Source organism: Schistocerca serialis, chromosome 5, assembly GCF_023864345.2.
Source record: "Schistocerca serialis cubense isolate TAMUIC-IGC-003099 chromosome 5, iqSchSeri2.2, whole genome shotgun sequence".
Classification (NCBI taxonomy): domain Eukaryota; kingdom Metazoa; phylum Arthropoda; class Insecta; order Orthoptera; family Acrididae; genus Schistocerca; species Schistocerca serialis.
Window position 1 is genome coordinate 259,666,358 of NC_064642.1, and position 144,179 is coordinate 259,810,536.

General features: G+C 38.2%; 1 protein-coding gene and 2 non-coding genes across 5 annotated transcripts; 1 reads left to right on the forward strand and 2 right to left on the reverse strand.

Annotated features, from left to right (window-relative positions):
- Window positions 1-306: 306 nt before the first annotated feature.
- Window positions 307-101,298, reverse strand: LOC126480905 (WW domain-containing adapter protein with coiled-coil homolog). Of its 3 annotated transcripts, XR_007587479.1 has the most exons (11): window positions 101,099-101,298; window positions 100,911-100,944; window positions 100,272-100,482; window positions 98,199-98,284; window positions 75,355-75,444; window positions 59,085-59,283; window positions 43,576-44,538; window positions 6,098-6,276; window positions 2,280-2,407; window positions 2,026-2,204; window positions 307-1,908 (listed from the first exon to the last, which is right to left on the reverse strand). XR_007587479.1 is itself a non-coding variant. In XM_050104304.1 (10 exons), the coding sequence occupies exons 1-10, from the start codon at window positions 101,137-101,139 to the stop codon at window positions 2,126-2,128; spliced, it is 2,010 nt and encodes a 669-aa protein (XP_049960261.1). In that variant the 5' UTR covers window positions 101,140-101,298; the 3' UTR covers window positions 307-2,125. The 3 variants fall into 3 exon arrangements, 2 of the variants coding, with proteins under 2 accessions (XP_049960261.1, XP_049960262.1); XM_050104304.1 differs by having other exon boundaries at window positions 307-2,204; XM_050104305.1 differs by lacking the exon at window positions 75,355-75,444 and having other exon boundaries at window positions 307-2,204.
- Window positions 42,178-42,252, reverse strand: Trnat-ugu (transfer RNA threonine (anticodon UGU)). Its single transcript has one exon. It is a non-coding gene; the product is annotated as a tRNA-Thr (tRNA).
- Window positions 42,774-42,848, forward strand: Trnat-ugu (transfer RNA threonine (anticodon UGU)). The gene has a single exon. It is a non-coding gene; the product is annotated as a tRNA-Thr (tRNA).
- Window positions 101,299-144,179: the final 42,881 nt, after the last annotated feature.

Sequence of the window (144,179 nt, forward strand, 5' to 3'; positions counted from 1 at the left end):
GCTGGTGCATCAAATTGAATAAACATTAAAGTTAATTCTGGAGGGCAGATGATGGACAATATGAATAGTGAAGAGTGACCTTGAGAAATCATTTTCCACAGGTATTATTTTGATATGTTATCAATACAGGACAAATTATTTTTATGACGACTTTTCCAAATCCAGAAGCTTATGCAGGAACTAACAGAGGTGGTACTTTGCAGATGGTTGGGATCAATAGGAACAACACAAAGGACAGAGCACAGGAATAGTCCTTTCTATTTCCATGACAGGTTTTCTGCTTTATAGGCATTAATAAAGGTATAATTGGAGAACAACAAACAGATTGTTTAATTAAAATTATTCCTTCTAAACACCACAGGCTGTGGCCCAGGTACCTAACATTTACTCTTAGATTAAATGCAATAAAACAGTCTATTTACTGCAGAGGAGAAAAAAAAGTCTTTGACAAATGATAACAGTCAATAAAAAACTGCTATCTGCATACAGAGTATAAATAATTATTCTTGGAAAAGAATTCTGACATATCATGTAGCTATTTCTCAACAGTGACTGTAGCAAAAAGATTTGTGTAAATTACACAAATGGTTTAATTTTTTCTACTTGTCCCATCAAATAATGCTAGAACTAAATCTACCTCCACAAAGCAAAAACTCCAAACATTCAAATGCTAATAATCTTGCTCATCAACAAACTACAAATAATTATGTCAGAATCCAAAAAAAACTTTCAAAACAAACAGTCAACTTTAAAGACCTTTCAGATATGTACACTATTACCAATGATCACATTTAACCAAACTTTATGAAACTCCCAAGTAGAACAATAAATTCTCACCTCTGGAAAGAAAACATTATCGAAGTGGATACCACACTGATACAGCAACAATAATGACAACAATAGTAACAATAGGAATTGTGTTATTAAATACCCAGGATTGCTTAATGACTTCAATATTATTTCAATTCTTGGTGCCAACGGCAACAGCAGTCTTCACAAAATGTTTCCAATGGAAACAAATGACACTAAAATCTCTGTACACCATGCTTAAAGACTGTTCATATAAGATTGTATATTTATTTTACAGTCTCCTTGATCAAGATTTATACAGAAATGTGTGTACACCTTTTCGCATACCATTGCTTTACTGTCTCTGCACAGAACAAGAGGTAAAATATTCTAACATTCAAATCATTTTTAAAAGCCAGGAGCATTTAATTTTATGTACAGACAAGTAGATAAAAATTTCGATACTGGGGAAAACTCTGGTAACAAGAAATTTTAGACTACTACACTTACAGAGGCAATTGAAAGTATCTCCGAATTTCTTTTTCAGATTTTTTTCCTTTATTGTATCAACAATATGACGTCACTAACTGAAAAATTATGGACTCCTCAAGAACTGCAGACAAGAAGAATCAACATTTTTTTTAGTAACCATGGAGGATGATTCCACATTAACAACATATACAAGTTGCTTTGCTTCATAAGCAGGAATTTGTAACACAGTCATCGTACCTCACACATTTCATAACTATATACACATATGAAGTGCAAGAGAAACTTGAGAAGTCCATACAACTATTTCATTTTATTGTTATGTACAAAAAGCTAACTTAAATCATTAGGTCGCCTGACCATTTCAAGTTGTCTGCAGGGCTTTGTCCTCCAACCAAACCTAGCTTGCAAGCAGCCACACATACAGAATGTCAGTGTAAAAAAATTAATACAGGTTGCAACGGTATTAAATAATTTACGACTCATCTAGCATCTGAATTTCAGTGCATATGTAGTACTACTTGAAGCAGCTCAACAGCACAGGAAAGCTAATTTCAGTAATCTTCCCAGCATACATGCAATCCAAGAAATATATAACCTTTACATAAAAGAAGTCCACTTAGTCTCCATCTACAATAAAAAAAAGGGAAAATTACATGACAGCCATTTTATAAATGAGATACAAGATAAATGCTGGTTCACTCAAAATCTGCCAATCCAACATAGCAACTCAGAGCAAGAATGCACCTGTAGCCAGCAGGAACAATAATGGAGAAAGTTTCCCTGCGAGAGCAACCACTTCCTTATTGTGCGGTGATATCACACACACACACTTCCACATACTGCACTACGAATCATCAGACATAAAGGAATTCTGAGATTTCAATTGTTCCAAAGTCTCGATTTGTTGACGCAAGAACAATATCCTGAAACAAGAAATTTCAAATTACATACAGAAATGAAAAAATGAAATCCAATTAAGAATCTTATAAATGTGATACCTTTGCTCTTGCAGCGTCGCTTGGATTTCAGTAAGTCGAACAATAGACCTTGCAGTTTTCAGTTCTGCCGATACTCGTGTACACTGCAAGCTTCCCATTGTATAACCTTCTTCACTTAATTTTTGAGCCTGGTTAAAAACAATAAAAATTACATAAATTTTCTACTTTTATGAAATTTAATACTGAATGTTAAATCTCAACGAAGATGTGGGTCAGATGCTGCTAGAACAGAGCCACAGGTCCAGACTTTCTGCACAATGGATTTTCATAGTCAAAAAACAGCTATCAGCTTTTGGTGTGTTCCATTGTTAGGGCAATTTATTCACTTTCGTGGATCTGATACAGCTAACCACCTCAACCTTTGGAATCGTCCAAAGGAAAATGGAGTGGTAGTTTACTCACACAATTGTTTACAGAACATAGCACATACACCCACAAGCACAGCAGTGTTCCTGCTACTGAGTGATTTTAGTTTCTTTTCCTTTCTGTTAGCACCATTCTCTGTATATATCACTGAAAGGAGCAGCTGTGCAGTAATGACTTCCAGTGAATCACCTTCAGAGGAACACTATAGTTTTGGCTTTTGTTATAATTTGTTTTGGTACCAGTTGTATCAACAATTCACTGGATGAGCAATTTCAATCTACTGAGTTTAAGTGACCATACATATGACTGAATATCTTATCTCCTCAATTGTTAATCTATAGTTTTCAAATTCTCACAGAACTTTATTTACCCTCTTTTATCTCCAACCAGTTTTTAATTCTCAGAATAGTTTTGGCTTTACTTAAAACTGTGATGAAGCTCACTCCACACTCAGAATACTTTCTGACTTTTCTGTTGATTCACCGTGAGTCAATCAAATCATTCAGTATCTCCATTAATAATAATAATTTCAAGGACTAAGAGAAGGAGATACCAACTAAATACATGAATGCAAATGTGAGAAACTGAAGCAGCCACCCCCGTCCCCAACACACACACACACACACACACACACACACACACACACACACACACACACACACACACTTAAATCATCAATAAGAAGGCGAATATTTAACTTAATGCAATCAATGCTCCCACAGTCAAATTTTATTTTCCTCTCTAATTAAAATGTGAGGACCTATATGGAGACTACATTAACTGTTCATTAAGGCTACAGATGTTTTATTATCTAGAAACGCAGGTAGATGTTTAAGAAGTGTCAGACATGATCAGAGAGAGGCCATACAGTTCTTGTAATATTTGATTGTCTTCTCAAATGGCTAAGAGTATTACATGGAGCATACTAGAATTTGTTAGATGTTGTGATGCCTACAGCGAGTGTGGTGGTCGTCTGATGTAAATCTAAGTATGCCCTGTGCATAACGATTTGTGTATTACACTAAAGTATTTCACTGATCTGGAATCAAACATACCAATTACATCCTTGTGAACACAATATATCTTCCTTAAAGCCTCCCTACTCTTTTAAGCTTCTCTGCTCTAGCTATCTCTATATTAATTTGTTTTTTTATCTTTGAAAATAGTGTAGACAACTGAAATGCTTCTAAAAGACACTGACTGAATATGTATGCTTCTGCTTCACAGAACAAACCACAGATTGCAACAAAGAGGGGGAATTTATACCACATAATATATGTCAAAGTGGTATAAAAATGAAAATTTTCCCAAACTTAAGTAGTTTCTGAACACCAACCAAAGAAAAATGGAAGTGTGTCAGTTACAGGGAACACCATTTACAGAGTGCAAGTCATTTAGCTGTATGTTAATATTTCCCTGCCAACGAGGCTCGTCGAGGACACCTATACTGTGCAAAGCAGTAGAACGAATGACACACATCATGACTGCATGCACAGTGCAGGAAGCATTGTGTAAGTTTTGCCAGTATTGGATACTTTAAAATAAATCATAGGTAACATAAGAGTGCAGTTTTTCACATCATATCGCGAGCCAATAGTTTGTTTTTCATGTTATGTCCCAAGCCAATAATAAAATAATTTAAAAAATTGTAAAATCCTTTGATTTTCTTTCAGGCGTGCTATGGAGAAGTAAAGATGAGAAACATGGGGAGAAAAAGGTTTTGGTCATTGTGACAGATAGTGCCGCATATATGCTGAAGGGCGCAGAGTGTTTCCGGGTGTTTTACGCTAAAATTGTTCACCTCTCGTGTCTGTCTCATGGCAACCATCGAGTCGCTGAAGAGGTCAGAGCCACATTGTCAGAGATCAACAGCCTTATATCTTCGGCAAAGGTTTTCATCAAGGCACCAAGCCCAGCGAGAGCTTTCCAGACTGCTCACCCAGACTGTCCTCTGCCACCTGAACCAGTCTTGACAAGGTGGGGAACATGGTTTTCAGCTGCAAACTATTATGCAGACAACCACAGAAAAGTTGCAGAGGTATTGATGCCTATGTAGTTCTGGATAAATTGAATAAGCAAAGAAAACGAACACAACATAGAATTCCAATATTAAGCTTATGTCTCTGTACAGCAGTTTTCAGCTTGTAACAGACATTCACTAGATTATTATTTCCTTGTTCCACGTCCTAAAGGGCTTTGAAGACAGCGAAAATTTGGCCATACCAAAAGCCAAGGATGCCCTGAAGAATTCCAGCATGTTACACAGACTATCTTTCATCCGAGTGCACTTGGGTGGCCTTCCAGACTAATTGAGAAACCAGAGACTCATAGCATGGAAGTTACGAAGGCAACGGCTCTCGTCGAAGGACTCAGGACCCAAAGCAAAGAGCTGGCCAGTTCCGATCAGTGAGAGACTTACAAGAAAATTGGATGCAGTTCTTCATAGAAACCCTGGTTGGCCTGCAATTCGGAAGATCGCTCAGTTACTGGAAGGAGATAAACACTCCAAGAATATAGATGATTTCCTGTCGTCTGATTTCTCTGCTCTTAACTTTTTAAGTGTAGTGTTACGTGATGTTGAACGATCATTTTCAAGATTGAAAATGTTATCAGACCATAACAAAAATTTTCTTGTACAGAATAGGGAAAATATATTGGTAGTTCAAACAAACTAATTCTTAGAATTTACCAAACTTATTGTGTAAGTACATATGTTATACTTCACCTTACTCATTGAATTATAGCCATTATTGAAAATATTTGATGGTTATTCTTTAATTTTCCCAAATAAGATGCATAGCTTAAAGAATTTATCTACAAGAAATGCATAACTAAAGAATTTTAGCTGCATATTTAAAGGCACATATTGGCAGGAAGAGCATATTTAACTGCACATTTCGAGGAGTTTTGGCGCATAATTTGTGGGTTGTAAGTGCAAATCGATCCGAAGACTAGTATTTTTTTTTTTACTTTCTGTGCTTGGGTGTGCACCATTTCTTAACCTCTTCTTTATTCTGGCGAATGAAAAAAATCAGAGTGAAAAAATTGAAATTTTTCTCCCCTATATATTCATTCTATGAAATCTCCAAGATATTACTGCACTGCTTTCTCTACTATATACATGCACACAAAAATTTTCAATCAATTTTAGCAGAAGGGATGCTGCTTCTAATTTCTTTCCACAATAATTTCAGTAACAATTTTCTAGATGGAGGCCATTTAAACTTTACTGCTGAATGCAGCTAATTTGTCCATGTCTTTGGGGTTTCTCTCTTACAATTAATTCAAAGAATGAGTTCTGCTGCAGCAAGCCATGGCAGCTGAACATTTTTAATGTTAAAATGGTAAACAACCTGATAATTAACCACACTCCTGAGCTGTTTAGTCTGATTATGTCTGTAACCTATCCTAATAATGGTGTTGAACAACTCCATCACACACTAACACCTTACCTGCTTTTCCAAGGCATCAGCAGGCCAGCCACGTACATGATTGACCAAGTCATCACGATAATGGTTCAACAGACTTGGTGTCAAATGGGTCCCTTGTGGACGCAGTGCATGTAAAGAACTGCAACTGCCTACTGTGCCCAAATTCTGCAAGGAGCTCAGGTTACTGGGCGGACTTGCCACTGAAACAAAAATGTTGTGAACATACAATGTGTGCTGCAATTTGAGACACTAAACTGTACCATCAGCATCTCACAATTTTTCCTACATATTGGTACAACAACAAACAACAAAGCCATTCAAACAGTTAAAATTAAATTGACTGAAAAAAAAAAAATATAAGCACAACACTTTCATCTTACTGAAGAAAAAGTAATTGATACAATTGGAATACTGTATGCTGCAGCTGTGCCTAGTGGTGTAAAATGCCTTGCCAAAAAGTTGGAGCAAATGCCCAAAATTTGCAAATGTCCAGGCATTTATGCATTTTGAAGACTGGTAAATGGTGCTTTAAAAAAAGGGGGGGGGTGCAGGGAGGGGGGTGGATATCCTTTACTGGAAAAGGTGTTTTGCAACACTTGCTTCTGCAGTGGTTGGGTAACAAGAGTTGAAAAAGCTGCTTAAGAGTTGGGGAGAGTTATTAGGGGGAAATAAATTGGACTGTAATCATAACTTTTTACATCTTTAATGATGTCAATTCTTGGGGTAGTACATAATAAAAATAGAAACAACATTAAAGTTTAAAATTAATTTTTGAAATAAAATTAATTTATATTAAGTAGCTAGGCTGTAGGTAGTATTTCTACTTATACTGTACTGCTGCAAAGAATTATAGTAAAAAATTTATCTGTAACGATTTTAATTAGGCATGTATCATGTTCTGATTCTGACTCCACGATTCCAAGAATCCCAGATTCTCTACGAATAGACTAGTATCTCGATCAAGTGACTCCAGCATCTTGGGCATCGATTCTTTGTTATTAAACCTTTTTATGTTAGTGTTCTCATTTTATCTCCACAGCAGTGCAGTCATATAAAAATAGATAAAGAAAGCAGCAAAACAGTAAACTACAGTCTGTCTCAAACATTGCTATATCTGACAACAAAGCATTCCCCCCCCCCACTGGAAACAGTTCAATATTTAACAATACATTTATCACCAAGAAACACATGTCAGTTGTTTAATACATTCAGTAATAATTTTGCTATCAATCATCATCCTTCAATAATATTCAGAGATCTGACACGAATTATAAAAAACATAGATGATGTGACTTACCAAACGAAAGTGCTGGCAGGTCGATAGACACACAAACAAACACAAACATACACACAAAATTTTAGCTTTCGCAACCAACAGTTGCCACGTCAGGAAAGAGGGAAGGAGAGGGAAAGACGAAAGGATTTGGGTTTTAAGGGAGAGGGTAAGGAGTCATTCCAATCCCGGGAGCGGAAAGACTTACCTTAGGGGGGGGGAAAAAGACGGGTATACACACACGCGCGTGCGTGCGCGCGCACACACACACACACACACACACACACACACACACACACACACACACACACACACACACACGCACGCACACAAGCAGACATATCATATGTCTGCTTGCGTGTGTGTGTGTGTGTGTGTGTGTGTGTGTGTGTGTGTGTGTGCGCGTGTGTGTGCGTGAGTGTATACCCGTCCTTTTTCCCCCCCTAAGGTAAGTCTTTCCGCTCCCGGGATTGGAATGACTCCTTACCCTCTCCCTTAAAACCCAAATCCTTTCGTCTTTCCCTCTCCTTCCCTCTTTCCTGACGAGGCAACCGTTGCTTGCGAAAGCTAGAATTTTGTGTGTATGTTTGTGTTTGCTTGTGTGTCTATCGATGTGCCAGCGCTTTCGTATGGTAAGTCACATCATCTTTGTTTTTAAATATATTTTTTTTTCCCACGTGGAATGTTTCCTTCTATATATATATATATATAGTGTGTGTGTGTGTGTGTGTGTGTGTGTGTGTGTGTGTGTGTGAGAGAGAGAGAGAGAGAGAGAGAGAGAGAGAGAGAGAGAGAGAGAGAGAGAGAACTGGTTCCTTGGTACAGCAAGTCTGAACACTAGCAAAAATAAAAACAAAAATTAAATTGCTTCTCTCTTCTTTCCCTTTGTTCATAGTTCAAAGGCATTAAATGACATACATATGTTTAGGTGTAAACATTTACTAAATTTTAATAATGGGAGTTTTGTCTAATCCCTTATTATAATTGGTAAATTATACATTCTAGTAGTCAAACCTTAAAGTTCTTTTATAAAAGTCCAGATTTTGGGCATTTAAAATTGCTTTGGACAAATTTTCAGGCAAATGCCCATTTATAAATGTCCTGCCCGCTGGGCATTTGCCCCACCCACATCACTAGACTTGTGTCCCAGTTCTTAGCTCACAGATCATCATTTATCACCCATTTCTAGCACATCCATTGTGGATAATCGCAGAGGTGCTAGCTTAACATATGTGCAAAATGTTTGGAAAATATTGGATGACAACTAAATGCCTATTGCACTTCATATTACAATTTGTCACTCACAAACAATATAATTTTTTCATTGATTTGTGAAGCTTCTAACACCATGAAACATTCCAATAATATGACATAAACAAAAAGGGATCTCAAGCCCCGTCTACACAGAACTTCAAAGGCAGAGTTACCAACAATGTTGCTCACACATCTACTTCAAATTCCAGAAAGTATTTTTCATGTATTGGCACAATCAGCCAAACTACAGTCGACAAAGAGGTTATCACTTAATGCACGTAGATAAGGAAATGAAACACCTATGAATAATGGGATGAAACAGCCTTTATTGTCTGATTACATAACTAACAATCACTGGAAACAGTAACTATCAAATACACAGTAATATGCATCAAGATTGACAAGGTGGAATGATAACATAAAACTAGTTGTAGGAAACTTGGATGTTGTACAGATTCTTCAGAAGAGCCCTAAGGAAAATTTATTCACCCATGAAATAGGCAAGTTAAAATTACTTGTTACATAAGTTCTTGGTTCCTGCTTTTGGTCAGGGATCCAGATCATGTAGGATTAATACAGTAGATGGACAAGACTTTTATTTAAAACAAAAAGTGTATTATGATGTGTGTGTTTTGCACGTGGGATGCCATCTATGGGTATGCCCTAATCACAGACAGCATGGTTCACAAAATTCTAAAAGCCCCTTTTTACAAGTTGTGGAATGGTCACTAAAACGCTTCCAGAGAGCCAACAAAACATTTGCTTTATTATAATTCCAGCCATGTATTACAATGTTTATTTTGTTTATTTGTAATCAGGTTATTAATTTTAGTTGGTAATGACCATCTTCAGACTTGAGTAAAACCTTGTTACATATAACACTACTACATGTGATGGTGCAATCAACATCATTAGCCATTTGGCTTTGCAAACAAATAAAATCAAAGTATGTAAAGTGTACCACTGTAGTGTACATACTGCACATGAAGAAAGACTCTCAGTATAGCAATCTCTCTTCACGTGCAGTACATACATTTCAATGGTGCTCTCTACATACCATGAATTTATTCATTTGATGAAGCTGTAATAGCTAATTATGTTGACTGCACCATCACATGTAATAGCATGATATACGTAATGCAACACGTTTTTACTCAGGGCTGAAGATTGGTAATGACAATCGAAATTAATAACCCAGTTACAAATGAACATTGTTATCCAAGCAAATCTAAGAATTCGAATTCCAAAAGTAGTCAAGAACCCCTTAAATCCCAACACCACCTCTCATAGTGATTACCCTGGGAAAATTCAACATATTCGGGTTCGTGCAGTAGAGTTTCAAGAATCTTTCTGCCCAAAAACCATATGTAAATTAAATAGGAAAATGAATTTAATATACTATTTACCCACTCTGTCACACATCATACAGTAATACGTAACTTAATGAGAAGAAATTGTATTGAACAGGAAAGCCTAAGATGTTCTCCTGTTTATACAGGGTGTTTACATAAGAGCAGGCAAAAATGTAACACGACATAGAGGATACTCCACTGAACAATTTGAGATAGGGAACCTGGGGCTACAGAAGCCAGCTTAAGGAGATAATAGGAATAAAATCTCGTTACTATGTACTTTTTTATTTGCATCAGTTACAATTAACTGCAAATACAATCACTGACACAATGAACGTATCATTCATACTGTATCTTACAAAAAGTGCTGAAACTGACAGCCATTAACCTCAATGCCAGAATGACATCGGCACAAAAGATTCTACTGCACCATGACAACTATCCCTGGGGCGCTTTGAATAACATCACAGGCAGCTACAATTCTGGCAATTAATTCCATCTCTGTATCCACTGGGGTCTCATACACAAGTGACTTTAGATATCTCCATAGGAAATAATGAAGGGGGTTCAGGTCAGGTGACCTTGCAGGCCATGGAACATGATCTCCCCTTTCAATCCAGCATCCAGGAAATACTGCAATGAGATAATTGTGGACATCCACATTGAAGTAGGCGGCGCACCATCATGCTGTATCCACATCCTCTCATGAACAGCCAAGGGTATATTCACCAGCAGATCACAAAGAACTCTCTCCACAAACCTCAAGTACAGATGGCCATTCAGACTGCCAGGTAGAAGATATGGTCCAATGAGATTGTTGCCTACAATACTAGCCAAATGTTACAGCAAAATATACTTGATGGAATGAATCTACCACAGCGTGAAGGTTTTCCTCATTCCACACACGGTTATTCCCACTGTTCGAAATACCACCATGGTCAAATGATGCCTCATTAGTAAACAGCAAGATCTGGAGGAAATCTCGTTGTTCAATCTATTGTTGGGGCAATCACTGACACACTGTGACACTCGGTGCAAAGTCAGACACAAACACTGCATGGACTCATTGTGGGTGATATGAGTGTAATTATTGTTTGTGGAGTACTTGTCACACGCTAGTATGTGCAGCGCCCATTCCATGTGCATTATGGTGAGTACTTCTAGTAGGGTCCGCTGCAACACGTTCCAGCACCACCTCTTCAAAATTTGGTGTGCAAGAGGTCTTCACGCTGTCAGGTTCCTCGTTTCTTCTTTCCAATGAACGAGTGTCCCGCATTCGTCGATCGATAGAAATAAACACTATTCATAATGGATAACGCCCATTAGAAAATCGTTCCCTGTACAACCTTTCAGCAGCGAGACAATTACAACATACTTCCCCTGTGAGTTCTGCAAAACTTTACTGGTACTGCTCAATTGTATTTTACTGTACCTCTCTGAATAGCACTGAATAATGAATGAGTCTGTTGTCATTCTTTCATAGCACTTTCTGTCATTGGACAATGTAAATACAATATAAAAGAGCCACCTTATGGACAAGTAAAGTACACAAAACCCTGCATCATGACTTCCCAGTAATCAGGCTCATCGTCTGTTTCCTCGCAGGAAATAAAGAATGTTCATATAAATAAACAGCACAGTATGTGCAAACTTGTACCCATGTTAGTTGTGAATAAGGTGGAAAACAGTAATGCTACACAAAGCAGTACAGAAGTTTACTTCTGTATCTCTAAGTTTGCTTCTCCAAGCCCACGTTGCCTCCTACTTCAAATTGTTCAATGGATCATTCATTCTCTATGTCCCGTTACATTTTTGCATGCTCTTACGGAAACACCCTGTATGTAATATATTAATACCTAATGCACTTGCAAATAGAGAGATGGTCATTAGCAAATGCAGCAATCACATACGTACGTGGACAATTTAGCCACTTCGGAAAAAAAATTTTGTCCATCCAAGCAGATTTTTGGTGAACTTGTGTAACAAGCAGTGCAGAAGCAGTAATATTTTTTGAAGCCCTGGGCTTAGCAGACTTCCCCATTACCAGCAGCTTCAGTTTATGGTCTCCACTTGCATTCAATGCAGCAAGAACTGTTAACCTCTCTTTACATTTTCTGTAGCCCGGGGCAGCCTTTTCTTCTTTTGAGACTAAAGTTTTGGATGAAAGCATTTTAAAATTCAGCCATGTTTCATCACAATTACACAGGTTATCAGAAATAAGCTTTTCTTCCAGTGTAAGTTTTCTTAATTTCTCCCAAAACCGTGTAACAGTCTAAGAATCTGCAGAAAGTTTTCCCACCGCAAATTTCACTCTGCCTTGTGCCATATTGCTTCTTCCATCTATCCAACTATCCTGAACTTGCAGTAAAGTCTTTCTCAGCTTCCTTTAACTCAATTCTAAAAAATACAGCTTTTTCTTGCTGAATAAGCCCTGAAATTTGATTTCCTTTTTATCTTTGCTGAGTAAATGAAACAAACAAAGCTTCACATGTTTTTTCACACTCTGATTTCTTCACAAACTTCTTTTGAAATAACAAAATAGAACATTTGCTTGATGAAAATTTTCAATTGTGTCTGTTTCTACGCCAATATCCAAATATCACTTCACCAACTGCAAACTCAACAGCAAGTTTTTTCACTGTTTCTCCTCTGTCCTGTCTTTTCAAAGTCTCCAGTTTCACATTCAAATGCACAAATTTTCTCTTGCGTCTACGACTCACTGTAATGTATGAATTAAAACATTAAGAAACACAGAGTTACATCTGTACAGTACACTGTACATACATAGATCACTTTAAAATGAATGTGACCCAAGTGGGTTCCCTACAGTACGGATGTTACTACACAACCAACCACAATACATACAACATTGCTCAGCCAGTGTTGCAAAATGTGTAAAGTACTGTTACTTAGGATAATGTATTTTAATGAGTCGGCACAAAAATACAGGTAACAACAAGGACGGTATGCACTGTGCAACTCATTGTCAGGCAGTCACAGTTAAAGAAGGGTCGACAAAGAAAGAGCAAGCGCACTCCTCGAAACCTAATGCTACCTGTCCACCTGTAATAGAAATACATTACTAGTCTGAGGCCAGGGTTACATCTGTGCATTATGAACGAAAACTGTACGTGGGTCAATTTTACCTGCCAAAGTGGGATGGCTTGTGTGCCTGAGCAACATAGGCAGCCACACCACAGATGCAACCATAATGAAGTGGCACTTAGAGAGGCAAAGCAAATCTGTAGATCCTGAAGACAGGCAGACGTCTTTCCATTAGTTGCAGGTGCAACTGTCTGGATGAGTAACTGATCTGGCCTTTTAAAATTAGCCAAGATGGCCCTGCTGTGTTGGCACTGCAAACAGTTTAATACAAGATGAAACTAAAGCCAATGTGTTTCAAAAAGACATACAGCTCTCCTCCATGGCTGAACGATGATGGCATCCTTAATTAAATTATTGTTGTTAGTGAAGGGAGACAAAAATTTAATAGCCATGGGTGACTGGAATTCGACAGTAGGAAAAGAGACGGAAACGTAGTAGATGAATACAGAGTGGGGGTAAGGAATGAAAGAGGAAGCCGCCTGGTAGAATTTTGCACAGAGCATAACTTAATCATAGCCAACACTTGGTCAAGAATCATGAAAGAAGGTTCTATACATGGAAGAACCCTGGAGATACTAAAAGGTTTCAGATAGATTATATAATGGTAAGACAGAGATTTAGGAACCAGGTTTGAAATTGTAAGACATTTCCAGGTGCAGATGTGCCCTCTGACCACAATCTATTGGGTATGAACTGTAGATTAAGACTGAAGAAACTGCAAAAAGGTGGGAATGTAAGGAGATGGGACCTGGACAAACTGAAAGAACCAGAGGTTGTAGAAAGTTTCAGAGAGAGCACTAGGGAACAATTGACAAGAATGGGGGAAAGAAATACAGTAAAAGAAGAATGGGTAGCTTTGAGAGATGAAATAGTTGAAGGCAGCAGAGGATCAAGTACGTAAAAATATGAGGGCTTATAAAAATCCTTGGGTAATACTGAATTTAATTGATGAAAGGAGAAAATATAAAAATGCAGTAAATGAAGCAGGCAAAAAGGAATACAAACATCTCAAAAATGAAATCAACAGGAAGTGCAAAATGGCTAAGCAGGGGTGGCTAGATGATGAATGCAAGGATGTAGAGGTGTATATCACTAGGGGTAAGATAGATACTGCATACAGGAAAATTAAAGAGATCTTTGGAGAAAAGAGAACCACTTGTATGAATATCAAAAGCTCAGATGGAAACCCAGTTCTAAGCAGAAAGATGGAAGGAGTATATAGAGGGTCTATACTAGGGCGATGTTCTTGAGGACAATATTGTGGAAATGGAAGAGGAAGTAGATGAAGATGAAATGGGAGATATGATACTGCATGAAGAGTTTGACAGAGCACTGAAAGACCAAAGTGCAAAATGCCCCGGGAGTAGACAACATTCCATTAGAACTACTGACAGCCTTGGGAGAGCCAGTCCTGACAAAACTCTACCATCTGGTGAGCAAGATGTATGAGACAGGCGAAATACCCTCAGACTTCAAGAAGAATATAGTAATTCCAATACCAAAGAAAGCAGGTGTTGACCAATGTGTAAATTACCGAACTATCAGTTTATTAAGCCACAGCTGCAAAATACTAACACGAATTCTTAAGGGACGAATAGAAAAACTGGTAGAAGCCAACCTCAGAGAAGATCAGTTTGGATTCCGTAGAAATGTTGGAACACGTGAGACAATACTGACCCTACGACTTATCTTAGAAGAAAGATTAAGGAAAGGCAAACCTACGTTTCCAGCATTTGTAGACTTAGAGAAAGCTTTTGACAATGTTGACTGGAATACTCTTTCAAATTCTGAAGGTGGCAGGGGTCAAATGTAGGGAGTGAAAGGCTATTTACAATTTGTACAGAAACCAGATGGCAGTTAGAAAGAGTCGAGGGACAAGAAAGGGAAGCAGTGGTTGGGAAGGGAGTGAGACAGGATTGTAGCCTATTCCCAATGTTATTCAATCTGTATATTGAACATGCAGTAAAGGAAACGAAAGACAAATTCGAAGTAGGAATTAAAATCCATGGAGAAGAAGTAAAAAATTTGAGGTTCGTCAATGACATTGTAATTCCGTCAGAGACAGCAAAGGACCTGGAAGAGCAGCTGAATGGAATGGACAGTGTCTTGAAAGGCGGATATAAGATGAACATCAACAAAAACAAAACAAGGATAATGGAATGTAGTCGAACTAAATTGGGTAATGCCGAGGGAATTAGATTAGGAAATGAGACGCTTAAAGTAGTAAATGAGTTTTGCTATTTTGGGAGCAAAATAACCGATGATGGTTGAAGTAGAGAGGATATAAAATGTATACTGGCAATGGCAATTAAAGCGTTTCTGAAGAAGAGAAATTTGTTAACATCGAGTATAGATTTGAGTGTCAGGAAGTTGTTTCTGAAAGTACACTCCTGGAAATGGAAAAAAGAACACATTGACACCGGTGTGTCAGACCCACCATACTTGCTCCGGACACTGCGAGAGGGCTGTACAAGCAATGATCACACGCACGGCACAGCGGACACACCAGGAACCGCGGTGTTGGCCGTCGAATGGCGCTAGCTGCGCAGCATTTGTGCACCGCCGCCACTAGTGTCAGCCAGTTTGCCGTGGCATACGGAGCTCCGTCGCAGTCTTTAACACTGGTAGCATGCCGCGACAGCGTGGACGTGAACCGTATGTGCAGTTGACGGACTTTGAGCGAGGGCGTATAGTGGGCATGCGGGAGGCCGGGTGGACGTACCGCCGAATTGCTCAACACGTGGGGCGTGAGGTCTCCACAGTACATCGATGTTGTCGCCAGTGGTCGGCGGAAGGTGCACGTGCCCATCGACCTGGGACCGGACCGCAGCGACGCACGGATGCACGCCAAGACCGTAGGATCCTACGCAGTGCCGTAGGGGACCGCACCGCCACTTCCCAGCAAATTAGGGACACTGTTGCTCCTGGGGTATTGGCGAGGACCATTCGCAACCGTCTCCATGAAGCTGGGCTACGGTCCCGCACACCGTTAGGCCGTCTTCCGCTCACGCCCCAACATCGTGCAGCCTGCATCCAGTGGTGTCGCGACAGGCGTGAATGGAGGGACGAATGGAGACGTGTCGTCTTCAGCGATGAGAGTCGCTTCTGCCTCGGTGCCAATGATGGTCGTATGCGTGTTTGGCGCCGTGCAGGTGAGCGCCACAATCAGGACCGCATACGACCGAGGCACACAGGGCCAACACCCGGCATCATGGTGTGGGGAGCGATCTCCTACACTGGCCGTACACCACTGGTGATCGTCGAGGGGACACTGAATAGTGCACGGTACACCCAAACCGTCATCGAACCCATCATTCCACCATTCCTAGACCGGCAAGGGAACTTGCTGTTCCAACAGGACAATGCACGTCCGCATGTATCCCGTGCCACCCAACGTACTCTAGAAGGTGTAAGTCAACTACCCTGGCCAGCAAGATCTCCGGATCTGTCCCCCATTGAGCATGTTTGGGACTGGATGAAGCGTCGTCTCACGCGGTCTGCACGTCCAGCACGATCGCTGGTCCAACTGAGGCGCCAGGTGGAAATGGCATGGCAAGCCGTTCCACAGGACTACATCCAGCATCTCTACGATCGTCTCCATGGGAGAATAGCAGCCTGCATTGCTGCGAAAGGTGGATATACACTGTACTAGTGCCGACATTGTGCATGCTCTGTTGCCTGTGTCTATGTGCCTGTGGTTCTGTCAGTGTGATCATGTGATGTATCTGACCCCAGGAATGTGTCAATAAAGTTTCCCCTTCCTGGGACAATGAATTCACGGTGTTCTTATTTCAATTTCCAGGAGTGTATTTGCACAGAGTGTAGCCATGTACGGAAGTGAAACATGGACAATAAATAGTTTGGACAAAAAGAGAATATAAGCTTTCGAAATGTGGTGCTACAGAAGGATGCTGAAGATTAGATGGGTAGATCACATAACTAATGAGGAGGTATTGAACAGAATTGGGGAGAAGAGAAATTTGTGGCACAACTTGACTAGAAGAAGGGATCGCTTGGTAGGACATGTTCTGAGGCATCAAGAGATCACCAATTTAGTATTGGAGGGCAGCACGGAGGGTAAAAATCGTAGAGGGAGACTAAGAGATGAATACACGAAACGGGTTCAGAAGGCTGTAGGTTGCAGTAGGTACTGGGAGATGAAGAAGCTTGCACATGATAGAGTAAGCAAGGAGAGATGCATCAAACCAGTCTCTGGACTGAAGACAACAACAACAACAAATTATATTGAAGTTAAAATATTGCTCATTCAGATCTCTGCACAAGAAGTAATCACAAGGATGACATTACGAAAAACAAATCTAGGGGCTCTATGAGAGGAGTGCAGAATGTCAAATCCTTTAATCTGGTAGGTTGGTCAGAGAATTCAAAAATGGAACTGTATCAGTTGAAGTAAGACACAGTGGGGATTAATGGAGTGTGGTGGTAGCATGAATAGGATTACTGGTGAGGCGAGCTCAACTTTATCAATACAAAATCAAATTGATGTAGTCCATGAGCAAGTCTAAAATGAATAAGAAAATAGGAATGTGGGTAACATACCATGTGCAGTGTTTGGATGCCTTAGTGTAGTCAAGATAGGCAAAAACCCAACTCCTTCCACAGTAGTGTATGTTTATTTGCCTACAAGCTCCACAGATGAAGAAATTGAAAGAATCTATGATGGCACCAAACAAACTATTCAGTTAGTTAAGGGAGAAGAAAATTTAACTGGCAGTAGACAAATTCAACAATAGGAAACAAAAGGGAAGAAAAAAACAGAAGAACATATACTAGATCAAAGAAGGGAAAGGGGAAGTTGCTTGGCAGAGTGATTGGTTGGTTTATTTGGGGGGAGGAGACCAAACAGTGAGGTCATCGGTCCCAACAGATTACGAAAGGATGGGGAAGGAAGTCTGCCATGCCCCTTCCAAAAGAACCATCCTGGTATTTTCCTGAAGCAATTTAGGGAAATCATGGAAAACCTACATCAGGATGGCTAGATGTGGGTTTGAACCGCCATCCTCCCGAATACAAGTCCAGTGTGCTAACCACTATGCCACCTCACTGTTTGCTTGCCAGAATTTTTCACAGAATGTAATTAAATCATTTCTAACACATCATTTGAGAATCATTTAACAAAGTTGTATACATAGAAGAAACATGGAGATACGAGAAGGTTTCAGTTTTATTATTTAAGGATAGAGCAAATGCCAGAACCAGATGATACACTGCAAAATATTTCTGAAGGCAGATGTGGACTGACCCTAGTTTATTCACTGTGGACAGCAGATTAAAACTGAACAAACTGCAGAAAAGTTGGAAAATAAGGAACTGGGACTGGATGAATTTAATGAACCAGAGATTGTTGAGAGCATCAAAAGAGGCACTGGGCAACAACTGGCTGAAAAAGGGGAAGTAATGCAATAAAACACAAATGGGTAATATTGAGAGATGAAACAGTGAAGGCAACACAATAAAACAGGCAAACAAAGGAAGAGCCCTGTAGAACCCCTTGGATATGCAAGACTGTACAAGCATGCATGGCTAGGGGAAAGATAGATGCCACCTATAGGAAAATTCAATAAATCTTTTGAGAAAAGATAAGCAGCTGTATAGATGCAAAAAGCTCATATGGCTAGCCAGTACTAAGCAAAAAAAGAAAATGCTCAAACGAATATCTAGATGGGTTGTACAAGGGAAATGAACTTCAAAATAATAATATTATAGTAAAAGAAGAGGAAGTATATCATGATAAGGAAGATATGGCACTACGACAAGCATTTCACAGAACATAAAGACCACAGTTGAAACTAGGCCCCTGGAGCAGATGTCATTTCCACAGAATTGTTCAGATCCTTAAGAGAGCCAACCATGACATAACTATTCCACCTGACACGTAATGTTTACACGACTGGCTAAATATCCCCAAGACTTAAAGACAAAGGTAATAATTCCAATTCCAAAGAAGGCTGGTGCAGATAATTGGGAATATTACCAAACTACTAGTTTACTAAGTCATCATTGCAAAATACTGACACAAATTACTTAAAGAAAAATGGAGAAACTGGTTCAAGCTGAGATCATGGAAAATCAAATTGGGCTCAATGCAGAAACACATGATCCAATACCAACACAAAAACAGAAGATAGATTGAGAAATAGGAAACCTACTGAGGTAATTAGATTAGGAATTAGAAAATGAAACACTAAAGTAGTAGATGAGATTTGCTACTTGCTCAGCAATACAACTGAAGTTATAAAATGCAGAATGGTTAAAGCATGAAAATCTTTCTGAAAATAAATTTGAATGTTAGGAAGTATTTTATCAAAATATTTGTCAAGAGTGTAGCCTTGTATGAAACTGAAATGTGTATGAACAGTTTAAACAATAAGTTTTTGAAAAGTGATGTTAAAGAAGAATGATGGTTAGATTGGACAATCAACAATGATGATTAAGATTATTGGTTTAAATGGGGCTTAAATTAACTGGTTATCAGGCCCTCAATTCACATGAAAATGACGTACAACAATAAGAAATTGGAAAAGGAGAACAGTCAGTGTCAGCATCTGTGACTATATCATTGTTGAAAATGTGTGCGACAGTAGCTTTAACCAGATAGCTGAAAGTGAGAGAAAACCCAGGCACCTAAAAACTGTTGCTGGTCACCGAAGTCAGGTCTTCATGGTCGGTACAACTAAAATGGGGTGAGAAAATGCAGACTGTGTGGACTACAGAATTAATTAGCTAAAACAGCTACATAAATGAAATACATACATAAAAGTTTAAAAATGCACGACAGTGTCGTGGGAGAAAGTAACCTGAAGACGCTCTGAATATAAGCTATAGTGTGAGGTACTACCTTCACAACCCCTCTGACACTGAATATTGAGGTGGTTTTTTTTTTAATATAAAATCAGCTTTCCCCTTGGAAAGTGTAGGACTTAGGTAGCTGCTAACGCATCGTTCACAAGTATCCGAGGTAGTGAGGTAGACAGGTCGATGGCTCCTCTTAGATATGCCAGCAGCTAGTTCTGCTGGAATATGCTAGACTATGGATGATGGTAAAATGACTGCCCTAACTGCAATGAAACGAGCCCCAAGGTGCGTTAAGTATGGTGTGGCCAATATGTGGTCACCACAGAAAGATGGCATCTTTCAGAGAGGCCTGAGCAGATGTATGCCACATATTGGTGGTCCCCTTGATTGCTCTCAGGTTGTTGAGTGTCATTTTAGCCTGCGGGTTCAACTATGTCTCCTGTAGGTGATTTTGTAGTTAACTTGTCAGTGAGTTCATTTCATTTCACAAATTAATCATGTGTCTTAGTGTCCAGATTAAAGTTACTGTCATTCCACAGTTGAGGTGTCCAAGTAACAGGTCTTGGTTGTTAGCAAACTAAAGGCTTTTCAGTGAGCACTGAGACAGCAACTCCCGAGGTTGTTCTACAAACCAGGAATTCCATTGTTTTGAAAAATTGAATGTACTGCAGAGCCCACAATACGATGACCAACTCTGCAATGAATACAATGCAGGCACTCTGTAGAGGAAACTTCTCATGCCTCATGCCTTTCTGTGTGCAAATAACCAACTGTAACTTACTTTCGATCCATCCATGCAGACCTGCAGAAACGAGGTGTAAAAAAGGGCCCTACAATGAAAGTTGATTCTGCACAACTACTATATTAGCAGCTGAAAGGAAGTGGCTTTCGAATGAGAACTGAAACTTTGATGACAAGATGACAAATCAATGGAGTCCTCCCCCAGAAAACACATCTGGTGTCTCATATGTGGTATGAGTGACAGTACATGTGTCACGTGATAGGAATCTTGTATCGACACACCTAATTTGTACACCTGGTGAGTGGGTGAGTGAGTGATGCCTCCAGGCCCGATTTGGGTGTTCTTACGAATGTGAATGTGATCACTCCCAAGGAAATAATGAAAACATAATAGTTTGTCATGTAAGCTGCAACAAATGAATGCAACCGTTTCACAATCACACAGTTTCTCTGTGCTCTGTTAAAACACATTTTCAACATTTTTGGAGTTGCATTCCATTTTGGAAGTTTTGACACTAATTCCTTTGTTGTAACGAAGTTCACATCCATCTATTTATTTGTTTTCATTTCTGTAAGACAACTATGTGGTACCTCGCCTGCTCTCACGATTCATCACATTTACTTGTGATAGTAATGTGTCCTTACCCCATAACTCATATTCTATAACCACTGTACAGTATGACAACTGCCAATACTACAGAAAGACAACGAACATTTCAATGACCAGTTGGACAGTTCATAATGTTGTGGGAAAAAAATTAAAATTAAAAATAAGTGGTATGAGGGAGTTATGAACCTGGCTCACCCGCCTTACAATCAAACATCGTACCAATTAACCACGACACTGTGGCTTTGCCAATTAATTTGAAGTTTTACTTATTAAGCTTGGACTGTTCAATGTTTCTGTTTTCCCTTTTTTTCATAGTTCAGCAAACCCCCTTCCTGTTTTCATGCTTGATCTGCGTTCAGTTTCTGATGGGCTATCCAATGGGCCATTTTACCACTAAATCTGACAGGTGTATGATGGGGCGGTTCCCTCATAAGTATAAGGCGAAGAGCAAAAGAATGGTTTCAGTCCTTTCCTGGAAAGAGGGTGCAAAAGCTGGAAATAATTCATTATCAGCAGACATGTATAAACTTTTAGAAAAACAATTATCAGATGAGAACTAAACACTGGTGTTCCTCAGAGTAGTGTACTGGGTCCAGTTCTGTTCTTAGTATATGTAACTGACAGTCCAGATAGTATAGGACAAGGAGTAAAAGTTCCCTTTGACAATGACTGCATCATCACAGTCATTGATTAAATATCAGAACTCTTATTCGAGAAAGCAAATTAAACACTCAAAGATGTTTAGAATTGTGCAGTATGTAATAAATTAATTTTGAACATAAAGAAAACTAACAGTATTTGTGCTTCAGCATAAAGAGTAGAAGCAACTCTAACTTCAAAAACAGATGATAAATCTATAGATTGTGTAGCAAACACAAAGTTTTAGGGATGAACAGTGATTGTCAACTAACATGGAATGAAAATACCAAGATACATGCAAGAAGGACATTATCAGCATGTTACACTTTTATGATTTTAGCATCAGTCTGTAAAAGCCAATGTCTTGTGCCGATATATTATGCCTACACAGAAAGTTCTTAGCTACAAGATTCTTTCCTGGAGTTCAAAGTTACAAAATGGATATGATTTTTGAACTGCAGAAAACTGTCATAAGAATAATAACTGGAAGTAGTAGTTGGGCTCATTATAAAGAGCTATTTAAAAAACTGGGCATTCTTACTGCACCTGGTGAGTACATCTACCAATCTGTGGTGCATATCAGGGAAATATAACAATGATTTTGTGATAAACCAATATCTGTGAGAGACCAGTGAAGTATCCAAAATTGTGTCATTTCATTAGCAGAAATTTAACTAATTACTGCACTAATAAATCTATACATAATTGTGGAAAAAGAGTCAGCTTGGCTTTACGTTTCCCGCAGAATATACAAAAAAACCTCTAAACTGTATTGGACAGCTGCTAAGCACCATGCAACTGACGCCACAGTCCACAGCATGACAATCTAATGACGCAAGGTGGAGTGGATGTAAACAATATGAGAGCTGAACCAATGTGGAGGTTACAAGCAGCAATGCAATGGCAGTTGCAATTTGTGTGGAAAATAATTAAGGTAAATTCATATTGTAATTATCTGTAAAAATGAATGACAGTGAAACTGAAGACAGTGTTTTATGTGAGGTGAGTGACAGGGATCAGACTTTGTTTAAATATTTGAGAGAGAGTTAAGCAAATTCAAACATGGTTAGTTTAAACACAAATACAGAAAAAATTTATAGTGATATTAGAAGTAGCATCAGAGAGTGTTTTGACAGTTCTGCATCCAGAACTGGACAACAGTATTGAAAGTATAAATAATTACGTAGTTTCAGTGCAGTTGTTTGATGGAGAAAAATAAAATGTGATTGAAAACAACTGTAATTAAGGAATGGAAGAAATTGATTTTGGCTGACTTAACCAAAGCAGAATCAAACTTCTTTTAACCATAGATAAGTAAAGAGAATGTTTATGTGAATGATGTGACATTTGATGTTGAAACAGAATGCGTGCTGACAGTAAGTGAGAAGGTTGACGAAGTAGTAGCTGATTTGGGGGTAGTACAGATAAAGATGGACATAAATGCTGTTATAGGTGGTGGTGGTGGTGGTGGTGGTGGTGGTGGTGGTGGCAATTATGATAACGAATTGGTTGTGGGTTGTGGATGTTGCTGTTCAGGATCTGCAGGTCAATCAGAACACTGGTGTAAATTTGATGTTTTTTGGTGCGGAAAAGGTGTGTGTATAGGTAGTATATTGAAGTGTTGATAAAGTTAATGATCTTGTTGGTAGAGAATGTACAGCTTTGATAATTAGTAATAAGGTAAGTGATATGCAATTAGTAAATTCAAGGTACATAAGCATGGGTTAACTGAGAGGACACAACTCATCAAATCACAGAAACCGGTTCTCAAGTTAGAGACATAAGAAAGTGAATAGCTTACAAAAAGTAGTATTTGGAAAGTTTTTAGTGAAGGTGTACAGAAGCAATTTGTAGGGATAAGAATCAGGAATTGATTTTCAAAGCAAATGCATCAAGAACAATTTTGAATGCAAATGTCAAAGAAAGAAATTTCAATATAAATATGATGGGCAGTGTATTTGTATCTGCTGGGGGTGGATGATCAAAGAATTTATGGTGTTCTTTAATGGTCTAGTAGAGCCTCTGAGAGACAGTTGTTGGCCAGAGATCAGTAGTGAAAAATTAGATGAGAGAGCAGGGGGTCTCACTGTGAACCTAGAAGGAAGTAGAGGGTTCAGAGTTCTGTATTCAATTAACTGTGTTGCAATAATATTTCCCCAAGTTTAGTGTTCTCATTCTTCCTTGTTCCTGAGCCACTCAACCTCTTCTACCATCCTATCAGTAGCTTGTAAATGGATCAGTAATGGCACTCGACTGTTGCATGAGCTTTGGTATGGTGACATTTCAGTTTCTTCTGTACTGCTAGTTTATATTGGCTTAGTTATCAGAAGTGATGGAACTATAAGAATATGGAAGTGAGGACAATATACACAGCGTATGGTACTTGGTAAAATTGATGAGGTGGTGTATTCATTTTAATTTTAGAAGTCATAGGGAGAATTTCGTTTCAGCATTAATAAATTTGCCAGTCAAAAAGTAGGCCGAATGGAAAGTGAAAAAAGTTCAAATATCTGAAAATCGTATTTAAGATCTGAAGGATCAGCTAATGTGCGGAGTTGGTAGGAATTTGTGCCGCAGCAAAAGAGTAAATCTTGAATACGTGGTTTAGTACTATTTTGTGCTAACAAAGTTTGTGCTCAGTGGAGTTAGTTATGTATATATTTGTCCATCTGTGTGAAAATGTGTCATGCTACAGCACTTCCGGCACCAGTAAGTAAAACTGAAGCTGAAGTATGGTTCTCTACAGTAATGCATGTGGAAAGGAAAAGCAAAATTTGTATCCATATTAACCAGTTCTGGCCTCAATTTAAAGTAATATGATAGAATACAGTGACGTAAATATTTTAGCAACTGACATGTTGTCTGTTATGTTATGAGAGTAATGTTTGCATGTATAATACTAGAATCTGTTACTGTGGAGTGCAGTTCTGTAGATTTTTTTTGTATTTAAGGAGCAAATCAGGTGTTTATTTCTTAAATAACTGAGTAATGAGGTAATAATGGAGTACAATGGTGCATCACAAAAGTAATTAAGTAATGATTGTAATGAGGAATGTGTTAGGGTATTGATGGGTGAGAAGCCTGTCTTTGCAATAGAGTAATTTTTGAGAATGCACTCCTATAGATAACAAAATTAGAACTAGTAGGCTATGATGGAACTAACAGACAAATGATTAATGTAATGCTCACTATATACAGATAGATGTAGTTTTGTTATAATGCAAATGTGTTTTGAGATAGGCAAAAATTCATAATATTTGTATGTGTAATTCATGACACCAAAAAACGAAGCTGGTTGAAAAAGAAGTATTTGGATAAAGTATTAATTATATACTGCTACCTATTTGGTTTCACATGCTGTTGGAAACGGCGATTTGTATTCTGGGTAGTGACTGGCTTAAGGTAATGATACAATAAGGGAAAATATTTTTGCTTATTAACTAGTAAGTGAAGGTAGTAATCTAATTTACATGAAGTAATGTAATTCGATTTGACTAGTAATTATGTACTGGCATTGTGATCATGGTTTTGTTCTCTTTGTAATACATAAAACAAGGGCTTGATCATTTGAAATACAAATTGAAAACATTAATTTTGAGTTTAAAGATTTGAGATACTACAAAGGAGTGTTCCCTTTGTTATCCTGTACCACCCCGGACTGGAAAAACTGAACCACTTTCTTTGCCAGGGCTTTTATTATCTTTCATCATGCCCTGAAATGAGGGACATCATACCGAAGATACTTCCCACCACTCCTGAAGCGGTGTTCCATCACCCGCCCAACCTCTACAACATCTTAGTCTATTCTTACGCCACTCCCAATCCCGACCCCTTGCCACATGGATCATACCCCGGTATGGAAGACACAAGTGCAAAACCTGCCCAATCCACCCACAACACTTCCTACTCTAGCCCTATCACAGGCTTATCTTATCCCTCTGGGGCCAGGGCACCTGTGAAAGCAGCCATCTCATTTACCAGCTCTGCTGCAACCACTGCACGGCTTTTTATATTGGTATGATTACCAACCAGCTGACCACCAGGATGAACAGCCACCGCCAAACTGTGTCCAAGAGCAAAGTGGACCACCCTTTGGCACAACACACTTTTTTCAGTGGCTGCTTCATCACCCAAGCCGTTTGGATTCTTCCCTCCACCACCAGCTTTTCTGAACTGCGCAGATGGAACCCCTCCAGATTGTTGCTTGCATTCCATGTGGTGGTTGCATTCCAGCCCAAGATGCTGGAGTTGGTGGTCATGTGTGCTTAAGGTGTGCTTGCTTGTGTGTGTAAATCGTTGTGTGCTCTCTCTTACTGATGAAGGCTGTGGCCAAAAGCTTTATGTCAGTGTCTTAATTGTGCCTGTCTGCAACTTAACACGCCTTCTTTATGTTAAGTAGCAATCTGTCTTTTCCAATATTGTAGATAATTATTTGAGTCAAAGTACAAGAGTACGCTGAACAGATTCCACTCACTTTATATTATCTTTATAAGTAAACTACTGTGACATATTGAGGAATACATTGTATATTATGTAAGATTATGTAACAAATACATCTTTGAAAACTGAAAGATTTCTGTATACCCTAAAGTAGGATATTTTGTTTTGCTTTTCATATACAATGACTGAGGGTAACCACCTCCCAGGATACTGGTGAAAATGGAGGGCATGGGACAACCATTTTGACCTGTAAAAGGCATGGACCCAACTTCAGTTAAGTTGAACAGTGGAACTTAATTGTGTAAGAAGAAATCACTGAAATGAGTGGAAGATGAGAAATTCACTCCTTTTGTAAAATGAAGAAAGTGTTACATTTCAAATTGTTTTCTCTCTTCTTGCTATACAACTTCTGATTTTCAGGGACAAGCATTCTGGTATTGAAATACATTTTTTATTATATGGTACATGATTCTGTATTTGAATGAATTTTTAATAGCTTGTAATTCTTTCTGTAAGTTTGTGCCCAGTTTACGTAGTAAAAAAATATTGGATCTGTATACATAACTACTTTGTAAAAATCTTTGTGGGTTTTTGTTTAGACATTGGATAATGCATTGGATTAGACAATAAATAACGTACTCTGTGAACTATGACATTAGTAATGAACTATGTTATATTCGAATTATGCATACTGTGGACATCACTTTCATATTGATGCGACTATATACTTGGAAGGGCAATATAATTAGAAAATTTATTAATGGTTTACTTGGGACATGAAAACTTGTGTGTCACTTTCAGTGTTAGGTTACCGCACTCTTACAAACACAATATAGGATATCTATCATGTGCAGTATGTGGCTAGCTGTTCATCTGTGCATAAATTATAGTCAATGCATCTCGATCTTGTCATACACTGTAGGTCATTCAACAATAAAGGCAACTGAAGTATTTGGACTGAAAATTTTGTGTGGACCACATCATTTAAAATAGCCTACTTTATACAACCACTTTACAGCCAAATCTGATGGAGTGCAGCAACAGGAGGCATATTATCACAGGTAAAAACAGCAATGCTTCGCACAGCTGATCACTTGCCTGATCCCCATAGACTACCTATCCTATACTCAAAGCATGTTATGTATACCATGTGTTGTATTTTTTGACCTATTGTTTTGCACTGTGTTACCTTGAAAAATCTTATATCATTGAGAGACTATCCATGGATGAATAAAGATAAATAAAATTAATTAAAGTTCAAAATGTAGCCACAAAAATGTTATTCTGAGTATTGAGGTACTTTCAGAACATAGCCATCCTACATCTGTCAACACTGAGCACGTAGAAATGATAGCTTTCGAAGAGAGAGCCGGGAAGGGGGTGCGGTGAAAGATATTTCCAATTCTATGACAGAATGAATGATTGGCTTTAATTTCAAAATTAGGAGAAACGTTTCATGATAAAATAAAGTGGCAAATTTGTCTCAATTATTCCCCCTCCCTGTTTTTGGTTTCCTGTTATGTTTACAAAGTTTTCCCTTGGGTTTAGCAATAAACATTCTCCAAAAACTATTTGAGGAAATTTTTTAACATAATTTGACATTAACAACGGTGATGCATCACTGCTCAGGAGTCAATTCTATGCAACATAAAACTGATCTTCCAGTATCTTTCAGTACTTTTGCATTAGTATCTTTCCAATCATGATCATTTTGCATTACATATTCTTAGTGTACTTTGTCTATTTTTACACTTTTCTGTGACCTATTAAAGAGGCTACATATTTAAATTTCTTTATATTAAAGAGGCTACATATTTAAATTTTTTTATGCTCTTCATTATGTATCTTTTGTTCCAGACTGTAAGTAATGCGACTTGCTAAGCAAAATGATGAAGATCTCTCTTCTGTCAATAAAAAATTATCTTCCCAGACAGGTTAACTAGTGTGCTGTGTACTGTAAGGTGGTTTCCAGTTATTTGTGGAACAGCCTGAATTAGGCTGAAATCACCACTACCTGCAGATCCTCTCAACAGTTATGTCACTGGAGATCTGAGAAATATTTTGCATAGCCAATTTCTGAGGGATGCTAAACAATCTCAGGTCAAGTATGAACCAGACTTATCAACTATTGCTCTGGCAGGGAACCTTTGTGCAGCAACAACTACCAGGTGTCCAAGTGTCGCACCCTCACTTTTGTTGACAACAACCAGATGGCACTCCTTTTGGTGAAATTTATGGCAATCTTGCCAGAGCACACACAGCTCCAAGTGACTTTCCACTGTCTTGTGTCTGAATTAAGTTGTTACTGTTATATTGTCATTAGTAAATGGAGTTGTTATGCAGTGTGTCTGCAACTACATCAAATGTGGAAGATGACTGCCATGTCCTCATCTAAAATTGTTTACATTTCCTGTCAAAGATGGAGATTATGGAACAGGATTTTCAATTCAAAGCTTTTAGTAAACAATACCATCTAAATTTTGTCCATCTTACATGCTGATATTATGGAGCACCTGCACTTCCTGCACAAAATCATATGCTTCATTTGTGTGTTCTAAAGCCTAGAGCAAACACAAGTGAACAATTCATTTGTTCTTTCTGCATTTACACTGAACTGAATGGAAGGTACCACAATAGAATGAGCATCTCATCGTACAAACACTTTTTAACATTTATAGAGTATGTATGTATTACTGGACTGTTTTTCACTTTGAAAATGCTAAGCACTAAAAATCAGACAACACAGTGTGTACAGCCATGATTTGTTTCAGTTGTGAAGCAAATACAGTCACACAGAAGACAACATAAAATTTCTGTGTCTGAACATTTGAATTATCATCAGAGACATCGTGTAAAATGAGCTGTTTGCTCACACTCACCTACTGTTTACATATAAGACAATGCTGTTTTCACTGATGTATGTTGGCTCAACATTAATCGGGCTTAAAATATCCTTGCAGTATAGTCTATATTCCTAGACCTTAGGGTATGAAATGTAATGTACAGCATTCCTTTGAGTGTGCACTGCATTTCGTTGCCTACTGACACTGACACAATTGTAGGTCTATATGACTCGGCAAAATGACACAGAAATGTGTTTAGACCCTACTGTATATACACTGAACAGTGTATTCATCATCCCGTTTTTCCTAAACCACACCTGATTTTGTATACAAGTGACAGGCTTCAGATGTTTCAGTCAGGACTTAAAGCCTGGAGACGACATTTGCCATGCATATGATACTTGCACATGAATGAATGTATGTTAATTTGAGTGAATTTTCTACTTCTGAGAAAGGACTTAGTCTGAAAGCTGAATATGTGTAGCTTCTTTTCCATTGTGACTGACTGCAGCCCAATGTCTCCCCTATGTGGTGAGTATCAAGATATCTTTTCCCTATTGTTGAGATTTGGTTGGTTGGTGGTTGGTTGGTTGGTTGGTTGTTGACTGATTTGATGGAGAGGACCAAATAGTGAGGTCATCGGTCCCTTGTTGAGATGTTGTTGTTGTTGTGGTCTTCAGTCCTGAGACTGGTTTGATGCAGCTCTCCATGCTACTCTATCCTGTGCAAGCTTTTTCATCTCCCAGTACCTACTGCAACCTACATCCTTCTGAATCTGCTTAGTGTATTCATCTCTTGGTCTCCCTCTACGATTTTTACCATCCATGCTGCCCTCCAATACTAAATTGGTGATCCCTTGATGCCTCAGAACATGTCCTACCAACCGATCCCTTCTTCTGGTCAAGTTGTGCCACAAACTTCTCTTCTCCCCAATCCTATTCAATACTTCCTCATTAGTTATGTGATCTACCCATCTAATCTTCAGCATTCTTCTGTAGCACCACATTTCGAAAGCTTCTATTCTCTTCTTGTCCAAACTATTTATCGTCCATGTTTCACTTCCATACATGGCTACACTCCATACGAATACTTTCAGAAATGACTTCCTGACACTTATAATCTATACTCGATGTTAACAAATTTCTCTTCTTCAGAAACGCTTTCCTTGCCATTGCCAGCCTACATTTTATATCCTCTCTACTTCGACCATCATCAGTTATTTTGCTCCCCAAATAGCAAAACTCCTTTACTACTTTAAGTGCCTCATTTCCTAATCTAATTCCCTCAGCATCACCCGACTTAATTAGACTACATTCCATTATCCTTGTTTTGCTTTTGTTGATGTTCATCTTATATCCTCCTTTCAAGACACTGTCCATTCCATTCAACTGCTCTTCCCAGTCCTTTGCTGTCTCTGACAGAATTACAATGTCATCGGCGAACCTCAAAGTTTTTATTTCTTCTCCATGAATTTTAATACCTACTCCGAATTTTTCTTTTGTTTCCTTTACTGCTTGCTCAATATACAGATTGAACAACATCGGGGAGAGGCTACAACCCTGTCTTACTCCCTTCCCAACCACTGCTTCCCTTTCATGTCCCTCAACTCTTTCTAACTGCCATCTGGTTTCTGTACAAACTGTAAATAGCCTTTCGCTCACTGTATTTTACCCCTGCCACCTTTAGAATTTGAAAGAGAATATTCCAGTCAACATTGTCAAACCTTTCTCTAAGTCTACAAATGCTAGAAACGTAGGTTTGCCTTTCCTTAATCTTTCTTCTAAGATAAGTCGTAAGGTCAGTATTGCCTCACGTGTTCCAATGTTTCTACGGAATCCAAACTGATCTTCCCCGAGGTTGGCTTCTACTAGTTTTTCCATTCGTCTGTAAAGAATTCGCGTTAGTATTTTGCAGCTGTGACTTATTAAGCTGATAGTTCGGTAATTTTCACATCTGTCAACACCTGCTTTCTTTGGGATTGGAATTATTATATTCTTCTTGAAGTCTGAGGGTATTTCGCCTGTTTCATACATCTTGCTCACCAGATGGTAGAGTTTTGTCAGGACTGCCTCTCCCACGGCCGTCAGTAGTTCCAGTGGAATATTGTCTACTCCGGGGGCCTTGTTTCGACTCAGGTCTTTCAGTGCTCTGTCAAACTCTTCACCCAGTATCATATCTCCCATTTCATCTTCATCTACATCCTCTTCCATTTCCATAATATTGTCCTCAAGTACATTGCCCTTGTATAGACCCTCTATATACTCCTTCCACCTTTCTGCTTTCCCTTCTTTGCTTAGAACTGGGTTTCCATCTGAGCCCTTGATATTCATACAAGTCGTTCTCTTATCTCCAAAGGTCTCTTTAATTTTCCTGTAGGCGGTATCTATCTTACCCCTAGTGAGATAGGCCTCTACATCCTTACATTTGTCCTCTAGCCATCCCTGCTTAGCCATTTTGCACTTCCTGTCGATCTCATTTTTGAGACGTTTGTATTCCTTTTTGCCTGTTTCACTTACTGCATTTTTGTATTTTCTCCTTTCATCAATTAAATTCAATATTTCTTCTGTTACCCAAGGATTTCTACTAGCCCTCGTCTTTTTACCTGCTTGATCCTCTGCTGCCTTCACTACTTCATCCCTCAAAGCTACCCATTCTTCTTCTACTGTATTTATTTCCCCCATTCCTGTCAATTGCTCCCTTATGCTCTCCCTGAATCTCTGTACAACCTCTGGTTCTTTTAGTTTATCCAGGTCCCATCTCCTTAAATTCCCACCTTTTTGCAGTTTCTTCAGTTTTAATCTACAGGTCATAACCAATAAATTGTGGTCAGAGTCCACATCTGCCCCTGGAAATGTCTTACAATTTAAAACCTGGTTCCTAAATCTCTGTCTTACCATTATATAATCTATCTGATACCTTTTAGTATCTCCAGGGTTCTTCCATGTATACAACCTTCTTTCATGATTCTTAAACCAAGTGTTAGTTATGATTATGTTGTGCTCTGTGCAAAATTCGACCAGGCGGCTTCCTCTTTCATTTCTGTCCCCCAATCCATATTCACCTACTATGTTTCCTTCTCTCCCTTTTCCTACACTCGAATTCCAGTCACCCATGACTATTAAATTTTCGTCTCCCTTCACAATCTGAATAATTTCTTTTATTTCATCATACATTTCTTCAATTTCTTCGTCATCTGCAGAGCTAGTTGGCATATAAACTTGTACTACTGTAGTAGGTGTGGGCTTCGTATCTATCGTGGCCACAATAATGCGTTCACTATGCTGTTTGTAGTAGCTTACCCGCATTCCTATTTTCCTATTCATTATTAAACCTACTCCTGCATTACCCCTATTTGATTTTGTGTTTATAACCCTGTAGTCACCTGACCAGAAGTCTTGTTCCTCCTGCCACCGAACTTCACTAATTCCCACTATATCTAACTTCAACCTATCCATTTCCCTTTTTAAATTTTCTAACCTACCTGCCCGATTAAGGGATCTGACATTCCACGCTCCGATCCGTAGAACGCCAGTTTTCTTTCTCCTGATAACGACATCCTCTTGAGTAGTCCCCGCCCGGAGATCCGGATGGGGGACTATTTTACCTCCGGAATATTTTACCCAAGAGGACGCCATCATCATGTAATCATACAGTAAAGCTGCATGCCCTCGGGAAAAATTACGGCTGTAGTTTCCCCTTGCTTTCAGCCGTTCGCAGTACCAGCACAGCAAGGCCGTTTTGGTTATTGTTACAAGGCCAGATCAGTCAATCATCCAGACTGTTGCCCTTGCAACTACTGAAAAGGCTGCTGCCCCTCTTCAGGAACCACACGTTTGTCTGGCCTCTCAACAGATACCCCTCCGTTGTGGTTGCACCTACGGTACGGCTATCTGTATCGCTGAGGCACGCAAGCCTCCCCACCAACGGCAAGGTCCATGGTTCATGGGGGGCTTGTTGAGATATCTGATGTTAATTGTACGAACATCTAATTCCATTACTGAATAAGTGAGACCCATTTCAACCAAATTATCTGAGTATCAAAATACTAAATGTCCTCAAAGCTTGAAAACAAACTATCAATAAATATTTAATGACAGATTCCCTTTTATGAAGCTTATGCAGATTAAGTTAGTAAATTTATTAATGAATTATTTAATACATTTGCCTGACAGTTATTTTTAGAGATAACGCCAGATTTCTAGATGGTATACAGACGAGCTGCACAACACATCACTGTGTGATATTCATTGCACAGACAACTTTTATTAACATTAAGAAACAATAACATACACCCCACGACATGAGGGATCTAATGATGACATACAAGATGGTTTAATAAGGCTGGCAAATTTCCATTAAAGATTGAAATATTTTTGTTGCGCCTTCATGGTTGGTAAGCTTTAGCATTCCAAGGAAATCACTAAGAATTTCAACAGCATACAGTTCATTGATAGCCATCTGAATTGGTCAGAGTGTCAACTGCAACTGAAAATGAAAATGGAGAACACTGAATTTAGTGCTGTTATTAAACATTTTCATTTGAAGGACCGGAATGCCGCATAAATCAAAACAGATCTGGATGAATTTCACATGGACTCTGCACCATCACTGAAGACCATTTACTTTTGGATTAATAAATTTAAATCTGGTCGAACAAGTACCGAAGGTGAAGCGCACTCCGGCTGTCCAACTGAGGTCACCACTAAAGCAAAAACACTGACGAAATTCATGATATGGTAATATATAACTACTAAATAAAATTTGAGAGACTGTAGGCACCTTAACAGAATGAGTGCATAACATCCTGCACGGAGAATTGGGAATGAACAAACTGTGTGCGAGGTGGGTGCTGTGACTGCTCATACTTTATCAAAAGTGCTTCTGACAACATTTCAACACAATGGCAGGCGATGTTTAATTGCAATCTGCAAGACTTTTTGCATCAATTTGTGACACTTTATGAAACCTGGAGCCATCAGTAATAAGTCAAAACGTCAGTCAAAACAATGGACAACAGTGGTGAAAGTGCACCAAAGAATGCAAAACCCATTTGTCAACTATTTTTTGGAATTCCTAAGTAACAATAGTCAGAGATGCCTCATGTATTATTTGGAAAAAGGCAGAGCCATAACTGGACCCTTTATGCTTCACTGTTGGATCATTCTGCAACTTGCATTGGCTGAAAAAAGACCAAGGTTGGCATGCACACATATGTTCTTTCACCAGGATAATGCACCATCCCACAAATCAGTGATAACAATGGTGAAAGTGCTTGAATTGGGTTCTGAGTTGGTTTCTCATCCACCCTATGCATCAGACTTAACCCCATTTACCAGACTTAGCACAAAGTTCTTGTTTGCTAACTTGAAGCTTTGGCTTGCTGGGAAGAAATTTTCAGCAAATGACACAACCTATTTTGCCAATGGGATGGAAAAGCTGGAAGATCACTGAACCAAGTATATCCCCTCAAAGGAGACCATGTTGAGCAGTAAGGTGATTTGTTTATGAAACAAGAATTTTTTTCTTGCTTTTTTACCCAAGTTAGCAAACCACCATTGCATGAACAGACTTAAATTTTTAATCACCAAAATTCCAAGTCAGAAAACAAAGAAGAATATACAGTGCAATTAGTCATGTACTGGCAGAAACCAAACCAACAAAATGTAAGTGTGAAGCATTTCCAGGCCTGAAAGAAGTCTTAGAAATGTCTGCAAGGCAAATTAAGAGGAAAAACTGGATGATTATGCCACAAAGAAACAAAAACAGGAAACTCAGAATATGAACAGAGCTTTAAAAAACCAAACTACTAATTTGTCAAAAATAAAAGGTAGGTAGACTGTTGCATTGTAGAATGCTCAAATAATATTACTCATATGTTCAACAATTTTTGTCTATTCCAAGCACATTAAAACACCCCCAAGTGGATCTCTGTTGAGAAAAAACTATTTATAATGTTTTATGAATCCCTAGCAGCATTTATTTTATTTTTTACGAAAACTAGGTACCGTATGACCAGTGTCGTCTTTGATTAGGCAATGAAATGTTGTTAAGAAATTTCTGCCAAGCTTGAACAAAACTCTCTTCAATCAACTGAGCAAGTAATTTGTGACACAAACATCTTTAGGAAGAGCATGTGTAATACTTATGCTGAGAAGTCAATCATCCAGCATCTGGAACATTCTGAAGACCATGAGATAGTAAAACATTTAGAGGACACAGGTGATAGAAGAAGGAAAAAACATCCTGTAATTGTGAACTTATGTTTATGATTAGAGGCACTGACAGTAATTAGAAACTGCCCACTTCACACTTTGTCAAATTCAGGAGTAAAATGAAATTTTTTGGAACACTCTTTTTATGTGAACTAATTATTTACAGGTGTGTATTTCAATTTAAATGGACAGAGAGTGTTAGCTGTTTACGATTTCACATATTTGTTCAAAAACATGTACCAAAATATGTTTGGTACTTACTTCTCTTCCAGCAAGGCCTTAATTAATTTGAAGACACAAGGAAGGCAGACAACATTGTCAGGAACAATAGAAAGATGCAGAATGTAGGTAATACTAACCAACAGTGATTTGTAACCACATTCATTTCAAAAAAATGAATATGAAAATTGTAGTTCACTTCCTTAGCTACACTGTTACTGCAGTTATTAGAATGTATATAAGAACGAAAAAACTGCAGCATGATACAGCAAAACCACAGTTTTAAATACTTCATCTACAACTCACATTCTGAATAGTAGAGGAAACTTTAGAAATGGTAAAATAAGTTTTATGATGCTACAATATATAATAAAAAGACAGGCAAAATAACAACTCCGTGTATTATTGGACTGAAACTGTTAATGCTATTGATCAGTATTAAGTTGAGGAAGAAACTGTTAGAACTAAATTTTTACTGAGCAGCAAGTTGAATCAAAAAACAGTGGGGGCTTGTTCCAAATATGTACTATTAACTCCCTTGAAATTGTGAACAAAAAAAGACAGTTATCAGATGTTCTTTCTAAACAATTGTTAGTTGAAAAAGAAAGATGAGGCATGACTGTTCGAGGAGCCTGAAAATGTGGAAATTACAAACGCTGTGATTTAGAGCATCTTTCTTCATCTCAGAAAGACACTTCTATTAAGTAGTGTACATTAGCATAGCTCATTATTGGATCCAGAATTTTCATTGCTTCATCTAACGAAGAGCTCCAAGACAAGAGAATTATTTCTCCATTACATGGTAAATGGTACTGCATATCATTTTGCAGGCACAAGTTGTATGTTGTACAGTTACCATATTTACAGGAGTATAAGGCAACACTGAATGTAAGACGAACCCCAATGTGGCTTCTTCAGGAAAAGTTATTTTTTAACATAATCTGACTATTCAAAATTACAAACTTTTCGTGATGTAAGGAATCTGCCTGAACAGTTAACATTACACCTATTCTAAACTTATGGCATTTCCTGATTGTCTGCATTTTGATAACACAAGGAGAAAATCCTTTTCTGTTTACTTTGCCTGTCGTCTGTGGTATCACTGTTTTTAATCATCACTGTCACTGCCATAATAGGACAGCTGTGAAACTTACATCTTTGTTGTCACAAATGTTTGGCTGTTTTGTTCTGAATATATTGAGATTTCTGAGGTGGCGGTGATGGTGAGACCTGAGAATACAGCTTCTTTGCCACAATAGATACTGGATTTCACTTCTATACTGACGTGAGAAGGTTAGAATGTCTCTTGCTTCCAAATATATCATTTGCCAGCCACTTTCTCATTGGCTGTGTAGAAACAGCAGCTGACACACCCTCTATCATTTCCGGAATATCTCACAGTGAAACTGAGACAGCAATATCTTTTAGGGTACAGGTCATATGTAAAAAGACAATTAATACATAAGTAGAAGCTCACAATCATGATTCAGTCCAACACTCAAACTTTTTGCCGTCACACAATCTAGTGACGCCATTGTTACGATAACACTTGCAGTCAGTTTAATGTGATTTATTTCATTTGTTAGACATTTAATTCCAGAGTAATTTTCTTTTCCGTTTCATCTGTATATCACAATCTCGTTCTAAAACGAATTTAATGCTGGTAACAATTTTCCCTAGTATTTTAATAAATCAACATCAAATTTTTCATTTGTAACCCACTTGGGGAATAATTACAGTTTCTCATAACCAAATAAAATCTTGACTTGGGTTCAGAATCAAGTAACAGTTTTTAAAGTACAGGTTTTTTGCATTTTAGTGTTACCTTTACTTAAAAAGCAACATAAATATGTGTACACGGTATCCATAAACATATGAGAACTTTTCATGGCAAGCCATACAAATACAACAAAGGTTTGTAACATGTGAGAATTTAGTATTAAAATCACAAATTTTGAAGCAGAGCATTAGAATGTTGTAATGGTTAGTTCATAGTTTCTCGCGTATCCCTTGCACTAGCAAGGCGAGTCAAATGTCACCTGTTTATTCAAGCAAGGTCGTTAAAATATCAAGCTCTTCAGAGTATCGGGAAATCTCAAGCCTGTTCGAATTCAAGTATTGTTTGCAAAGCCCTACCCTTCGGAATCCTTCGAACTACATTTGTATGAAACCTCAACATACAAAGCTTCACCTGTAAACGTAAGGCGACCTCTATATTAATCTGTTAAACAATGTAAAAAAGTTTACCTCAATAGCAATAGTTTATAATCCGAATATAAGATGACCCTGTATTTTTCGAAAGATGAATTTCGGAAAAAACTTCAGCTTTTAGTCAAGTGGCAGCATGAGAACACACATTAAAAAGAGGATTTTACATCTGCAATCTTTTGGAGCCAGTGGCTCCCCCTTCCAGCAGAAGGGCTGAAGGGGAGGGAAGAGAGGTGAAGGAAAACAATGGGAGATGTTTACGGAAAGGTTTAGAGTTCAGAAAAGTTACCCAGAGCCCCGCATCTGGAGAGACTTGCCGGACAGAATGAGAAGGAAAGACTGGACTAATTATCAGGTACCAACATCAGACAACGTAAAATCCAGTATGGAATGTAACAGTGTAGTTTCAGCTCTCTGAGACTGCAGATGAGTCTGCAAGTTGTGTGTGTGTGTGTGTGTGTGTGTGTGTGTGTGTACTGCTGGCAAAGGCCTTAATGGCCTAAAGCTATGATTGTGTGAATCTTTTTATTGTGCCTATCGCGGCTCAGCATCTCCGCTATCAGGTAAATATGGTATTTTATAAGAAAAATGTAAAGTTGAGGGTTCTTAACAGCTTTAAATACTCACTTTAACAGTTTCACTGGTGGATGACGAGTGTGGAGAACAACTCTTCTTGCTTAATGTGAACTGTATAATAATTGCAAGAAAATATTCAAATACAAGTCAAGTTCAGACACAAAGTACTCAAAAATACACTGTAGGGCCAAAAAAACTGCTACACCTGCCTAATATTGTGTAGAGCCCCTGCACGCATGCAGAAGTGCCACAATACAATGTGGCATGGACTCTACTAATTTCTGAAGTAGTGCCGGAGGGAACAGACGCCATGAATCCTGCAGGGCTGTTCTTAAATCCATAAGAGTACAAGAGGGTGGAGAACTCTTCTGAACAGCACGTTGCAAGACATCCCAGATATGCTCAATAATGTTCAAGTCTGGGGAGTTTGGTAGACAGCAGAAGTGTTTAAACTCAGAGAGGTGTTTCTGGAGCCACTCTGTAGCAATTCTGGACGTGCATGGCGTCGCACTGTCCTGCTGGAATTGCCCATATCTGTCGGAATGTACAATAGATATGAATGGATGCAGGTGATCAGACAGGATGCTTATGTATGTGTCACCTGTCAGAATCATAGCTAGATGTACCAGGGGTCCATGTCACTCCAACTTCACACACCCCATACAGAGCCTCCACCAGCTTTAACAGCCCCCTGCTGACATGCAGGGTTCATGGATTCATGAGGTTGTCTCATACCCGTACACGTCCGTCTGCTGGATAGAATTTGAAACAGGACTTGTCTGACCATGCAACATGTTTCCTATCATCAACAGTCTAAATTTGGCGTTGACGGGACCAGACGAAACATAATGCTTTGTGTTGTGCTGTCATCAAGGGGACACATGTGTGCCTTCGGCTTCAAAAGCCCATATTGATGATGATTCATTGAACGGTTCACACACTGACACTTGCTGATGGCCCAGCATTGAAACCTGCAGCAGTTTGCGTAAGAGCTGCACGTCTGTCACACCAAACAATTCTCTTCAGTCTTCTTTGGTCCTATTCTTGCAGAATCTCTTTCCAGCTGCAGCAATGTCAGAGATTTGATGTTTCACTGGATTCCTGATATACACTCATGAAAGGTCGTATGGGAAAATCCCTACTTGATCGCTACCTTGCAGATACTGTATCAACTCGCTTGTGCGCTGACTGTAAAACCACATTCAAACTCACTTAAAATCTTGATAACCTGCCATTGTAGCAGCAGTAACTGATCTAACAACTGCACCAGAATCTTGTTTTATGTAGGCGTTGCAGACCTCAGTGCCGTATTCTTCCTGTTTACATATCTCTGTATTTGAATATGCATGCCTACACCAGTTTCTTTGGCGCTTCAGTGTGTGTAGTTCATTTGTATTGAACTTATGTGCCAAATAAAATATCTTTCTTACATTCCATTAATATATTTCGTTGTCTTTCCTTCATCACTCTTCCCATTTTAACTGAAAGAAATTAGTATGTTAAATCTGAGAAAAATGATATTGTTGGTCACGGATGCAGAAGTCTTGACATCATATTGAAGAGGCTCTAAAGTTTTTTAGTTACCAGCATACACACTGAAGAACAAATTTTAGTTGGATTCAAAATGTGATTGTGGCTAAGGAGGCCTACACAAATGCTTTCAAAGGGAGCAAGTATTCTTCTCAGGCTTGTTCACTGTCTCAGATGAAATGAAACATATGCTGTTATTATTCCCCTCATCCCCAAATATACTATTTGCATTAGGAAAGGCTATGTCCATAGTGTCCCAACATGATGCCCATTGCTACCAGAGATTTATTTATTAAAGGAGCTAGACTAAAATTATTTACTTGATCAGTGGTTGCAATGAGCCTTCTGCATCTGTTACAGGTTAGACAAGTTTTGGATGTGACGAAGTGAAGAGTCTGTGTTTTGTTACATTAATTTTGAGATCAGGCAGGAGCATTCAAATGCAGAAAATGGGCAGTAAGAAGAAGAGTAATGGGGGCCCGTCTTTGAGCACACCACGAGTCTAACACGGAAGTTCACAGGGCAAGTGTATCTAGTGGAGTAAATACTGTTGCTAATGACTCATAAGCAGGAATCAGAGAGTCTATGAGCTTACTGACAGGTGATTAACAACCATAAAAGAGCTAAGTGGGAAAATAGAAGAGCTATTAATCATTGTCACCTTTAGTAAAATTTTCTAAAGGACTTCCAACTTGAAGACAATCCTCTTCTTGCAGTTAACTAGTGTTTTCTTTGAGTTGTGTAGATGCAATGTGTGTTTAATACACGTCAGTAAATTAATTGGTTAGATTCAAGGAAGATGAGAATAATATGGAAGTTTTTTACTGTTATGCCTGCAACCAAGCCTAAAATGAATATGAAGAAAGGTTAATAAACAATTTGCCCCATAATTATCTTGAACAAGCAACAGAACATCGAGTAAGCACATGGCATGGAGGTCGATAATGAAAATGCTAACTATGCATTCGCATAAATCCAGGGCTTATCACAAAGCTTTTATGTCTACTTCAAAACACACTGCAATCAAATACTAACACACAAGAAATGGTTAGAAGCACTATGTTTCTTTTAGGTATCATCATTTATTTATCCCAAATATAATTATAAGAAGTATCCCAAGAGTGGAAAAAAAATTAGAATCACAGGAGATAATGTATATCCATTGACTGAAAAACTGCAGAAAGAAATTGTTACCAATCATACGGTAGAGTCAGCTGTCAGACAAACCTGCTTGGCACACAGTACTACAGCCTACGACTGCTGACTGACAAGAAACCTCTCCCACATGCAACACTTTAGTAAAGAAAATGACAGCACAGTGAATTCCACAACATGCCTACGTTAACAAACACCATAGTACTGCTTGTGACATCTGCTGTGTGACAAAATTATTTACACAGCTCTGTTATGCCGTAAGAACTGGCAATTTTTAATTACAAGGTCAGGATTACAACCTTATGGAAATTCAAAAAGAAGTAACTTCAACAACAGTTCTTCTGTTTGTTGACTTCAAATTCCAAAAAAACATGCTATGCAGGGAATGAATTCTTCTCCAACATTTCAATTCAACAACCATCTAACAGAACAAAACTTACAGGAAAAAAGTCTGTGCTACATTGTCTACAGTAGTTAAGAGATCTTTGTACTAATACATCTCTGAACCAATTGTTGAGAGCATTCAGACACCAGACTATGCTTGGACATATGTACATAAAGATATGCAGCACCAATGGCAAACATTGCACTAGAAATGTTACTCAGACATAGAGACTGCTCCTAACTCACTGTTTTTATTTCTGTATTAAACTGATAGAAGTACTGGGACAAAGCAGAAAGATCTGGAACATTTACTTTTTGCGAGTACTCTCAAAGAATTTCGTAACTACTGCTAACTACATACCAAAAGTATAAAACCAAAACAATATATATTTACAGTATTACCAAAAATTCTGAACATCATAAGCTCTTGTTTCTACCACTGGCCTTGGAAAGTCCATTATTATTTTCAGGTCACTGCCTCATGCCTTGTTAGGGTTGTGTTGAACGGCCTTAAACATACGAAGACTGCTAGCCGAAATGTGTTTCGAACTGTATTAACTGAAATGTGCTACTCACATAATTTTATACAGTGTATCATTTATATATGACGGTAGTATCTGTTCCCGAAAGAACAGTTACCGTGGATGACCATGCAGCTTTGCTAGAAATGAAATGATAATTAAATGGACACCCTAGCTGCAAACAGGCGTTGATGTACTTCATTGGGGACATGTTGAAAATGTGTGCCCCGACCGGGACTCGAACCCGGGATCTCCTGCTTACATGGCTGACGCTCTATCCATCTGAGCCATCGCGGGCACAGAGGATAGTGCGTCTGCAAGGACTTATCCCGTGCACGTTCCCCGTGAGATCCACATTCCCAACATGTCCACACCACTACATTCGTAGTGCACCTAATAGATGTTTGCCCATCATACTCATTACTCGTGGCAGAAAAATCTACCAAGTCCCGTACGAGTTCGGGCATAGTACCAAATGAAGTACATCAACGCCTGTTTGCAGCTAGGGTGTCCATTTAATCATCATTTCATTTCTAGCAAAGCTGCATGGTCATCCACGGTAACTGTTCTTTCGGGAACAGATACTACCGTCATATATAGTTAAAATATGGCTTCCCGGCCACTGACCTTCCTGTGCGAACGCACACGCTATGCCCGAACTCGTACGGGACTTGGTAGATTAATCTGCCACGAGTAATGAGTATGATGGGCAAACATCTATTAGGCGCACTACGAATGTAGTGGTGTGGACATGTTGGGAATGTGGATCTCACGGGGAACGTGCACGGGATAAGTCCTTGCAGACGCACTATCCTCTGTGCCCGCGATGGCTCAGATGGATAGAGCGTCAGCCATGTAAGCAGGAGATCCCGGGTTCGAGTCCCGGTCGGGGCACACATTTTCAACATGTCCCCAATGAAGTACATCAACGCCTGTTTGCAGCTAGGGTGTCCATTTAATTATCATTTCATACAGTGTATCATGTTTCAAAATTAAAAGTGACTGCACTATCGTCAGTCTTTGATACATGATACTGTGCTAAAGTTATGAAGTACTAGTTTGTACTGGAAAGTAAGAAAACTACCGCTGCATACTCTGCTGATCAGCAAAAGGTGCATTCAAACATATCAGTACTTACATATTTAAGAAAAATTATAATTAAAAAACCCACCTCCACTTTTGTCTAAAGGTGGAAACAACAAAAACATGACAAATTCTCACATACACATTGCACTGTTAATCAAGCAATGGACTTGGCAGCCCGAGAGCCCACTGGTAATATGGAAGAACTTTAATAAGAATAAGTAAATTGGAGTCAGCCCGAATGAGCAACAAATCTAGGCATTGCTTTGTCTTCCCTTATGTGATGACTTCACTACTAAAATAGTCAAAATTACCAGATTTCTTCAAAATCCCTTAATCTTCAAGAATTTTCCTAAAATTGTGTAGGTAAAATTAATTTCCCCGAGAACTGCAGGTTTTGCACGAAACTTGTCACCCAGGCTGTTCTGTTCAGCATGGAGGAGGAAACAGGACAAGTAATTTAATGGCAGTAAGATCTGTAACTACATGCATGCAGTCTTAACTACAAACATAAGTGCAAAATGTGTTAAATACTCACATTTTCTAGCGTCCACACAGTCCTGACTCTCCGAGTGTGTAGGAGTGGGAGGTCCCTCTCCCATACTGGCAGGGCCACTAGTGTCCACTTTCAGTGGCTCTGTAGCACTACGCTGATTTGTGAGAAGCAGCACATTCTGCAAGCTCTGCAAGGTTTTCTGCTGCAAGACATCTGACTGTTCAAGAGCCTTGCCACCTGCAATCTGTGACAGTATTCGTGGTAGACTAACGAGGTTGCTAGGTGGGCCAGGAACATTGCAGGTTGGGGTTGGGGCCTGTGGTGGAGGTACTACTGCAGGTGGTTGTGACGACAACCTAGGTAGGACTGCAGCTAACAGTACAGGACCCTGTGAATGAGAAGGTGTTGAGCTTGCAGCAGCACTGGCAGATCCCGCATCTGGTGTATGACCATAGGATGCCTCAGATGTGGGTGTGCTGTCACCAGGAGATATGTCCATATCCTGTGCAGCCTGCTGCCCATCACCATCTTGCACTTGTGATGTTTGCTGCTGCGGCTGTTGTTGTGACTGTTGTGCCTGCTGTTGCTGTGATTGTTGCTGCTGCTGTTGCTGCTGTGGTGGTGTTACTTGCTGCTGCACTTGTTGTGCAACCTGTTGCTGTGATTGCTGTTGCTGCTGCTGCTGGTGATGGTGGTGGTGATGCTGGTGGTGGTGATGGTGGTGGTGGTGATGGTGAGGTGGTTGCTGCTGCTGTTGCACCTGTTGCTGAGACTGGCTCTGAGGCACAGGTTGCTTTCGCAGTGCACGATCATCACCATCAACCACGATAGTTGGTGGAACTTGCAACTGCTGCTGTTGTGACTGTTGCTGTTGTGGCTGCTGCTGCTGTTGCTGCTGCTGCTGGCTAGCCCAGTAGGAATCACGCTTCTCTGGCTGTCTTTTGGAACTGCTGTCCCGTGAGTTACTCAGTGAAGTGCTTCGTGAGTTGGAATGTTTATCATGAGCTGGTGGGAGAAAAAGTGATCCCATTATATATACATGCATACTGCACTACAAAGTCTAGTTTAAATCATATTTTACATAATTATCTAAAGGATTCTGCTTCATAATTTCAAGTTTTTATACCTAATAAACAAGTATAAATGAAATCATTTCTGTACATCTTTCAGTTAAAATCCTAGGCAACCTATGTTTAAAATATCACAGACAATTTAGAAATTATGTAACCTTCCTTTTATTTTAGTGGCATTTTTGCTAGTTAAACTTAAAAAATTTTTCATAAAATGAAGTGTTAAAATAGTGTGTCGAACCATATCTTGACACTTTACCCTTGCTTTTCCAATAAAGGAATCTCACCATGACTCATGAAAGGAAAGCAAGTTGTGAGCCCCACTTAGACAGCTCAGTCAGTAAGAGCACTGCCAAATAAAATATTTAAGATTAAACTACATGGTACGCAAAAGTATAAACAGAAGTGTCATAAATAACTGTAATTGGCAATATCAGACAATTACATCACAAAACGAGGAAAAAAGTTGTTGTGGGACAAAGTGACTGACAGAAACATAGTGTGTCAAAAGTGATTGAAAGAATTCATACTAAAGACCCAGATATGAAGTAAGTTCCTTAAAAAGTTGACAGAATCTAAAAATTCAATAAAATTTTTACACAAAACAAAGTGATTATTATACAAATGGAAGAAGAGGCAGAAATGAAACACAAAGTGATGGCCCAGATTACCTCCACACAGAAGAGAGGAATTTGGATAGGTAATAGAGAAGCGAATACATAGAGACTCTTCAAGGTCTGAGATCTTAATATTTGTAATGTACCTTTACTACGGTTAACATTATGTTCATGTTACAGTCTTCAATCACTGATACACCAGTACAAAGTGCCTGATGAACATTGATTACAAACAGTTCTCCGAGTATTGTGTTTAATTTCAGTATTTGGTGCCCAAATCATCATTCCTTTGACCCACAACTACCGCTGCTGTTCTCAACTAGCATTAGGTGTTCTGCACACAGAGTGTTTGGTAAAGTCATTATCCTCATTCTGTCACAGAAAATTCCACTTCTTAGATGGTCCATAATGCACACAATTTATCACAGCAGTAGATCTATTGCATTTTTTCAATATCCCATACCACTGAAAGATATTCCATGCATTCTTCAAATGAATTTTATTACAGCATCAACTATCCCCAAAATTCACTGGTTGGATTGACTTCTCATTTACTACATGTACTGTAACATAGCATAAACTCCGCCAGGCCATAAATATTGGCCGGTCGCTGTGGCCGAGCAGTTCTAGGCACTTCAGTCCGGAACCGTGCTGCTGCTATGGTCGCAGGTTCGAATCCTGCCTGGAGCATGGATGTGTGTGATGTCCTTAGGTTAGTTAGGTTTAAGCAGTTCTAAGTCTAGGGAACTGATGACCTCAGATGTCAAGTCCCACAGTGCTTAGAGCCATTTGAACCATAAATATTAGATTTATCCATCTGGGAATCTTCCTCCACTGCACGACTTCTTAGCATCACAACTTCCTGTATTTAATGGCAACACCAGCAAAGAATTTCTAAGAGTTTCAAACTTACACATGCCATGAATAGCAATCTTTGACAACACTCTCTAAGCAACCTCAACAAAACTTATGTCCAATATCTACCTCTGGCAACAGCATACTGGGTTCTGTTCAGATGACTATTCCTCATCCAGTCCACATTGGATATGCTATTTGCAAAGCACAGTCTTTCATTAGTAAGTCACTCACAGTGTGTCAAATGCTTTACTGTCAAGAAAGCATCATCAATCTGAGCAGCTCTGTCTACAGCTTCCTACATTTCAGTTGATGGGAGATGGTCCTGTTTTTGCTAAGTAACATGGTTGGATCTATTGTATGACAACAGGTCCAATGGCCTCGCTTTTATCATCATCAGTCGTACTTGACCTCTGCCATCTCTTCTAACATTTTTGCTTCAAAGCAAAGATCAAAAGCATGAACTACGAGGGTAATCCCAAAAGTAAGGTCTCTCTTTTTTTATAAGTACAGAACTCTGTTTGTGTGGCAGTCGGTCACACTTATGAAAAGTGCTTCACACGCTGTGAGTAAACATGCGTACGTCACACCGAGGGGCTGTCTTGGCTTGGCAGCCATTGAGAATGGAGCTCCCACTGGATGTTACTGCCAAGTGCGAACTGCATGCAGTTATTCAGTTTTTGAACGCAAAGGGCACTGCGCTAATTGAAATCTATCGCCAATTGATGGAAGTGTATGGTGAGTCATGCATGGATGTCAAAAATGTTCGTAAGTTGTGTAGAGAGTTTGCAGCTGGTTGGACCGAAATTCACAACGAACAGCATGGTGACGAGCTGGTATGACATGCGCATATAAAAACTGCCACAGAGTCTACAAAAATGCATTGACAGAAATAGTGATTATGTCAAAAAATAGCTAAATGTTCAAGCCGTAAACTGATGTAAACCATTGTAGAAATAAATAGGTCTATGCACTTATAAAAAAATAGGAGACCTTACTTTTGGGATTACCCTCATATAATCCAACATTCTTCTCTGAAAATTTTGGAAAACAGATTCAGCCTTCATTTTTTTCCATCGTTTATTTCATTAATTACCTAATTTACAACTGACAAGATGTTTTCTGTTGACTGATTTTGCAAAGGATGAAACATATATTTATTTTTCTATCCAATATATTTCATAGCAGTCTTTATGCTGTTTGATTTGTATTTTGTCAGAACTATCAGTTAATGAAACATTCTCCTTGTGAAGGCACTAGCATATATATGCAGAAAAAACTGATCTGGTGTTCAAGAATTAAACTCCTTAAGTTTTATGTGTAGTAAAGCACAATGGTTTGACAAATATTCTTACAGACTATGACATATTTTGAATGTGTGATGTAGCTCCCTTTATACAGGGGAGGAGGGGCAGCAGTGAGAGCTTTTCAATTTGTCATTAATATCTTCCCCTTCATCCTTCTTTATAATGTATGGAACACACTCATTTAGCAGACACACAGTGCAGTATGTACATAAAAGCTATGTGAAAGCTGCCCCCCCCCCCCCCCACCATTAACCATGGACCTTGCCGTCAGTGAGATGGCTGTACCACAAGTGCAACCGCAACAAGGGGTATCTGCTGAGAGGTCAGACACATCTGTGGTTCCTGAAGAAGAGCAGCAGCTTTTCTGTACTTGCGGGGGAAACAGTCTGGATGATTGACTGATATGGTCTTGTAAAATCGACCAAAATGACCTTGCTGTGGTGGTATTGCCACCAGCTGAAAGCAATGGAAACTACAGCCATAATTTCTCCCGAGGACATGCAGTTCTACAGTATGGCTACGATATGATGGCACTGCTTGGGTAAAATATTCCGGAGGTAAAATAGTCCCCTGTTTGGATCTCTACAAATCAGAGCATGGAATGTCAGGTTCCTGAATCAGGAAGGTAGGTTAGAAAATTTAGAAAGGGAAATGGATAGGTTGGAGTTAGATATAGTGGGTGATAGTGAAGTTCGTAGTGCAGAAGTAGGTTTAATGTTGTTGTTGTTGTGGTCTTCAGTCCAGAGACTAGTTTGATGCAGCTCTCCATGCTACTCTATCCTGTGCAAGCTGCTTCATCTCCCAGTACCTACTGCAACCTACATCCTTCTGAATCTGTTTAGTGTATTTATCTCTTGGTCTCCCTCTACGATTTTTACCCTCCAGGCTGCTCTCCAATACTAAATTGGTGATCCTTGATGCCTCAGAATATGTCCTACCAAGCGATCCCTTCTTCTAGTCAAGTTATGCCACAAATTTCTCTTCTCCCCAATTCTATTCAATACCTCCTCATTAGTTATGTGATCCACCCATCTAATCTTCAGCATCCTTCTGTAGCACCACATTTCAAAAGCTTCTATTCTCTTCTTGTCTAAACTATTTATCGTCCACGTTTCACTTCCATACATGGCTACACTCCATACAAATACTTTCAGAAACAACTTCCTGACAAATCTATACTCAATGTTAACAAATTTCTCTTCTTCAGAAACACTTTTCTTGCCACTGGCAATCTACATTTTATATCCTCTCTACTTTGGCCATCATCAGTTATTTTGCTCCCCAAATAGCAAAACTCATTTACCATTTTAATAATAAATAAGAATGCGGATAAGATACCAGCATAGTGAACACATTATCATGATAAAGACAGGCATGAAGTCCACACATACCACAGTAGCAGAAGTTTATATACCAACAAGAACCACAACTTAAAAAATGGAAGAAATTTATGATGATATAAAAGAAATTATTCAGATAGTTAAGAGAGATGAAAATGTAATAGTGACAGGGGACTGGAATTCGATAGTAGGAAAAGGAAGAGAAGGAAAAATAGTACGTTATTATGGACTGGGGAAGATGAATGACAGAAAGCCACCTGGTAGAATTTTGCATAGAGCCTAATTTAATCATCACTAGCACTTGGGTTTAAGAATCAAAAAAGAAGGGTGTATATGTGGAAGAGACCAGGAGACACTGGAAGGTTTCAGATTGATTATATAATTATAAGATTTCGGAACCAGGTTTGAAACTGTAAGACATTTCCAGGGGCAGATGTGAACTCTGACTACAATTTACTGGTTACGATCTGTAGATTACACTAAATAAACTGCAAAAGTGTCAGAAATTAAGGAGACAGGGCCCTGAGAAGTTTAAAGAACTAGAGTTTCAGAGGGAGGATAAGGCAGCTGTTGACTAGAATGCAGAAAAGAGATAGGGTACAAGATGAATGGGAAGCTCCGAGAGAGAAAACTGCGAAGGCAGCAGAGGATCAAATACGTAAAACAGACAAGGCCTAGTAAAAATCTTTGGGAAGCGAAGGAGATACTGAATTTAATTGATGAAAGGAGAAGATACAAAACTGCGGCAAATTAAGTAGGCAAAATGGAATATAAATGTCTAAAAACTGAGATTGACAGGAAGTGCAAAATGGCTGAACAGGAAGGATGGTGGGCAAATTTAAGGATTCATAAGCGTATTTCACTAAGGGAAAGATAGATACTGCCCACAGGAAAATTAAAGAGGCCTTTGGAGGAAAGAAGTAGCTGTATGCATGTCAAGAGCTCATATGGAGAACCAGTCCTAAGCAAAGAAGGGAAAGCTGGGAGGTGGAAGAAGAGGATCTATACAAGGGAGATAGAAGACAATATTACAGAAATGGAAGAGGACGTAGATGGAGATGAGATGGGAGATAAGATACTGTGAGAAGAATTTTACAGAGCACTGATATACCTAAGATGAGACAAAACCCCAGGAGTAGATGACATTCCATTAAAACTACTGATAGCCCTGGGAGAGCCAGCCACCTCTTCCATCTAGTGTGCAAGATGTACGAGACAGGCAAAATACCCTCAGACTTAAAAGAATGAAATAATTCCAATTACAAAGAAAGCAGGTGCTGACAGGTGTGAATCTTATCAAACTATCAGTGTAGTAATTCATGGCTGAAAAATTCTAACACGAATTCTTTATAGAAGAATGGAAAACCTTGTAGAAGCTCATCTTGGGGAAGATCGGTTTGGATTTCGGAGAAATGTATGAACACAAGAGGCAATACTGACCCTACAACTTATCTTTTAAGGTAAGTTAAGGAAATGCAAACTTACATTTATAGCATCTGTAGACTTACAGAAAGCTTTTGACAATGCTGACTAGTAAATTCTCTTTGAAATTCTAATGGTAGCAGGGATGAAATGCAGGGAGCAAAAGGCTATTTATAATTTGAACAGAAGCAGTTTTAAGAGTTGAGGAGCATGAAAGAGAAGCAATGGTTGAGATGGGAGTTAGACAGGGTTATAGCCTATCCCTAATGTTACTGAAAAATGTAAATTGATTGAACAGTAAAGGAAACATGAGAAAATTTTGGAGTGGGGATTAAAGTTCACAGAGAACAAATAGAAACTTTTGTAGTTATCCCGGCAACATTGTAGTTCTGTCAGACACAGCAAAGGACTTAAAAGAGCAGTTGAATGGAATGTACAGCATCTTAAAAGGATGATATGAGATAAACATCAAAAGCAAAACAAGGATAATGGAATGGAATGTAGTCTAATTAAATCAGGTGATGCTGAAAGTGTTAGATTAGTAACTGACCCACTTGCAGTACTAGATGGATTTAGCTACTTGGGCAGCGAAATCATTTTCAAAGGCCAATGTAGAGAAAACATAAAATTTAGACTGGCAATGGCAAGAAACATGTTTCTGAAGAAAAGAAGTCTGTTAACATCAAATATATACTTCAGTGAAAGGAAGGCTTTTTTAAAGATATCTGTGTGGAGTGTAGCCATATAAACAGTTTAGAAAAGAAAGAACAGAAGCTTTTGAAATGTGGTGCTACAGAAGAATTATGAAGATTAGATGGTTATATCATGTAACTAATGAGGAAGTACTGAACAGAATAGGGACACAAGAAATTTGTGATACAATCCAACTAGAAGAAAGGATCAGTTGACAGGACACATTCTAAAACATCACAGGATCACCAATTTTATACTGGAGGGAAGAGTGGGACGTAAAAAATCTTAGGAGGAGACCAAGAAATGAGTACAGTAGGCATATCCAGATGGATGTTAAGTTGCAGTAGTTATTCAAAGATGAAAAAGCCTGCACAGAATAGAGTGGAGAGCTGCATCAAATCAGTCTTTGGAATGAACACCAAAACAAAATGGGAAAGCCATGGAAGTCCGTGCCCCAAAATTCCATTTCAAGTATTTTCTGGCACTATTCTTTGATTCCAGAACTGAACTTGAGAATTATGACTGCATGTGAGTCTCTCATCTCAGATTCAGCACTATTTACTTTTGCCCTGGATATATTTTTAAAATCTTCAACAACATTAAATTTAACTCACTATGGACTAACTGTAGCAAAAGTTCCTGATTTTTCACTGTTTCCCTCTCAGATTGCCAATGTGCAACATTGCCTACTTGACAAGTTATCACCGAATTCTTTCAGTTGAATCACACATACTTCATGTAATTACCAGAATATTTTTGAAATAACAGAGGAGAGTGGGAAAACTGATTTATTATGGCAGGGTTGGGTCATTCCATGCCAAGTGATCTAGAGGTTCCCGCATGACCATCACGAATTTTGATTAAAATTTGTATGAACAATTGTCCATGTTCCCAATGGACTTAAGTAAAGTTTCATTGTCATTAATTTAATACTTCCAGAGATATAGTCATTTGTTTGACCCTATGACTGAGCTATCAACAGTGCATCTGTGAGTTGTCGGCAGCTTCGAGGCATAATATTTCCGGCAAATTTTCTTGAAACAAAACAAAATTTGACTGAGTCTCTCTTGAGCAAAATAATAATAAAAAATTTCCTGAGAGATTTGCAGAAATAACTTGAAGCAAAGCCCACTTAAAAAATAGACTCGCGACAAAAATGTAAAGTTTGGTTTTTTATATCTCCAAAAATAACTGCAGGATAACCCTGAAACAATACACACAACAACTTACCAATACAAGAACTTCAAATACAAAATTTCACACTCCTTCTGCTTTCCAATAACACAATCTGAGGGCAAAAAAATGGCACTTTCTCAAAAAAGCAAAAAATAGCTACATTTGGTCCACTTTTACAAAAAAAGTCTTATGCAAACTCTTGCACCATATGCATTAGAAAGACCAAGTTGTAAACAGCCTGAAAAGCTGTATTTGGTTTCACAATGCAAGCATAAAGGCCCCAGAAAAGACCAACAAGGTGGAGGTGCACTGAAAATGGACCCATATTCTGCTGGTACTCAAATCTGACAACATCTCTGTTCAACAATTGTTTAGTACTCTCTGAGAAAGGCAGTAAAACGACTATTGGAGTCTGTTTTTCTGCATTAGTACAGAATCAAACTGGTTATAAACTTCACAATCAAAATGTGCATTACTGAGGCAGTGGAGATCAAGGCAGTAAAATTGTTGCTTAACAACTGCAGTACACACTGTATAAATTAGCTGCAATTTTTACATCACTGTCACAATGTGTAAAGTTTGGTGACATACACAGCAGTCTTCCTAACATTTTTTGAAATGGATTTATGTTATAGAGAATGATTAGTATGTATTTTTATTGTGTATTGCTACTGATATGCTATTTTTTTATTCTGGTTTAAGGTATAGAGCAACAATGGTTAGCATAGTTTGCGGAACATTAGTGTACACACGAAAAATTGTATTGATGTGTTGGTATGGTGCATGGCGGCTTAACCAGATATGCCAAGTTCAACAGAAGTATCAATAATAGGAACACGGGTGAAAAAAAACTGACAGTAAAAAATCCAACTTGAAGTTTAATTATAACTCCTGAAAGTAAAAATTTAGGCCTTATTCCCTCATAAGAAAGACAGGAGGGGTGTTGGAAATTTAAAAATCAGATCTCAACATTATGTTTTTCAAAATGTAAAATACAAATGCTTTTTTAAAGCCAAATGTTAGAGGAGTGTGAAGTAAGATCAATTTTCAAAAAAAAATAAACATTGCATAACCAGAAAGCACAATCAAGTACTTTAAACTATTGTTACTTACACGCAACCAAATGAATATACTTCGTACAGGATAAAAATTATAATGCTCACAAACACAGAGTAGAGCACTGATGTCACTAGCCACTTGGGAACTGTGCCCACAGTTGCTAATGATGTGTTCAAAATACTTGCAATGTAATTGTGAAGAGACAAGGAAGACACCTAATAAAGAAAACACTCTGGTAGAGTATATGTGACTTTAAAAAGAAATAATTATATTAAATTCTACTTTCGTTTACCTATGCCTGAAAGAAACTAATAAAATTGCAAGAGGTCATTTAAATGCTACTCAATTGGTTTACACTTGACAGCAATGTCACAATGTGAACATCAGTATGCCAATTCACAACATGACTACAAGTTTATGCACCCTCAGAAGTGACATCAGCAAGGTGTCACTGTAGTAGAAAATTGTGCTTAACAGATGATAAAAGGGTATTGTGTACTGAAGCAACACTGGTTCACAAAATAATTCAACGAAAAACACTGAACTGTCAAACCACTAAAATAAATGAAATAGCCAATTCCATACTTTTGCAGAGGCTCCTGTGAGACCATAATTTTAGGCCAGAAATCTTGATAATTATGGACAAATCTCAATACTTGGCAAGTCTGCTTAACCAGCGCTGGTTCCTTTTAAAGTGAGAAAACCTGTATCCTCATAATTAATAGGGGCCACGCCCAATAGCTGTGCAACAGCAGACTCGGATGAGTTTCTTCACCTCAGGTTCCCAAACCAGATAAGAAGTTCTTTACAGAGGATCTCTAAGATAAATTTTTGTTTGTCAGAGGTCAAAACTAGTAGAGGTCTCTTTTAGGATCCTAAGGTTATGTTTACTTTGAGCTACTTGAATTTTCTACACATTTCATTATTTGATATAGAATGTCATTAGGTAGAGTACGCTCCCGGCCAGTTGATGCCAGTGATGGCACTGATTGGGAAGAAATTCTGATGAGGCAGAACACAAAAATTACACTTTTCAAATGTGATTAGGTAAATTATTAGGGTCCCAAAAAAGAGAAAACTGTTTTTTACATTGGGTTCCTTATTCCATTTTATTTTTTATAAAAAGAAATTTGTAGAGCTGAATGTTACAGTGATGTCTAACAAAATAAAAAAGCTAGTTACTTGCAGCTTCTCTGATTCAAGCTTGGGACTTTTGATATTATCTTCCACAGACAGTACTAAACAATTGTAGAACATTATAAAAGATGTCAGATTTAAATGAATTTTATTCACAGTGTGTGCTGTTGAACTCGGTGACTGTTTCTTTACAGAGGGCAGAAAAATTTCTGCTACCTGTCACAATAAAAAGAGTATTTAATCTGTCACACAACCCGTTTCTGGCATGTGCCCATCCTCAGATGTTTATATATTCATGTAAATGTTTATATTGCTGGATATCCACGTATAAATATAAAAAAAATATTTGCTGGTGACTGCACAGCTACAAAAGGGACAATTGTAAGTGACAATGCAGCATTTGTCAAAAATATATCTGTATCTACATACAAATGAAGTATCATTATTATAGTTACACTGTGGTGACAGTTTTGCCATTTAGTTGCACTTATTATCATTTTCATATCCATATTTCAGTTCTATAAAATTTACCTGCGGATTTCACTATTACAACGTGCATTCCTGAAATACACTGTGTTTACACACAAACGTGGGCTGTGGTCAAAGAACTTAAATGTACCAGGTGTAAAGATGTCACCCATACAGAAACGTTAAGTTCTGGTCAAAGAACTTAGCCACAGAAAGTGCAAGGATGTTGCATATATAGAAACTTGAAAAGCTATTATAGGCTGCAAAGTAGTTTTTTTTTTTTTTTTTTTTATATACACACACATTATGAAATTTTTTGATCCACACTTTTGTCAGAGAACTTAGATCGAGGAAGTACAATGATATTACGTACATGAAATTTTGAAAGCTACAACAAATTATGAAAATGACAGTTACAGCTTGTGTTTACAATATGACTTTCACAAATTACGATAATGTCGCTTTAACTGTTGTATAACTGTTACATCGAATTTCCATATAATATTACTTTGTTATTATATCAGCGAATAATTAGTATTTGTTTTTGAATATTTCATGAAATATGTAAGATGATTTGTTCACAAGCTCCATTTGTTCGTTGAGAATAAGGTCCGGTGAGTTAGAGCAGTGGATATAAATTTCTAGCTCTTCAAAATTAATTTTCTTTCCTTTGACAGTGCGCAGTATTTGTAGGTTGTCTGTAATGGCTGTGGCTAAGTGACCATGGTCTTTCCGATGCATTGCAAAGGTGGATTTATCAAAGTTATTTAGCCGGAAGGCATCCATATGCTCACAGTATCTTATAGTGAAACTTCTTCCAGTTTGCCCTATGTAGAACTGTGGGCAATTGTCACATAAAAGTTTGTAAATACCTGGTTTGTGGTGGCATTGGTTATTTGTCTTACTGTTGTGGATGATGTGCTGTTGTAGCTTGTTGTTAGTGCAGAAAGAAATTTGAATACCAGTTTTCCGAAAGAGGTTGGCAATTTGGTATGAAATTTTACCTATAAAGGTTATGTGGGCAAATGTGTTTTTTCCTTCTTGTGGATCTGAGGTGAGCATTGTTTCTTTTTGATTTTGTTGTTAAGTTTATCAATTACATCTGGGTTTTATCCATTTCTATGTGCAATTTCCCTAATAATGTTAATTTCTTTTTGTTCATCATGGGGGCTGAGTGGGATTTTATGTATACGATTAAGTGTGGATCTGAAGAATGCCATTTTGTGTTGTACTGGATGACATGAGGAGTTGTTAATGACAACATCACTAAAGGTGGGTTTTCTGTAAATCTCGAAGGCATGTTTGTTGTTTACATTAGATTTGGGAAGGTCAAGAAAATTGATGCCTTTATCTACTTTATGTTCTACAGTGAAGTTGATGTTGTTGTGCATGCTGCCAAGGCCTTTAGCTAGTTTCTCAATCCATTCAGTTGTACCATTGTACAAGATAATAGTATCATCCACATACCTTTTGTAGTGTATTATTTTATTTTCAAGTGACCCGTCTGATATGAAAATTTTGTTTTCTGACCATTGCAAGACCATCTTCTTGTTAATAACTTTTGTTATTAAACATAAAATAATTGTGTGATAGGACTAGTTCTAGCAGGTCAATGAGTTCACACATCTCAGCCTTGGGTAGCTTTTTGTGTTTTGATAGGTTGGTTTTAATTATCTGAATAGTGTCATGTATAGGAATGTTGGTGTAAAGTTTTATTATGCCCACTGAAGCAAATTTGGCATCCTCTGGTGTTGGTAAGTCTTTGATATGCTCAATAAGTTCACAGCTATTCTTAACTGAGAAATTGCTTTCACAGGTATAAAAGTTACTAAGAGTGTCTTTAAGGTTCTAGCTAATAAAATATGCTGGACTGTTTCCTGAGTTGATCATGGGGCATATAGGACAATGTGTAAACACTGTATTTCATGAGTGCACGTTGTAAAAGTGAAATATGCAGCTAAAATTTATAAAACCGAATTATGGACATGAAAATGATAAGTGTGCAACTAAGTGGAAAAACTGTCACCACAGCGTAACTATAATAATGATGCTTCATCTTTATGTAAGTACTGATAAATTTTCGACAAATTCTGCATTGTCACTTACAATTGTCCCACTTGTATCTGTTTAGTCATCAGCATTTTTTTTATTTATTTATACAGTGATCTCCAGCAATATAAACATTTACATGAATGTATAACCACCTGAGGATGGGCACAAGCCCGAAACTGTCGTGTGACAAATAAATAACCTTTTTCTGTGACTGGTAGTAGAATTTTTTCTACACCCTATACGTCAGATTTAATTTGAGAACTAGTGGAATATTGGTCCATTTTTAATGTACCTCTATCTTACCATCTTTTTATTGCCTTAAATGCTCACACTGTGAAACCAAATACAGCTTTTTAGGTGGTTTATAATGTAGTGTTTCTAATGAAAACTATTAGTTTGCAGAAGACCGTTTTGTAAAAGTGAGTATTTACAAAAATCGTCAACTTCGCCCACAATTTGACAACTGTTGGGGAGCAATATGAGGATGAAAATATATATTCCAAGACCTTGTATTGCTAAGTCTATATGTGCTAAGTTTCAGGTGCATCCCACAATTACTTCCAGAGATATAGAAAGCTAAACTTAACATTTTTTCGGTTGACTTTGCTTCAAATTATCCATATCTAATTATGTCAGGAAATCTTTTCTTATTCTTATTTCAGTTAAGAAAGTGCAAAAAGTTGTACAAAATGGTCTAGTTATGTTTCTTTTAAGAAAATATCGCCACAGATATTGTACGGTAGCATGGGTTATTGGTGAGAATGACCTATGTTCCATTGAAGATGCTCGTGTTGATGAAAGATGATGATTCTTTTATAAATATTTTACGTAGTGTGAAAAATATACTGTGCGCACCCCAATCTGTGATCTGTGCAGATGGTGCATAACAGCAGGAGCAAGGTGTGGCATGGTGAGCACAGTAGCACTTCATGCACAAGGACATTTCTGGATTGGTGACATCCCTTAGGGCTCTTATGAACATCTCAGACAAATATGGAAATACTACAATGTAAATATTAGAAACAGATGAAGAACTGTAAATCTAAGATCTTACACTGAGTTCGGTAGTCAGATATACTGAATGACGTATTTAAAGCTATAAGTTATTGATAATTGGATCTGTCTTCACAATTACTATGCATAGTTAAAGCAACACAGAGATTATCGTTGAAGATGTGTTCATCATTCAGCAGCTGAAAACAAAGAGACACTCTCCTACAGCATCACTCCACCTGGAGACAAAATCAGGAAGAATAAATTCACACACAGCCATTTACAGAGTAGCTGGACCATGAGAGCAAAATAAAAAGGTAACTGTACTTGCAGAACAGTAAAAGGTAGCTTCGACCACATTACATTGACAGATCTGCCATGCAGTGTTCCCTTTTCATGGTGTTACAGTCAATTTGCCAAACACACACACACACACACACACACACACACACACACACACACACACACACAAGGGAACCACCACAATATTATGTCTCAAAGCTGCCAAAACTCATGGAAGCACTGCTGGTAGCTCCACTATGTGGTCAAACAAAGGCTACAACTCCCTAAGTATTGAATGAATGATGTGAACCTTTATCAATGTTGGACCATATATGAATGTTCACAAAAAATTTCAGCAAAATCCCTTATGGTCATACAGGAACTTTATTCAAAATTAGACCACTTGGTGTGGAATGGCCCTCTTCTGAATGAATAAATGTCCAACTATTGTTCGATTGGAACTCAGGAGCACCAACTCGCCTATAGTGCACATCACATTGGCAGTTTTGAAGAATTCTGCACATCCTCATCCCATCCCAACATCCAATGAGGTTTAGTCTTCCTTGGGATGCCTTGCCGTAAACAGGACTGGATGACAATAAATGCTCTCCACCAAAATGTGGTGTGACCATCCTTCAGAAGCAATGCAATTTTATTTACTGCAGTCTGTAGCAACACTCCACATGCCATACATGTAAGCCAACCCCCCCATCTGATTAAAGTGTTAGTTTTAGTTTCTTATTCCTGCTTTAACCACATAATCATGTTCTATTTAACAAACTAATGACTCGAGGATCAAAATTTCGCCAAATTAAAAAAAAAAAAAGGTATGAAGAACATTTTGTTTCCCTGAATTAAAAGTGCACTCTAAACTATCTACAATGTCCAACAATGGATATATTTCCTGTAGGAAATTACTTTTTGACAACAATTATCTCAGCTCTAATATGCAGATTGTGCAAATTCATAGTTAAGTACACAATAAAAGAAATCACAAACAAATGCTTGATTTATTTTGAGCATGGCTATTACTAAAGACAGGAGGTCGTAAGACCTAACAGAAATCAAAAAAATATTCACATGATCGGCTGGTACTGCTGTAGCTGCGATCTGACTCCCTTGTCTTCTCACGACACCTCTCTCGTTCAATCCATTCACGAGGTTTTTCCCATTGCGAAACTTCTGTCTTGCAATTGTAATAATATTTCTTCCCAGAAGAGCTGATGTGCTCTGACCAATCACCAACACGTGCAATTCTCTCTCTCTCTTCACGTTTATCCTGAAATAACAATATCTTTTATATACTTCCTCTCTGTGAACAGATTATTTTAAATACATCACAAAGAAAGAAATACCACTGTTCCAACTGAAGCTCTACTTTTTAATTCATTGTCTGGAGACAGGTTATCAGCAGAAGAGGATATTTTTATTAAAGAGTCATTACATGTTTTCATAACCCTAAATCCAGGTGTATATTTTATTATTTAATTCTTCAGGTTGATCATTCAATATGGCCAGCCAGAGTTCAATGACATTTTCCAAGAAGGGCGCAAACTTCATGTGATGGGAAATTTTGACTTGGTAGGACTCTACTAATTAATTCATACCTATGAACAAAGAAAGAACGTATCGCAGTAGTTAAAAAAGTAACTGGGGGAGGCTGAGTAGTATGGAGAATAGCTGAACTGAGCAGAAATGAAAACCGTACATTTTCAAGGTGTAAAACTTTTGGAAACACATCAGAAAATCCAACTGAATGTAATAATGAAGATATCTATGATAAGTACCAACTGCATTACAGGGATAATGACACAGTATAGTGTTTTATGCAGTAGTGTGTGTGTCTTATTTAGTATTTCACAGTGTTGCATAAAAAACAAGCACACTAACTTATCTTGCATACTTTCACACCCCCCCCCCCCCCCAAGGAAACTATATTCTGGAGTAATGCAGCTATAAGAAAGCTTTTTCTTTCCTTCCAGTAAAATTGAAAATGATTGTAATTTTACGAATATACTGCATCTTTACTCCCTTATGATAATAATGGAATGTTATGAATTAATTGTGTTTTACACACAATATTCTTGTCTAAGGTTAACACTAGGGTTCTATATTGTGGTGTGAAGAACTTCAAAGCTGCTAGTGGGCAAATTATGAAAATGGATACTTAGCAAATCCAAAATAAAATTAAAAATGTATCAAGCACACTCTGAATAAAACTACCGACATTCAGGAGTTGAAAATGTCTGTTAGGAGCAAAAAAATACTTTCAATGTGAACAGACATATTATTACAGAATGTAGATAATGGTTATGCTTTGACATTTAACAGTCTACATGTGTATAAAAATAGCAAACTAACAGAAGCAACTTGACATAATCAGGAAACCAATAACTTCTTAATAAGGAAACCTTTTAAAAGAGTATAGTCTCTTTGCTAATAGAAGCAATTTTACTTGCAGCATTTCTATACACAAGTATACTAAAGCAGATTAATAGTTTGTTACTACGATCTACAGAAGAAAATTCTAATGATTCTTTTCAACAACATTTATTCATTCCAAATCCGCGACTGTTCTTCAGTGGTATAAGTACTTCAGTACCATGTTTCTAGTGACTCAATATCAACACTATTTTAAGTTGATTAAAAGTCACTGGAGACTGAGCATAAGCTCTGATAGGATGAGGAGGGAGGAAGGGCAGGAGGACCAAATGAGTTACACGATTTTCAAAGAAACTGTTGTGTCATTTGTCTTAATTTTGAAATGCAAATCAAGATAACCAGACAGGGATTTAACCTCCTGAAAATCATTCCACTACCACACTGGTAGCAAACTCTCATTACAAGGAATAGGTCCTTGACCTGAGATCTGACTCAGAAATACATGAAAATCTACAGAGTAAAAAACCAATTAATTGCATCAAGCACACTCATATTTATATTACAATGAAATACATCATCAGAAAAAATGAGAACCATCCAGGGCTTCAATACTAAGCAAAAAGGAAATGATCATATCTGACAGTGGGGGCAATCAAGCACATGGAAAATGTAGAAGATAATCATTCAATTTAGTCCTTTCCATACATTTCAACAGGGCAGTTGCAACTGAGGAAGAACAATTTATAAATGTTGGAGGTGTAATAAAGGACTAATTGAGGGGGAGGACTGAATCCAAAAGGGACACAAAATAAGCATTTAAAAGAATAAACACCAATATAATTAGTAAAACAAAATGTATAGAGCAGACAAAATGCTACTCAAAGACAGACAGCAGAGTATTGTTTGTTGTGGTACATGACCACAATATTGGAAGAAATCATGAAATTTATCTCTAAGACCACAAATGCATACCATGCCATTTTTAATCTGAAACATAATTCATCCTATCTCCGGATGAATTCAATTTGCAAAACATCCATATGTAAGACGTAATTTCTGCAAATTATCTCTGTTGAGAAGTGGGCTTACCAGTGTCAGGACAGTGGTACAGACAATAGCCAAAGATTGTTACCACCATCAATGAAACCAGGATCCTTTTCAGTCAGCAGATACAGACACACGTATTTTGGCCAACAAACCAGACATAATAATTAGAGACCTGAAGAAGAAGATCTGAACATTAGTAGATGCTGCGAATACTGAAAGGCCAAAAATTAACCCAGTAACACACAGGAAAACTAGTCACGGAAGCAAAGCATGCTAACAGAACTTAAAATACGGTGAGTAAAAACTGGAATTATTCTTGTGATGGAACATGTTTATTACTGTCACAAATTGATGGGCCTGGTGTTAGGATAGAGATATCCCACAGATGTGAGAGGGAAAGAAGATTAACAAGTAATGTGTCCAAATACATCAAAATCTAAGTATTAATATCTTGTCATCTTTTCATCTACATGAAGGCACCCATTTTAAGCTGTAATATTAGTGCCAAGTGGTGTTACTCCACAACTAAAGATGAGTTGATTGTCGAAGAGATTTGCTGACAACAGACAGACATTTTAAACTTATCAATTCTGCACTACATCTTCAATACTACAATGTTCGTAGCATTACATTTTGATTTCAATATTTTAAATATTTTTCAATATGAAACTAATACAATTCCAGTGTTAATAATATATACACAAGTTAGAATATTCAAATGTTAGACATCATGTGAAAACAAAATGGAGATAAATGATAGTCTCGTGTGGGAAGAAATGAAAATGCTACAAAACGTCCTAACAAGACAAAAACAAATGGCTGTGAAGCCTATGTAAGCTAAACAATACAAGCAAAGTCGACTTGCATGTGAGGTGCAATTTGCGTAACATACTTGCAGTGAAGCCAGCCCTCAAACGCTGCTATTATGTCTCATTAGATTAGCAGACAAAACAATTTTCAAAATATTTAAACATTAAAGGCGTATAACATTCAACATTTGTCTTAATTTCACAACTAAGGTTATATGCATACATAAATATGATTGAAGTGATTCTTTGGTCCTTCAGGCACAATGTGAAAATACAAACAAACAGCATCTGTTAAAGCTCTGTGATATTAGAGATTTTGAGAAAAAGACTTTCAACTGCAAGAGGAGACAGGTCTACGTGGTCATGTCAATTGGAGAATGATTATATTATTTGCATTTTCCGAACTTTTCAAATGCTTCAGTTATTCTTTGCAACATTTTACAATCTTAAAAATAAAGTTTTTGTGAAAGAAGTAAAAAGTTAATTATTTTTCAATTAGTTGTATATTTTTAGCGCTCTCTCTCTCTCTCTCTCTCTCTCTCTCTCTCTCTCTCTCTCTCTGTGTGTGTGTGTGTGTGTGTGTGTGTGTGTGTGTGTGTGTGTGTGTGTGTGTGTGTGTGTGCGTGCGCGTGCGCGTGCGCGTCCTCAATCAGTGGTTTAGTGGAATATTCGCAAAATATGATAAATGAAGAACAGGACATGTCCCAATCTCATGAATACAATGCTGAGCATTTAGTAAGCCATTTACATTGTAGTGCAAAGTGTGTGCAAAACACCAAGAACAGACTGAACACCAAAAGGGATACTTGTCAGTGTTAGTCTAACTCAACAAAGAAATTATGCAGTATGCACCATTTCTTTATATTAATTACAAATTACTTCCATGCCTCAAATCTTGATAATTACCTGCCGAGTGTAGAAGTTTCAACATTACAAAGAAGTGACAAGCATTATCTTTAAGTGAAACTGCCTTTAACACACAAAGGGCCAACTGTATAAACATTGCTGCCTGGTGGTCAATTCTGATGTTAGGTCAGAAACTGACCTCTGTTTATAACTCCACTGCATTGCATAGCACTGAACTTGGATCCACTAACAGCAGAATTCGGCTCTCATCACAATTATCACATTTTGAACGCAGAATTAATCATATATCCTAAACACATAGTATTTATTCTCAAAGTAAGGTAAGTAAACCAAAAAATAACCGATCTTTGAACTTCTCCCAACCCAAATGAAAATTTCAACAACTGTATATGAAAAGAAATACCAAAAACTGTTCCAGTAGGACTAAATACTTTGAAAATAGGTGTGCTACAGGCTGTTCTACATTTCAATGATGGTGCAGTGTCAAGGCTTAATGTTATGGAACTGATGGGAGTGCCTCATGGACTAAATATGCATAGAACTACTAGCTATTGTCCAAAGGAGACTTTTCGAAGCAGAATAATCAGTGTTGGAAGCCACCAAAGAAGCAAGAATAAGAAGTGTGAAAAAGAGACTGGAGGAAGAACAACACAAGAAACAAGATGAATATGGACCTAGTATGTATTAGTGCCATCCAAGTTTAATATAAAAAGCAAGTTTTAACTTTAACTTGAATTTCCAAAAGTTAAATTATTTCACATTCTAGTACACTTTGGCTAAAAACTATTAAAGATAGGGCGCTGGAATTCTGTATACTGTCTTAAAACGTGCTTAACTAACAAGCAGTCTACTTTTGTGACTTAACTTCGAAAGCAAAATTTTTTTTGAAGAAAAACCACGAATTCATTTCCAAAATTTTTGATAGTCATACTTAGAACTTTTGTACAAAAATTTAAATCAGCACCTTCTTTTCAATAGTCTGCTTTAAAGATAATAGTGTAAAGAACTTACAGGAAAAAATAATACTTTTTTGTATTTTGAGTAATATGTGCTATGATTTACATAAATAATTAGCATGGTTTATTCACTTGCAACAAAAAATTACAATCAAAAAAAGGGTGAGCAAAATGAGTGATTCAGACAAAAAATGTTCCCAACAGATGTCTTAAAAGATGGTAAGCATTGTATGGGCTTACAAATCTTATTGTTTGAGTTATACTGTTTAGAAAACTGACAATTTTTTCACGGTTTCCCCTGGTATTCACAGACCAGCCCACTTAACCTAACCTTATAGATCATAGAGACGGGGGGAGGGGGGCGGGGGGGGCAATGAAGAAGAAGTAATTTTAAGCTTCAGTGGTGTGGAAGTGGCATAGTTACATACTCAAGTGTTAATAAAAACTTTGTTATTTCAATTTGTATTTGTGCAAAACAACTTTTTGTAATGTCACTACACTGTAAACTGACAATTACATTTGAACCTGACTTTGATCCGTGAATTTTCGTCAGTCGAAGCTGATCCTGCTTCACCCCAATATAACCCGCAATTAATGTTTATACAACACAGATTTCCGAGTTAAGCTTCATCTGAGGTCATTTTCTGGATTAATTTCAGGTCAAATGCTTTCTACAACTAGCCCAAGATATTATAGAATGTAACAATTTTCACACAGAAATTGTAACTGACCGAAACAGTAAGGACACTGATCTGCAGAATAAATTCAAAGCGAGACAGAAATTGTTTGGAGGGGCGGGGGTGGTGGGGCTTGAGCAGAATCTGCGCAAAACACAGTAAGAATATACGACAAGGCAGGAGATGGCTGTGTCAGCTCTGAAGAGTATGTCACTGTCAGTATGCAGAAATAAATGTACAGAAAAAATCTCAACTGAAGTTCGCAAGAAAATACTTTTTCATAAATGGTAGATGACTACAACAGTGAGTAGGTTGTATTTTTGATTTGCTAAGAGTTAATGGAAACTAAACAGATCAGAATAAGAAATGAGATTGAAAACAGTCCACAGGGTGGTCAGAAACAGTCTGAAAAGCTTGTAAGGGTGCTGCAGGGTAAGATGTGCTGAGAAGTAACAGTTACGAAAAAAGGTCAAAACGTTGTGCCATTTCCAATTTAATTAGCAATGAAGTTATCGAATCAGGCCATTTTGTGTGTGGATTCAAGTGGCCCATAGATAGATAGAGAGAGAGAGAGAGAGAGAGAGAGAGAGAGAAACATATTCTTCATTTGGTTTCCTAAAACTGAACAAGAGAGCAATACAAGAAATGGACATCGGAGAGAGGTAGGGATCGAACGCAGACTAAAGACTGTGCAGTCTCATATGCTAATATCTTCCCAATAAGAACACTGACACTAATTCTATTCAGAAGGACACTTGAATTTGCATGCAGAACCGTTTGATTGGCCAAGTTTGATGCTAATTAACTCTAAAATGGTGCATCACATTGGATCTTTTTCTTAACAATTATTTCCTAGAACAACCTACCCTTCAGCATCTTTACAAGTTTTTCACACTGTTTCTGACCACCCTCTATTTAGGCAAGTTGACAGCAAATACCACAATCAGTACATACTGAAAATCAACACTTCCAAGGCGTACTTTTTGAAGATATCTGCTAACAGTGGGAAGATCTGTGCATCATGATGATTTTGTATGTGGGGCACTCAAAACTATTGTCATCAGCACACTAACAAAAGGTCAGCATGCCATTCATGTGGGGGGACGAAGGCTATTCCCAGATGCAGAGTATGTTGTAATGCATTAAAGTCCACCTACCTCCCCAGCACTTTAGGGATGAGGTCCAGCAGTTCACAAAATTTCAGGACCCATGCAACATTGGTGTGTGTGTGTGTGTGTGTGTGTGTGTGTGTGTGTGTGTGTGTGTGTGTGTGTGTGTGTTTTTGTGTCGGCGAGGATCGTGGACATATCTCCAACCAAATCAAGGGCTACAGAGATGTCAGTATTACGACATACACATCTAAAATATAATGAATCGAAAGTGGCCCACACAACCTTAGTGGTGGATCCTCCTGCTAGAGGAGGAAACCATGAGTTCAGGACTATGTCCTACATGTAGTGTGGGTGGCAAAACTCCTGCCAATGGTAAGGCCAGCTTGAAGTCCACCATATCTGTGTGATTTAAGTGACAGCAATTCATTTTCTGCCACTTCCAAACATTCAGTTTCCCACCGATATGATTCGTCTCTCAGATAATGAGAGGATGGTGTGCAAGGGGATGGCACATCAATGAACACCCCATCCACACGTGAACCATGAGCTGAATCAACTTGTCTACCACATAGACTTGGTGGACCAGTTGTAGTGCACTAATGAGTCAGAACAGATAAGAAACCTTGCACTGTGATGCCTGCCAATCCACTCCTGTGCAGTCATTAATGCCATACAACTCCACGTCATAATTTGTAAACTGTTCTGGAGGGCACACTTTGAAAATCTTATCCGAGGAAACAGCTGAACAACTGAGGTTATTCTCTTGTTCCATCCATATAAACAACGATGAAACTGTTGTACACACACAAAACTGATGAAAACAGAGTTGTAAAAATGTAATCTGGCTTACAAGTTTTCTCATACTGCTTCAAACTTCAAATCACATTGGGCCTCTGATGATGCCAAGACAGCAATTCATTCCATCCCTGGTTATGTATTTTGAGGCCTGATATATCCAGATGCTTTAGACAATCAGCAGCATGTATCCCAAATGTCTTGGTCGCAAAGGGCCAATTCCTGAACAGCTGCTCAAAGTTAGAGTGGATTGCTACACTAAATGCAATGATTGGGGCAACACTGAGATTTTAAGGTCCTGCCGAGCCAGTAGGCGGCACTGTCTAATCCAGAGAGGTGGTTCACGAACTTCTGCACACATACTAAACTGGGTTGGTCTGATATGATCCAGTCAATACCTAAATGCTCTCATGGTGGACAGCATCTAACATCCTGGGATAGGAAATACAAACTTATCCATAAAACACGTCTCCATAATCTAACTGTGATGCCCTGTACAACTGCAACAGGCAGGACCTGTCAGTCGTCCTATTGCTTTCCAGTGAGGTATTTCAAAATATTCACTGATTTGAAACACTTTTTTTCCAGGTCTTTCAGATGCAGTTGCCGGGTTAATTTCAAGTCAAACAGCAGGCCTAAAAAACACACAGTGTCCTTAAAATGTAGAATATTGCTCCCCATTTTGAACTCCAATGGGTTAAAACTTCAACTAGCAAAGATAGCACTGGCACACATAGTCTTTGTTGGTGAGACCTTAAAAAGAGTATTATTGGTCCTAGCTTCCGGCGTCCTGATGGTCAGCTGTAGTTGCCTTGTCATTTTTGTAAGATTGGAGGAAGAGATGAAGATTGGGAACTCATTCACAAACAAAGAGCATTTAACAGATCAAAACACGGGTCAAAAAACATACCAACCAAACCGTTTCACTGTAAAAAGGAATCACATATAGCCATCTCTAGTAAAATTAAGTTGTCAAGGACAGAATGGTAGCACCTAAAACCACATAGAGAGAGGCACGGGTGACCTCGGGATTCAAGGAGACAGACAAGGTGGCTGTTAACCATGTGCTTGAGAGTGTTTCTCACACATCTGGTATGGACTACAACACTCCGGTAACTTTTAGGGTCAGTATGATCCTTGCCTGGTTTCCCTTATGGAATTAGTATTGCGTCCTTCCAAATCATGGGTACAGTCCATCAAACCACAGCTGATTCAAACATGATAGGGGCTCACCTTTGGCTCGAGGGCAAGACGAGTGAGCATGGCATAATGAATCTAATCTGCTCCTGGAGCAGTGTGTCTGACCATGGACAGAGCTGATTCCAATTCCCACATGGAGAACAGAAGACTAGAAGTATTCATTACATGAGAAGCAGCATCTCTGTCTCCACAGTCCTATAAAAGAGCTGGAATCCAGAAGCTTGTCTGGGTGACACAGTGACAGTAAAAATGTGTTCAGCTAAAATTTGAGCCACGTCTTTAGACACACACACACACACACCAAGAGCCCATTTCTCAACACGGCCATAAGGGGAGGTGTACTGCCCTTGCCTAAAATCTGGCTGAGTCGCAAACTAGCACAGTGGAACACAACCAATTAATGGAAGTCATGAATTTCCTTCAGAAGTTCCTTTTCTATCACTCACCTGGCTTGTACTCTTGCCGATTTCAAGGCACAGAGGTTTTCTGTACTCAGTTTTTGAACTTCCTCAAAGCTGTGTACCTGGCACTGCAGAGTTACATACGTCATTCCACCTAGGGACAGGCCATCATCTAAGGTGGTTGCTAGACTTAGAAATGGAATCTACAGTGGCTCATTGCCTCTCAAAGATGATATGGTCCACCATCTCCTGAGCACAATGCTATTGTTCGAAGATGGCTTGTTGATTCTATCTTAACCAATTTGCCCTTTGAACCAGCTGTCTTCGTGGTCTCCTGTCAGCAAGTCAGCAGACGAATCCACACTGGAAAGCAGTCACTGGAATGCGAATCTGTGGCCACTTCCCACTAACTCTGTAATAACTGGGGAGCAAAAACAAAAGTCAATAGCTGGAGATGACCCAATAGCTGTGGAAAACCATGTTATTTGACCAGAGTTCAAAAGGCTGATGTTCTCTGAATGAATGAGGCACTTGATAATTAAATCCCTGGAACAAGTAGTAGTCAATCCCTGGGACAAGTGGTAGCTGAGTCCCACACCACATTGTGTGCACTTAAGTCCCCCCCTCCCCCCCAAACCAAGGACGAATGGGTGGGGAAGTGTCCAGGAGATTTCTTCAAGAAAGATAACATTGATTTTAACTGGTATGAGAACCTGCACTGCAACTGCTTTTATGGCTGTGATAAGAAAGTCTGGCAATTGTCACTGATGAAAACAGCCATTCCGACCCTAGCTGTCTCCAGCAACATGTATTTCCTGTGTGGGTGGTAGCCCAGCAATTCAGGTGTGTTAGTGACATTAAAGTGAGTTTCTCGAAAGCAGATGCAGAGCAGTCTTCTCTGAGCCAGGAGCTTCAGCTCTTCCAAATGTTATTGGCATCCGTTTAAGTTCTGCTGCAGCAATGGGAGACATTGATTAGTGAAGGTTATCCTTGTCATCACACTTTGGCGGTGGTGATTTACCTGAGAGGTCGCAGTTCCCAGCTGTTTGGTTTCTCCACAACACTACCAATAACCTCTAAAGTAAAAACACCATATGAAAGGCAGAGTGCTCACAGATCTGATGATTTTTATGCCGCTTTCTACAATTCTGAACAACTTTTCCTTACTTTTGTGAGGAGCTGCTTGCAAGGGTGGCGAGGCTGGCTTAGTGGGCTTCTGACTGGGTGCAATGGTATGTCACTGAGATACCATGTCTGTCTTTGACGGCTTCCAAATGATTCTGGGTTCAAGTGCAGCTTTCCCCCCACAGTTACACTAACGAGCGCACATAGTCTTACTTGAATCTGTGGTCTGGCTCTGTGAAGAGGCATCGCATTTGGTGACTGACTTCTTAAAGTCCAATGCAAAAGAAGTAGCGAACACCAGAAGTTGCATAGCTTTGAAAGCTGCTTTAGGTTCACCACAGGGTGTGTGTGTCTCCTTTCAACATTTATGCATTTTGGAGGAAGTGTACCAGAATCGCCAGATTCATGAGTTGAGCCTCAGCACTTGCCTCACGTAGCCCTCCCATTACATGCCCTAGTGGTATGACCAAATCTTTGACATTTTAAGCATCACTTTGGGTCAGTAACAAATGGTCAAACCTTCAGACAGATACAGCCTACAAGAACATGTTCAGGTAACTCCAGTGTGTTGAACATGAGAATAAATGTTGCAGTTTTCTCTAATGTGCCAGCGAATCTCCTCGTACAGTTCTGCGCTTCCATGACATCCATATTTTTCCTTTCTTCACATAACTCTACAGGGTTCGCCTCCATTATATTGGAGCAGGTAACCATGCTCTTACACAAGCTAAGAGTGTTACACAACTCAGCCACAACAGGGTAGTCACAAAATTCTTGCATTTCAGAAGCTTAGATACTTGGTTTGGCATAACAGTTTCAAGTACAAGTGTTCCATTACAAATTCATTTAACATTTTTTAAGGACCCAGCAATAACTTCCAACGCCTTGTAAATATAAAAAGAAGAGACCTTTGCAATGATTACCTCTTGCACTGATTACCAACTTGCAAGTTGCATTTGCACGTGTATGTGTGTGTTTGCCATCTAATTCTGATGAAGGCCTTGCTGGCCGAAAGCTATTATTTGTGACAGTCTTTTTGTTGCGCCTATCTGCAACTCAGCGTCTCTACTGTATGGCGAGTGGCAACTTTCCTTTTTAGGCAATTTTTCCATCTTGTGGCTCTTCCAAGATAACAAATATTTCGAGAACACCGTTCATTGTCATACACACAAGCAACATACTGGCCAGGTACAGGTTTTATTGTTTACCCAAACAAGGATTATCTGGTTCAATATCTTGTCCAACTTTGGCCACAAACTAAATGGAGAAATTCTAAACAGTCTTTTGAAACTCTAATCTTTATACAGATCATGAGGAACAAATTGGTTCTTATGTTCAGACAAGATTCGAAGTCTTTTTGAATCCTTTCTTCTGGGTCAGTCTTCAGATTCAATCAATTTTTTTTTTTTAGTGAATAAATGGTTTTTATATGTTTTGATCACAGAGATGGAACAAATCTCCTGTAAATTGATGTATCACTGTGTGTATGTGTGTGTGTGTGTGTGACTAGTAAAGGTACCCTACCAACAACACAAGACAATTTACCATGGTGGGAGAAAGGGGGAGGGGGGGGAGAGCAGTAAATCCAAAAATCCTGTTTGTGATGGCACAAATGTGCAACTTTTTTGTGAATACATGCACTGTAAGAGTGCCATTTTGTGAACTATCAATGATACACTAATGCAATTAACTGCCGTGAAAATCAACAAGAAATTCGCATAATGTTGCCTGACTATTCTCCCAATGCAAATCCTGCAGAGCATTCCAAACCACAAGAGCAATACTCTGCAAAGTACACAAACACAACAATTTCACCAGCTTTCAAGTTTTCTTTGACAATTTCAAACACTGTGCCTTGTACTTCGATACAAAGTAATGGACTGAAAGCTCAAAAATTTTTGATGCCAAGTGTTTTAGACAAGCTTTAACCAGCATTTGTTGAGTATGCAGTGTAGTTTGCACTCACGGTTTAAATGCTATCATTTCCTCAATGACAACACCACTGTACACATCTGACAATTTATCCAGGAGATTTGACACATCTGTGAAACTTAAGCATACAAAGCTTTAAACGTCACAAATTATTCTGCTCATCAAAATACATTTTGTAGGTATCAGTAATACTTTTGGACAGATCAAGTTCTACATTTTGATAAGCAAAGTAGACACCAAGTGAAAGCCCGGTGAGCCAACTACATAGTATTCTGACCGAAGGGCAGAGAATTTTGAAGCCCATACATCTTGGCCGTGCATACTGACAATACACAACTTGCTTTTCACACAAATTACTGAAAAAGCATTTTTGTTTGGCACTACACAGGTTACAAAAATCATGGGACAGCAATATGCATATACACAGACAGCAGCAGTATCGCATTCCCACAGTATATAAGGGCAGCAGATTGGTGGAGCTGTCATTTCTACTCTGATGATTGATGTTAAAAGGTTTCCGACACGATTTTGCAATTATGGACCGCTATAGAGGTAGCCATGGCTCAATATTTCTGCCGGGGACTTCCAACAACTTGTCGAGACCATGCTAGATCGAGTTGCTGCACAACATCAGGTGGAAAGCGGTCAAACACGATATTTGGAGCTATCCCATGACTTGTCAGCTCAGTGCATTTTCACCTTCCATTTGAACTGCAACAGTACCCTTTTCGCCAAGGCACAATAAGCTACATTTGTCTTCATCTAAGAAAGCTAAAACCCTATTTTGTGTCACCATAAAGAACATTTCCCTTCTTCCAGGTGCTGCTAAGACACTCACCCTGCCATTTCCACTTTCTGAGATATCGCAAAGCTCGAGAGATGGCAACCAACTCTGCATTGCATACACTGCAGGCACTTGGCTGAGAGTGCTTCTAGTGTCCCCTTGCATATGCAAAAGCATAACTGACCCTGTTGTTGACTTTCAATCGATATGTGTAGATGCATATCGAATTGGAATAATCTTGGGAGGATTGAAACAAGCGGGTGTCAGGGAAGGGTAGGGTCAGCATCCTTCTAGGGGCCACAGAACATGCCCAGCCCGGACAATGTACAGCCCACAGGGGATACTGAAAGGAAACTCTAAGAACACAGACTAACGGAAGCTGTTGGGAGTTCTTCAGTAGAATATAGAGTCGGATCCCAATTTTGGGCAATGCACAAACAGTCTAAATTGCTGGTAGTGGAACAGAGTTGAGTGACATAGGTGCATAGGCATCTGTCACATTGTGACTGCATAATTTGCCAGAAGTAGCTTAGTTTCATTGTGTAAGGAATGCATGTGCCATGTCCAGCTTAAATGAGAGATGGTCAGCTAGGGCTGATTCCTAAAACTGGTCCACTTTATGTGGAATGGAGCTAAGAATCAGCCATTCCTACCAACAATTGTACAAAGGAACAAGTAATAGCAAACAAATTGGAGGTCACTTTTTGAAAGAAGGAGTGTAAACTGACTTGGGATCACTGTTGCTCGAAATCAACTATGAAGTGAGGAAAATCATACACTAGCGAAATTTATTTAAAAGTAATATACAAGTGTTCTCATTTTCCCCTAAAAACCGTTCCAATGTATAAATTATATTTACCCCTCACTACACCACAGTATTCCAAACGCAAAGTCTTACTCTATACATGAAATGAGAGGCAAATCTGCAGTTGGAATCCATCTATGATTACCGTATTTACTCAAATCTAAGCCGCACCTTTTCTCCGGTTTTTGTAATCCAAAAAAAACAAATGCAGCTTAGAATTGAGTGCAAAGTAAGCGGAAAAATGTTGGTAGGTACCGCCACAACTAGCTTCTGCCGTCTAATATATGTAACACTACACAGGCATGCTTTGCAACGCCGCAAGATAAATACTGGCGCCAAAACCTATGCGCCAAAACCTATGCGTCAGTAAATAAATTAAAAGAAAAGGTAGAAGACTGTAAACATTATGCCGTGTATTCTTTTGTGTTTGCTGCTATCTCATTAAAATTCTGTCTGCCTAATAAACTATGAAACTAGAGTGAGACAACAACAAATGTGGAAGAATATACATATAAGTCATGTTTATATTCATATTATTCTTATGCCGAATAGTGATACAGTCAGAAATGAAGCACAAATCTAAGATGAGTCTAGTTTCTGTGCAGAATGTAAAGTACTCAAGAGGCGTCAGCAAAGATTTTCAAACGGAGAAAAATTTTCACTAAACTCTCGTTTGGAATAAATTCTATCATACGCAGTCTATTATTTGGTTCTTGTTGATCATTATCAAAGCTGCGTAAGTAACAACAAATAGCAGTCACTTCCCGTTGTTTCGGTTATGAGACAATTCCTCTCTTCTTTTTTTTTTTTTTTTTTTTTATTGTAAGCTGTGGTAGCACGCACAAAAGCAAGCCATGCCGCGAGCAGCGACACTCATTATCAGAATGCGACAAACAATGCACGACACGGTACAATAATGCGTTTTCAGCTTAGAGTGACAAACACCTACAACAAAGAGAACGGCACTTATCAAATCAATTAGATTAGAGTAAATACGGTAACCAGAACAATTCCACAAAAATTTTAGTTCAAGTGTAAGGCTACCTCACTAGGGACAGAAAAATATTGCACGAACAATAACGTGAAACAATGTGAAATGGGCTATTTTTTCAATATCACAAAATTTGTAATTTAGCTGTAAAAAGCAGGTTGAGGTTCGCGTATAATCAAACTGGGAGTCATTTCCCACATACCGACACTGAACTTGGCCAAAAAACAAAACGACACAGAGCGTAGCCAAAACCAAAACGACACAGAGCGTGCAGAAAACGACACTATAGTGCAATAACCGAAGAGTAACTGGATTACCCCAACTCTGGGCACTTTCAAAATAGTTATTTTGCCCAGTGTTACACTGTACAGTCACAGTCAGGGCCAGCTTGAAAACATTTCTCCACACAAGCATCTTAAAATTTGGTGCCCCCGCCCTTCCTCCCTTTTCACTCTTATATTTTCACCCATGTCAGTTTCTGCTAATTATCTTACACTTGAGTGCCCCTATCAGCTTGGTGTCCCAAACAATGACTTGTCACCAGCCCTGGTCAAAGAACAGCTAACTTTTTAAAAAAAATTACATTTACACTGTCAAAAAGAAAAAAATACAGGAAATTCAATGAAATGTGTTTCCACAAAAACTGTAATGTATAGCATTAACTTAAGCATGTTACATGCAATATATGTATCATGTTATTCCCACAGAGTTAGAAATAAAAACCAAACTACTCTATTGGTGTCACATTCAACGGAATTGTTGGCTACTGAAATAATAATTACACTGAATCTACATTACGATACCTGTGTAAGGGGTCAAAGTAAGTAGAACTTTAATGGCTAATTATACGGCATCTGACTGAATGTAAAATCAAATTTGCACAATAAGGAAAAATGCAAGTTTCTCAACCTTTACTCATTGTAACAAGGTGTGTTCATTTCTGTGCAAGGCTATTTTTTTCCTCTTAGAGACCTTGAAAAATTAGTGATGAATCAAAAGCAAGCAACCACAGAGAAAATAGTGGCATTTTACCATGAAATTAAAAGCAACGTGCTAAAAACTACAATAATCAAAAACAAGAATTGGGGTAATTCAGTGGTTCTTCAGAATGTTACGAACAGTCAACAAATTGAATAAAAAGAGCTGTACATGAATAAACATTTTTGAAATTCGAGCTTTAACACTCTACCGTAAGATTTTAAAGTACAACAGAAGATTGATAATAACTGCCGTTATAACTGCATCAGAAGAAATGATGCTACCCGTCCATGGTATTAATTAAAAAGATGTGTATCCCTCAAGTCATAAACCTCCACGACACCTTTATGCAGACAAGAGGAACACGTATTTTAGCATGCCCTACATTTACAACATAACTAAATTCACATGCCATAGGTTTACAAACCTAGGAGGACACGGCATGCCTGAAATTAATGTACTGATGCATTCAGCTGCCGTGTCACTCACCTGACAGGAATTATGAGGAAGTTTGCGCTGTGATGAATCTCGTGAGGTTGAATTCTGTGTTGCTAGTTTAATCGGATGTAGTATAATTTTCTGAAAATTTTTTAAAAATACACTGCTTAAATTTGAGATAACATGTTCTACTATAAGAAATCCCAGTCTAATGAGAAACTGAATCAACTAATTTCAAGGGAATTTGAGCAGCAATGCACCTAACATACCTAACATATAAGGTGGTGGTGGCTTAATCATGACAAATGAAGTCCATTGACTAAGAAGGTAATAATATGAGTCATCATTAAAAGGTAAACAATGAATCTGTATGACACAGAGCTTTAACTGCTGTTTTATTATTGAAACAATCTAATTACTCCCCTTAATTCTGGAGTTACATTCCACATTATGGAACAACAGAGACTATACTTAATATTTTAATAAAGAGCAGTCTAGGCAGCAATACATTTTTTACTTTTTATTCTGGTTACATGTTTTGGACTGTATGGTCATTCTCAGACCAAGGCTCCTGATGTCACAAGCAGCCAGTACTGACTGGTACCTGTCATTAACTGTATCACTAGTCAGTACTACACATCTCTGTGCTCCAGCTCCTCATGTCACCTGGAGCCTTGGTATGAGGATGGTCTTTTACACCAAAACCAGTGACCAGAACTAAAAATAAAAAATGCATTGCAATCTGGAATGTTTTTTATTAAAATAAACAGTAATTATAACCACTTGCTGCCAATGCCATGTATACTTTTTAATATACCAATTAAAATGTATTCCAATTTATTTGACAAGAGCATTATGTTTAATGTGTGACTGTCAAGTGTTACAGAAGGCAGTAGTTCCTGTAAAATACACTTACTGAACTAAAATTACACAACTGTATGACTTATGGAACATCCCTGCAACATGTCAAGAGTTTCCGTGCTGTTAATCATTTCAATTTGACATTACTCAAAAGTTCAGGACTCGCCTATATACTTAGTAAACTACTGGTTGCAACCAAACTATTTATTCGATATTGCAGTGTCTGTATTAATCAAAATTACGATGCAAAGTTCCTTCGGGCATGCATGCATGCATGACACATTAAAGTTTGTGTTTGGCCGTGAGTCGTGCTTGGATAGCCTAATTGTAAGGCAACTGCTCGTGATAAGAGGAAAATGTGGTTTTGAATCCCGGTCTGACAAATTTTCATTGTCATCATTCCATTATACAGCTAACTGCAGTCCACGTTCACAACTGCATATACATTTCATGGAAACTATTTGTGAAATCAATATTCTGACACTAAAAATTCAATACATCTACATTTACACTGTACTAGAATATATATACATGGTATTACAAAAAGGTACGGCCAAACTTTCAGGAACATTCCTCACACACAAAGAAAGAAAATATGTTATGTGGACATGTATCCGGAAATGCTTACTTTCCATGTTAGATCTCATTTTATTACTTCTCTTCAAATCACATTAATCATGGAACTTTGTTACAGAAAATGTTCAAAATGTCCTCCGTTAGCGAGGATACATGCATCCACCCTCTGTCGCATGGATGCGCTGATGCAGCCCTGTAGAATGGCGTATTGTATCACAGCCATCCACAATACAAGCACGAAGAGTCTCTACATTTGGTACCGAGATTATGCATACAAGAGCTTTCAAATACCCCCATAAATGAAAGTCAAGAGGGTTGAGGTCAGGAGAGTGTGGAGGCCATGGAATTGGTCCGCCTCTACCAATCCATCGGTCACCGAATCTGTTGTTGAGAAGCATACGAACACTTAGACTGAAATGTGCAGGAGCTCCATCGTGCATGAACCACATGTTGTGTCATACTTGTAAAGGCATATGTTCTAGCAGCACAGGTAGAGTATCCCGTATGAAATCATGATAACGTGCTCCATTGAGCGTAGGTGGAAGAACATGAGGCCCAATCAAGACATCACCAACAATGCCTGCCCAAATGTTCACAGAAAATTGTGTTGATGACGTGATTGCACAATTGCGTGCGGATTCTCGTCAGCCCACACATGTTGATTGTGAAAATTTACAATTTGATCACGTTGGAATGAAGCCTCATCCATAAAGATAACATTTGCACTGAAATGAGGATTCTACATCTACATTTATACTCCGCAAGCCACCCAACGGTGTGTGGCAGAGGGCACTTTACGTGCCACTGTCAATACCTCCCTTTTCTGTTCCAGTCGCGTATGGTTCGCGGGAAGAACGACTGTCTGAAAGCCTCCGTGCGCGCAACAGCCTTATGATCACTGATTCCCTGTTCTACACTTACAGAGTCGAAAAGTTAGGGTCTGTTTGTTATCAGTAGGTCCAAGATGTTATCTCCACGAGTCGGTTCTCTGTTTAATTGCTCGAGGTAATTTTCGGATAGTGCACTCAGTATAATGTCACTCGATGCTCTGTCCCTACTACCAGTCCTAAACATCTGAGCGTCCCAGTCTATATCTGGTAAATTGAAATCTCCACCTAAGACTATAACATGCTGAGAAAATTTATGTGAAATGTATTCCAAATTTTCCCTCAGTTGTTCTGCCACTAATGCTGCTGAGTCGGGAGGTCGGTAAAAGGAGCCAACTATTAACCTAGCCCGGTTGTTGAGTGTAACCTCCACCCATCATAATTCACAGGACTATCCACTTCTACCTCACTACAGGATAAACTACTACTATAGTTCAATTCTTTTATCTTGGCGGCTCTCGCATGCCCGCTCAGACGCAGGAGATTACTGCGTTGCCAGTTGCACACGACGCACGCGTCAAGAGAAGCGGCGCCATGGTATAGCATAGTTCTTAAACTTATGTTTAGGGGGGAGCGCGCAGTTAATGAAGTAAAGCCACCACGGCCGCATTAACCCTTTCGCTGCTACAAGGACGTGCTCCCTGCATGCCGCGCTGTGCGCGATTTTGTCACTGCACTGCTCGCCTGTGCAGACACATGGTGTCCCGACTGCTTTGACACTCTTATCATTCGATTCCACAAAAACTACTTGGCCCATAAATCTGATTTTTACACATCATCTTGACTGATACCTTCCCCCCGTAAATGACGTAATTTTGTTTCGATGTTCAACGCAGTTATTATGCAGCATTAAATATAGTAAACCATTGCACGAAATTTTGAAGAGTTTGCAGAGGTAAAAGTCCATAGAGTATACTTTCCGTATGGTCAATTTTAGTTGCCACAATGTTGAGAATGAAATGTGGACAAGATACCTAAATTTCATATAAAATTTACTGTATAACATTATCTCATTTAATTTAAGTACCACATAGGTGTCGTATGTAATACTGAGAAATATTCCATCTTTCGCAACTGTTTTATTTACACCGGGCACGTTTGGCTTTATTTTAAAGCACTTCAATCAATCAAAAGTAAGTAGACAAAATACATTAAACAAAACTGTGGACTTACAAAAACATTAGGACTTGAATATACCGTCTATCAGTGAAGTGCTCTGAGCTATGTCAAATAAAATTTTTGTGTGTGGCACACACCAAACAGCACTTATTTGCTGAAACACTGATCAGCTGACACAAACGTTGAATACTGTGTTACCGCAGCACAAAACTACGAAAGGTGACTTGGCAATGGAGGAGACAAAATACTGCCCACTAAAGATGCTTCAAAAAAGAGAAACGCGTCTGGTCTAAATAAGTCGCTTATTACAGTTGCAGAAGAGGAATATATTTCAACACCATTGGTAAAACTGCAATTGTGGAACAAAAACAAGAAAGAGAACATGAGTACCATTGTGTATGTGCCATACCTTTCATTGATTGAAGTGCTTTAAAATAAAGCCAAAAGCGCCTGGTGTAAATAAAACTTTTATTACAGTCGCGAAAGACGGAATATTTCTCAATATTACATACGACACCTATGTGGTACTTAAATTAAATGAGATATTGTTATACAGTAAATTTTATATGAAATTTAGATATCTTGTCCACACTTTATTCTCAACATTGTGGCAACTAAAATCGACCATACGGAAAGTATACGCTATGGACTTTCACCTCTGCAAACTCTTCAATATTTCGTACAATGGTTTACTACATTTAATGCTGCACAATAACTGTGTTGAATATCGAAACAAAATTTAGTCATTTATGGGGGGGAAGGTATTAGTCAAGAAGATGCGTAAAAATCAAATATTTGGGCCAAATAGTTTTTGTGAAATCGAATGGTAAGTGTGTCAAAGCAGTGGGAACACCATGTGTCTGCACAGGCGAGCAGTGCAGTGATGACAAAATCGCACACAGCGCGAAATGCGGGCAACATGTGTCTGCAGCAGCGAAAGGATTAATGAAGAGACAAAGCACTAGAAATTTCAAAAAACTGCATTCAAACGAATAAAATTCGTGAAGTAAGACACTTCGATATTGTTTTTTAAATAAAGAAAATATTATGCACCACACAAGGGTTGAACTCAAAACCTTTCACTAAGCAGCCCAACAACATGACCGTTGCGCTAACGCATCTCGTCTAGTAACTTGGCTCCATAAGGAGAAATGTCACGCAAAATACTGGCAAACACTATTGGTATGATTATGAATTACTCATGCTTCGTAAAAGTATGATAGAAAATAAACAATTACCGCTGTTCTTTATTGCGAAATAGCAGTTCGTGAGATTGATACAAACACCTTTCCTTGCTATCGCCTGAATTAGGAGTCTTATTGCTTGTTTGGTTTAATTAATTAATAGAATATGAAGCAATTGGTATAAAGAATGCTTTTTCCAAACTGTCTATAAAAGAAAGTCTGCTATCAAGACATTGCTTTTGTTCTATTACTTTATTTATGAGTGAACGTTTCTAAAACTAGAGACACTCGTCCGTGCTCTACACTGCAGTCGAGATCTGGCAACGTCGTTCTCTGTTCATTGGCTGACTGTGTTTTGTGACGTCAGATGCGCAGAACGAACCTAAACTCTGCCGCCAACATAAATGACGCGCACTTTAACAGCGACAAACACGCCATCGGTTGCATGCAATCTATCCTTTCTAAACACCGTCTGTGCCTTTGTAAAAATTTCGGCAGAATTTATCTCTGGTTTCAGCCAGCTTTCTGTAAATATAACAATTTCAGCTTCGGTGCTTTCTATCAGCGCTTGAAGTTCGAGTACTTTACCAATGCAGCTTCGACAGTTTACAATTACAATACCGATTGCTGCTTGGTCCCCGCATGTCCTGACTTTGCCCCGCACCCTTTGAGGCTGTTGCCCTTTCTGCACTTGCCCGAGGCCATCTAACCTAAAAAAACTGCCCAGTCCATGCCACACAACCCCTTCTACCCGTGTAGCTGCTTGCTGCGTGTAGTGGACTCCTGACCTGACACATTGTTGGATGAACCATTCGCAGAAGTGTACCCGTGGAGGCCAATCAGCTGCTGATAGTGCCTGCACACACTGTACATGGTCCGGAAACAACTGGTTCTCCTGTAGCACTCTCCATACAGTGACATGGTCAACGTTACCTTGCACAGCAGCAACTTCTCTGACGCTGACATTAGGGTTATTGTCAACTGCACGAAGAATTGCCTCGTCCATTGCAGGTGTCCTCGTTGTTCTAGGTCTTCCCCAGTCGCCAGTCATAGGCTGGAATGTTCCGTGCTCTCTGAGACGCCGATCAATTGCTTCGAACGTCGTCCTGTCGGGACACCTTCGTTCTGGAAATCTGTCTCTATACAAACGTACAGCGCCACGGCTATTGCCCCGTGCTAATCCATACATCAAATGGGCATCTGCCAACTCCGCATTTGTAAACACTGCGCTGACTGCAAAACCACGTCATGATGAACACTAACCTGTTGATGCTATGTACTGATGTGCTTGACGCTAATACCGTAAAGCAATGAGTCGCATGTCAACACAAGCACCGAAGTCAACATTACCTTCCTTCAATTGGGCCATATGGCGGTGAATCGAGGAAGTACAGTACATACTGACGAAACTAAAATGAGCTCTAACATGGAAATTAAGCGTTTCCGGACACATGTCCACATAACATCTTTTCTTTATTTGTGTGTGAGGAATGTTTCCTGAAAGTTTGGCCGTACCCTTTTGTAACACCCTGTGTGTGTGTGTGTGTGTGTGTGTGTGTGTGTGTGTGTGTGTGTGTGTGTGTGTGTCAGAGAGAGAGAAATTTTTATAGTCTCCTCACCAGGACAGCCAGACAAGTCACTCTGTCAATGCAGCTTTCATGAAGTATAAAACAGGGGAGATGCTGTTTCACTGAAGATAACTGAGTAAGTTCACACATTATAACTTTTTGTAACTTAGTCTTGGAAAAAACGGAGTTAGAACATGTCTGCTGAAAAGAATCTTGTTCTTCAGTCAAGTTTCAGGACAGATAAAGCCTCCGACACTCAACAAGACCAACAAATAACAGATGAATGTCACTTACGTGAAAAATGGGTCCAAAAGTAATTTGTGTGTGTGTGTGTGTGTGTGTGTGTGTGTGTGTGTGTGTTTCATTTAGACTGATATCACACTGTAGTATCAGTAAATTCCTTATGACAACTTATACACAAAAATTGTGGTAACCTTGTTCCCAAAGTTTTGACCAACAAACTAAAGAACATTTTTGTCTCAATTCCATATGGGCTGACGGACTGTAACTACACTCTGTTAAAACTACTTATCTGTCTTGTAGCACAACACAATTGTCACATTATCAGTCAAAACATCTGGCATTTCTGGATTCTTCACCATGACAATATGTCAAACTATGATGCATCAACAATGTGTGTGTTTTGGGTATGAAGTACATTCCTATTTTCCCATTCTCTCTACAGCTTAACCCATTGCCAACCCCTTCCCCCTTTTACAGCTTGTTTTTGTACCCTAACATCAAACCTGTTCTCTAAAGGAAAGCACCTTGTGAACATTAAAAGTACCCAAACTACCACGACAAGATTCTTAAACCCTGTCTCCACTGATACAATGTAATGATTCAAAGCAGCTATTTTGAAAGCTACTAAAGAAGTGCACCACATTATGCAATAACCAATAGTGTCATCCTGACAGTTTCATCTGTTATTAATACCTGTTTTATGCAGCTATGACAATACTACGAAAAGAACAAATTACTTACCCAGCATGTAGCAGAAATGCTGAGCCGCAGATAGGCACAATTTCACAGTCTTTTTATTGTGCCTATTTGCAGCTCAGCATCTCTGCTTATGGTTAGTAGTAGTCTATCCTTTCCATAATAGTAATTATTCCATCCCAGATTTTCAACTGTTTGCTTTATACAGCTGACATGTTTGTCTAAATCAAATGCTTGTGGCACATGACATGCACCATCATGTAAATCAGTCACGAACCATGTTGTGGGTGTCAATGAATATTGATTGTACAAAGTGTTTAGTTTTAAAATCCTGAGAATTCTGAAGACTGCATATGTGTAAAAACAAAAGCAGAGTGTGGTAATACTGTCTGCTAACACTGAAGTCAACCAATTCTTGCGCAGTTTTGTGCTTTCTTAAATTTTATTTTATTGTTTGTTTGTTTTTCTAACACTGCAGTGGTTGTATGAGGATTCATTTTTCCTGTGAGTGTTCTTCCACAAAGGAGACCAAATATCTAAAAGCAAAAGTTGTTTTTTGTTTTACAATACCTGAACAAAGAAGTGCCTTTACTATTTATAAATACGAACATAAGTAACATGTTTTAACGAAAATTATTTCAAGAGTGTAAAAGTCAACTGTACTGAAGGAGGAGGAATATTTTTTGAAGTTATTTGACACCTGAAAAGAAAATAAGGACCAAAGAACAAAAGTCAAAAGACAGTATGCACTGCCTTCTAAATATTGTTTGGTGTGTTTGCACAAATTTCTTCAAGTGAATAAATAAATTCTGAAATGTTTGCACGGTGTCTTTCCATTGTAATAGGTATCAGCAGTATGGAGAACTTACTACATGACCTTCAAGAACATCCTCTATGAATTTTGCTTTGGTCATTAAAAAAAATACCATCATTGCTACTTCCTTAATGTTGTTACTTTATTTTAACTTTTTGTAAAAAGGATATTACCTCATTCATTTGAATACTGGGCGAAGCGTCACTATTATACCGATGTTTAGTTTATGTGAACACACCATCATCTGACAATGTCATTCTATAGATGCACAACTGAATCGTCCTTAAACCTAAACTATAGATGGCAAGCTGCACAAGTGACAGCACTCAACAAATATTCCAATTTATACACAGTAACAACCAAACATGACAAATGAGACTCAGTAAAGGAATATTTCAGTAAGGATGGTGCACTACAAACACTTCCCACAAATAGCTAACTAAGAAAAGAATTTTGCTCATGTAAAAGGAAGCTTCACAGAATGTGGGTTTCACTGGGTAATTCATTTTGGCAAAGGGTTGCGGACTTACCAAGAACGTTTTCTCCGAAAAGCACACACACAATTGGCATCACCCAAGGGAGAGATTCGTTGTGATAACAAACATCAGTGTTTGCAGCCCCGTTCACCAGATACCGGTAACCGCCACTGGAAATTTCAGTGTGCTGGTGGCACAAAATTACTGAATACCATCACAGACAGAAGAAGGGAACAGTAACCCATCACTGGCAATGTCAGAGTATGACGAAAGATAGAGTCAGTATGTTACCATATGAAATGCCATCTTTGTGTGCTATTTCTTCTCACTCTCACCTCTTCTCAACCCCCCCCCCCCCCCCACCCAAACGACACTGCAACATTCATTCTTTCTATACTACAACCATTGTCTATCTTCCGGTATTTATTACTTTTTGATCTCTTTCCCACTGCCACTGTCTCCTCCTCCTTCAGCATAAAAAAACTGAATATGTTCGCGTACCAAATTTTTTGCAGAAAGTTTTAAGATGCTGAGGAAAGTAGAATAGGTAACTGGTACCTTACTTTTCAGTCAGTCTTTTAAATATGGACATACCTGCCTTTTTTGTGCTCCAATAGCAGCATTTCTCTTCCAATTCACTTCTCTTCCATGCCAGAGCATTGCATTTTACTCGTATAAAAAGAACGTCATTGGATCAGTAAAATTTTAGTTTACTTGTGTGAAATTGAAACAAGGCAAAATTAATTTTAAACCTCAGACTGGATTTTATGTGCACAAAAATTTTGCATGTGCTTCAGTACTGCAACACGGAGTTCCCAGAACCCTTATGATGATGGTACACACACTTTATAGCATATTTCTCCATGTTTCAGCCTTACACAGGATTTTCACATGCATATTTTATGTGCACAAGTACAGTAACCTTGAACCTCTGTTACTTGGAAATGGATGTGCAGCAACATATATACGCTGCATATTTTCGTATTACGAAAGCATAAATTCAAATTCCACCAAACACAGCACATTAGTTTCTGGAGCATAGAAATCAAGATTGTGATACCCATTCATAAGCCAATCATAGCTAATGCCACGTGATCTCACCAGCCGATGACAGCAGATGTTAAGAGCATAGGACAAGCGATATAGTCAGCCAATAGCAAGAACAGTGTTAAGTAGTGTGAACACACAAAAAGGAAAAGTTAACGGTTTATATTAATATACATAGTAACTCCGCTGTACCGGTCCCAAGCCCGGGGCCTCATTATGCAAGTGATGAGGAAGGAGGAGGGGGAGGAGTAACAACCTCGTTTAAAAAACCAGAGTTCACCTGGCCCGGGTGATAGTACTCTGTCAGGGCCCCTTTGCTAGGGTTACAGCGAAGACCTCAACGGTAGTGAAGGCGGAGAGAACGAATCTCGGTACGGTGGAACTAGCGGAAGAGGCACATAATACAATAAATCCACCTTGCGTCTGACTTGTAACAAGCGGCACTGTGGTCGGCGTCTGTTCACCAGAGGTGCGGCCGTAATACAAATTCTGGAACTAACCACTCCAGTCTTAACCACTGAGCTTTTCTGAGCTCAACCCTTTGATTCTAAGTACTACTATGGAGCGTTTTAGTAATTACAAAATTACCCCAGGTGGTAACAAATCCTCCGCCATCAGTGGCGCAACTAGTCTATCGGATTCTCGGGAGACTAGGCTGAAACGCTATATCCCAAACCAGAGGAAATCGAAGTCTTTTGACTGACTCATGCCCAAGGTCAAAACATTTTTTGGAACTATCAATATTAACTCTCTCTTGACACCAGGAAAACTCTATAAATTAGGAGACACACTAAAAGAACAAAATATCAAAATTTTAGCCCTGCAAGAAACAAGGTTGCCTGATGAGAATACCATGGATTTTGGAAACTACCGATTGTTTAAAAGTAAAACAGACAAAAGAATTCTTAAAAACACTCCGAATCTGGGTGTTGCATTCGCAATTTCGCAAGACATTCTTGGCTCCGTAATCAAAGTAAATCCAGTAAACAACAGACCAATGACAATTTCCATGAAATGTGCAAATAAAATGTACTGTTTAATTAACGCACACATGCCTATCAACCAGGAGAATAAAACAAATCCAGAAAAAGTAAATAAGTCATGGGAAGTGTTAGAGAATACAGTCTCCAAAATTCCTCAAAATTATGTAAAGATTTTAATGGGTGATTTTAATGCACAGTTAGGGAAAGAGAGAAAATTTAGAAAAACGGTCGGTGAATTCCCTGCACATAAATGGACCAATCAAAATGGAAAGAGGTTGGTAGAATTTTGCAGAAATTTCAATCTCAAAATTATGTCAAGTCATTTTAAGAAAAAACCTTCAAAACAAAAGACATGGCGATCACCTAACAAGGACATAGGTGAATTCCAAATTGACCATATTGCAATCTCGTATCCATGTCACAAAGAAATTTTAAATGTTCAAGTTCGTAAAGGCGCCAATATTTACTCAGACCATTACTTAACCCGTGTGAAACTAAAGCTAAAACCCCAAAATTTCAACAAAAGGACACCATTAATCCCCAAATTTAACACCAGTAAAATCCAACCATCATTATTAGCAGACGAATTTGACAAAACAAGTGCACAAAATTGGGAACAACTCAAACACAAGATTATCAAAACAGCTCAAGATCAAATTCCTTTACGAAAACACAAGAAACATGCTTGGTGGAATAAAAACTGTGATCATGCAATCAAAGCCAGACAAGAGACATTTAAAGCATGGAATAGCAACAAGACAGAAGACACATATGATACATTCCTGACAACTAGAAAAGACACTTCAAAACTAATTAGACAAACAAAAAGACAATATGAGAATAGTCAACTCTTAGAAATTGAAGAAGATTTTCAGAAATACAATACCAGAAATTTTTATAAAACTTTTAAAACCAAAATAAAGGGGTACCAACCCCAGAATCTTTGCTTCAAGAAGGAAAATGGACAGTTGGCTCTTAACAACCAAGAAAATTGCAAAGAACTTTCTAAATATTTTAAGAATCTTCTAAATTGCCCCGAGCCCACAGAAAGATTTCCACCAAAAATTCCCCAACAATGCAATCCAGTTTCACTTGCACCAAATGAAGAGGAAATCATTAAAGAAATTCATAGGTTGAAAAACAACAAAGCATCTGGTGAAGATGGAATTGTTGCAGAACTTTTAAAGGCAGCTGGTCCAAAAACCGTTAAAGAAATTACTTCAATCATGCAAAACATTTGGCAAACTGAAAAAATTCCTGATGAATGGAAAACCGCCTTGATTCACCCACTTCGTAAGAAGGGAGACAAAACTGATGTTAATAATTACAGAGGAATTTCTCTTCTTCCAGTCACATACAAAATCCTCTCTCAATGTCTTCTGAACCGAGCACAACAACAACTTGAATGGAAAATTGGCGAATATCAAGCAGGTTTCAGGCCAAATAGATCTTGCCCAGAACAGATTTTAGTCCTCAAACTAATTCTCAGACATCAAAAAATTTACAATAAAAAACTAGTTTGTACCTTTGTAGATTTTAGAAAGGCTTATGACTCAGTGGATCGTGAATCTCTTTTCCAAATTGTGAAAGAACAAGGCCTGGATCCTAAAACCACGGCAATTATCAGAGACACGCTAACTGGTACAAAATCAAAAGTAAAGTTCAGAGGAGAAATTTCAGAATCCTTTGAAATAAAAACAGGCGTGAGGCAAGGTGATGGACTCTCTCTGTTGCTATTTAACTGCGTTCTAGAAAAAGTAATACAAGAGTGGCGCGAACGAAAATTGGAGTTCAAAATTGACCAACCAGTGAAATTAGGACGAACAAATATTCGAATAGACTGTTTGGCCTTTGCAGACGACTTGGTTATTCTAACGCAGGACATCCAAATTGCTCAGAAACAAATAGAAATTCTTAAAGAAACAGCAAAAAGAGTAGGTCTCCAAATCTCATTTGAAAAAACACAGTATATGACTAGCAACAAACTGGCACCCAAACTTTTGGAAACTAAGTATGGAAAAATCAAAAGAGTTTCGCAATTCAAATATTTAGGTGAAACAATCTCAGAGACTGGTCTAGAAAAAACTGGAAATGAAATTCGTTGTCAAAAGATGGAGACAGCTTTTAGACTTACAAAAGACATCTACAACAAAAAATGTCTCTCGAGGTACTCTAAATTGAGACATTACAACACGATCATAAAACCAGAGTGCCTTTATGGGGCTGAAACGCTAATTTTAAACAGAAAAAAGGACATTCAAGAAATCCAAAAAAGAGAAAGAAAAGTAATCAGAAAAATTCTAGGTCCAAAATATACTGAAGAAGGAACATACAGGCTAAGAGCAAATAGTGAAATTCAACAATACACCAGCATATATTCGGATATGAAAAAACGCAGATTAAAATTTTATGGGCATATTAAAAGAATGGATGCTACCAGACTAACTAAACAAGTAGTGGAATTCTACGAAAATCGAAGTAAAGCTAAATTTGAGACAATAAAATGGATTGCTGCTATAAAAGAGGACATGAAAGAGGCAGATATAAAACAAGATGAAATTCAAGACAGAAAATTATTTAGGCAAAAAATTCATGACTGGGTAGTTGGTCAAGCTGAAAAACCAAAGAAAACTGGAACCACATGGTCTGATGAAAGGAAAAGAGCTCATTCCGAGAGAATGAAAACAATTTGGGCAGAGAGAAAGTCTAAAAGAAAATAACTGAATGCCCCGTGATTGTACTTCGCGTGGTCCAGTAGGGCCCAAACGTGAATAATAATAATATACATAGTTTAGCTACAAGAAAAGCTAAGCTTTCAAGTATAATATTGGTCTCTCAGATTAATATTTGTCTTTTTTTGCACGTATTACAGTTTAAGATACATCATACAAATCTGCCAGTGAAATTTAAAATAATGACATAATTGTCTGTCTTCTGAACTCAAAATTCTTCTAAGTGGCTGGTCCTCAAAGTGTTAAGTTTTAAAGGAGAGTCAAACACACTATGATTTAAGAAATTAATTGCACATTCTCACATGTAACATAATTCATCTCGCGTAAAAGGAAATTTAGTTTAAAAGTCACACTTTCCAAACCATCATTTGCAATATTTACCCGAAAAATAGGTTCATTTCAGCAGTTACCAGAGATTGCCAGAGAAAAGGCATTATTGCGCATGAACAGTTGTAACGATGTAGGAAGCCCGTACATACAAAGCATTAAGAGATCTTACATTATGTCATAAAAGGAACAGTACATCAGAGAATATGCCAAGAGCATCGGAATTTCATAAACTACAATAAAATACATAATTGAGCTTGAAATGCACATCGATTTGCCCAGATTCACAATGAAGTAGGCCCCACCATATATTAAGCTTTTCTGTGTGGTTTTCGGGATGTAAATTCTTGGAGTACCAGTACTGCACTTATCTTGTGTTTGGTTTTTTACTATGGCATAATGGCATACATGTCAGAAGCTGAAAATGTGCAACTGAAATTCAGCAAACAATTGGAACTAGCCAATACTGTGGAATGAAACACTTAATTTCAAATAAATTGACTGCCTCAGTGGAAAAGATTAGTAAAAGCCAAATTTCTTTAGCAAACAAAAAAAAATAACTTCATTATTCTGCAGGGCAATTAATGCTTGACTACCAAAAATGTGGAAAGAAAATCAGAAAACTGAAAATAGTAATATATCTTTGCATTCCATAATTATGTGAATGTATTTTAATTCACCTGATAGCTCCTGATCACAGAAATCCATTCTGTTATTATTTGACATAGGAGTTGTAAACTAAGAGAAAACAGCGAAATCACTAAACATAAACACAGATCAAGTGGAGCCTACCCCTCTCCCCACTTCCAACTCTGCACATGCACAAATCTGGCAGATAGGGCATGCCAGAAAAAATTTTCTTGTTAGCATCTGGTTGCTTGTTGCTGCTGTCAATACAGCTAACAGTCACAACTTCAAGTAGCTGGAAGCAGGAGAAGGTACTGCTCACACACGACTCAAACGCACATGTGCATGAGCCCGCCGGCAACTGCTGAAAAGACCCTAATGTATACAGTTCTGATGTCACACTCATAGAAACCATTTTACTGTTACGAAGTATTGCATAGTCTTCATACAAAGGCCTTTGACACACTTTGCTGTTGGTAGACATTTGTGTGCGCACAGTGTTTTGTTATTGTAAATGGTGCATTCCCTTGGCAACTAAAGTTTCATTTTTTTCCCCTCTTGTTTATGTTGTATTGCTACAGTATTTTTCTGCAGTAATGATATACAGTAATATTCTTTGTTAGAGTATCAGTTCTTACTAGTCCAAATTACAAAACTTTAATGAAAACTTAAACGATGACAAATTCTCGGAATTCCTATAAAAATTCCCAGTTTTTCCCCAGATGAAAAAATTCCCGGTTTTTTCCCAGCTGTCCCAGCGTGTATAGACCCTGTAGATAAATGCCTAAAGAATATACCATTATAATTTGTGCAACTTGCTGTGGCAATTTATTTATATATTCACTGTTGTCTGGAGGAGGGGGGGAGGAGAAAAATTCCTCTCTCAAGTTTTCTCACGAACCACTCATGAACTAAATGGTGCCTCCATAAGCCCCTTAAGATACACTGTAGACCACATCTAATGGGGAAAAAGAAACAACTAATTTGCTCCATTTGTCTAAGTTGGAGGAAGTTTGTGGTATTCAAACTTTGACCCTGTGCAGTAGGATAGTCAAAGTAAGACGATTCTTCTACTGGGCAAACAAATGGTCTTTACCACAAGGGCTATCCAAAACACTTGACCCTACCCATCTATCACCAACAGAACCTGAAATACGAGCCCCAGAAAAATCCAGTTTGTTTGTATTGTGTTTCGAAAGCTATTGGTACCATTTCCAATCACATGTGTACTGATGAAAGGTGGGACCTGCATATGAACCACATACAGCATAGAACAACAGAACAGTACACATCTAAGGCAGTGAGAGAGACACAAACATGCCATTGGGTGCATACATTACACCAAGCAGCAATGGAACAGTTAATTCATTCCTCTCATCCACATAATATGCCCCTCAGGTGTATCACCTGTAAAGTACCCCATGTGTAGAAGTGATGACAGGCATTTTGTCACTTAATGCGCATTTGCACTTTAAATTAATATCTGACTGTGTGTGATAAATCTGAACTAATGCGTTTAGAGTAAGTGGTTTATCAGTTAGAGAAAACCCAAAAACTGAAGTCATTCTTTCTTTTCAACGGGCTAAGCATGTTACTGCCATCATCACGAAGTATCTTTGGATATTATTTAAATGTGTATGTATGTGCTTGCTACAGGGAAGGATCACGTCACTAATGCAATTCCGAGGCATCTGGCACTCAGAACTTAATCAGGACACAACTGGCAACTTCCGAAAAATATATTCATGTTTATTGTAAACTTCTGTGGCATTCAGTAGGGAACTTAACTAAAAGCCTCACACTTGATCCAAATAAATATCAGTAAATCATTCTTTCTCATGCAATGTAACATTTCTCCTTAAATGGTTCTTTCAGAAAAATGATTATCTCTGCTCTTTGTCTGCTGTGTATTTAGTACAGAAAAAAATATTTGCACCAATTACTTTGCACAGCATATTCCATAAAACATGCCAAAAAGTTATAAAATTAAAGAACATATCTGAATAAATATAGTTACTGTGTTAACCCACGCACAAGACCACCCTGAAATAAGATGACCCCACTTTTAAGAGGTTCATCAAGAAAATTTTATTTTAACATATTCCTAATAAAATTACGAAATGTTTTATTGATATGAAATATCTGCCTAAGAAAGAGATTTTATCTATTCTAAACTTACGTCATTTATTGATTCACTGCATTTTGCTTACTATCTAACCAAGTCATCTGTGGTATCACTATTTTTAACAACCATCACTGGGATGACAGTTTCACCTGACCACTAAAAGTGAAATAAGAGAAAGTATTTCTATATTCGAGCAGCAATAAAATTCACAATTTTGGTTGTCACAAATATTTAGTTGTTTCTTCCCATTTTGTTGCAATTTCCATGGTTGTGGTCATGGTGGGGCCTAAGAACATAGCTGTTTCATACAAGTACATAGGCAGATTTCATGTCTATACTGATGTCAGAATGAGCCAATATTCCCATGGCTCTTGCTTCTGCTTACACAAACAGGTCCACCTGCTGCTCTTTGGCTGCATAGAATCAGCAGCTGACATACCTCAAGGTGAGAATTGACAATATTGCTGCACGAAACATATAAGTACACCACTTTCCCCATCTACACTTTTACCACTTCCTGCAGAAATGGATACTACTGTTCAATATTTGTACAATTTTAAAGTCATTCGATTCCGACTACAAGTGGATTCAGGCAAACAGCAGTTGAAAAGTGGTGCAAATACGTAAAAAGCCAGAGTACATGTTATAGATTCCCATGGTTGGCAACAAGACAAAATTTGTTGCTCATTCACCACTCCCCTCTCCGCAAACATCTTAGCTCTCAGCCAAGTTGGTGTCACTGTTCCCTTTCCAACCTTCTCTTAGTGCCAAGCTGGAGCAACTGTGATAAACAGACTGAAATATTTTCTTTATAGCTAAGTTTTCCATTTACACTGCAAGTAAGAGATGGTAAATTAATATCCATACTTTCAATTAGGTAGTTAATCAATTTAATGTGAAAATTCGGTTTTATTATCACGTACTGCTGTCGTATGTAACAACATTAACTAATATACAAATAAAAGATCGCAATTATGATTCAGTCCTATTCTCAAACTTTCGCTCGTCCGGTGACCTATTGCCATCTGTTGGTACTATCTCCACAATGGGACTCGCAGCTGTAATTTATTCTTGCAGTATCAGTTACAGTCAGTTTAATATGATTTATTTTCTTTGCTAGACATTTCATTTTGGATTAATTTTCCTTCTTGTTTTCAATGAATTTCACCATCATCATCTAAAGCGGATTAAAAGCTGGTAACATTTTTACCTGGTATTCTAATATGTGAACAGTGACCAATTTATCATTTGCAATCCACTCAATAAATCATTAGTCTCTCATAATCAAATAAAAATTGGCCTGGGTTCTGAATCATCTAATGTGTTCTGATGGACATTTCTGTTTTTGAATGTTACCTTTACTTAAGAAGTAGCATTAATGTTTATATATAGTATCCATATATGTATGTGACCATTTATTGCAAATCTGTTCAAACACAAGAGTTTGTAAGATGATAGAATTTAATGCTATTTCCTCCTGTGTTTCAGAAAATCGTCAGATTTTAATCAGAGCAATAATTCATTGTAGTGGCTAGCTCATACTGGCTCTTGCACCATGCGACTCAATGCCGCATGACTGATCGAGCAATATTTACAGCTGTATCAAGTGCTTCTATGTTTACGGAAGTCTCGAGCCTGTTGGAACGTGAGTACTTCTGTCGAACACTGACTTTCAGTATTCTTCAAAATAAATCTGCAACTGACTTCAATAACCACAACTTCATCTCTAAATGTAAGAAGAAACCTTTAAATGTTTGAATGTTCATTTATACTCTACCAAACAATGTAAAAATGCTGACAGCAGCAACAGTTTAATCTGCAAATATAAAAAGGCCCTTTATTTTTCGAATGATGTATTTGGGGATAAAACCTCATCTTATATGGGTAAATACGGATGTTATTTTCACCATTTTTATAGCAACCTCCAGTGCATCTGTGTCAGCTTCACACTCCTATATGAGTGTCATTATTTGCACTGTTTTGTGTACAACCAATGCCAGGCTTCATTGAAGTTCATGTTCCACATAAAACAGGGAATGCCTAATAACTGCCTGGATTAGTCTGTACATTAGACTTAGAAAACATGGGCTTGTAATGGGACCTTACCTAGTAAAGTGTTAACGTGTTCAAATCCTAACCTTTGAATCAATGAATGGTTTACTTTAAACAAAACAACCAACATTTGCTAATATGTTGGGAAGGGACAGTACAGATTGTGGAATGCATGTTAGAAGATTGTGTCACACACAAAAAAATAAGTTCAACATCTAGACAAACATAATTCAGAAATTTTTTTTAAACATTATACCTTTACACTCATTATTTTCAGAAATATTTCTATGCAGCCACAAATACGATCAAGAAGCGGTGAAGATTAGCAACATATGAAATTGTGGATAAGACAAAATGGCCCTGTATTCAGCATTAAAACAACTGTGGACAGGAAACTCTGAAAGAGTACAATTTAAGTGTATAAGGTTCCACAATGAAGCCAAATTACATATCAAACCCTCTGCCAGGCACTTAACTGTGATTTGCAGAGTATCCATGTAGATGTAGAAAGCCAATACAATATTGTAACTGCTTAGTTATGTGCCACGAATCTTTCTGTTTGTGTAGTATGACACATAGTAGAGGGCAACAGAGAGAAATTCAGATGGAGTGATTATTTAAAAGCTTAGTATCAACAGTAGTTGATTGTCAAAGCATTATGCTAGATGTCAATGACGAGTGTTCATGGCATTTAAATACAAAAATGAATGCCAATGAGAAATTAGGGAATGTGACTTTCACTCTCAACAAACAATATCATTTTTCCTTTAGCAGCTAAGTTTTTCATTTACAGTGCAAGTAAGGAATAGTAAATATGATATCCATACTTTTAATGAGGTAGTTAAATAATTTAATGTGCAAATTCAATTTCGATATTACATACTGCTATTACTTCTATGGGTGTTAATTTGTCATCTTCTGAACTGAAACGTTTAGCCCACAAAACTGCAACATGTAATACTCAAACATGGTTCCAGCACTTTATTATCTAAATTATGGTGCCAATGGAAAGAGGAAAGTATGAGAAAATGCTGCCTCAAATGATGATGATAATGATGAAGAGGAGTAGGAGGAGGAGGAGGAGGAGGAGGAGGACAACAGAAACACCCAGGCCATGGGCGGAGAAAATCCCCAACCCGGCCGAGAATTGAACACAGGACCATGTGATCCAGAGCCAGCCTCCAATGGAATGTCAGGAAACTATCACAGCACAAAAAACATTCGAGTCACAGGGATGCATACTCAACATTTTTACTATCTAACAGTGACAATCTTGACAGTCAACAAAAACGTACTTTTTGCTGTTGGTTTGCTTTGGTGAACTTCAACAACTGTGAACCACACAACTTCAAATGTTGCACACTAGAAAGTGTTTGGCATCTCAAGAAATGAAAATCTGGAAATGCCATAAAACTTAGCTCAAAAACAGAGCTTATCGGCAAAAGGAGTTGAAAGGTTTACTGGGAATGATTATTGCCCGATTCACTTTAAAGTTATTTGATTTCACATTGATATCTGTAATGTAATTATTGGTTAGTTAAGTGATTATATTTAGGAAACTAATTTTCATTATTTTGTGATTACTATGTTAAACAGACAAATAGATGAAAAACAAAATTCAAAATATTGCTGCATGTGTTTTCTTAGTATTTCTAGCCATTCTCATTCTAGTTACCAAGTCACTGAACATAACTAAATAGATCTTTATAACAGTAATGTCTTCAATACACCACCACTTTGGGGTTACACTGACAATGTAGTCTTCCTTTCACAAATGAAAAACTGGAGTGAAAATTCTGATTCATCACATTCTACAGATGGAAGGTTCTGAAACACCTGACATGCTAAAAACAAAGTAACCAATGTTAAAGGGCAAGTAACTGAGCCCCTAATCCAGACATCACAGTTCCATCACTAGCGACTTCTCTTTCTGACACTATTTTAACTTTAGCTTCACAGGTCATTTTTGTTCTCACACAGTCCCTGGTGCAGTCTACATCAACACTACATTTAAATAGCCATAAAAATTGCATTCCGCAATTTCAGGGAACAGTTAAGATTTTATGTTAAAGATTACATTAAAACCACACAAAAAATATATTTTTCTGTATATTTTGAAAATTACTTTCACACAAAAGCATTTAATAGAAAACTACAAAAAATGAACATATTATTACATGATAATGTTAATGCTACACCTACTGGAAATTTTTGTAGTGATTTCAAGTCAGATTGGCTTCATGCAACAATGGCAAATATAAGGAGCATGTTTTGCATTTTCCCAATCGTTCTACAATGACTTCTACTCTTGGTTCTACTAACCCAAAACATGGTGAAGGGTGCATAAAGATCACGGGGTATGTGACACTTGTTGACCTACTTAAATTTATTGTGGTGTCACCGACAAGTTTACAATCTTCAAGTTTACAATCTTCTTCAAAAATTAAAGTGGTTCACCTGAGTACTGTCCTTGCAGGAATTGTACAGGCCTAGTCCCCCACTTATGTCCAAAATGCAGAAAAATAATGCCATTGGCCATCACTGGAATACGCTTCTAAGAGCAGCGATATTTGTTTCACAGAAGAAAATCACATGTGCCAAAATAAATTAGCACGTTCACACTATTCCTGTATTGTATTATGTTCACTATCTGATCCAACATCACTTCCTAAACTGTCCCCATACCATTTTATAACAGTATCCTCAAAGTCAGACTCCGTTAAACATGAACAGTAGACAAAGAACTTGCTGCTGAATCCATAACAAAGTCTCGGGTGCAGTCCCTGAGACCACTGGCATGAAAGAAGCAGTAAAGCAGAAGTCCATGTACATTCAAGTGGCTACTGACAAAGGAAACCTCATCAGCGTCACGAAGTAACTAGACAACATTCTCATCTCCTACCCTACCATTATGCATTAGCAGCAGAGTAAAAGTAAACACTAGTGATCATTCTCCCCGCAACTAAATTTATTTTTCTCACAAAATTGCAACTATGCTTAGCAAGGTGCCTTAAACACTTAGGAAGGAGTCCAGTGTATCGCATCAAAATTTATGACACTACAAACTAGGCCAGCAGATAAAACAAGCAGCTATTAACTGCTGAAAAATCTGCAATTCGCAAGAAGCAATGGCAGAGGGTAGGAAGCACAAACACCACTTCAATTTTTTTCTTCTTTCTTTCTTTATCTTCCATTGGTATTTTTGCAATAATATAGACCCGAGTTTAGTAATTGCTATTTTTTGTTCAACTTACCGATCTTTGTCGATTTGGGATGTGTTCTAATGAGGACTTGTTGCCCTTCGAAAAAATGTGTAACTCGTTTTACCTTTTTGTTGTATATTCTCTTTCTGTATTCTGCTCTATTCTCTAATGTAATTACTGCTTGTTTGATTTTGTCCTGTAAATTTAACTCTTTAGTAGGTAATTTTGGTATGGGTGATTCCCATTCGTCAGTTTGCTTGGTGTTAAACGTAAGTTCTTACAGAGAGCTCTGTTCAGAGGGACTGCCTTAATGAAACAGCATCCCTGTAGTCCTTTTCTGTTCTGCAATGCTGCAAGCAACATCAATAAAAATTGCAGTAGTCACGGATGTGGTCTTGGAAACAACAATACACTGTAATTGTCTCAAGAAACGACCACAATTTTCTCTGCACTGGCATCAATTCCCATCTTGTTTCAGCATTGTCTCTGTATCTCATACAGTGACAGCACTCAATCTGTGACACCACAATATGACGACATGTAACAAGTTTTCAGTTCTTCAGAGTTGTTGTCGTTCACAAATCCTAGTGTCCTATCACAGCTAAGCCTTTTATCCAACTGATGGTCCATGAATGTATTCTAATCAGTCTCCCTTGAACTGACACACACTCAAAAGCACTGTTTTACACCCATAAGATGATTACTTCATGTCACAAACAACATAAAATGAACTTTGGTGTATGTTACACCAACCAAGACAAGAAAGCATTATTGTTCATTAATTCAATGCACCGAATGTGTGCACGTTAAAGACAATGAAAATGCAGCAAATTTCACTAACAGAAGTATGTCCTGCCATTACTTGGGTGAATAAAAATTACACACTTATTGTACACTAAAATACATAATTCTGTTTCAACTAAAAACTGTAAAAGCTGCATGCACTTCATAAGTTCCAATTCACAAATTACTTATCTCAAAAGTCAGCCACAACAGGCAAGTGAGTCTGTATGTTACACTATTTTTTGTTTAGTTTTTATTCCTCACATGCCTTCTCAAATTCCACTTACAATAAAGTCAAAACCAAGAAACTTAGACCTGACCAAAAAACAACTATCAACCGAATAAACAGCTAATAAGAAATGCCATTCTACTGCACTATGACATCCACTCCCAACCAAACATCAGCAATCTACTGAAAACTGTGCATAGCCTGTTAAAATGTACAATGCAACACAGTTTCAGGAGTGTGTGGTATAGCATATCTATAAGTAACTGGGAAAGAAAGTATGGTCTAATGCAAAATTTATACTGATGTCCTTTTCCCCTCCACCACCAAAAACAATGTAAACAAACACGAAGTATTGGTTCTTACCTCTGTACTGCTCCTGTCATGATTAGTCCTGTGTTCTGAATCACGGCTTTCCCTGCTCCTTTTATCTTTTGGAGACCTGGCACAGTCTGTAATGTATTACACATGTAAGATGTAAACATTATTCAGCAATAATTAGACTCACTCTCAGTCAATACAGTTTTTTCTGCAATAAAAATGCAAAATTTTACATGTCTTATTTAGATGATGTTCTTACTTGGTTCTCTGATGCAATGTAATAAAAAGATGGGAGTTTTTTTACTCTGGAATTATATTCTTAAGTTATGTTACTAATGTGTTTTGAACTGGAAGAAATGTACTGAACTGATGGGTAGAAAGTAATCCAGTCCACTTAAGGTGTCAACATTTTCCTTCGCAAAGCCATGTAAGACAGCAGAGAAATCTACAAACCTCATGCACCTTTCTAAATAGCAATCACAGCAACTGAATATGTAAAATTACTCTATCAATACTTTCACCCTGCCTCTATGGCAGACAGCTACTTTATGAAACTGATCAGAAACTATCACTTCAGAGAGGCATGCTGATACTGTTACAATAGATCAAATATTGCAAATAATGTGTGTTCTTAGGTAGTGCAACATTGGTACAATGTCACTTTTAGAGCAGCCCTTGCATTTCTCTCCTTGTTGAAAAGAGAATGTATTTATTAGTCAGTAGGATGTCCCACTCAAAAATAACTTTCAGAAGCCCTACAAAGGAAACAACCACTGAAGGATAACACTAGAAAAACCACTGATGAAATTTTGCTTCTTCCCAGTATGTACTTTCAACAGTTTCTCATATGAATATTAATGATGCCACTCAGTTACAATACAAAAGGTGAAGGAGAAGAAAGAAGGTTGATTGTGCAACTGGCTGACACCCATCAAGTGTCAATAGGAATTAAAACTGAACCACATTTTGAAACATAGTTAAAATCGAACTAAAAACGGAAACAGAAAAGTACCTCCCTCAACACACACACACACACACACACACACACACACACACACACACACACACACAGAGAGAGAGAGAGAGAGAGAGAGAGAGAGAGAGAGAGAGAGAGAGAGAGAGAGCCTCCATAAGAATGTGAATTCACAAGTTCTCTTACTGCTAACACATTTTGCTATTACTTTATGCCACATGCATTCATTTCAGATTGAATAACCAAAAACTTTGTAAATGGCTGACGGGAACCATTGAAAGGTAAACTGTTTAGCATGAAATGCTCTGTGGCATGATGCTTATTTAATTAATATGCACAATTTTCTAGTTTATAGATTCCTTCACCAACACATCATTGAAACTAACTACAACAATAATTATTACTGTTAATACTTCTAAACACAACAATACCACATTGTTATCTTAAGATATATCTAACATCACAATTACTTTATTTATACCAGTATATATCAAACTAAAAAGAGGACTTTACATTCGTGCAAACTTAACCCATAGCCATGAGTGAAATATGTCTAGTTTGTAGTTTAAGAGTTCGCACAGAAGGTGTCCATCATAAATATTTTCCTTTGCAAAGCTGAAGTTGAAAGCCAACAGTTAGACCCACATAACCTTGATGCATATATTCAACAGAACTACGCACACCAAACACTCAGTGCACTGCAAAATACTGTGGCGTGATAGGCAGCTTTCATATATCTAAAGGCAGTACCTATGAAATTCACCTCAAATATCTTAAGGTAACAAATATAGAATTCACTCTGAATTGTTTGTTTTACTAACCCTGCATACTACCAATGACTGTTTTGCTTATCCATGTGTCGACTCTGCTTGAAATGACACTGTAATTTACTACCCGATACAAACCATAAAAACTTAACTGCTAATGAAATCTCATCTACAAAAATATCACAAAACGCTTAATATTGTATTATTTCACACATTAGGTCCAGGCACTAAACTTCTCACACTAAAAGTTTGGTATGTAAGATAAATCTAGAAGTATGCTACCACGAAGTGTTTATAGACCATTAACCTTCATTAGAGCTCTGAAATTAGGGATATCCAACAACTGACACAGAATGAAACAAAGACACTGTTACTTACCGGAATATTTGTCTCTTGATTTGTAGTCTCTGTTTTCTCTCTCCTTCTCACGAATTTTCTGTAAGTATGAATTTTTTGCTTGGTAATTCCTATCTCTTGGACTTTGTGAATCTGGGCTATCTGAACGATACGAGTTCCCATTGGGTGAATCTCGCACTCTCTCGTGGTTATATCGTCCATCGTAGCTTTTCGAGCTGCTGTACTTCGAATTCTGAAAAACATATTTCTATGAAAACCACTAACTCATTCCACCACACACCACAACCTGCACTTACACTATAATGTTGTCAATAAAAAGTAACGGAACAGATTAAACTATAAAGTACATCGGAACAATACATGCCGACGTCTTCACTTTATATGCACCAGTAATTACATATAATATTTATTTTGGCTGCCTGTAAAAGATTACGGCATAACCAAAGCGACCTTCTGAGTCTCGTTGGAAAAAAATAGTTACTGCCACGAATATAATTGCTGTGAATTCATCGATCAGGATTCTCATACCATTATACTGTTTTTACCCTTACAGCTCAAAAAATAATGATATTTATTAGTTTATCATACAACACGACTCCGATTGTCATCTGTCGCGGACCCAAAACCGATCGTTCAATTTGTAACTAGTACTTTGTTTACCTGATAGGGATGGGCTTGGTGTTTTTCAAAGTACCTAAAATGAAACAAAGAATAATATCAGTACGTACAAACTAAAATTTAAAACTAAACAAAGAGAAATTTTGTTGCTTAGCACATCCAAATTAACTGAATATGGCGAGAGGTTGTGTCAGACGAATTCAGATTTATATTGACAGGTTGGTGCGTACCCATCGGAAATCCTCTGAGGTTTCCTTGCATGCATTACCATCAATGCAAGTATCTATGAAATATGTGTGGCTCCAATTGCAGCCCTGTTGCTGATTTACTGTCATAAAAATAACATCAACATTTATTTAACTACAAACTTCCTTCTCAGGCGCCATGTCACATTCGGAGACGTGAGCTCCGGCTGATAGGTCGAGAGCTCGCAACCTAATTGGACGAAATGTTCGTAGTAGTGTAGGAAGGCACCGCCAGAGTGAAGAGCCAAAATGGTGGACAGTTTTCCGCTCAAAAAGTTAACCTACTGCGGGGCAGGTCATAAGATGTTTTTTGTCATCACGTATTAAATGTTTCTAACATGAATGTATATCCTTAACATCTTCTACATGAGCTTTTCTTGTTTCAAGTGTTAATGATTTGTCATTCTGTTTATCTTTCTCATGACAGTTGCCGTTCTCCAGTTCTGTAGGAAAAACAAACCAAAGATTCTTTTCTTTTTTAATTTCGCACTCTAACTATTGTCGTAATTGACAGGTAATAAAAATGAACTATTCTTTTAACAACACCTTCGTAACAGGAAGGTATGTAACAAACATACACAAGTATTTTTCGATGTTTTTTAACCCACTATTGTTATTCATAGACAAATACTGTAATCTACTTGTTTCTGAAAAACACAATTTCTGTTGCCATTGACAACTTCAACTCCTACACAAACATGTTTCGAGGGAACAAATTTCGTATAAGATAACTTATTGCCACAAACATGTTTGAATGTCAAGAACACCAACTTCTAAACTCCAACTTGCTCGTCAGCCTGTGGCCCTGGAGCGTTTTTTAATTGCCCTTTGTCAGTATGATCAAATTATGCTAATGTTTAAATATAGGTCCATAGTTTTAGTAAAATGCCCATTTAGCCTTGTTGTTTTTTTTATCTAAGCTTTGCTATATCAGTGGAGCTGGTAATCTGAGAATGTGCCATGTTTCTTCCGTTTATCTACAACTAAAGCCATATTGGCAATCCATTGTGAACTGCGCGAAAGAGGGTACTTCCTATTGAGCGAGTTATTACAGCTTCTTCTCCTTCTATTAACGTATCGAGCGCGGGAAGAATGTTTCAATACCTCTCTGCGTCTATAATTGATCTAATCTTTTTCTCACGACACTTATGGGAGCTGTACATAGAGGGTTGTAGTAGGGCAACATTTCTAGTCTCATCATATAGAGCCGGCTAATGAAACTTTGAAAGAAGACTTCCTAAGGGTGGTCTGTGTCTATCTTCAAGTGTCTGCCAGTTCAGTTTCTTCAGCAATCCTGTGAGACTCTCCCACAGGTCAAGCAAATCCTTGACCATCGTGCTGCCCTACAATCTACTCTAATTAGATACGGCTCCCACACTCGCAAACAGTACTCTAGGATGGATGATTTGTAAGCAGAACACTCTCCTTCCTACATAGATTGTATTTCCCTTGTATTCTACCACTACATTGAAGTCTGCCATCTCCTTTACCTAGGACTGAACATAATGGTGGTTCTACTCGCAGTTCATATCCCGATAGTGTTACACCCAGGTATTTGGATGCGTTGACCGATTTCAACTGCGACTCGATGATATTGCAGTCAGGATACGACGTTTTAACTTTTTGCAAATGCACAATTGTACATTTTTGAACGTTTAAAGTATGTTGCCAGTTTTTCCACGATTTCCAAATCATTTTAGATCTGACTGAATGTTTGTGTACCAATTTCCAGAGAGTACTTCATTACAGAAACTGCATCATCTGCGAAACTTCGGGGATTACTGTTACAATTGTCTGTCTGTAGGGTCCCACGAAGAGGTTCATGTCAGTAGTCTTCCGCCATTTACATTATTTTGTGCTGGTCCCATAAGCGCTATTTTATCAATAAATCGTTTCCCTGTCACTGAAAACTGTTTGAGCACATGAAAAAAATTATGCTTACTTTGCATAATATACGTCGCTCATGCAATGAATGCAATTGGAAACAAATTATCGGTTCGCGAAAAAAAAAGAAAGAAAGAAACAGGACATTACATTCAACTCAGTAAAGTTGGTCAAGTTTACTTTCATTGCAGTGGAAGCTCTGTCGAATGCACCTAACAATAGTGTTCTACAAGTATGTTGTGTGGTAACAGCAGATGATTGTTTCAAATGATATCGCCCCATTTTGGCGTACGGTATGCATGTTTCGAATGGGCCTGTACTGCTTCAGACAAGATACAGAAGCTGCAAGTGCTGCAGAAATTATCCTTGCAGCGACCATTGCACGCTCTCACTTAATTAGGGTCGCTGAGTTGCCTGCAAAACATTCATTAAGCATTCCTCCAGTGATACAAGACGCTGGCAAACAATTTTTGTCTTTTCTGTGGTATAGATCGAAACCATCACATTTGGAACCCAAGGACGTACGACAAGAACGATGCCTGGAACCTCAGGCTGCCGTTGTGGCTGCTAAGGGGGGCAAAACGGATAAATAAGCAGTAGCAGATCATTCACTAGAACCTGGAAACAACCACATTTGTTTCTCTGACACTGTGGTTTCAGCAAGATCTAATAATTACTACGTTAGTGTGTGCAGCTATGCCAAGGAAATTCAAATGAACACAAAAAATTTCAACAAAAAGGAGCACTGAATTTATACCACTTGTGGGCCTTAGCGCTAAATAAAACAAACGGCGCCAACTGTTCCCCACTACAAGCACCACAACATATGTCGCTACATCTCCACGATTTTAGGCAGTGGTCTGATAGCGTTACGAATCGACCATTGCATAGAAGCATATAAACAATTGGGATTTCTGAGCTTGTTTGAGTGTGTAAAGGCCATTTCACACTGCCCTTCGTGGCACCATCATGCCACGGCATCATCACGTCAAGGTGTATTCATACTGTTTGATACATTACTGCATGTCAAGACAATTTAAGTCATGTGATCTCAACTCGCATGGCCGACATCGACTTTTTTTTTAAGCAGTAATTGCGATCCTCGAAAGATGATTTTCAATTGTTTCTGTGCGTGAAGGTCACATATCCAACAAGGTAGTTTATGTACATGGATGATGGAGTCCAAATTTGTGCCAAAATGACATTTTTTGCATTCAAACGGTTCGCAGCTTGCAAGGATAGCTTGCATATTAGAGAAGGAAGACAGAAGTGCAAAACAACACAAAAAGTGTGGGTCTGTAAAATGTGGCACAGAAGGGGAATTTCACACACTATGCAACCTGCTCGAGGAAGAGAAATCTTCATTTCATAAGTATTTTAGAAAGTCGAAGCATGAGTTCTTTTTTCATTTCTTATGTCAAATTGGACCCAGAATTAATAAAAGGAACATGATGCTACAAGCTGCAATCACATCCCTTGAAAAACTGATTTGTTTAAACTTAAACTTAAATTTAGTTGCCAGTCCAGTGCAAATTTTTGTGGAACAGTCGTATCTGCCTCAGTACGTTTCACTTCAGGATTTATACGTTTCCTTTACATTTTGTATTTGAATTTCAATAGTTCCACTGCCTCACCCATACTGAGGTTCGGTAGTGAAACCACATAAATATTGATCACTAAGTTTTTTCAAGTTGTTTCACACACAATCCAGAGATCTACTTAACAATAAATAAACTTGCCACAAACACATATCTAAACAAACACATCTAACACATTACCTGATGTAAACTTCACAAAAAACATTTACCTAGTGTTGCAGTGCCTGAAGGTTTCATTTAATAATAAATGTCTGACAACATACAAATAAATTCCACTTACTAATCAATCTGATTCTACCCACAGTACTCTTTTCACTTCAAGTCGTAGCCATTTTGCAGTTCATTTCATTAAAAAATTATAAAAATTGTACAGTCTGTAAAAAACTCCATATTAAAAGTGTAATAGATGGCAAGTAGTTTTGTAGACTGAAGTTGTATAATTCAGACCGCTGCCTCACTACTTGAATTAATCTTTTGTCATTTATTAAAAAATCATAGACTTTAACGAAAAAACGACGAAACAAAACAATTTATAAAAAATAACAAAAACAACCAACAACCAATTTGCACATGGCCATGTATCAGGAGGAAATGGGCTCGGGTGTCACATTATCCACAACTGATGTAAGCCAGCAAATGTCTTTCCCAAGAAACCTTGATGGCGCTGAGATATGACACGATGGGACAGGATGGCTGGTGTGGATTCCGCCATTTGAAATGCACTGCAGATTATTTTGATGGGATGTAATGTGATGTGACAGCCAGTGTGCATTGGCCTTAACGGCCTTCTGGGTCATTAAAACCTCTGATGGTATCTCCACAGTGTAAGACGATACTTCAGGGAGAGAATTATGCCTTGGACCACGCCTTTTTCACTTTATTTTAGTTTATCTTTTTGAGTCATCAGTCTTCTGACTGGTTTGATGTGGCCCACCACGAATTCCTCTCCTGTACCAACCTCTTCATTTCAGAGTAGCACTTGCAACCTACATTCTCAATTATTTGCTGGGTGTATTCCAATCTCGCTCTTCCTTTAAAGTTTTTGCCCTCTACAGTTCCCTGTAGTATAATGAAAATCATTCCCTGATATCTTAACAAATGTCGTGTCATCCTGTCCCTTCTCCTTGTCAGTGTTTTCCACATTTTCCTTTCCTCTCCAGTTCTGTGCAGAACCTCCTCGTTCCTTACGTTATCAGCCCACCTAATTTTCAACATTCGTCTGTAGCACCACATTTCAAAAGTTTCGATTCTCTTCTTTCCCTGTTTTCCCATAGTCCATGTTTCACTACAGTACACTCCTGTGCTCCAAACGAACATTCTCAGAAATTTCTTCATTAAATTAAGGCCTATATTTGACACTAGTAGATTTTATGTCCTTCTTGCTTTGTCTGTCAGTGGTTATTTTGTTCCCTAGGTAGTAGAATTGCTTAAGTTCATCTACTTTGTGACCATCAAGCCTGATAAGTTTCTTGCTGTTCTCATTTCTGCTACTTTTTATTACTTTCGTCTTTTTTCGATTCATTCTCAATCCATATTCTGTGCTCAATAGACTATTCATTCCATTCAATAGATCATGTAATTCTTCTTCACTTTAGCTCAGGATAGCAATATCATCAGCACATGTTCTCATTGATATCCTTTCACCCTGAATTTTAATTCCTTTTCTGAACCTTTTCTTTATTTTCATCATTTCTTCTTCCATGTGCAAGTAGTGCAGTAGGGCCGAATGATTACATCCCTGACTTACACAATTTTTTATCTGAGCATATTGTTCTTGGTAATCCACTCTTATTTTTCTCCCTTGGCTCTTGTACTTATTGTTTATAACCCATCTCTCTATAACTTACCCCTATTTTTCTCAGAATTTCGAACACCTTGCACCATTTTTCACTGTTGAGCGCTTTCTCCAGGTCGGCAAACCTTATGAGTGTGTCTTGATTTTTCTTTAGTCTTCCTTCTATTATCAACTGCAATGGCATAATTGCCTCTCTGATACATTTATATTTCCTAAAGCCAAACTGACCACCACCTAACACATCCTCAATTTTCTTTTCCATCCTTCTGTATATTATTCGTGTCAGCAACTTGACTGTATGAGTTGTTAAGCTAATTATGCGATAAGTCTCGCACTTGTCAGCTCTTGCAGTCTTCAGAATTGTGTGGACGATGTTTTTCCGATAGTCAGATGGTATGTAGCCAGACTCATACATTCTACACACCAATGTGAATAGCCCTTTTGTTGCCACTTCCCCCAATGATTTTAGAAATTTTGATGGTATGTTATCTATCCCTTTTGCCTTAATTGACCTCAAGTCCTTCAAAGCTCTCTTAAATTCTGATTCTAATACTAGATCCCATATCTCTTCATATTCGACTCTTGTTTCTTCTACTATCACATCAGTCAAATCTTCCCCCTCATAGAGGTCTTCAAGGTACTCTTTCCACCTATCTGCTCTCTCTGCTGTGGAATTCCCATTACAGTCCTCATGTTAACACCTTCGCTTTTAATGTAACCAAAGGTTATTTTGACTTTCCTATATGCTGAGTCAGTCCTCCTGACAATCATTTCTTTTTCGATTTCTCCATATTTTTCATGCAGCCATTTCGTCTTAGCTTCACTGCAGTTCTTATTTATTTCATTCCTCAGCGGCTTGTATTTCTGCATTCCTGGATTTCCCTGAATATTCTTGTACTTTCTTCTTTCATTGATCAGCTGAGCATTTCTTCTGTTATCCACAGATTCATGGTAGTTACCTTCTTTGTACTTATGTTTTTTTTTTCAACTTGTGTGGTTGTCCTTTTTAGAGATGTCAATTCCTCTTCAACTGTACTGGCTACTGAGCTATTCCTTATTTCTTTATCTATAACATTAGAGAACTTCAAGCATATCATGGCATTCTTTAGTATTTCCTCGTCCCACTGCTTTGTGTACTGATTCTTCCTGACTAATCTGTTAAAGTTCAGCCTACTCTTCAACATTATTACATTGTGATCTGAGTCTATATCTGCTCCTGGGTATGCTTTACAATCCAGCATCATATTTCGGAATCTGTATCTGACAATGATGTAATCTAACTAAAATCTTTCTGTAACACCCTGCCTTTTCCAAGTATACCTCCTCCTCTTCTGATTCTTGGACAGAGTATTCGCTATTACTAGATGATATTTATTATGGAACTCAATTATTCTGTTTCCTCTCTCATTCCTTGTCTCCTGTAACCTTTCTTCTACTCCTTCCTCTACAACTGCATTCTGATCCCCCATGACTATTAGATTTTCCTCTTCCTTTACATACTATATTACCCTTTCAATATCCCCATATACTTTCTCTACATCTTCATCTTCAGCTTGCGACATTGTCATGTATACCTGAACTACAGTTGTTGGTGTTCGTTCACTGTCGATTCTGATAAGAACAACCCTATCACTGAACTATTTAGAGTACCACACTCTCTGCTCAATCTTCATACTGATAACGAATCCTATTCCCTTTATATCATTTTCTGCTACTTTTGATATTACTCTGTACTCATCTGACCAGAAATCCTTGTCTTCTTTCCATTTCACTTCCTGACCTCTGTTATATCTAGATTGAGCCTTTGGATTTTCTTTTCAAGCCTTATTCCCATACATTCCATAAATCAAATATCAGCAGTACGTTTTATATCTGTTTGTCTCCCTGCATATTTCTACTAGTTACCCACTGTACTAAACTGTAGCTGAACCTTCTATGTACAGTATTGTCCTAGTTTCATCGAGATATGTTACTGGGCAGTGTGGCTTCATGCGAAGTTTACTTTTGTCCTGTAAGTTTTGCACACCCTTGCAAGCTGATAGTTTATCTGCTTATTATCACTGTCACATCACTTGTTCCACATATGGGTAATGAAAAAATTATCAATATTTTGTATCGATATTGCATCAAATGTAATGTCTATTTAGGAAACTTCGATATTCATGTGTCAGTTTTTTAGATTCTTTTTGGAAACTAAAGGAAATTATCAGTGCTCTCTCCTGTTGTTTCAGCAAATGTTGAAAGATTTTCGGCTACAAGCTTGTGTTGTCCAGCAATTGACGTTCCCTCACTTTCGAGAATGTCTGCTCACTGTCATACACTGTGTAACTCCACGATGGAGACACGAAATTTCGCACATCTTCAAAGAAAGCGATTTCCTAAGTAAAAGCATGGCGATGTTAATATAATTACCCTTTTTGTATTTTCAGTTCTAATCTCTAATGTTTTTAATTACTGTAGTTTATTTTATAACTCACTTTATATATATTTTGTGTCATTTCTACTTCATTGTATGGATATTTGCAGGGCATTTTAGCTACAATTTTCGAAGTATTTCAGGTCATTGCAATCTGGGCCCCACAGTTACAAGTCTTTTCTCATATTCGTAAAATAAACAGAGTCTCACTAAGGTCAACTCCCCTTATTGCTCCCCCACCCCCACCCCCACCCCATGCAGGCACCGCTGTCTGTAAGTTAATGAATGTTGAACATGAACAGCAAGGACCCCAACACACTTCTCTGGAGCGCACCTGAAGTTTCTTCTAATTCTGTCGATAATTCTCCATCGAAAATAACATTCTGCATCCTCTCTGCCAAACAATCATAAATCCTGTCACAAATTTCGCTTGATACCCAATACACTCACTCTTTTCATAATAATCAAATGCTGCCTGGAATCGAGAACTATTGCAGCTACTTGAATGCCTTTCCCACGACTTTCAGGATGTCATGTGAGAAAATTGCAAAATGAGTTTCACATGAGTGTATTTGGAATCCATGCAGTTCGAATGGAGGAGGCTATTCTGTTTCAGATACCTCAGCACACTTGAACTAAGGATATACTATAGATTCTACAACAAATAGATGTCAAAGATATCAGACAGTAGTTTTGTGGATCATTTCCTCTACCCTCTTCATATACAGCTGTGTCCAGTGCTTTCATCCAACTGCCGTGCATGGTAGGTGGGTTAACTCAGCTGCAAATTCTATATGCTGAACAAGATGGCACAGTGGTTAGCACAATGGACTCACATCCACGAGGATACTGGTTCAAACCCAAACCCAGGCATCATGATTTAGGTTTTCTGTGATTTCCTTAAATGGTTTCAGGCAAAGGCCTGTGTAATGTGTTTGAATCCATGAGTCATTTGAATAAACAACTGGCGATTTTAATTCTTATGTCTCATGTTTTTGTATAAAAATCTCATGTTCGTTATTTTTACAAGTATGTTCTCTTGACTGGACAGAATGATTCGTCCAGTCAGCCACCTTTTAAAACCCAATTCCATAGATGGAACAGTTCTTTTTAGTTTCTTTGCTAGCCTGAAAGTCCAGCTTTGTATGACGAAAGTTGTAAAGCTTTTGGAAAGATGGCGTTTCTTTTTAATTTTTTATTTGAGTTTGGTTGTACACCATTTAGTCATTTATGTGTGATAATAAATATATTATAAGCTTGATATTCATTTCTATTGATATAAATTAACCTTTAATGTCCATTGGAGTTGAGTATCATCATTTATATCTTCACATTTACATTAACTATAAATCAGATAATGCTGTTCTAGGTTGTTATGTTGGATGCAAATAACAGCGACTAATAGTATTCATAATTTTGCGGAAATTCGTGTTTAAAGTAGTGCTAGATTGTCAATTATAGTGTGCAATATTTTGTATTGTGCAATATTATTGATCATCTAGATTGAAGGGTATGCAATATATTGTACAAGATATCGATAGATTTACTGAAATTAGATTTTTATTGGACAAATTGGCTAGACTGTACAGGCTCTTGTTAACATTTTATATCTCTGTCATCTCAGTCCCATATGCCAAATTTCTTATTTTGAACGATTTCTTGTGTTGTAGAAACTGAACTGTGGAATTTGCCATATAATTCACTAGAATGTACCTTCATTTATAATTATTGTAAATCTATAGGGGCTTCACAGCTTCATAGTGTGTAAAATCTAATGAATACAGTAACAGCCAGAAGAAAACTATGCAATACAATCAGTTTTTTTTTCAAATATAGAGAAATTTTTCCAGAAGCAGGTAAGTGTCAATTAAGGTCAATTCACACTGTATGTCAGGTCACCAACACATCAGATGATGTCACATCAAGATGTATTCACAAGTTCATCACGTCACAACACATCAAGTCAAATCAAGTCATATGATCTCAACTCGCACTGCTGTCTTCAATTGTCCTTTTCAGGGGCTTGCGATCTTCACAAGATGATTTCCAACCATTTTTACAGGCGAAGTACACGTACATAAAGCGGTAGCTTATATGTGTGGAAGATACATTTGTAGAAAAATAACATTTATTGGACTCAAATGATTTGCAGCCTACAGGGATAGCTCGTATATTAGAGAAGGAAGTCAACATAATAAAGAGTCTGGCCCTGAGAAATGTCAGAATGTTGTATAGAAGGGGAATTTCACACACTATACAATGAGCTCGAGGAAGGGGAATTGCATTTTATATTTTAGAAAGTCAAAGCATCAGTTTTTCATTTCTTACATCAACTGGCAACCATAATTACTGAAAGGAGCACAGTGTTACAAGCTGCCATCACATCCTGTGAAAAATTGGTTTATGTGAGGTTAAGTTTAGTTGCTGGTCCAGTGCTAATTTTAGTGCAATGGTCATATCTCCCTCAATACCTTTCCCTTTAAGATTTATAGGTTTTTTTTATATCTTGTATTTGGCTTTTAATAGTTCGAGTGCCTAACTTGTACTGGGATTAGCTAGTGAAACCAAATATATATTGAGCACTGATGCTTTCAAAACTATTTTATACACACTCCAAAGAGCTACTTAATAGTAAGTAACCCCGCCACAAACACATATTTAAACGAAAATATTGCAGTGTCAGAAGATTTCAGTTTATTTATTTATGAAACACTACAAATACCTAACAAAATAAAGATACATTCTATGTAATAATCAATTTGATTCTACCCACAGTACTATTTTCACTATGAGTAGCAGCCAGAATGCAATCCATTTCACTGTAAAATAGTAAATACGGTACCAGTATGTATAGAAATCCACTTTATTAATGAAGTAGACGCCAAGTAATTTAGTACCCTCACATCATAAAATTCAGACTGCTGTCACTCTAATTCAATTAATCTGTAGTCTTTATTTTAAATTTTAACAAAAGTCATAACGAAATGAAGCAATTTGTAGCAAATAACAAACAACAAACAACTGATATCAACTACGAAAAGAACAACAAAAAGAAATATGGAGATCTGCTCAGGGCTGTGTATCTGGAGGAAATGAGCTTGTGGGTTACATCATCAGCAACAGATGGACAATGCTGCTTGTCAAAACTTTCCTCCACAGAAACCTTGATGGTGCCCTGACACGATGTGACGTGACGGGATGGACACTGTGGATGCCATAATTTGAAATGCACTACAGAATGCTTTGGTGGGATGGGACATGATGTGACATGATGGCAAGTGATAATTGGCCTTTAGTAAACAAGTTAAATTCACTACGCACGAATTGCAGGAGGACACTGCATTGCACGAATTTTGTCTTTGGAATGTTTGCCGAACCATTTAAATGTAAATTAAATGAAGAATTTCAGAAAATTCTGACAATAATTTGGCTCACATATCCTCAAATCACACCACAAACTTTCATTACAAGTTGTCCTCTCTTATACAGTTCCTCTATTCATGTACACTTCTTCTGGCCTTTCCACAAGCACATATCCAACAGCTGGTGACCATATCGAAAGCATAAAACTTCACAATAAAAAAGGATTTGCACAATGTCATTCAGTTGTTTAATTTTAATTATGATGGTGTGCTACATCCTGAAGATTGTGTTAGTATCAACTCAATATTGGCAAATATGAAAGCAAATTCATATTTTATGAAGTTATATAAGACACATATATGCCTGTTTGTCTCCAACTAGAGAAACATGGTTTTTGATTTTTGCAAATGAAGCCTGTTGTAGATTCTTGAATATCCACAACTTAAATCGATAGTAATATGGTAACCTCATACCCTCTCACTGCGCATGTAATTGTAACAGGTAACAGTTATTAGCAGTTTACGTGAAATACAATAAATTTATATGAACACCATTCTGTCAACAAGGATGCATTATGCCCTTTCTCAGTAATGAAGTCCAACACATTTTCCGATAGTGAAACTGTATCTAAGAATAAAACGCTAAGCTGCAAATTCTCACATAATACATTACACCAGTCACAAATTAGCTGAGTATTAATTGCCATGTTTGTGTGCAAGGACAAGAGGAATGTTCGATACGAATCATCGGCTTTGGCCAGTGATGTAATCTTATTATCAACTTTTTGCTTATCAAAGGAAGCTGTACGTCGTCTTTTCAATCTTTTATGTGAGTTAGTGGAGCATATGAGGGTTAGGTTAGACTATTCTCTGTTTTCTTAAATAATACTGTTTATTTGTGGTAATACGCATTTGATTTCAGTCCTTCGGAAATTGTGTCGTGTTATTTATGTACATCAGGCACCTTAAAATAGTGATTCGTGCAACAAGAGTCTCATTTCTCTAGAATGTGTCACCGTTGCTACAGTAGTGGAAAGGACTGCTTCGTTTTATTTAGTAGACAGTGCCATTATAGACTTAACCAAATCGAAAAAACACATCAGTTATGTGTACTATTCGTATTAACAGATTTTCTGTTTTAAACAAAACATCCGTTTTTCGTCTTGCAAAATTTTTGACGTAACAGTAGTGACCCAGTTTCACTCAGCCACATTACGTCAATAGTATAAAATATAATTTCACTCTGTTTTCTATTGGGACTGCCGCTTTTTTTGAACACCACAGCAGTGTCAGAACAATTTTCCGTCTTACAGTAAAAATATTAGGATCACAGGCACACTAATGCTCCCTCCTCTCATTATTCACTGAAGCCTGTGAACTATTTGTGCTTCCTCAGCCTAAGTTCAACACTGTAAGATTAAGAGGAAAGTTACCCTTCTTTCTTTTTTAAATTGTGCTGCTTCCTCAGCTATAGAACGTAGCTGTTGTGTTTCTCAATTATCTGTATTTTCCACATAAGCCCACCCACACTTATCATAAAATAATAGCTATAAATGCATATTATAAAAGCAGAACAGGAGTCGACTTACTAAATCTTCAGTAGCTGTAACATGTGGAAGGAGTGCCTGGAATGCCGTTTTTAACATCCTTTAATATCAAGTTATTTTCGTGTCATCCTTTATGTCAAACTGTAGCTTGTTGAAGGTAATTTAAATTTAAATTTCTTGTACTGTTCTTGTGTGACAATTTATATATGCCCAAGAACTGCAAAATGGATACATAAATATTGTTTAATAACTCAACAAAAGTATGTTCTGTAGAACATCCACTGTCGTTGTAATGAATTAATCATTCTAAGATATAACTACAACAACAAACTAGCCAATAACACCTCTCCAAATTTTCAGTCAAATGAATTTCTATTATGTCTGTTTGTCACAGTCTGTTGGATGGACTGCAAAGAACAAGTATTTTACAAAGTGGATCACAGTTCACAGTTGCTTCTGTATTACATGTCTACCTACAATTCACCATCTACCATATAGCTACATCTAATGGAATACTGACATGTGCTGAAATGTTGCATCAGGAATCGAACTGACTGTGGCGTCCTTCTGTTGACAACTTTATCAAATAGTGTATTTCATTGTACACGATTTGGAACTTACAGTCTCTGTGAGGGGCGCGAGCAGTTTGTAGTCTCTGCTACCTTTTCTGGAGATTATATTTACGTGTTTCTTTCTTTAAAAAAATAAAAATAAGAAATCATGCATTTGTAGTAGCTGCTCTGTCGATCTATAGGGAGTTACTTGTGAACGAACATGTTGCATATTTTTCCCATGCTTTATTCAGAATCCTAGGAAGATCTCTTACTGGTCAAACAATTAATACCTAATCTTTAACTAATTTCAAGATATACCATTATATAATGATACATACTAGGTCTGGAACTTTAATAGTGGCAACTATTTATTTACAGCTCAGACAAAATAGATACGTGTTTCAAAGTTTTACTGACCTTCAAAGTAGTCACCAGAATTGTGTATAAACCGTTGCTAGCAATGTGAAAGTCGTAGGATACTCTTAGCAGTGCCAGTTGTACTGACAGTTCGAGCGGCGCAGTCTATTGCCTGACGAATTTGTAGCAGTTCTGAAGTGAATGCCGTGAAGTGTTTCCTTCAGTTTAGAAATCAAGTTGAGCTCACGAGGGCTTAAGTCAGGGGAGTGCAGTAGGTGGTGTAGCACTTAGCACCCCTATCAGTCAGACAAATCAGTAACAGCTGTATGTGCTTAAGTATTTTCCTGCAAAATGATGGTCAGGTCCTGCAGAAAGTGTCATCACTTTTGTCTCTATGCTGTTCATTTTTAGAACACAACCCATGACCAGCTTAGAGACAGAAGTGATGACACTTTCTGCAGGACCTGACCATCATTTTGCAGGAAAATGCTCAAGCACGCACAGTGCAAGCTGTTACTGATTTTTTTGACTACTGCACTCCCCTGACTTAAGCCCTCGTGAGTTAACACGATTTCTAAACTGAAGGAAACACTTAACTGGCACTGCTAAGAATATCCTACGACTTCCACATCAATGGCAATGGGTTACACATAATGCCGGTGACTACTTTGAAGGTCGGTAAAACTTTGAACACGACCTGTAAATAAATGGTTGCCACTATTAAAGTTCCAACCCTTGTATAAGTATCCCACCAATTTAGTTAAATGTTTTACACTAATATTTTCATTGAATGAGACTACAGGAGTTTTTTAGTTTTATACTACGCTATTGAACGTATTTGCAATATCTACCAGTCTCAAAGTACCCACAGGTGAATAGTTTTGCAATACAGAACACTTACTACTCATACATGACACGCTATTTCTGATGACAAAGTAAATATGAAATGATGTATGTGAAACCACCCAGAGTGCTCTGCATTTGTTGCCAACTTAACTGGACACGAACACTATTTCATGAATAACTAACCAATGTATAAAATGGTGTCGTACAACATGCAGTCCAAGTTAACTCATGGTTAGCCTATCGTTCAGTTAGCTATCCCAGTTTTATCCCGAGATTTTACGAACAGCCCTCAGTGACCTCTATCCTACCTAGATGTAGATTTCTGGTCTCCAAGCATGGCGCTTCTCCATGCCTGCAGATTCTTGTCATCTCCATAGACCGCCATGTTGCCGTTAGGTAATAATTACCAACAGTCTGTATGTGATGAAGAGTCTTTACCCGTTTCTAGCTTTGAACTTTAGATTACCAACAGTCTGTATGTGATGAAGAGTCTTTACCCGTTTCTAGCTTTGAACTTTAGATCAAAATGTGACGTAACAGACTGATTTGGGAGCAGATTCGAAATGTGTTTTCATTTTGTGCTCTCATGACAGTTTGTGGCAGCCATATTGTAATTATGTAAGAAACGAAATACAAACTTCTTTGGCTGGCACTTGCAGACAGCTGGATTTCGACATTCAAATAATAATAATTTTATTGTCATTTGGTCATTACAGCAATAGAAGTGACACATATAATACAACAGAACTGATAATTTAAAAGAAATAACAAGCTTATTGTTAGTGTCATAATATTATATTAGAGTTGAAACATTCAATTATGTCATAGAATGGGTGGGTAACTAATCAGTCATACAGTATTTATTTGGAGGCTTGTTCAAGTAATTCTTGTACAGGCTGTGGAATCCTTCTAATAATTTGTGCAACGTGAGTTCATAACCGTTTGGTGATTTTCACAGTCTGTAGTATAGAGTATAAATGCAACTTTTCCCTCTTGTATTGTAAAAATGTACATTTTCTCCACGTTTTGTTTCTGGTGTTGTCTATTTTGTGTAAATTAAAACACAGTATATGTATATATTTATTATAGTCATAATCTTTCGGTCGCAAAACAATAGTTTACAGTATGCCTCATAAGAAGAACCAGTAATCACCCTAATAGCTTTCTTCTCCAGTATTAAGATGTTCTGCACACAACTAGCTGTTCCCATAAAATAATACGATATATTACTGTGCTTTGGAACAAAGAAAAATAGGATGTTCTAACATATTTTCGGGTACACAATCCATAAGTTACCTTCTTATATAGGTTACTCTTTACAGCTTATCACTAATGTATTGTACATGATGATCCCAAGATAATTTATCATCTACATATAGCCCCAAAAACTTAAAATAACTAGGATCATTTGATTTGAGTTTGCCTTTCAGTTTAAAAACCATGTGCTGAGTTTCCTTATTATTCAGTAAGATGTCATTTGCTCCAAAAAGTTTTCATGCTTGATCCATTGTCTTTACAGGCAGATCATTAATCGTTATTAGGATTAGAAGGGCCCAGTACAGATCGTTGTGAAACATGTGCCTTGCCTTGTTCTACACTCAATATTTCCTTGCCAACACAGACAAATATCCTACTGTTCTGTAGAAATGGTTTTAATAGTTCAAGGCTGTTACCTTAAATGCCTAGAATTCCTTTTTTCCAGAAGTGGTGTGTGCTCTGCACAGTCAAAAGCTTTACTCAGATCACAAAAACCGACTTAAGCAAAGCCTTTTTTCTTAAAACCATACTGTGATTCACTAATTATTCCCAGATTTTCAAAGTAGACAGATAACTGTTAATAAATTACCTGTTCCAGTACTTGAAAAGCCTAGACTGCAGAAACTGGCCTCTAAATTTTTTTATGTAGTGGAGTTATCCTACACAATCCTAGCTCACCTGGAAAATATCCATCAGATATACACTTGTTTATGTTAAAGAATATACAATACAATTGTATTACTTTCATTAACATGTTGCAAGATGTGTCACATATTTCTACACTGTCTGATTGTTTTAGGTGTTTTGCTACTCTGAGGACGAGACTAGGCGAGAGCTCGGAGAAGCCAGACATGTTTGTGTTACCAGGTGATTTACAAACATTTTTTGAAATAATCTCTGATGAACTATATTATCAGGTTTGACAATAGCATTCTCTGCTTCTTCAGCTTGTTTAATAAAAAATCATTGAATTTTTGGATAGGTATACTAATTTTCTTCTTTCTTTATTTTTACCTTTACTATCTATTAGTTTCCATATGGCTTTGCAATTATTGGTGGAATTCTCAATACTGCTGAGATTGTGTGCATTTTTGGCATCCACAATGGCTTTTTCATACTAGTTCCAATATTTAACGTAGACTAATCTGGCAAGGTCAGTCCTCAGTCTTTTACAAACATTGTACAATAGCATAACATGGTTTTTCGGCTTTTTTGTTCAGTATACCATGGATTTTGTTTATTTGCAACCTTACTTTTGAAGTCTTTGTCAATTATTTCGCATTTCTTTATGGAAAAGTTCTCATTAAATTGTGTCAAAAATTCTTTAAAGCTTTTCCAAACATTAGCTTCGCTGACAAATTATTACATGACTTATAATGTGTGTCACCATAACATTGGCCAAACCAGTCTCTGTCAGCATGGGAATTACGAAACCAGATAATATTATCATTTGTGTCAGATCTGGCGACTACAACTTTTGGGACAGGCCTTGCAGTATTACTGTTATCAGCAGAGAATCTAATTATATAATTTAAAGATACAGAATCATGATCTGAAAATGGAAATATTGTCATATCACTAGATTCTTCTGTACTTTTAAAATAGACAAAAAGTTGTCAGGACATGCTTCATCCCTTGTGTGTCTATTTTTGATAAAGCGCAAATTGTGGTCTCTTTCAAGATTTTTTAGTTCAGTGACACCACATTCAGCTCTCCACCTATTACAGTGTCATGTGCAGCCATTTTGTCTCTCTAGATACATCTAACATTATGAGCAGTTTTTCTAGAAATACACTGGTGATATCATAAGGTGACCTGTACAAGAATATTATAACTCATTCAAAGCTGTCAATAACTATACCAGTAACTTCAAAATTCTGTTTGTTACACAAGAACTCTCGATCTATCCTATTAACGGAGCAACTGGATGACTGGTTAATACAGATTGTTACACCACCTCTTATATGCAATTTTCTACAGTAACCATTTGCTATATCACAAGCATTAAGGTTGACGACTGTAAGTTCACCCTCTGTAGCCCAAATATAAAATTAATTCTTTAGTCCAAAACTGTTCACCAAACAATCTTTATTTTTTACTCCTTTAATGTTTGGGAAGTAAATTTTAACCTTGAAATTGTTATTCCCTTCAGAGAGAACATTTGGCGAGAAGCTGTAGTATCGTTTACGCTACCTATCTTATGGGCTTTTTCATCTTGCTGTGTTCCACTAAAAAAAAGTTGAACAGAGAGGGGGCACTGTTCTCTGCTTACCTGCAACATTTGACACAACTTCTTCAACTGCACTATGGAGATCACTGCACTATAGAATCACAGTCCATATTCTAGACTGTGATGTCACCAGTAATCTCTACCACTGGACTTCACTATCTCATCATCATAGATAGTAGGTACAAATACTTCAAACAAAGAATTGTAACATTAAATACTGAAATAATGTATTACCTTATATCACGATTTTAAGGGTCATTGTTGCTTTTAGTTCCCTAGAATATTGTTGTTCCTCTACATGTTGTTGTTGTTGTTGTGGTCTTCAGCCCTGAGACTGGTTTGATTCAGCTCTCCATGCTACTCTATCCTGTGCAAGCTTCTTCATCTCCCAGTACTTACTGCAACCTACATCCTTCTGAATCTTGCTTAGTGTATTCATCTCTTGGTCTCCCTTTAAGATTTTTACCCTCCACACTGCCCTCCAGTGCTAAATTTGTGATCCCTTGATGCCTCAGAACATGTCCTACCAAGCGATCCCTTCTTCTGGTCAAGTTGAGCCACAAACTCCTCTTCTCCCCAATTCTGTTCAATACCTCCTCATTAGTTGTGTGATCTACCCATCTAATCTTCAGCATTCTTCTGTAGCACCACATTGCGAAAGCTTCTATTCTCTTCTTGTCCAAACTATTTACCATTCATGTCTCACTTCCATACATAGCTACACTCCATACAAAAACTTTCAGAAATGACTTCCTGACACTTAAATCTATACTCGATATCAACAAATTTCTCTTCTTCAGAAACGCATTTCTTGCCATTGCCAGTATACATTTTATATCATCTATACTTCAACCATCATCAGTTATTTTACCGAGCGAGGTGGCGCAGTGGTTAGCACACTGGACTCGCATTCGGGAGGATGACGGTTCAATCCCGTCTCCGGCCATCCTGATTTAGGTTTTCTGTGATTTCCCTAAATCGTTTCGGGCAAATGCCGGGATGGTTCCTTTGAAAGGGCATGGCCGATTTCCTTCCCCATCCTTCCCTAACCCGAGCTTGCGCTCCGTCTCTAATGACCTCGTTGTCGACGGGACGTTAAACACTAACCACCACCACCATCAGTTATTTTGCTCCCCAAACTGCAAAACTCATTTACTACTTTAAGTGTCTCATTTCCTAATCTAATTCCCTCAGCTTAATTCGACTACACACCATTATCCTCGTTTTGCTTTTGTTGATGTTCATCTTGTATCCTCCTTTCAAGACACTGTCCATTCCGTTCAACTGCTCTTCCAAGTCCTTTGCTGTCTCTGACACAATTACAATGTCATCGGCGAACCTCAAAGTTTTTATTTCTTCTCCATGGATTTTAATGCCTACTCCAAACGTTTCTTTTGTTTCCTTTAATACTTGATCAATATACAGATTGAATACAGGGGATACAACACTGTCTCACTCCCTTCCCAACCACTGCTTCCCTTTTGTGCCCATCGACTCTTATAACTGCCATCTGGTTTCTGTACAAACTGTAAATAGCCTTTCGCTCACTGTATTTTACCCCTACCACCTTTAGAATTTGAAAGAGAATATTCCAGTCAACATTGTCAAACCTTTCTCTAAGTCTACAAATGCTAGAAACGTAGGTTTGCCTTTCCTTAATATTTCTTCTAAGATAACTCGAAAGGTCAGTATTGCATCACGTGTTCCAACATTTCTATGGAATCCAAACTGATCTTCCCCGAGGTCGGCCTCTACCAGTTTTTTCATTTGTCTGTAAGGAATTCGCGTTGGTATTTTGCAGCTGTGACTTATTAAACTCATAGTTCGGTAATTTTCGCATCTGTCAACACCTGCTTTCTTTGGGGTTGGACTTATTGTATTCTTCTTGAAGTCTGAGGGTATTTCGCCTGTCTCATACGTCTTGCTCACCAGAAAGTAGAGTTTTGTCAGGACTGGCTCTCCCTAGGACGTCAGTAGTTCTAATGGAATATTGTCTACTCCCGGAGCCCTGTTTCGACTCAGGTCTTTCAGTGCTCTATCAAATTCTTCACACAGTACCGTATCTCCCATTTCATCTTCATCTACAGCCTCTCCCATTTCTGTGATATTGTCCTCAAGTACATTGCTCTTGTATAGACCCTCTATATAGTCCTTCCACCTTTCTGCTTTCCCTTCTTTGCTTAAAACTGGGTTTCCATCTGAGCTCTTGATATTCATACAAGTGGCTCTCTTTTCTCCAAAGGTCTCTTTAATTTTCCTGTAGGCAGTATCTATCTTGCGGCTAGTGAGATAAGCCTTGTCCTCTAGCCATCCCTGCTTAGCCATTTTGCACTTCCTGACGATCTCGTTTTTGAGACGTTTGTATTGCTTTTTGCCTGTTTCATTTACTGCATTTTTATATTTTCTCCTTTCATCAATTAAATTCAATATTTCTTCTGTTACCCAAGGATTTCTACTATCCCTCGTCTTTTTGCCTACTTGATCCTCTGCTGCCTTCACTACTTCATCCCTCAGAGCTACCCATTCTTCTTCTACTGTATTTCTTTCCCCCATTTCTGTCAATTGTTCCCTTATGCTCTCCCTGAAACTCTGTACAGCATCTGGTTTAGTCAGTTTATCCAGGTCCCATCTCCTTAAATACCTACCTTTTTGCAGTTCCTTCAGTCTTAATCTACAGTTCATAACCAATAGATTGTGGTCAGAGTCCACATCTGCCCCTGAAAATGTCTTACAATTTAAATCTGGTTCCTAAATCTCTCTCTTACCATTATATAATCTATCTGATACCTTCTAGTATCTCCAGGATTCTTCCATGTATACAACCTTCTTTTATGATTCTTGAACCAAGTGTTAGCTATGATTAAGTTATGCTCTGTGCAAAATTCTACCAGGTGGCTTCCTCTTTCATTTCTTAATCCCAATCCATATTCACCTACTGTTTCCTTCTCTCCCTTTTCCTACACTCGAATTCCAGTCACCCATGACTATTAAATTTTCGTCTCCCTTCACTACCTGAATAATTTCTTTTGTCTCATCATACATTTCTTCAATTTCTTCATCCTCTGCAGAGCTAGTTGGCATATAAACTTGTACTACTGTAGTATGCGTGGGCTTCATGTCTATCTTAGCCACAACAATGCATGCACTATGCTGTTTGTAGTAGCTTACCCCTATTTGATTTTGTATTTATAACCCTGTATTCACCTGACCAAAAGTCTTGTTCCTCCTACCACCGAACTTCACTAATTCCCACTATATCTAACTTTAACCTATCCATTTCCCTTTTTAAATTTCTAACCTACCTGCCCGATCCGTAGAACACCAGTTTTCTTTCTCCTGATAACGATATCCTCTTGAGTAGTCCCCACCCGGAGATCCGAATGGGGGCCTATTTTACCTCTGGAATATTTTACCCAAGAGGACGCCATCATCATTTAACCATACAGTAAAGCTGCATGCCCTCGGGAAAAATTACGGCTGTAGTTTCCCCTTGCTTTCAGCCGTTCGCAGTACCAGCACAGCAAGGCCGTTTTGGTTAGTGTTACAAGGCCAGATCAGTCAATCATCCAGACTGTTGGCCCTGCAACTACTGAAAAGGCTGCTGCCCCTCTTCAGGAACCACACGTTTGTCTGGCCTCTCAACAGATACCCCTCCGTTGTGGTTGCACCTACGGTATGGCCATCTGTATCGCTGAGGCACGCAAGCCTCCCCACCAATGGCATGGTCCATGGTTCATTGGGGGGGGGGGATGTATTTCATATACACTCAAATATCATGATCCCAACGAGACTGAATATTTATATGCATATAATAATTGTTTCAACTCACTTTTGACAGATTTTTTTAACATAAATGCTGATAATACGTTTTTCACTGTAGTACCTGAAAATTAAGTTAGTGGAGCAGACAAAGATCCAGCAAGATACTTAATTAATGTCCTGTCGACAGTGAGGTCATTAAAGATGGAACAAAAGCTCAGACTGTTTCCAGGATGGGGAAGGGATCAGCCACACCCTTTCAAATGACCCTCCCAGCAGTTTTCTGGAGTGATTTACGGAAATCACGAAAAACCTAATTCTGGATGGCCAGAGATAGATTTGAATCGTCATCCTCCTGAAAGTGAGTGCAGTGTGCTAACCACTGCACTACATCACTTTGTCTTGCTCTAATGATCAGTTGCTAGTGTGCAATGGTGGTGATAATAAAACTACAATGTCTTACAACATCAATACTTTATATGAAGATTAGAAATAAATAGCGTAACACTGTCAGAAGTTGCAAAAATGAAGTACATTCCACAAAAACATCACCTTGATCTTATTTCTTTTATCAAATTGTTTTCATCTTCTCAAAGAATGGGAACTATTCTGTTGTGACTTAAGATATGGATAAATTTTGATGGAGATGCTGCTCTGTTGGTCTGAGAAAACCCAAAAATGTTGGTTGAACAATCTTATCCACAATAAAATAAAAATTTATGGAGATTTCTGAATCATTTAACTACTTCAAAAATAATAAATGGACATTCAAATTACAGAATTTTCATTTAATTTTTCTAACTATAAATTTGTATTGAACACCTGAAAGACCTTCTAGTTGAAAGACTCTTTCACCCCTTTCCTGTCCTGTGTAAAAATCCAAACCAAGTGAAATGTAAAAGTCTAAACACTGCAGTTTTTATAAATTTGAAATATAAAATCAAAAGAATGTGAAATAATTAAATGGACTAGCTCCTGGCAATGGAACTTCATGGAATGCTTGGCAAATTTTTAATATTTCGATTATTTTGGTTTCCATTACTGACTTCTACAGTTTTAATGAAGAAGCATATTGTTAAGCTTTTTTTTACAGGATTACTTATAAAAATTACTGGACGCTTTTATTTATTAAAGTAACAAGATCTGCAGTGTTAACTGTTTAGGGAAATTGCAAAACAGACTGAGTTTCTACAAATTTCACAAACAAAATTACATATTTTGTTTTCTGGAAGTCAGATGAAAAGATTGCAAACATTTAATACCTTTATTTGTCATTAAGTAACAATTTTTAAAATATTAATCACCAATTTTATTACTTGTCTGTGGGAACAGTGCACAAAAGACTATCACAATCCAGTGATAGCAGTGCACAGTGAAGTGTCTACTTCTGAAACAGTTAGTTTGCACCAAGCGATGACTGTTGTAAGACATTCCTGTATCGTGATGTATAAAATAAATGCTATATGTTGAGGTTCTACGTGTCTGCGTATCATTGGGTCATTCCCAGTCCATGGCACAGAAGAAACAATCCACACTGAGATCAAAGCATATTTCCAGAAGTCTAACATAATTTATTTGCTAACATTTTCATTGGGGTTCATAAGGAAGAAAAAAAGGTGGATTTGTGCAACTGTTTAATATGAGTTTCACATTGCAGAGTCAAAGGGGTAACTTGTACCAGTGTCTATATCGTTTTCTTTGCTAATTTGGTCTCAGATTCTCGAAAACGTTATAAAACTTGCACCTACTGTGCATTTACAGATGAGAGAACTGTGAACATTTCATATAAAGTATAAAGGATAATAATCATAAAATGGAAGATTGTAGGAATACTTCTGTGAATGATAGTGCATTCAATTTGAAACTATCAGTGAGTACCTGAGTTCTATAATTGTTGACAGTTAACTGATATTTGTATCATAACATTACAATGAAGTAGCGCCATTTGAGACCTTATATCTATTTTATACACAATACGATATGGCTAGGGACAGTGCGTGCTGTGAGCAGACACAAGCTGAGTTGGGTACTGTCTGTAAACAGCTGGAAGTTGCGTTGGCTTCCGTTGACAAGCTTCTAGCTAATGCTCGAAGTTGCGGGACATCGGGGGCAATGACAAAGGTGTCACTGGAATCCCCTGGGGACCCACACGTCACTGCGGCATCCGATACGTAACATCTGACCGGTCTGTCCTCACTCCAGAGTGGGTGGAAGACAGCGAAAGAGGGAGCAGGCCATGCAGCTGGCTCCCTATGTCTTAGGAACAGGTACGACGTGCTTCCCAGTGTTGATGACAGCTCTGAGCCTGCACGGGATGCCTCTCCTGTTGGGCCAGCGATCTATTTTCCAGCCCATTCCGGACAAGTACAGAGGGTGGGTATGCTAGTCATTAGGAGCTCCAATGATGGAGCTGCTCAGGAGATAGCAGGCAAGGCGAGAAAGAATTCCAGTGTGTATTCGGTATATTTGCCGAGAGGTCTCATCTGGGATGCGGAGGAGGTCCTGCCAGCGGCTATCGAGTGTACTGGGTGCAACCAGCTGCATGTAGTGGCACGTGTCGGCACGAATGACGCCTGCCGCTTGGGTTCTGAGACCATCCTTGGCTCCTTCCGGTGGCTGGCTGATTTGGTGAAGGCAACTAGCAAAGCACATGGGGTGCAGGCTAAGCTGTCTATCTGTAGCATCGTACCCAGGGTTGATCGCGGTCCTCTGCTTTGAAGCAGTGAGGAAGGTCCAAACCAGAGCCTCAGACGGCTCTGCGACGATATCGGATGCGAATTTCTCGACCTCTGCTATCGGGTGCTGAATTGTAGGGTTCTCCTTAATAGGTCACGCGAGCACTACACGCAGGAAGCGGCTACTACGGTAGCGGAGTACGTCTTGCGTGCACATGGGGCTTTTTTAGGTTATAGGACCCTCCCTTGGGAGTAAACACTATTTGCCTGTTAAATCAGCCACAGAGACCCAGAGAATCTTGTTCCTCGCATGTCAGAGATAGAAAAGATGATTTTAGTAAACTGCAGAAAAGGTCCCACAATTAGTATCGCTTATTGAAGGTTATAATGCACAGATAGTATTGGGAACAAAAAGCTGGTTGAAGCCAGACGTCAATTACAATGAAATCCTAAGTTCAGACTGAAATGTTTATCGTAAGGATAGGTTAGTCGCCAATGGTGGCGGCGTGTTTATTGCAGTAAAGAACTCGATAAAATCTAGCAAGGTTATCGCGGATTCCGAATGTGAATTAATCTGGGTGAAGCTGAGTATCAAAGAACGATCAAAAATGGTGATCAAATGCTTTCATAGACCACCTGGATCAGGATCTGTAGTTGTAGAGGGCTTCAGACAGAGCTTGCAGAATATCATTAGTAATTTTCCTGATCATTCCGTTGTAATAGGGGGTGACTTCAACTTGCCAGGTCTGTAGATTGGGAGTGTTATGCCATCAAAATTGGTGCCAGGGACAGGGAATCATGTGGCATTGTTCTGGATGTCTTGTCCGAAAATTACCTTGAGCAGATGGTTAGAAAACCAACGCGTGAGGGTAATGTCTTAGACCTCTTGGCAACAAACAGACCTGAACTTCTCGAATCAGTCAACGTAGAGGAAGGTATCAGCGATCTTAAGGCTGTGACAGCATCTATGACGACGGGTCCTACAAGGAATGTTAAGAAGGTAGTAAGATATACTCGTATTTGCTCAGCAAGGGTGACAGGGCGAATTTCAGAATATCTTAGCAGACAGCATCAAATATTCGATGATGAGGACGAAGATGTGGAGAACAAGTGGAAAAAATTCAAAGGCGTCGTTCAATATGCCCTAGACAAATATGTTCCGAGTAAAGTTTTATGGAATGGGAAAGATCCACCATGGTTTAGTAGCCGTGTTAGAAAAGCGGTACGTAAACAAAGAGCACTTCATCTCAGATTCAAGAGAAGTAAAAACCTAGCCGATAAATAAAAGCTGAACGAAGCGGAAATTAGCGTATGGAGAGCAATGAGAGAAGCGTTCAATGATTTCGAACGTAAGACGTTGTCAACCGACCTGTGTAAAAATCCTAAGAGATTTTGGTCATATGTAAAATCAGTAAGTGGGTCAAAATCATCTATTCATTCTCTCAGCGACCGCACCGGCACCGAAACGGAACGTAACAGAGAGAAAGCCGAAATACTGAATTCAGACTTCCGAAGTTGTTTTACCGCGGAAGATCGTAACATTGTCCCTCCTTTCAATCGTCGTGCGAACATCGAAATGGCAGATATTGAGATAACCGATCGCGGAATTGAAAAGCAGCTACAATCGCTTAGTAGTGGAAAGGTCTCAGGACCAGATGAGATACCTATAAGATTCTATAAAGATTATGCAAAGAACTTGCTCCCTTTCTAGCAGTAATTTATCGTAGATCGCTTGAGCAACGAAAGGTACCTAACGACTGGAAAAAAGCTAAGGTCATTCCCGTTTTTAAGAAAGGCTGTAAAACAGATCCACACAACTATAGACCTATATCGTCGACGTCAATCTGTTGTAGAATTATGGAACATGTTTTATGCTGAAGAATTATGACATTTTTGGAAAATAAACAACTCCTCTATAAAAATCAACGTGAATTCCGTAAACAGAGATTCTGCGAAACTCAACTCGCTACGTTCCTCTATGAGATCCACAGCGCAGTGGACAACGGCGCACATGCCGTGTTCCTTGACTTCAGAAAGGCATTTGACATCGTCCTGCATTGCCGTTTAATGAAAAAATACGAGCTTACGGAGTATCGGAGCAGACCTGCGATTAGTTCAAGACTTGCTTGCAGATAGACTCAACATGTTGCTCTTAACGGAACTAAACCGACAGAGGGAAAGGTAATATCCGAAGTACCACAGGGAACTGTGATAAGACCATTGCTGTTCACAATATATATAAATTATCTAGTAGAAAGCGTCTGATGCCCTTTAAGGCTATTTTCAGATAAGCAGTTGTTTATACCAAAGCAGCAACGCCAGAAGATAGTAAGAATTTGCAGAACGATCTGCAGAGAATTGATAAATGGTGCTGGCTCTGGCAGTTGACCCTGAACGTAAATAAATGTGACATATTGCGTATACACAGGAAAAGAAATCCACTACTGTACAGCTACACTATTGATGAGACACAGCTGGAGACAGCGTCTGGCGTAAAATATCTAGGCGTAACTATCCAGAGCGACCTTAAGTGGAATGACCATATAAAACAGAGGGAAAAGCAGACACAAGACTCAAATTCATCGGAAGAATCTTAAGGAAATGTACCTCATCCATGGAAGAAGTGGCTTATAAGGCGCTTGTTCGCCCGATTCTTGAGTATTGTTCATCTATCTGGGATCCCTATCAGGTAGGACTGATAGAGGAGATAGAGAAATCCAACGAAGAGCAGCGCGTTTCGTCATGGGATCGTTTAGCTGGCGAGAGAGTGTTACACAGATGCTAAACAAACTCCACTGGCAGATTTTACAAGAGAGACGTTGTGTATCATGGAGAGATTTACTAATAAAATTTCGAGGCAACACCTTTCAGGAGGAGTCAGACAACAAATTACTTCCCCCCACAAACATCTCGCGTATTGATCACGAGAAGAAAATTCGAGAAATTAGAACCAATACAGGCAGTTACCGACAATCATTCTTCCCAAGCACTATTCGCGAGTGGTACAGGATTAAAGGGATCAGATAGTGGTACCGAAAGTACCCTCCGACACACACCATTAGATGGTTTGCGGAGTATGATGTAGATGTAGATGGACGAGTATATGACGTAAAACCTTATCAAATGGATTGCTTAAGCCAATTTTCCAATGTGACTTGAAGCTAATGCAAAAATATCACCACCACGTCACTGCAATAATTACTCTTCTCACAAACTACAGCCATAATTCTATATGTGACATTTTAAATGTGGCGTCATATAGATTGTGATGTATGGAGATCTTCATCTAGTATAGAGACTAAATAAATTTAACAAGAAAAAGATCAAACTTTTCTTATGCTTACACACTCAAACTTTTCCTGTTAAACGTGTGTCCTTAAATAGAGCTATTTTATATTAAATCAGCATAAAATCACACAACTAATAGTTATGTCCTGAAAATACTGTGTATCGTTATTAAAAGGATACCTTCCATATGGAAGAATGGTGTCACATCATCAGAAACAGTTGCTACCATTTAACTTCCACTTTTTGAAAAAGGCTTGTCTAGACTTTTCCATGAGATATAATCTTCATTCTCATGCACCCATGTTGCTCCTACATGTTTTCTAATGCCACCTACCCATGTTCCATTAAATCACTGCATCAGGCTTTCCTTACCTCGAGGAATTTCTTTATTTATCATCCATTCATCTTTCTTTATCATCCATTTGCCTGGCTACTTATTTATTTTTTATCTACATTTAATTTTCATCAAAGTTAGGTCTTCCACTCCAGTTTGTTTTCTGTTCTGTTGTTCATTTTTCTGTCACTTCTGTTGTTGCTATAATACTTCTCTCCATTTCTTGGCGAGCTACAGTCTATTTTCGAATGGTTATCGAATTTAAAGCCTATATTCTACAGCTGTAAGTGAATACAATAGCCGACCGGGGTGGCCGAGCGGTTCTAGGCGCTACAGTCTGGAACCGAGCGACCGCCACGGTCGCAGGTTCGAATCCTGCCTCGGTCATGGATGTGTGTGATGTCCTTAGGTTAGTTAGGTTTAAGTAGTAGCAAGTTCTAGGGGACTGATGACCCTAGAAGTTAAGTCCCATAGTGCTCAGAGCCATTTGAACCATTTTTTAAATACAATAATATACACAAGTGCAAAATTTCTATTTCAGTTACAAGAGGAGCTTGTTAGTGTGCTGGTTCTATGTCTGCATTGTTAATTTGTACTATTTAGTTCTCACTGTGTTCATTGCTTTCAGCTTTCTCTGTTAAGATTATTCTTTAGTTGTAGAAGTTTGTTTTCACTAGAAAGAACAAATTTTGTTGTTATCAGTGAAATATAAATAGTTTAAGTATATTTTATTTATCTATCCATCATTCATTCATCCTTTGATCAATGTTTAGGCCAATACTGGATATGTCATATACATTTACAGCTACTAGATAATTAATTTAGTTTACAAGATATAGGCATCCAGTTTCACTTTGTATTGTAATGTTCTATTAAAACACATTCATTCCTCTATTTGCCAGACTAAGCATATGGAGACTTCATCTGAAAAGAAGGGAAGATTATGGTTTAGTGTTCCATTGATGGCAAAATCATTAGAGATGTATGACAAGTTCATATTTGGGAAATGTAAGGAAGGAAACTGTCCATGACTTTTCAAAGGATACATTCCACCATTATCCTTGTGCTGTTTAGGAAAATCATGTAAAACCAAAATGATGATGGCAGGCTGGAATTTCAATGACTGTGTTCCTGAATGTAAGTCCAACTGATCACCTCACTTGGTAAGACTTTCTGTAAGAATGCTAAGAATAGTTTTGCTGATATGGAATCTCCTTGCCATAGTTCTCCTTTTTTTCTTATTCTTAATCGCCCTCCCAATCCAATAAACCCTGATAGAAGTTGCTGTACTGATGTAATGTAATGTCCTTCACTATGTTGACTTAGGAAGCATCAAAACCTTGTACTTCAAAACCTGTTAGCACAGACTTCATTGGAATTGCGTCAAAACGATCCCCTAAATCTATGCATACCAGGAATAGTTGTAATTCACACTCACTGCTTCCCTTTATGAACTCCTTTATGACCTGCAGATGCTCCATTGCGGTTCACACTCTCCCACAAACATACAGTCGCAACAGTTCTCATGACTCGTAATGGAGAAAAAAAATGAGAATTATGTCAGCTTACTTCTAGGAGACAACAAAAAAGGAAACAAATTTCAACTGTTGTTACAGTTTTGTGGAACTGTATTATTCCACAGAGTAAAATTATTTACACAATTTCTTCTGGTGTCCCATTTTATCCCAATTTAAAGTGGATTAACACTTGTCAGAACGTCACCATGACGTAACCGTCACGTTTTTGAGTATCGACGATCAGAGGAATTCCTGAGCATCCGTACTACACGGCACGTCAACGCCGAAAGAACGTTGTTCCGTTATAGCTGGTTCATAATAAACACATTAGATGAACTATGAATATTTCATACTGTCGAGACAACAGTTTTTTACCTGTTAAGCAAGATACAAATAACAATTACGAAGAGAAAATCAAAATTTAGGCGTCTGGTATCACTACGGCAGAAGCTGATGGTTTGCCTAAGGTATGTCTACATGGTCCGTTATGCTGAGTTAAACAAAATGTCACGGGACTCCGTCAATGGCCCATCAAAACATTCTTCCTGAGAAATATTGACGTGATACTGACATGACATAACGTGTCGATTACGTTCCATTGGCGGCGGGTGTGAATCCCACCATTTGAACTATCGAGGAGAATCTTTTGACGTGATGGACGTATGGTGACGTTTCACCAAGCGTAAATCCATATTTAAATGTTTGTATACAACAGCATCCTATCTTTGTACCTCTCCTTTCTTCAGAATCCTATATTTGTGCCTCTCCTTTCTTCTTAACTCAACCAGCATTACTTCTAGAACATAATTAATTTACTCACCAAGCATCTTGGAAGAGTTTAGGTCCCTCTTTACCACTTTTCGTGACAACTCTACAATAAAACTGACAAAGTTAGGAGACATCTGCCTGGAGCAATGCTTCCAGTTTAGCAGCTTGAAATAAATATCTTTCTGGCTAAAAAAGAAGCATAGGTTAAAAAAATACGAAGAATGTGCACATAAAGATCGACGTTAGTTCAATAGTCACAAAACTCGTGTATTTTTGATTCTTTAAGGGGGAACGTAACGGAAAATGTAAACATTTGTTTAAAAAATCATTACAGCCATATCTATTAATGTATAATTCTAAAATTTTGCATGTGTAAGGCAAAAGAGCTGTGTTTTAACGGAAAAATATAACAAAATATGCAGGATTAATATTTTCCAGAAATCTGAATTTTTAATTTTTTATTATCTTTTTATAAAAAGCCATAACTCAAATTCTAATTATACAATTAATCTGAACATTTTATTGTAGTGTCCTGAGAAGGTTATGAGACCCCTGAACTACAGTTATTAACTTCATATTGAATCGTTAACAGAGTTTTTAATTTTTCACAACCAAAATTAACTTTTTTCTACATACAACCATCTAAAAATCAGAATATAATTGCAGGATCTCGTATTTTTTAGTTCCAGGGAGACAGCAACACGTTACAAACAGTTCCCGAAAATTTCTTAGCATTAGCGTATATACTTTTTGAGAAAAGGCTTCTAATGACGTGAAAAATGTAAAACAGAGAAAACGAAGTTCAAAGATTTTCTTGTCATACTTCTACATGTAATAAACTTACCTTAATTTTAAAATCCTCCATTCTGATACTCTTCATCCTCCAGGTTTCTCTTCTCTCCTCTAAGAATCCGCCTGGCCTGTATTTGCAGCTAAGACACTGATCTGTTAGCTTTCTTGATCCTGCTATCGTCGATGTCGTAAAATGCTTTTGTTGTAAACACACCAAGATCTATACCAACTCTCTTCAGCATTTCAATTCTGCCAGTATTTCCGTTACTGAAACATAAGACAGCATCATAGACGCCCATTTTGAGTACTTCAAGTCTACAGCATCTAATTCATATTAAAGTAATGAGGCTTTCACTTGCATTTTGTGTCTTTCCACGTAGACACTTCCTCAATAACACAGGGTTTGCAAGAAACCTGAATGTGGGCTTCATTGCATTCATAACAAGTTCTGGTTATGAGTGTTTATTTGAATACGTCTCATTTCTGTTGCTGAATTTATACCAATCGTCTCTTGGACACAAATTGTGTATTTGTGTTTCGTCAGTGGATAGTTTATGGAAAAAATTCCTTAACATCTTCTGCTGAAACAGTCGCTTTGTTATTTTATGCTGATGAAATTTGCTTTAAGTGTGTGTCCATCATAAACATAAATTAGTGTGCATATTAGTGAGATTATGCAAGTAACTATGTATTATACATTTCATCCCACAACTACAAAGTCTCCATAAACAGAAATCTACAGAAACAGAAATCTCTGGCAAAGCAGAATATATTTTAGATGCATTGACAAAATTAACTCTCTATTGGCTATTTTTTTGGATTTCACTGCAGATGAACGTAATATGATGCTCCTTTCAATCATCGCATTAACGCCAAAGTGGCAGATGCTGAGATATATGACAGTGGAATATAAAAGCAACTATAATCATGTATCAATGGAAAGGAATCTGGATCAGATGAGATACCTATAAGAGTGTAAGAAATTATGCAATAACTTGCTCTCATTCTAGTAGCAGTTTATCAGATGTCGCTGGAGTGAGGGAATGACCACATAAAACAAATAGTAGGAAATGCAGATGCCAGATTCATAGGAAATTCAAGATTCAGGCGTCTAGTATCACCACAGCAGAAGCTGATGGTTTGCCTAAGGTATGTCTATACAGGCCATTTTACTGAGCTAAGCAAAAGAAAGAATCTTTAGGAAGGAAGAAGCTTTAGGAAATATAATTCATCCACAAGAGAAATGGCTTACAAAACGCTACAATTCCAGATGTTGCTCAGCGTCTAAGAGCCTTACTATGTTGGATTAATAGAAAAACAGACAACAAAGGGTGGCGTGTTTCATCATGGGATAGTTCAATCGGTGTGAGGGCGTTGTGGAGATGATAAAAAAAAAACCAGTGGTGGACATTGCAAGAGAGGCAATGAGTATCAGAGAGGTTTATTATTGAAATTTCGGAAAGAACATTCCGAGAGAAACAAAGGACCCTCTAGAATACTCAGCAGTTGGTAGGGCTTTTGAGGGGCACATCTCATTCACAAGGATTGAGAATTCGGGAGGTGGTATCGCCACCCTGTCGGGTTTTTGGAAGCATTCCTCCCTGCCTTGGAGACTGAGCTCCTCAAAGTCCTAGATGATCCAAGATTTAATAATTACTGCTTGTACGACACCCTCCTCGGCTCCCTCCCTAGGCATAGAATCATCTAGAAAGAAAAGAAAAGAATGACTCAAACAGCTCAGTCTATGCACTTGGAAAACCAATAAATATTACACGAAATTATTTTATCCAAGAACTACGTTTTACAAATGTACATACATTCACGCTGTGCTCCTGCCCTCTCGACCTCTAGCTGATGGGCTAGCTCAGCTAGCATGCAAGGGATGGATTCTAGAAAGACATAAAAGACTGAGTATAATATCCAGTATGGAAAAAAATCTCTGTAGCATACACACACGCACACACACACAATCTGTTAAAGGGCGCAGCCGTCTGTGGACTGTGGTCCAAACAGATATTTGACAAACAAACACATAACACAGACATAGAATATGTTAAAGAGCGCAGTAGTTTGTGTAGACTGCGGTCCAAAACAGATATAACACACACAATCCGTTAAAGGACGCAGCAGTCTGTGCAGCCTGCGGTTCAAAACAGATATAACACACACAATCCATTAAAGGACGCAGCAGTCTGTGTAGACTGCAGTCCAAAACAGCTATAACACAAACAAACATTGAACACTGAATCTGTTAAAGGGCGAAGCAGTCTGCGGACTGTGACTCAAACAGATATTTGAACACCGAAAAAGTACTCACCAGGAAATTGATCTTCATCTCCTCGGCGGCGCTTGCAGCTGCTGCTGTTGTCGTTGCTGCTGCTGTTAGTACACTTCATGATGAAAGTACAAACAACTGACCTCTGGGAAACTCTTAGAAGTACAGAAGCAGAATGACGGCGAGTTCGGTTATGGCTTGGCTTATATAGCTTCTATGACGTCGAATCACGTCACTGATGCAGTACCAATAGGAACGCAGCATTCTAGGATTGGGGGGGTGCTACGTCATGAATGATCTATGAGTGTGCTCCTAGCCGGAAAACCTCAAACTTCTCTTTTGATCATTGAATCTCCAACTGATACATTCAGTTATCGAATATCATTAAAATCGGAATAGAATTAAGTACTTAAGTAACTCATACATTACATGAGTGATGTGTCAGATGTGTTACATTACAATCGATAGCATATTTCTAGAAGACGATCTGTGACATCAGTACGAGTGTGCAGGCTAGAGGCCATGACGTCAGCATTCGCGTGCTCGGGCCTATACACATGGCACATGCCCTGTTAGAACGGCATGAGAAAGAAATCATTACAACATCTCTCTCTCAGTGCTTGACTGCAGGTAGAGAGGGGGTGACGGGACTTTCACATACTGCAGACAATAGCGCTCTCTGGTGGTGGTACTGTGTACTATACAATTTGGGCCTCATAGGGAACACACTGTTTGCCGCCATCTTGAATAACGGTACTTGTGTCATCAGCTGATGTCATGTCCATCATCTTGGATGACAGTGCCCTCTGCTGGTGGTACTGTGTACTAGATCCAGACCTCGTGGTGAACATCCTGTTTGTTGCCATCTTGGATAATGGTACTTGCGTCATCAGCTGATGTCATGGCCGCCATCTTGGATTATGTAACAGGATGAACGACACAACCCTCTGGTGGTGGTACTGTGTACTAGGTCAGTTGGAGTCCGGACCTCATGGTAAACACAATGGATGGCTGTACTGCCTAAAATGGTTTAAATAAAGTCAGTCTGCTAAATAAAGACTTATTTCCAGAACAGCCTGAGTCCTCTCCCAGCCATTTCCTAGGAAGAGATGGTGGTCTGGTGACTTAGTGACTTAGGTTAGTGGAGATAACATTTCTTTCACGCCATTTTCTTAGCTTAGTAGAGATAAACGAATTGCCCTTTCTTTACAACCAAAATTCGAACTTGGCGCCAATTCCTAGGAAGAGGTGACAGTTGGGTGATTTAGGTTAGTGGGGGTAGCCCAAGTGACCTATCTTCCCCCAATTTTCTTAGGTTAGTAGAGATAACTGTGGTGTGATGCATTACCCTGTTGAAATTTGAACTTCCCGCCTTTATATATTTATATATTTTTCTAGAAGAGAAAGGGGGGTTAGGTTAGTGGAGATAGCCCACTTTTCCTATCTTCCCGCCAAAATTCAAACTTCCCACCAAAAGCCGCCATCTCGGATGATGTCATGGCCGCTATCTTTGATACATCTGGAAACAATGCAAAATGGGCTAGAATCCCCCTTGCCCCAATACTGGTCAGCACATTAGATCTTGCTGCCACGTGATGCATGCCCTAAGTCAGCATATAACAACTTCAAACTCCTCTTTCTTTGATAAGAGCTATTTAACACACTGCAGATTTAATAGCAGCAACTTTATCTCTGCCACCTGAGGCTTATATAACAATCATCCTCAGTTTTATCCACCACAATATAATATATGTGTTCGCCATGCCACACATAACTCGAGACTGCCTTCCACTTCCATTTAGAGAATGTTCTAAAAGGCGGTAATTTTGCCGCTAAAACTCATCCACCGGAAAGTCCCTACTGATTACGTCTTAAAACTAAGGTCATGACCCTGTACACTTACATTTACATAAGCTCATGACAATTGTAATGATGAAAGCAGTTTTACAAAATATAGATAACAATACACAAGTCATTATTTGAACAGTAATGTTCAAAAACATATATTGACGATTTAAGATTTCTTATTTACCTGTCTAGTGGCAGCACTGTACAGTGTTAGGTGAGCTCAGTTTATCTCTGTTATTGCTAGATGGCCTGAGGGGGTATTATGCTTGATTCAGATTACAAATTCCTGCAGATCCTTGTGTGGATAAAGGCCCTTGTCCTTTCCTCTCATAGGTGATGCTAGTCTATATGATCCTCAATGAGGCACTTATGTAATTACAAATAGGCCAATGTATAAGAGTAGCCATTTGTGGTTAAGTTTTCCATGATTAATAGCTAGTAGACTTCAGATGCTTTGGGAGCAATACCTTGTCCTATATGGAATTGTACAGTGTGCCCTACACTTTTGTCATAAGACTTTTTTCTCTGCTCACTGACCTCATTGCGCACAACTTAACAAACTAGAAAAAAAATTAAATAAGATAATTACATACTGTATTATTAAAAAACTAAAAACCGCCTCGATTGCGAAAAAAAGCACCTAGTGTTAAGTGTTAACCCAGGTTTCGGTGTAGATAACTACACCTTCTTCAGAACAACAATAAAACCCACAAGTGCCTAAGAAGATCTTTGTCAATGATTAAAAGAATACCATAGCTATAAATTTATAAATGAAAAAGAAAAGGAAAACAGAAACAGTACATATGTACAAAGTCAAAACCACTACTTAACTTAATGGTGTATGCTCCACCTCACGTCGGCCTATGTCTGATGGGCCACGACCCGCCATAAACTGCAGCCACAAACAGTGGCTCACTTACAAGCCTGATGTGCTATCTATGCACAAGTGCAAGACAAGGGAAATTACTTGAATGCGCATGTACATAGGAAAACGAGAAAGTTTATACATGGGTTGGGGCTAAATAGCCCATATATTCCCAACTGTGGATCAACGTATATCAAAAAATGAAATGGATAGAACAAGAGACGTCCTAAATAGGAGATGAAACGTAAAAATAACCACACACGGTTGCTTATGCTAGTAAAGAAACTTATATATGAAGCTACCTATGACAACAGGAGGAACTCTTAAAAACTATACCTAAAGCCAGTAGTTAGCCTGGGAGGGGGGGGGGATGAGTGGATGTAATCTAAAGACGTCGTGGTAATAAAGCTATATGGATAAAACGTGAGGTGTTCAACGGGCTAAAATAACCTTCATCGTAAAAGGAAAATGAGGATAAAAAGAAAGAACAAGAACAGCTTGACCAACCACGCTCGCCAATCAGTGTGCGCATGTGATAATCGCCAGATCCTCAGATTTAAAAGCATGAAGAGCAAAGTAAAGGCGCGAAACCTTCAAAAAATTTTCTATTTCTTAGTAGGAGTTGGTCATTGAGAATATTGTCTTTACCATGTTGCAGATGCTTAAAGATCTGCATTTCTTCCAAAACATCCAGTTTTAAGCCCTTAACCTCGGCATGAAGTAACACTAGGTGCTTTTTTCGCAATCGAGGCGGGTTTTTAGTTTTTTAATAAATTAAAAAACGATTGCTGACGTGCTGCGAAGTTGAAGGTTCTACAATTACATACTTTTCACCCCCTTTTCCTTTTGGATAACGACCAGCAGCATCCAATGATACTAATTCTAAAGGTTTCGTGGGAACTACTTGATGCAGTTCAATTATCTTTCATTTATTGGCGCGTTTGGTCTTCGTACAAGTAATACATTTTCGAATTACTTGGAGAATTCGGCGCCGCATGTTGGAGATTATGTGTTCACCTTATCAATGCATTAAGAAACACCATAATGATCCTATACATGAATTCAGCTACAAACTTTTAAGGTAAACATACGTACCACCATTTTAGTTAGATTTATGTCTGTGAAAAAGTACTCATTCCTCAATAGTATAAATATTTTTTAAGTTATACTCATTATCTTTTTAAAGTAGTTTGAGTCTTTCCCTTTTCCAACGTGGATATTCTTCTTACAATAGCTTCAGGCTATAGCAGATTTTTACATATTAGAGTTGGTGTGTTTTATCTTGCATAAGTAGGACATAGATTTCAGAATTCTGTTCAGTGACTTCTAAAAATTTATTTAACTTTTGGGTAGCCTCGTCAAGGTGTTGGCAGTTATGTTTCACATCTGACAAGGGGAGGCCGCCAATTGTGAAATTCAGATTCGATTCATACTGCGCATAATAAAAGCTCATGGCCAGAGGTGTAATGTAGCAAAGCACCAAGATGCACTTCTCAGCCGTTGTCGAGAAAATCGACAGTTAAAAGAAACCGTTGTGGTGAAATACTCTCTACGATTAATGATTTTCTACAGCGTCATAGCGCAGCGGTAAGCGCTGGGGTTCGTAATCCGAAGGTCGACGGATCGAATCTCGCGCCATGCAATATTTTTTTTTATTATTAGTTTTTTGCAATTCAAATATATATATATATATATATATATATATATATATATATATATATATATATATATAAACTATTAATGAATTGCTTATGCATGTTGGTGAAGGCGGATCGCTCTCCTATTGTACCGCCTCCATTTTTCCGTTTGTTTAACAGGGTGTACCAAAGCTGTCCCGTCCGCACTGATTTTCGACGATGTTATAAGTTGCGCTAGGGACCGCCTCTACCTTCTTTCGAAGTTAGCAGGCAACTACGCTGTTATGGAGCGGCTCGTTTCGGCCCATTCAACATCTGTCCTTCAAGTGTAACGAGCGAGTAACGGAGTTTATATTTCATACCTGCCACAGCAAGTTTGTGTTCGTGGGGTCTCTATTCTAATTCGAAAGTTTGACTTACGCTATACGTATTCGTTTCTAAGTCTTCCGTTAACTATACGTGGTTAACATTATGAAGACAATTAATAACATTTGTGAAATACAACTTTGTTTGCGGAAAACATAATGATGTTCGAAGTCGCCAGTTTTTCCACGACAAACGACTTTCAACAACTTATTATATGCATAATTGTTGCAACTGATTGCCGGGAATTATATATATATATATATATATATATATATATATATATACATATAAATTACAAAAAACAAATACTAAAAAAAGAAAGTTACATGGACCTTCGGATTACGAACCCCAGCGCTTACCGCTGCACCACCACGCTGTAGAAAATTACTAATCGTAGAGAGTATTTCACCGCAACGGTTTCTTTTAACTGTCGATTTTCTCGACAACGGCTGAGAAGTGCATCTTGGTGCTTTGCCACATTACACCTCTGCCCATGAGCTTTTATTATGCGCAGTATGAATCGAATCTGAATTTCACAATTGGCGGCCTCCCCTTGTGAGTACATTACCTCGAAACTGAAATCCTGCAAGTAAAGACACCATCTGGCTATTTCTCTGTGCAGCAATTTACACATCAAGAGAAAAGTACATGCTTGGTCGTCATAGCAGACTTTGGTGTGTTTTCCCACAAATAATATTCGAATTTCTTGAAAGCCCACACTGCAGAGAAAGCTTTGAGCACCGTTACTGAAAATGATCAGTCACATTCACTAAGAATTCTGCTCGCAAAACAAGTCATCTTGGGTGTTTGTTGTCCATTTGTCTTGGTGATTTGAAATACGTATGCCTCCAGACCCTGCGAAGGCGCATCAGGGCTTAAAAAGAACTCTTGAGACCTGTCTGGGTGATGTAATATATTTGCACTGAACAGAGCTTAATTTATGTTGTCAAAGTCGATTGCACACTGGTCCATATCCATTAGTTATCCTTCCATAACTGATTGCATCTAGTTTCCTCGGATCTGGCGGAATATCTTGGATAATATGATGTCCTCTAGGAATTTGGCCTTTTCCTTCACAAATTGAGACTTCTTTACATATGCTATAACACTGTATTCTGAGGAACGATATAGTACATTCCCCAGTAGTGCAAATGCTCTTCCCAGATAGGCATTGCTATTAGCTGGCCATCCTCATAGAATGTGACTTTATTAAGAAGTTCTGGACCTAAGCCTTTTTCTACCATGGAAAAGAAGACACCTGCATCCACATTTAAACTGAAAGGCAAGACACAAAATTCATAGCTTTTGCCCCACCTACAAAGGCTACGTATTTCCTACGGTCTTTGTGGAGGTATCTGCCAATACAATGCGTTTCAGTCGATTATGGTAATGTATTTGACTTTATGAATCCTTAGTAACTGTTTTTCTAAGTGGTTGGGACTCGTCCTAACAATCGGCGATAGTTTATATAGGTCTACAATATGGCGAATATGAGTGTTGTATGACACCCCAGTCAATCAATCTCTCAATTTTCTTTTACTGTGTCCTTCTTGGACCAAGGTACGGGCTGTGATGGAAAACAGAACGTTTCATATGGGTAAACGTCCATTTTACATGTGCAGTCTTCTATTTCTCCTCGGAACTTTACAAATACATATGCTTACCCAAGTATTAATTCCTGTAGCTCCTCTTTCTGGTCTTCTCACAAGCAAACTGATCCACTTACATTTGCTTGTACTAGTGTTAGACACGTACTGTTTTCATATGGTTGTTCGTCTTTTTGGCCATCTCCAAACAATACATCTGAATAAAGCAAGTGTACTCTAATGTCTGTATTTGGCAGAGATTTGTTTCCTATTGTACTTGTTCTGATTAAATCTACTGATATCCTTTGTTCGTTAATTGTAAAGAAACACTTTCCCTGTCCTATGTCAGCTGTACCTTGTAATGTCAGAAGGTCTCCATACCAATTAGTCAACTAACTACAAGTTTTCTAAGACTAGATACAAGCATTTTAAAGAAAATTTTTTTATAGTAATGGATATTATTGCTTGAAGTCTCACCTCTTTAGATTTGCTCCCTACTGCAGTCAACATTCAATAGTTCTGCACCGGGAAAGTTGGTATGTGTGTTCTCTTTTGTAGCTCAATAAATAAACCTTATGAGATCACATTTGTTAATGTACCTGTATCCAGTACAATGTACATATCTAAATTAACTATCCTGGCATTTATTAAGGTTTGTACAGGCTCCCTTCTGTTCTCTTCTAAATTGTGAACATTTTTCTGATACAGGTCCTCATTGATATCTACTTCTTTTCCATATCTCAGAAAATAATTAGTAATTAATTTTATGTCCCCATCTCCTTTCTCAGTCTGTGACCGGGGGTCTGTTACGCCAGTTTTGATTTTCCTGATTAGCTGGGGGGAAGGGGGTAATCTCTTCACTCTGGGTAACTTCCACTTTATGCACAGGGTGGTCTTGACTTTGGAATTTGTGTCTTGCGATGCCTGTGAATTAAATGCCCTTTGACCTTGACCTCCGCCCAGCACAGAATTGTTGTTCCACTGGTTGCAGCTATGGAGATGGGGTGGGAGTGGGGGGTGGGGACTGCGTCCTGGCTACCACAGGGTGGCCCTTGCCAATTATTATATTGGTTATTACCACCCACCAGGATTTCATTTTGAATCTGTTGTCCAAAACTTCTCTGTTTGGTATACACAGGTCCCTTGTAATTAGGGTTGTAGTTTTCTTTGAAGCCTTGTTTATGTCCTTGGTTTTCCCGGTACCAAAGTTACCTCTTCTGTGATCATTATTACATTGGTATTAAGGGTGGCCATTGCCTCCTTCATTACTACTTTGCAAACCACTGATTCAAGGAGGTTCACTTTACACAATATTGTTCTGTTGTTGTGACTGTCCATCTTCATAAATCAGGGTAGTCGAGTGAAGAACGGATAACAAATATTCTATATCATTCTTGGGAATTGTGATCAATAATTTTTCTTCACATGTGCTGGTAACTGACTTTTGAGTATTTTTAGAACATCCACATGAGAGAGAGGATTTGTCCATTTCCATGTTTTGTTCAGATATTATTCAAAATTCTTCCAGATCTCCCATGTTGTCTGTTGAATGGCTCTAGGTTAAATACCTCTTGCTCTATCCTCTGCTCCTGGGCTGCTATGTACCAGAATTTCTCCAAGAAGGCACACTCAAATTGTTCATAAATATGGCACCACTTGGCCATATTGGTAACATCGCCTTGGTTGTACCCCACAACGAACATGATCTTCTGTGCCTTAGTCCAGCTTCATAGTAGCAAGTTGCAGAAGGCTCTGATGAATACCACAGGGATTCTTCTTTTGCCCTCTGTAGCAAAAATCGATAACTGCCAATGCCGGAGTAACCCTTTGTCAGCTAGAAGAATAGACAGGCAGGAGGTACCATCTGCTACTGCCATTGTATGTTTCAGTTGCATACGGGTAAACCCCGTATATACTGAGGCCACTATTACTGACACTGGCAGTGGCTGTTGCATTTTATATTCCCCATCCTCCGCTCTTGAAGGACTAGTGGTGAACTGCAGACAGGTATTTCAGCTCTCTGTTCACCTGAGTGCAGCAGATTGCTAGTCATTAGTAACTCCTTTGTGATATCAGTAACACTAGTTAAATTTTTCTTCAATTTTTATTCTTCTCCCTTTAAACCTGATTCAATCCTGGCAATTAATTCATTTTCCTTCTGCTTGACTACTTTTTCTACCCCTTCTGCACAGACATTATGTTCTTGCACTCCCTTCTGTGTCAGTGTTGTCCCTCATCTAGTAATCCTGATTTGGCGTCTCCATTAAGTTCTTTATGTCTTTCTTGTGGTTTCATTACGAACTTACTGCTCAATTTTGAATTAGTTATTTCTACAGACAATTCCTGTACTTCCTCAGGCAAATCTTTACATATAGCTCAATAATAGTATCTTGCATCTCCTTTACACTTTATTAATTTCTGATTGAGTCACCTGCATTTTGATCTGTATGTCACACACATTTTTCATATTACCTGCCATTTCCTCTTGTGCCTTGTCAACATCCATTGCCATTTTACTTAGCTAATCTAATTGCTGAGACAGATCTGTGAATAGCTCCACTTTTAATTATTTTCCCATTTCAGTCGACTTACATGTTAAAACATTTGACAGGGCAGTGTGCAACTTTTTAATTAGGTCCTCAAATGTATGCATTTTTTCATTTGGAAGTTACTTAAATCTTTTTGTGTCACATGATTTCTAAAATCAGTAAATGTTTGTGTACATTGTTTTGAAGAATCTTCGACTTTTTTTGTTAAATTATTAAATTTTTGTGTCAGATCATTAAAGTTTTGTGTTTGTTCATTAAATTTTTGTTTGATCATCCCTACAATCATTTAACTTTTTATCATCCTTTGAATAAGCTGTACCAACGTTGGGATATCATTTTGAACACCTACTGAGTTATATCTGATTACATTCGGTTCCACTTCGCCCAATGTGGAAATTTTAGTTGTACTAGAATCTGTGCTATCATGCCTTTCATTGCCCTCATGTGAAAACATGATTCCAAGTGATATTCGAGAATTTATTTCGTCTCTCAAAAGTAAAGTCATATTATTAATCACAACTTTGGTATCCTCAGTCATAGCTGAAATTAAATAATACTCGCGGTTGTCATCTGACTCACCAACATTTCCACACTCACTATCATTTGTTGCTGCATTAGTTGAGGAGATATTTTGTGCTTGTACATTAATTACTGAATTTCAACAATGGTTTCATCTGCTGTATCCATTTCTGTCCTTGTGATTTACTAACTACAAAATTTTAAAATGAATATCCCTTTTTTACTTACTCTGAGAAAATTTTCTAAATTATCGCTTGATGTGTTGTGAACATACACTGCAACTCAGTTTGTTAGCTCTTACACTGACTCAAAATTACCAGCCAAATAATTATTTTTAATAAATAAATTTTTTACTACAATTTAAAATCCTTCAGTTTTAGGATGGAATGGGTGAGGTACAACTGCTGTTAGATAAGTGTGAGGTGCTGCCAACCGCAACCAT

What these genes read in the sequence shown, in the direction of transcription:
- LOC126480905 (XM_050104304.1), bottom strand. Translation starts at nt 101,139, where the DNA reads ATGGTAATGCATGCAAGGAAACCTCAGAGGATTTCCGATGG. An exon ending in CTGTGTGGACGCTAGAAAAT is followed by an intron (nt 6,277 to 43,575) that starts GTGAGTATTTAA and finishes TTTTTGTTTCAG; the next exon opens with TGGCAAGTCCGCCCAGTAAC. An exon ending in CTGATGCCTTGGAAAAGCAG is followed by an intron (nt 2,408 to 6,097) that starts GTAAGGTGTTAG and finishes GTTTTTAACCAG; the next exon opens with GCTCAAAAATTAAGTGAAGA.